The sequence below is a fragment of the Pholis gunnellus genome (genome assembly GCF_910591455.1).
Source record: "Pholis gunnellus genome assembly, chromosome: 7".
NCBI classification, from domain to species: Eukaryota; Metazoa; Chordata; class Actinopteri; order Perciformes; family Pholidae; genus Pholis; species Pholis gunnellus.
In genome coordinates this window covers 23,642,341-23,756,455 of record NC_136533.1, presented here as the reverse complement: position 1 = coordinate 23,756,455, position 114,115 = coordinate 23,642,341, and the positions used below count along the sequence as shown (strand labels likewise).

Genomic DNA, 114,115 nt, shown 5'->3' with positions numbered 1-114,115 from the left:
TCTCTCTCTCTCTCTCTCTCTCTCTCTCTCTCTCTCTCTCTCTCTCTCTCTCTCTCTCTCTCTCTCTCTCTCTCTCTCTCTCTCTCTCTCTCTCTCTCTCTCTCTCTCTCTCTCTCTCTCTCTCTCTCTCTCTCTCTCTCTCTCTCTCTCTCTCTCTCTCTCCTCTCCTCTCTCACTCTCTCCACTCTCTCTCTCTCTCTCTCTCTCTATATTGTACAGAAGGATGAACACTTTTCTTTCTCCGTTTACTTTCCTGTCTGCCTCTCAGTCGTCTCTGTGCATCATCTAAAGATTTGTTTTTTGCAACCCTTTCCATTTAGCTAGAAATATCTGCAGGAAGGGAAGTTGAGAAGACGAGGAGCCTGCCTGCCAACACTCCATTGTTGAGTGAGAGTAAAGATGCAGATCAGGCTCCCTCACTCTGTGACACTAATGTCATAAAGTAACGGCTCTCAGAGGTTGGGACATGAATTCATCAAATGAATAATCCAATGCGCCTCAACGTCTGATGCTTTGCCACGGTATGGCCTCAGCGCCCAGTGACCAACGGCTGTAGGACCGGCAGTACAATAAGAGATGACAGGAGATCTCAAGAATTTGTACTTGTACTATTTTTTTGCCTGTAAATGTACCAAGAAGACAACATTGTGGTACAATGAGCTGTGAATTAAAATGTCCTATAATAAAGAATAAATAAACGATGCTCAAATAAGTAAAATAAATAGAGCTTCATCCAAAGAGTACGTCAATTCATTATAAATTATTTATTTATTTCATCAACCTTTGAGGATGAAATGGAATATGTTCATGGAGACCATACCATGGCACTGAGACGCTATAAGTAAACATCACCCAGCGAGGGTGTGCGCGTGGCAACGCACACTTGTATTTTGAAGTGTGCACGAGCCATGTCAGGCCCGCTTGAATCATTTAAATCGTTAAATGATTAACCAGCATGGCCGCGTGATCAGAGAATAACGGTAGTCGCAAAGACCAGGAAATGTTACTAAGAAACGGGTGCAAACAAAGGGTGACCCTCTGCTTTGACTGACAGCTAAACCTGATGACACTTCACTGACACCACGGCTTTAACTTGTTATACGATTAAATAGGTTTCTACAAGACAAGTTGCTCTAAATTCTTAACAATTTCCCGGCGATTGGAAAATGTTCTCGCAGTTAGCTTCCGAAGCTAATAACCGAATAACTCGCTCATTCGATCAGCGACACCAGAGTGTGATTCTGGCTAGCTGCTAACTGACCATGTGATCAATTAATACGAGTTATACGGCGTCGCCTTATAGATATGTCTTTCTAAATCTTTACAATTTTGAACATAACAAACAAGTTGGGCAGTGACGTTACAGTAGCACGAGGTAGCGATAGCTCTGCTGTGAAACCAACTTCAGTGTTGTTGATAGCCAAACCTTTAAACTTAACTCACGTTAACGTTACTAGTCTCAGAACTACCTGGTTAAAAGTCACACTTTTGGCACGTGCCGACGAAACAAAGACTGTATTCTTTAATGAGTTAACGCTCTGAAGTGGACGTTAACTGATAAAAACACCAACGTTGAGTGAGCTAATTTCTCTTAACAACAACATAGTTGAGATAGCTAACGTTATTCTACGAGTCCACTTAACTCAGTGTCCGCGTCTGACTGCCCGCGTGGGAACTACAAACAAAGATGGTTGTTTTACTCACAGTTATAATACTTGTAGGTGTAGGGTTAAGTCCACAGAGCATATACCGTCGGCTTCGTTGATAAAAACATTATATTTATGTGACAATCGCTGAAGTATGTCTTGCTGTCTTTATCCGTCTCTGCCTGTCTGGCTGGTTTTGGGAGAAAACAAAACCCCTCAATACTGCACTAACATCAACAGCCAATGACTTTTGATTGAATCGTGACTGACGTCTTTTTTAGCCAATCTTCAGTCTCAGCTCCGCTGCAGGCTGGCCTCTTATCCAATCAGCGCGAGAGTACGCGGGACTTTACACGCTTTGCCGAAGACAATTGACATTTGTGTAGACCAATCCTCGCGACTCACTTTATGCAAAACCGAAGCCACGACCAATAAAATGCGTCACCTAAAAGTAGGCGGTATTTCAACAGCCGTATCAACCAATAAGCTAAACGGATTGGTAATATTAATGGCGGCAGCAAAACAATAGCACGTTGGCGCAGAGTACGGATTTTAAAAATATATATTAATACTAAAAATAAAAAAACTATAAGGTGATGAAGAACCCCCCCACCCCCCCCCAGATGTGAGAGGAAAATATTGGGTTTACATTACTTATGTAAGGTGTCATTCCTTTGTTGATGATAAAGTGTCAGGCAATATGTTTCCCCCCCTTTCTTTTCTCTTTAAAGCATACATCAACATTGCCCTCTGGTGTATTAAAAGCAATTGTACAACGTTTTACTTTATAACGTTATAGCAATAATACATAATAGATCAAACAGATAAGGTGACTGTCAGGTCTGCAGAAAAAATCATTGGTGCCAGCCTGCCCTCCATCCTCGACTTGTACACTTCCAGAGTCAGGAAACGGGCAGGAAAGATGACTGCAGACCCTTCACACCCTGGACGCAACCTGTTCCAACTCCTCCCCTCTGGTAGGCTCTACAGATCACTGTAGCCAAAACCACCAGACACAGGAACAGCTTCTTTCCACTGGCCGTCACTCTGATGAGCAATTAATCAGACATACTGCACTACTACCTCTGTTTGTACTATTACCACCACTTGCACTATCACCTCAATTCCTTTGCCATTGTTTCCAGGTTTATGTTTATATATACATATATATATACTTTTTTGGATATATATTTATACTTACAGTATATTGTACATAGTTGTTAAATGTTTATACCTACATCTGTTCTACTTTTTTTGTTGCCCTTGTTTTATTTTTTATATATATATATATATATTTTTTTTTCTTGTTTATTGTAAACTTGTGTATGTATGCAAAGTGGAAACCGCAGTCAAATTCCATGTATACGTACACCAATAAAGCTGATCCTGATAATCGCTCCCAGGGTGCTTCACAGCAGCCCACTGCTCCCAATATGCTAGGGATGGGTAAAATGCAGAGGTTACATTTCATATATATGTACCTAATGTAAATGATGATTATAATAAAGTTGTTCAATACATCATCCCTGCGGCAGTCTTTTAGTTTGCCGTTTGCAACAGATTTGAATTCCTCATTTATTCAAGCAAACCGCATGTGTTTTGACACATGTGCAAAAGAGTATGTGAAAAAAAACACTTGCACATGGATTGCTTATCAAAACTGATAAGTTGATTCTTGGTGAAACTGTCATGGTATTCACAATTTATAGCAATTCCATTAATATCCATGAAATGGTGTTGCGTCTGCAAAAAGGTGTCCAACAGTTTGTTGTTCCTTACTGAACTACCGCAGTGAAAATATGCAAAATTGGTTTTGCTGAATGCGATAGCATTCCGTCAGACAAAACTGACACTCTTGTATAGTACAATAAGCACTCGGTGTCAACAAAAGAGTGAAACAAAACAGATTTATTTCCAGAGTTGACTGTCATGGAAAAAAAAACATCTAAACATTTAGATAACAACTTCTTGCAAAAAAACAAGATGGCGACGGCCAAAATGCCAAGCTCAAGGCCTTAAAATGGCACTACGCTACTTCCACTTGGATATAGCTGATGTCTTCGCTCCTTTGATTGGTCGCTTACTTTCAACACCTAGAGTCTCCGGCCTGATCTATGTCTCTGTCTATGACTGTAATTTGTAATACTCCCGCTAACTGGGACACTTATGGAACCATAGGCCACGACTGCTCTGTTGGTTATGCCTTTGCCTAGGATCCAAGTGGATCTGATAGCTTTTGTAACATTATTTTATGACATGCTGTGATGTGAGGTGGGAGGGTGGGGTCTTCACTCTCTCCCCCGTCGAGCGCAGAAGGAGCGCTCCACAGTAAAAGGGTGTGCAGGCAGCGCAAATATTCCATCCCATAGTTAGATCTATGGGATGGAATATTTCTCTCAAGATTTCTCTATTAAGCCCCAAGCCATGTCAGAACAGATCTCTTCCTCTGTGGAACCGGTTCGGCTAAACCACAAAGCTTAAAGAAAATGAATGTGTGGTGACGTATGATGTCTTCTTGCGATTTGGGAGCACACTTCCAATTATCGTAAGTAACACGATAACTAACTATACAAATAATTTGCCCAGTTTAAAGTAAGCTTAAAGATAACTTTTTTTCAAAAGTGGCGAAGGCTTGGAGTACAGCACTAACGGCTAACAGTTTCGCCCTTAGCTAACGTCAAGCCACCTTTTAACTGTTTAACCAGCCTATTATGTTAGCTTCATTGACATATATAATGTTCCACTTATGAGTTGGAGACAAGAGTACAGTTCTCGCATGAACTGTTTTATTAAACCACACAAAACAGTGCCAAGCTAACTCACAAAAGTGAACATGACAAACAACCCTTCAGAGCTTACGTCACAGAACAGGAAAGGGCGCATTCTTGCCCTCTCTGGTACATACTCTCACTTCTAACTATTTCCCATCCCAGATGGAAGTCTCTGAAACGGCCAGAAGGCCTCCTTTGCCTTCGCTGCTGGGCCACCTGGGGGGCTGTGGCCAAGGGACCAGGGGGTGAGGACTCAACCACTGGCGAGTGGACAGGGGAAGAGGAGGGGGGCGACTCAGTCTTCTGTCCTGGGGATCCGGGGACTAGGAAAATGGGTGTCGGGGGGTTCATGAGGGCTGGGGGACACAGACACTGGAGGCCCCTGCATTGACCCTGCATTGACCCAGTTAAAGTGCCTCTGTATGTTTTGTATGTTTTTTGGTCTCCTTTAATGGCTTTATGTAGATCTGTTCTGACAATGAATGTGAGACACCTTACTTTAACTTTTTCATCTCACTCAACCTGCGCTGCTAGTTGCGACTCATCCCAATAAAATTCATAAGTATTTTCCTAATCTGCTCCTGTTTTCCCCCAACTTATTCAAAAAGCTCAAAAGTGATACATGGGTGATTGCGGAAGTAGAAGTGCTCCTTAGTGTGGACAATGTTGGCTGCGTTGTCCCTGTCAAGCTCATGCAAGGTTTCTAAAATCTCCACCTCAGCCTTTCCCAGGCGATAGACTCTAAAAAAACATTGGACCACAGAGAATGATATTAATTCTTTAACCACGTCGCTGCAGGTAAAAACTAAAGTATTAAAGCCACTATGGAGTTTCTGACAGTGTCATACTAATCAACTGTTGGTGACGGTAATGTGCCAGATGAAACATTGGATACAAACACAACTCCACTGGGTACCTCTAATTAAAAGCTGATGATTCTCACATATCAGACTTTCCCGTTTTGTAATGTTTTTGTCATTGCTTCGGTTGACTTTGATCGCCACCAGCTCCACGGTCTTGTGGTCCATGCATTTGAGGACCTGGCCAGAGTAGCCTTTGTCGATCACCTCCAGGATCTCAAAGCGGTAGGCTAAGTGGTCGTTGATGATCTGTGGATTAAAGGGTTGTTGTCACGGGAGGTCAAGATGAGGACCCAATAGCAAGACCACAGGAGGCCGAGTCTGGCAAAACAGATTTTATTTCACCAGGATTTAAAGGCGAGGATGTGTGGAGCCCGTGGTCCGACACAGGTAGCCAAATCGACGATGTGTGTCCCGTGGCACGACACCGGAGGGCAGGCAGATCGACGGTGTGAGATCCCGTGGTTCGACACCGGAGGCAGGCAGATCGACGGTGTGAGATCCCGTGGTTCGACACCGGAGGCCATGCAGAACAGCGAATAATCTACAACCGTAGTGGAGAGGAAGGAAGTTAGTCCAGGAAAACATCAACTGATAATTCACGGAACAGAGGTAAGACTACCAAGGCAGAAGACGAAACGGACTGACAACCCAGGCCTGCAGGGCCAGGGTTGATAAGCAGCCAGGCGGTGATCAGTAGAATCAGGATCAGCTGGTAACGATCCAGATTGTCCGCAGCTGAGTGCCAATCAGGGGTGTGGCCATGGAAATCATCTGGAGGCAGGTCCACGAAAACAAACACCGAGCACATGTCGAGGATCCGAGAGCGGGGCACCCATGTGCGTTCCTCTGGACCGTATCCCTCCCAATCCACAAGGTATTGGAAACCCCGACCCCGGTGACGAACATCCAAAAGTCTGTTGACCGTATGCACCGGGCCTCCGTCGATGAGCCGGGCGGGAGGTGGGGGTCTGGCCGGAGGGCACAGGGCACTGGTGGACACCGGTTTGATTAGAGACACGTGGAACGTTGGGTGGACCCTCATGGACGAGGGGAGTTTCAGACGAACTGCGGAAGGGTTGATAATGGCTTGGATCTCAAAAGGACCGATGAACCGATGAATTTTGATTTATGCATTAATAATAAAGAAAAGTCTTTTAAGACATGCATTGTCAAATAAATGTATATTTTCTGTATAGCAGTCTCTATTTCCAATTTATTTTGGGTCTATTGTGGGATTATTTGGCAATTTACATGTTTCCAATGTCATCCTCAGAGCTTTAACTTCGCTGAAAGAACGTAACAGACGCGTCAACGCTGTTGATCTGTTAAATCTACAGACGGACCCCTGCCGCATTTTAGGTAAGAAACTTTAATACACAGTTGTTTGAAGGAATTGTTTACACAGCAACTTAAAGACACATTTGAGAGGGAGAGTGAACCTGTTTTCTAAGCCCGGGAAATACATTAACAGACGCATGTTTTGTTTTGCCTCATAGAGATGGTTTTGTGGCTATACCCCTATTTCATACATTTTAGTCATGTAATCTGCATTTACAAAAAACTCCACAATTTATGATCTTTGATCTGTACTTTTTTTTAAATAATTTTTACTCTATTTCAGGAAAATCAAGTACTTAAATGCACTGACACACTAAAGCTAATGTACACTGGCACACCCATCTTGGCTCTTTCAGCTAAAACTAATAGAAGTGTCCGGGTGGTATACAGTTCACCCACTGCAACGAGGCTTATTCCCTAGGAGAATGATGGTATTGGGGTTAGGTATTTATGGTTCTTGTGTTCTACTGTGAGTAGTTAAAATTGACGCTATAGTTTTTACTTGGTGGGTGTTAATGTGAAATAAGGGTCAGAGACTGACAAAAACTGACCGACTGAATCACCATAATCACTGCGATCTATGTGACACTGGATACAACATTGACTGTAAGTTGCTTGTCTTCAATGTGTACAACAAGCCTGTTATTGATGTTTAATCGTTACATTTTTACAGTATACCTGATGTTTTCAAACACTAATTCACATACTCCTGCCTATAGAGGATTTTTGAGTAGTTGCTGAATTGTTTTCAGAAGTTCTTGGAACACAAAGTTATATTTCTGTGACTGACAGTTTGTTTCTTTCAGGATGTTTCACTTGATCGAGTTTGTGATCAACAAAACAGTAGCAGTGGTGCCACAAAGCTGGTATAGTGATGGTGTCTGTTCTTGGCCTAAATACAAGAGTGACGACAGAGTGGACAGGGCTGTGAAAAATGCAGAGGAACCCGGAACTGACTGGCAGACATATGACGCCAGAAAAATGAGATCATGTGGTATGCTAATTATCTTAATATTCGTATTCTAATAACAATTGGCAGTTTCAAACGGATATCGAAAATCATTTACCTTGTTATGTTATATACGGGGAAAAAACATTTTTATCACATTGTTCTGTTTATAATTCTGTACTGTGTTTTTCATTCTGTTAATTTGACTTCATTTTTAGAGAATTACTTGGAGGCAAGACGCTGGTTAAAGAAATCTGTCTTGCAACACATCTGAGCTCCAGTCAGAAGCGGAAGAAGAGGCAATTCCTAGCAAGAGAAAGCCAGTGGCGATGTGAGTAATGCGTATACGTTTTTCATTATTTACGTTTTTACCTTAATTTTAAAAAAAGTGTCCATTCAGTGGTATAGTATCAAATGAGTATTTTTCTAACCCACTTTATAGCCATTTCTTCGGGGACTCTGACGACAGTGAGAAGGAAAATCCTCCCCCCAAAAATGCTAGAGGTCCAACCACTAGCGGCACAGTCGCCCCTCCAACTATTGCCCCTCCACCTCTTCCACTTACTCCATCAACTCCACAATTGGACAGTGGAAGACCAGAAGGAGAGCAAACACCTTCTAGAAGCCAGGGGCACAGACCTACTTGGCGAGGGGGAAGGGGTGGATCAGACACCATCACCTGCTGTGGTGAGTAATAACTCAAACCGCTATGGGATTCAAATTGAACCTTTTTAATCATTTCACTTTATAAAATGTTAACAATTGTTAATTGTATATTACATGCAACACACTGCAACATTGAATATGATTTGTTAGGATTGCATTACTGGAATTGTATAAAATGTATGTTTCCATATGAAGTGAAATCTGTCTTTTTTTTAACCTCATTCTAATGTTTTTTTAACAGCTGCTCAACCCCATTTGATGACCTTAATTCAGAACATGAATCACAAGCTAGACCAATTGACTGCCAGGGTGAACCATCTCGCCAGTAGGCAACACACAACTGACCAAGAAGTGGAAGTGACTGATGACCCAGTGCAGTTTCCATTTAAGTCAATGGAGGAAGTGGAGGTTTTTGAACAACAGCTTCAAAATCCCTCCAACTCTCAGCTGAAGAAGAGTGGTGAGTTTTTTTGTTTTATTAAGCATCTCTATCAAATCTGATTAAAATCGATCTTAATTTGAACTATTGTATGTAATTAACACTGGATAATACCCTGTTAGATGAAAACGTATTTTAAAACATTCTGTAAAGTATCAGATATTAACAGTACTTTTTTTAAAATTCTTTTTAGATTTCCTCCCTGGCAACCATCGGAGGACATGACACCAAACGGGTAACGTGGAACATCCTTGCCCGCATGTTCAGCGATGCTGTTGGCAGGAGCATCAACTGGAAGGGGATAAATGGAAAAAAGGCCTTCAGCCAGATGACGTCAAAGACTTTGCTCCTGCGTAAGTAACTAATATTTAATGAAAACAATTTTAAGTCACCCAGAGGTCGTAGGTAGTGTTCAAACTTACAAATTAGCATGTTTCCCAGATCTTCTCCTTTTTAACGGTGCTAAATTCCATATTTGAACAGCAACTTCATTCTCTGCTCAGGTAGATATTACTCGACTGTATCTTTACATAGATTAAAGTTATATAATACATTAGCTCTGAATATAGCATAGCAAACCTTTTAAATGCCACTAGCTTTTAGACTGCATGTCTGCTATATGTTGCACTGAGGGTTCATGAGATTTTGTATCTGCTTGTGATTACAGATGCCGTCAGAACCATTTTACCCGCAAAGCGTCAGACAATGACATTCTCAAACATTAGGTGGTTCAACCTGGCAGCAGACCGGGGAAACTCCAGGCGTGTGCCCTTGTAAATGGATGTCTTTTAATAAAAAAACTGTTTCTGATATTGTCTATGGTATTTCTTTCTTTCCATTTACACAAAGAATGCATTTATGTTCTCCAGTGTAATTGTAGATTTTATGTCTTGAATAAATTCAAGAGTATTCACACTTTTATAGCGCGATCTAGATGTTGGTCAGCTTGATTTTAGATATTTCTGTAGTTTTTGAGTAAGGGATCCGCTTTATGAACGGGTCCAAATCGGACCCGGGCCGAATGAGCCGCTTCATGAGCAGATACGGGCCGGATCTGGTCTGGATCTTTGACGCGTATCCATTCCGGATCCGGCGCGCTGCGCAAGTAGACTCCGATACAGACACGTTTTGCGGATCTGTTCCGGGGTTTATGATACCTCCAGGGCGGATCCGGAGCGGGGTCAGTTTGCTATCTGGGCTTCCCCGCAGTAATCCCACCACATAAAAAACCTTGGATCTGTCAGAGGCAAAAGTCTGAAGCTGACGGTGAAATACCTGTCGGCATTGGAACAGGAAGCCCCCGCACCTCCCCAGAGTTCCGTCATAGTGATCCGGAGACGGCACGGGGGATTCCCGATCCGGCGGGACCAGGACTGGAAAAGGGAGTGCAGGCGCTGGAGCCGGTGCTGGAGCCGGCGGAGATGGAGCCGTCCGAGCCAGTCCCTGCACGATGAGGCCAATCTCAGAGACCTCAGCTGCCATGGATCTCTGTGCCTCACGCATGTCCATGAGCATCTGCTGGTGTGCCTCAAGCAGAGCGCTGTGTCCGGTCAGCGTAGCTGCTCCTGTGGTTGCTGGATCCATACTGGTCAGTCCGTTCTGTCACGGGAGGTCAAGATGAGGACCCAATAGCAAGACCACAGGAGACCGAGTCTGGCAAAACAGATTTTATTTCACCAGGATTTAAAGGCGAGGATGTGTGGAGCCCGCCCAGTGAGCATTTTTCCGTTGAAAAGACGTTCAAAAGACGTCTACGCCCACCGTTGAAAAGACGTTCAGAATTGGTTCAAAAGTGAAAGTTTTTTCGCCGACTATTCATAGACGGTGATTCAACGTTCACGCGTAGACCAGATTTCAACGGGATTTGCAATACTACAATTTTTCGTCCTCTACATTGTGCTAATAATAGTATATCCTCATTTTAGATGCTTACTAAGAAACCACATCCACATTTATCAGTTGAAAGCCAGTATCGCAAATCCCGTTGAAATCTGGTCTAAACCTATACGTTTAAACAACGACTATATATAGTCGTCTAAAAAACGTTCACTTTTAACCGTGTTTTAAATGCCAAAATGCATACAGTAGGCTACTTCTGGGTATAGGATGACAACTAGACAACCCACAGCACATTCAAAGTTACATACTTATTCATAATACATTAACATTTTTCACTTAAAAGGACAACACAATGCTTTTGATGCATTTAGATTTATTAACAAACAATGCATGAACAATATAACACGAAGTATTTTTAAGCAAAATGAAATGGAACAATATAAAAATAACATGAATTACATTTATTAAATAAAAGCACAATAAAATGGAACAATAATATAACAAAAATAAAGCTAAATAATCATAATATATTAACATTTGGATCTATTAATGAACCATATAAAAATAACAAGAAAAGCACAATAACATATTAAAGCTGAACAACTATGGAAATAAAACTAGTGTGGGGTAAACATAACGTTTTTTTCCGCTTCAAAAGCCACCCCCACCGGACCTCCCAGGAGCCTGTTTGAGATGGTCTGCCATGGCTCTGTCAACTGCTGACTCTGTGGCACTTTGGTCGGACCGTATGACAGCCTCTATAAAATTAGGAGAATAGCATTATTGAATATAGTAGACCATGAAATGAGAGACTTTGACTGTACAACCATTCATTAAATGTATTTTGCATATTAGAACATATATTACCTTTAACAACGGCGTAGACTTCAGTTTCCCTGAAGGCCCTCTTTTTCTTATGACCACCTCCTTTCATATTGAAAGTGGCCATTAATCTGTTTGTGAAGAGTCTGTGAATAAGAAAACGCATAGTGTCACTTAAGCTGTTTCAACTGTTCAGTAATGCTCACCTGTTTAGAATGGCTCCATGATGTCCATGCCATATACATTTTATTTCCACTTCTTTAGTTGTCAGATATTACCGTGTTGGTATGACGTTCATACCTGTCCATGATTTTATTTGTGGCATCTTTGATATTCTTCCCCCCCACTTTGGCCAGCAGATGAACCTGTTTAAAAATAAAGGCGCACAATCTATTGCTCTGTGCTCTTAGAGACCGACTTCAGTTTTTTCATAAATGTTTAAAGCTTAAAAAGAAATTATCTTTAAAAATCTTTTCTTTTTTTACCAACAATGCCCGCTGCTCAGCATTTTGCAGCTTGCCCTCCAGCTCATCCAGCTCCTTGTTGTTTCTTAATGTTGGCACCTGTCTCTCAAGTCCTTCGTTCTCTACCCCTCTCCCAATTCTTTTCACTTCCTCAATGAGGTCCACCAATTTTCCCAGCACCACCCTCTGGAATTCTTTAAAAAAAAACATTAAATGGTCATTGATGTAGGTTTTATAGACAAATCCCTCAGTCTAAAAGCTATTACTTACTTGCTGTGGACATCGGAAACAGACTTTTCTTGTTGCCTGGCGAAATTGATGGACAGATGGAAAAGGAATGTTATGATACTGTGTTGAACATGTCAGTCAAGTATTTTGTTGAGTCATACGAAGTTGAAAGTCAAAGAAATTAGGAGATACTTTCAGGTCTTTATTACAGGGCAGAATGTAGTACTTTGTTAGTGGATAAGCCTCACCTCTTTGTGTTTGTGTCTGCGGACTTCTGTGCCCATGGTCTGACAGTTCTGGGCTGATGGTGCTGGCCTCTAGGTGAGTGCGTACAGAACCTAACAAGAGTAAAATCATGATACATTAGCATGAACAGTGTGGAATGTCAATGAAAAATGTTATTAACTTCAGAAAAAGACAGAGTGTGTAGAACACCCCTCGAGTGCAGACATGGACAAGTCCTCTCGTAGAGACGTGTTGGAACCCTCATTAACAGATGTGTCGGATTCCACGTGTGCAAAAGATCCCTCCTGTCCACCATCAGTTGTGTTGGAAGTAGCTAAAGCATCAATTTTGGCTTTTCGTACCCTCCATTCTTTCAAATAATTGTAATCCATTATTGTTTGAGCAGACGTTTAATTACTGTAATGTAAAATGTAGTTGTGTTAGATTCAGCTTGTGCGGAGAATTGACAAATTCAAGTACATTTCATGTAGACAACTTACGTTGTCCATGTTGTCCATGTGGGTGTTTGACAGGGAAGATGCCTGTAAATAAACATATTGTTACAATTAGTACATTGTTAGGTAGAATTGCATTATTATATTACCAAATAAATATAATTGGAATCAGTTACAGTTACCGAGAAAAATACATGCAATTAACTAACAGTTTCTTATCAAAATGTTGGTGATTACAAAGGGGTTACACCCAAATTGACTTTTGCTAAAAGGCTTAGGCTAGAATATATGTAGAAAAGATCAATCATTATAGTAGCCCTTTATAATTTTAAATCAAGTTATATTGAAGAACTTTAATACAAGTTGGATAGTATTAAATGTTGATCAGTATTGTGAGGTTTACACTGCCTATTTATGGTGAATAAAACTTTTCAGCATTATTGTCCAGTTAAAAAAAGTTGTACAAAAAATAATGAAAATGTACTCACATGTAATAAGTAACGTGTCATTAATAAAGTAAATACAGCTTACTTATTACACTATTAACAAGATAAATATTACTAGCTATTACATTTATAGAGTAACATTCTCAACATTGTGCATTACACTGTATTATACTGTACATTTTTTGCTGTTTAGCATGCAGCAACATACAATGTTTTGGCCGTATTGGTTGCAAAACAGGCCTTGTTTACTTCCTCCCCCATCCAATCTGTAATTAGCCCCTCTCGCGTTCTGCAGTGTATTTCCGATGCGAAATGGGTTTTAAAAGTACTTTATAGGTAACGACAGTCCACGAAGCCAAATGCATTAGTAACACCAAACATACACATACTGTACATTAAAGTCTGGGAGACTATTTAAGTTTACTTTTTACGTTTAATTTGTATCGTCGCAGCAGCACGTGCTAAGTTGGCATGCTAACGTTACAAGCTAGCACAAGCTAGCATGCCAGAACGAGCAGCCCATCCAGTATCGTGTGGGCAGCATAAAGTGAAAAAAATGGTTATAATTTAAGGTTTAAAATAGTCAATGTACTTACAAAGTATGTGGAGCGTTAAGCCTTGGGTTTAGTAGCCCGTTTCTCGATGCTCTGGAGCCGCAACGTGTCTGCTGCTGTTCGTCTCTGGCGGTGCAGTCGAAGCTCCAGACTGTGGCGTAGAGGACTTGCGCATGCGCGTTACAGCTGTAAGCAAACTGTCTGATTTAAAAGTAATGTATTTAACGGACCAGATGATGTCCTGGGAGGTTCTTGTTGACAGCACAGAGTCTATAGTTCCATATTTATGACGTTTTATATGAAACATTAAATGCGTTGAAATCGCGTCTTCCTATAGACCACATATCAACGGCCAGCATAATATCATTTTGGAGAAATAAGTTTAAAGTAACCAAAATCGCGTCTCTTTCAACCTACAACTGAACACACCATCAATATTTTAAAAGAAATTGGTGTTTTGTGACACGTTGATATTGTAACCGTAATTTAGCCGGTTGAAATGAGGGTGAAAATAGGTCTAAGACGTTCAGACCCGATTTCACCGCGATTTAAACCAAATATCAACGTTGAAATCCGGGTTAGTGCTCACTGGGCGTGGTCCGACACAGGTAGCCAAATCGACGATGTGTGTCCCGTGGCACGACACCGGAGGCAGGCAGATCGACGGTGTGAGGTCCCGTGGATCGACACCGGAGGCCATGCAGAACAGCGAATAATCTACAACCGTAGTGGAGAGGAAGGAAGTTAGTCCAGGAAAACATCAACCGATAATTCACGGAACAGAGGTAAGACTACCGAGGCAGAAGACGAAACGGACTGACAACCCAGGCCTGCAGGGCCAGGGTTGATAAGCAGCCAGGCGGTAATCAGTAGAATCAGGATCAGCTGGTAACGATCCAGATTGTCGCAGCTGAGTGCCAATCAGGGGTGTGGCCATGGAAATCATCTGGAGGCAGGTCCACGAAAACAAACACCGAGCACATGACATACAATAACAAACAGGGGAATGACAGACACATGAGGAGAGGATATTGGGGAAAACAGAGGTTAACACACAATGGTTCAGACAGGAATCCTGACAGTTGTAGCCTTTTCAAAAAGTTTACCATTAGGGTGAAAAAAGAAAACAACGACAAAAACTTAAATCAATCCAGCACGGAAGTGATTAGATGGGATGTTTCAAATCATTTGTATTACCATGAAATTAAAGTTAGCACTTAACAATATTTTTATAAAATATGGGTCAAATGACAGTGTGTGTCAGCATCTTTTAGCTCTTTGTTTTGGATTTCAGGCCTGCAAATTCTGCTCTCATCAACCTTGTTTCCAGATGCAGCGTTCCAGCACCAGATGGCGGACCAACACATTCTCACTCCCAACTCGTCAAATACCGACGCTTCGTTGTTGCCACTTGGCACCGCAGATGGACGCATCAGGTACCCCTCCCTCCAGCGTTAGTTTTCAACGGGTCGGGAACAATGTGTCAAAATACGCACTTGTTATGTGCATATAGCGCATTTTCAAAATACACCTCTGTCTGCAAAACCACAAAGTTAGTTTTAGGAAAAGAGCGTGTCGGCATTAACTTGACTCACTACTCACGTGCAAGTGACACACGAGTGATGTGACTAGCGCCTAAGGCAGGGGTCGCCAACCTTTACTATCCAAAGAGCCATTTTGCCCTATTTTCCACCAAATAAAATTTGTCTGGAGATGCAAAAGCTATTTGATGTCAAATTTCTCGCCACATATCAAGCATACAGGTAGCCAGCATCGTTGGCACTGAAAGCAAATTAATACGTCCACGCAGAATTAAACTCTCCATTATCCTCCGTGACTTTTCTTCTTTTGGATTTATCCATTGATAGTTTAGCGAGGGCGGACCGAGGGCGGAGGTCTGCAAATCATGATCAGTCAATTAGTCAATTAACTTTTTAGTGACAAACTTCAGCTCCAGTGCCGTCATGCTGCCTTTCGCAGTGAAATTATCCGACAAGTTAAAACAGGGGGCATGTTTGTAACTGTTCAACTTTCAGGCTGTCATGTGCAGCAACTTAATGCACCGGTTACACTTAATTGCACTAAAGCATTGGTTGCATTATTGGCTTTATGGGGATTTGGAGCAGAAAATCCAAAATCTAAATCCTCACTGACTGTCAAGCTATATTACATCAACTTTCATCTCCCTTAGTGACTGACATCTAAGTACACCACTGTCATTAAAAGTGACTTAAAAGTTCAGTATAGTTACTCTAAAACCCCTCAAAAATCACATTGCCCACCAATTCATTTTGATATTTGCAAATATGTTTTTCTCACTGTGACTTGTCAAAATGTCATTTGTGAAAAAGGCACGTATATTGACTTGGCCCACAGTAAATTTAGAAATGATTAAGATTGGTTTCTATGGTTTCAGTTTTAAGTTTGTTTGTTTTTTAAACTTTAAAACCCACTTAGTCTATTAAAAACACCTTATCATTTTGTTACAATCCTCTAATACATCCATGAATCATCTCCTTGTTTGGGTTGAACTCGTAAATTTGTAAAGCTATCATTCTATTGTCATGTTATTGATTCAATTTAAACGTTTTTTTTTTTACACCTTAAAAACACCGCGACAACACCTTAATTTCATCTGTAATTGATAGTTAAAAGATTTGTTAAATATATCAAATTGTGTGTAGTGTGTTCAAAGTGTGATTTAGAAGGAATGTCATGATATTAATATATTATATTTTAACATAATCTTGTTTAAAAGGGATTTGGTTTAGAGTCACACAGGGCTAAATCAACCTAACCAACCAAGTTAGATAGACTTGTTCAGCCCCCATTGAAACCCCTCTAATAAATTCACAGTGAATTGTATTCAGGAATATGCACCCTGGGACCACAATATTAATTGAATTACTAAAGTCTAGAAAACAGATGTGTCGTTTTATTGTCATTCTGGGAAATTGATTAAATGCAAAGGAACGAATTAATAAACTTAATTGTGTTATTATTTTTGTGATAATCCAGACCTCACTGTCACTTCACAAATCTCTCTTTGGATAAAGAAGACGGAGCCCTCCTTTATGATGTCATAGAAGCCCCTCCACCACTTGAGGGCAGAGTGGGACAACAATTAGCAAGGACACATTATAACGTGTTTGTCTATCTTTATGTATTACAGTACATGTTCAGGCCCTGGTCATTACGTATAGCGTCAAGACACGGTCACATCCTTTAATTATCAGCACTGCCACAAAGTTTGTCCCTTCCTGGACTTCCGAGATAAATATATAATTTGATGGATCGTGACGATACTGTGACACAATGTTAGCATGTGTTGTAAAGCGGCATGTGACTGGTTCCCATCCAACGGAGGGCTGGAAGGTCAGCCAAGCAAGGACATCCTTGGATCCTTGTAGGGACCTCTGTGCATGAAGGACGACGCCAATTTGGAGAGACTGAAATGTATAAAAATCTGTAAAAGTACGCAGTCTATAGTTGATCGTAAGAGGATGCTTTTTTGGAAATGTTGCAGAAATGATTGAATCTCTAAAAGTCCACCACTGTGAGCACCACTGTGGTTGATAGACCCAGTGACAAAAGTCTACCAAGCATGTATATATTCATGTGTAAAGTCTTGATTTCAGACAGACTTTCTTTTTTAAACCCTGGTATAAAAATGGTACTGACACATTCTGTGTCTGCTTTTCTGTGACTTGAATGCTGACCGAGGAAAAAAAATCAGTTGACAGTCAAAATTCACACAAATGTTAACGCTCAGGTCTTTTGTTTTTAGGGGCGATGGGAAGCGCAGCTTTTTCAAATTATGGCACCGGCTGTGTCAAGCTACCCACAAACAGACAAAGCAGTACCGGACATGGAGCAAATTTACTTTCAAAATAAAAGTTTCAATTTAAAAACTATACCTACATTGGTCCAATGTAAAGGTGTGACTACTTCCATCAAACATAATATTTTTTTTATAAATTATAGTTGAAGTAGACTATTTGGAGGAGCTTTATTTACACAAGGTCTTCCGAATCACACACTAATAACAAAATAATCTATTTATAGCACCAATTAAAATGACTCTACAGGCAGAAATGCACCAAAATTATGTTTGTATGGTATTGTGTTGAAATTAATTATGCAACATTTTTGATGGAGTATATCACCAACTGTGAGCGCCACTTACCTAGTCATTACTGAGAGGTTTATTCTAAAAGAAACACTAACCGGAAGTGTACTCCCTATCCTGCAGCCGGCTTTGACGCTAGTCTACAAGACGTGGGGGGTGGAGTACGCACGGCGGCTATCATGTGAGGAACAGGTCGCTGAACTGAACCGCGGCACCGACATTAATGCGGCAACAGACCTGTGAGGATAGTTTTGGGGACTTCCATTAGCGACATATTGAGGATAAAACCCGGAGAACTGCAGCGGGACTGCTGCTCGTTTTTTCTTCCATAGACTCTCCGGTGCGAGGAGCTGACAGAAGCACTTTCCTAGCGTGAGTATACGATTGGGAATGTTGAAATGGTTCATATCTGACATTCGGCTCACACTGCCATGCCAGTAAAATGATTCATTTTGTTCCGTCTGTCCGCGGTGCTAGCTCGTGGCTAATTGTTACAGGGAATTTTCAGGTGCCGTTGAATTATTAATCCCGCGGCTGTAACTTTATAGACGGTGGAGGTGCAAACAGGTGACGTGCGCGAGGCCCCGAACAAAGGTAATCTGTGATGGAAATGAGACAAACCGATATGAACCTGCTGCAATCAATGCAATGAATAGTTACTCTGGATTTAAGATACTTGGCTGTCGGATAGAATTCATTCTGTAATCCACAGATAAAAAGATTAAAATAAATGTAGCTTGATTGAACTGCATTATTTATATATCATTTATTTATATATATATATATATAATTAAAAGAGAGGGGCTGCTAATAATTTCACTCCACAATGGACACAAATTGCTTAAAGGGGGAGTTTACTCAAACAAGATGCAACTTTTGGCAGAAAGGAGGCCATGAAAGGGGAGATGAAGCCAAAGAGCCCAGGTTTCACAGGACAGGCCCATTTATTTGTCCACCAACTTGAGCAGAACAATCTTGTGTCTCAAGGTGACTTTGTCCCTCAGGAGTTTCCCAGTGAGCTTGTATAGTTTTGTATGTAGTGATACAAGTGTGTCCCCCCCCTCATCTTCCATGTTGATTCCCGCGTGCAGCAGGTGGCTTCGCGTCCACAGAGACCTGAAACCCGGTCGGGCGATACTCCAGTCAGATAGAAATTGGGCACCCACCGATCTCACACACACACACACACACACACACCCAGTGAGCGTGGCTCCTTTCACATGGATTATGGATTTGAGGTGAATAAGCATCAGGAAGAGCATTTGTTGCAAGTGGCTTCTATCTGCTGAATCTGAGTGTTAGAAGCAGCTTGGTCAGCATAAAGGGCTAACGGGTTAGAGGTCCAGGACTTGGGCAAATCCTTGAATGCTGCTGTTAAACTGTAGTTATAGCAGGAAAACAAGCTTGTTATGTTGCTGCTGCTGATTCTACATAATAGCTGCTGACTAAATGTGCACTTTAAAACTTTGCTCAACCCCAACTTCTAAATTGTATTTATTTTTACCCGCTTTCCAGCAGTGACTTGTATCTGGAACAGTATTTTTGTGATCTCGCATGAAAGAAAAAGTACCTTAATGTAGAAGTCTACACAGGGAAGGCTTTGTGAGTGAATCATGGAGTTAGGTACGAAGTGCTGAGGTCACAGGTGCTAATAGGAACCGTAATCCTGAAGGCAAATCTGCAATGCACTGTACAGGAAGTTGATTAGACTGCTTGTTTGTCTATATCATCTCGATTTTTGTTTGTGGCCTCCATAGAGACTCCTTTTGTGTCCCCAAATCACAACTGAGCTGAATATGTAGGATTTGCCTTTCTTCCATTTGTGCTTTGAACTCCACTTCCTACTACTGTGCAGCCAAACCTCAAGATGTTAATCTCTGACCAATTAATTTTGGCGTTTCCTACTTATCCGTACCGTGATGCAAGTGGGAGGAGAGAGAAAAAAATAAATAGCTGTTACACAAGCCGTAACTTCCTGGAATGACTTATAAGGGGGTGTCGCCGCATATCGGCCTAGACAGGGGGAGAAGCAGCAAGACAAAAATACACCAGGGAGCCAAAGTGTCACTGGCCGGTTTGCTGCTGTCAGATCAGAAAGGCCAAGTTGAGCGCCACTATGTCAGGGTTTGTCCAGAAGATCGGGTTGGGAACCAAACATTTGAGTTGTAGGATGATTTGAAATGGGTCCTGGATCGGGGGGGGGGGGGGGGGGGGGGGGGTCATTTAACCTTGAAAATTGAGTTGGTGACATGAGGCTTTGGCCAATCACAGGTAATTTCAGAGAGACGGCGTTCCTATTAGCTGTTCTACAAATGCATATGCACCTGTCATATGGTTAATGCCTGATTCAACAACTAACTATGCTGCAGGGAAAAGTTGCTCGGCTGCCTGCACTGCAAAGCATCCCAAAAAAAAAGGAGACTGACTTTGGTGGCGAAGCATTTCAGAGATGGAGAGAAAATGTAATGCTAATAGTTTAGCCTTCTGCTAACCGTACCCAAACACTCAAGGCTTTGGCTGGACACTTAAAGCTTCATTCCAAAAAAAAATGCTGTTTTCCCAAGCCCTTGCTTAAATCTTCTTCTAACCAACTCCTGTGTTCTGCAAGGTTAGATTAGAGAGTGTGTTGCTGAGACAGAGAAAGGTCTCAAACAAAGTTAATTTATTTTCCCCGATTTGTGTGTTTAGAAAATGCCATTTTAGTGTTCAAGGGTTTGGAAGATATGGGGCTTGGGGAAAATCGGTCCAATATTTACTTTGCTGACTATGGGGCAAAAGAACCGGTCATAATCTTGTGTTCACGTTTACATCTCCTATTAGAGACTCGGGACCTGCCGCTAGTCTCCTAAAGGGGCGGGGCAGTGGCGAAGCCCACGTGACACGGATACAAGAAATTGACCCTCAGTAGGCCGTCTCCTTTCTGAACAGTCTCTGGTATTTCTCATGTGGCAACCTCGAGTGAAGGCAATGTGAAAGTGTCTTAAAACGTGCATTCTCTCTTCTGTCCAGCAGGGGGCGACTCCTCCGGTTGCAAAAAGAAGTCAGATTGTATAGAAATCTATGAGAAAATGACTTTACTTCTGACTTGATTTATTACCTCAGCAAACATGAGTTCATGGTCTCAATCTCTAGTTTCAAGTCTTCTTCAATACAGCATGATGTTCATTTAGTAAATTATGGTCCATTTAGAGTCAAATAGACCATAAAGCAGGGTGTGCTTTAGGGCAGGGCTACTGTGATAGACAGGTCACTGCCGCTACCAGAGTCGTGTACAGTGTCTCTACGTCACTCTTCCGCATTCCAAATATGGTCACTTTTGTTAACAGGTTGCAAAAAGCCAAGATGGCTTCGGCTGTAATCCAAGATGGCGACGGTCAAATCGCAGAACTCGAGGCTTCATAACTGCAGGACACAAACCAATGGGTGACGTCACGATGACTACGTCCACTTATATATACAGTCTATGGTATTTCTTCATTTAAATAAGAGCAAAGATTGGAGTTGCACCAATTGTCGAAGTGGGTGTTGAAGTTACACCATTGGTCGGTCGGAGGTTCCCTATTGGCCGCGGATCTTACAAATCTCAGTTTGATGCATATGTCGTAAGAGTAGCGTGACTCCTTGCAGGAATAACAATAAGGGCGTAGGGAGCGTGTGGTTGAGTGAAACGGAGAGTTTTTGTACAATTGTATCAACAAAATCTTACCATTATAAATAAGGATTTATTATTATTCATTCGGCGTATGGTTTGCTGCTAAATTCAAAACACCCTTGAATTGAATTGTCCAATCATCCAATTGCTGTGCCATGTGGACACACTGTGGCATGTAACACCACAACAACTGCTTGCATATTGTAAACCTAATCCAGGCCCCAAATCTCTACAATGTGTGGTGTTACTATCGTGAGGATTAAGGGTTTGATTTCATGGGTTCACATGCACCAATTAAAGCCTATTTCAGTACAAGCAAGCATATGGCCTTGTATTGTTCAAGCCAAGCTACTGCAGGCTTTGTCATAAGAGTAAGTGAGGCCCGGCTCGTGTTCTCACTCATAAGCACATATTGTTTCTATTCATTGATTTGTTTAGCAGTGCACCACTTTTTAGCCGCACAAGAGTTAGTAGCTATTAAGCTTATTCATATCTATAAGCTAATTTACATGTGTAGTCTCTGATATGTATTTATCTCTTAAAATCCAAGTTCAAAACTTGGATATACAGTACAGTAGATTAATGGGGGAGGGGAAGATGGAAATTCCAATTGGATAACAACACAAGTCATTGAAGCTTTTTGTTTCACATGTATTACGTTTTTTTTGTGTGGAACAATGCAAAACCAAATCAATTTAACTCTAGATGAAATGTTGCTGTTTTGTTATTGCAGTAAGTGGCAATACAGAAACAAAAAAATATATTGGTATTAAAAAAACCAAACAATATTATTTTTAAAGTCTTTTGGACTAAGTCTGAGTCAAGTCTCTCTGTTTACTTCATAACTAATTAACACATTTTACCAATATATTCTGTATTAATTCAATCAACTATAAAAAGCTAGTCAACTCGTATTTTTACATTGAAACAACTTAATATTTTTAAAGTGTTATCTTTTTCTGTAGTTCCCTGTCTATGTACCAACTACCTATCTTTGCAATACATGCAGTTATGCTACTGACGTTAGCAATGCTAATCAAGGCCTTGTTACTAAACCTTTCCTTTTACAGTCCTATTGGTTTTATTGGTGTTTACCACAGGTTTGGACACTCCCCCATGCTTTTGGTACAACCTTTGTACCAAAGGTCAGAATCAACACCATGCCCTTATTAGTAAAAGACCAAGTGTGATTGGGTAGATCCTCAAGAAAGGAACCTTTTAACTCCAGCTAAGGCATTTGATTAGCTGTCGAGAACAGACATTGTTATCTCGCTCCCTTTACGTCCCTTAAATTAGATCACAAACTGCTGTCAGAACAGCGTCGAGAGCTCTGGAAGAAAGATTAGTTCTTCACCTCATGGTATGTATACAAACAGTAGTGTCTTGCACTGAGTGAGTTTCTGGGTTTCTGGACCCCCCCCCCCCCATGCATCGGTGGTATTTTTGTGCTTTTAATCTCAACTTCAAAGACCAAAGGAGAGATGAATATTTAAGTGTTTGGAGAGAATGTGAAGAACCTGTGGACTAAATGAAATAATCATGATGCTTAACTGTGTACTGTCGGTAGTAGTTCTTAACATTTCATTTACTCTATCAGATTTAAATTCACATTTTCTACAGCATATTGTCTACACAATAATAAGTATCAAGGCGTTGATATAGAATTGCTTGTAAGAGTTGGTAGAAATATCGAAACCCAAACCTTCAGAAACCCTAAAATGCATGGTGATGAAGGTGAAAATGGCAATTTTTGGTTTGTTTTTTTTAACTTTTTGTTGACGTTGGGATTTTAGCTCAACATCAGTCAGTTAGTTTTTGGGTCCTTCTTTGACAGTTTGACGGTCATGGGAGTGAATTTCTTGAAGATTTTTCTTTGTAAGATTTTACCACTGCCTCTGACTACAGTAAATACGAAGGGACGTTCACATGTCCTCAATATCATATGCTTAGCACGTGAGGGCCTTGGGATGTGTTTCATTGTACTCATCATTTTGTTCTTGTACTTTCAAAGAAAAGTTTTACATTTGTTTTACATTTGGAGGTACGAGTATTCGCTTTCTTGCCAAGAGTTGCCTAGATTACAACCTGTCTGTACGGTAGATATGAAGCTAGATCCAAAAGGCTATTGACTGACATTAGCATGAAGGCTAAAGACTACGATCATGGCTCTGTTCATAAATCTTCCTACCAACACCATTAAAGCGATTTAATTATATAAACGGCAGTTTAGTTGGCGTGACGTTGGTGTTGTCGTTTCAGTACCGAGCTGAATTTGAGAGCAGGTGTTGTCACTGATTTTTTTGTGTTGCCATGACTAAACTTTTCATATGCGTGTGTGATTCCAGAGTGATTTCCATGCATTTGAATTTTGTTTGCTTCAATTACTCTGATATTTACATCTGACGAGCCAGAAAGGAGATACAAATCTTTCTTCCCTTTTTCCTCCTTCCTTCTTGTAATTAACTGCCTGTTGACTGTGCTGCACGATGACAATGATCATACGGTAGAACAGTAAACACAGAGAGCTCATGTGTTAGTTTGGGTGTCTGTGACCAAAACTCATAAAACTCAGCTGTCCCCTAAAGGCTGCAGGCGTGATGAGACTTCTTATGTGACGGTGTAGTCCAGCTGAAGAACTCCCAACATGGCAGCCATGTCTCAGGTGCTCGTATAGTTATGTAGTTATGACGCTGACATACACTCCGAACCACAGTGGAACTTGAGAGCTGTTTACAGTATGACGGACAGAATGTTGTATATAACTTGTTGTAGATGGGCTTTAACTGTCGCGAAGGCATGAAAAAGACTTTTTGCTTGACCTTTTCGGATCATAGTAGGCTTAACGTTAGTATGAATGGCAAAAAAACCCAACTTCTTTAACTTTAAGGAAAGAAAAACACATTTTTCAACACACTCTTTGTGCAGGAAATATGCTTATTTAACCCTCTGATCCCCAAGCTTCCCTATGAACACACACAACTTAGCCTCTGTTCTGTATATTACTTTAATGACCCACTCCAGTGTGCTGTGGTCTCCCACCCAGGGAATAACAAGTATGCAGCTGATGAGCAGTTTGAGCCCCTTATCTGTGGGTTAAATATGGGTGTGTTGCTTGATGTGGCCTCTAGATATTCACGCAGAAGTTTCCCCTCTGGGAAAGGCTTTTAGCAGTGAGAGCGGTTGCTGACTTTGTTTGTATGTTTTAGTACGTTATCGTTGTTAATTTTGAAGGTTTTATTTGAAGGCTCAATGTTTAACATTTGAAATAGTTGAAATACTGAAATGGTTGAAGCTGTAGCTAAAGTGACTCTCAAAATACAAATGCTGAAGGAAGTTGAAGTAGCTGAATAAAGTGTCATTTGCAGAGCAAAAGATATAAGCAGTTGAAATGGCAGCTGATGTGTAAGTGATAAAATATGGAAGATTTGAATTAATTCTGTATTTAACGTCAGCTTTCCATTATTTGTGGGTCAATTATCAAATTGTGTCCCATTGTTACCCAGAGTTTCATAATGTAGTCTATTTTGCAGTGTCATCACCATTCACATCTGTACAACCAGTGTGTTTCCACTTTCATTTTTTACAACACCATATTTTTTATGTAAAAAAAAAAGGCTCTTCGTTTTATCATCTCATATCATGACATTTCGTCATCTGGTGAAAACTGCTATGTATATATATCTATCTCGCAGAAAAAGAAATATTGTAAAGTCTGCTTTTCCCAATATGGTGCAGCCTTAAATAAAAACGATTCTTAAGATGAACTACATGACGGAAGTAGTCAAAATGCCTTTGTAAACCTTCTTCTACACTGAGATGACATTACATAGACCAAGGTAGTTTGACATAAATCTATCAGTTGTTTGACAAAGCTCTGACTGCTGAAAGCAAACCCAGTACTGTAGGACCGTACATTCACACATGCAGTGTTCTTCGTATTTTCGGTATAACAGTACCGTATTGGCACGTTTAGAGCTTTCCAACAAGTAAAGCTGAGGAACCATTATAGAAACAGATGGACTCTGACAGTTCAGAATAAATCAAACTAAATTTGGTGATGTTGATCCAAACGACATACACATCCATTGTTGTGAAAACTATTGTCATTGTAGTTCATTCAGGACTTCATGGTCCTTTTGTCCAGATCTGTGATTTAGTTTTTAGGTTACTTTGACTCCTTGACATTCCAGCCGTTCACACTTCCTGTTTTCAGAAGAAATCAGTGCTGCCGGAGATAGCCGGCATGGCCACGTCTCCTTGCCAAGACTGTGTGACTCTGTGGTCCGATTAAAATTCCCCACATTTCAAAACTAAAGGATCTGCAACGGTGTTCTCTGCACCTCATCTGTCTGTAGAGCCCTCTCCTCACAAGACCCGTCTCTCTGTGGGCCGACCGTCACTCGGGTTTTTCCTCTCGCTCTTGGCATCTAGTCTGTCTAGGCAGGAACTTGTTGACTCAGCTTTGATCCCTCTCTCAGACACACACGCACATCTAGACGCATCCACAGACTTCACACAACTTAAGTTCTGTTATGTTGCAAGGGATAACTTCTCCAACAAACATGTGACCAACATAGGGCCTCAATTCAAATCTTTCTGCACTGCGCTTTTTAATTAATATCAGAATATATAAAACAACACGATTATATCAATGCTTTTTTGTGTTATGTCTTTTTATGACTTAAATGAAAACTACTTTGAACTCTTTATCTGTCTCTGAGCATTGTAATGGAGAACCCAACAGCTATCTGTCGGTGATCTCTGTTTGCTGCTTTAGAGCGAAGTACATATCCAGTTTCATACTACTAACCCAACCCATACTCACCTGCTTTCATTGTAAAGGTCAGTTTAAAAAAATTAAAATGCAGCTTATTTTTTATTTTTTTGCATGTTTTGAAAACCCACCAAAGCAATATATATTTTTTTTATTCAAACAAGATGGTGTCCTCAAAATGTTTACACAATAGGTAGTCACTTTGTGCAATAGATTGTAGAAATGGGGAAAAGGGTTGCACACTTCTCTTCTTTCTCTTGTGAAGAGTAATTTTTGCAAGATTTCTCCACAAATAAATGATGCTACAGATGCTTGAAATAAGAAGAAGCTAGGCAGCTAACACTAGCTTAGCTCTCAAGGTATATTTCACTATCGATATTCCTTAATGCCCTGTACAGGCAAAGATTGCTGACTCTTTCATTTCATCGGGGTGAATAGATAAGGATTTGTTTGATTCAGAATAATAATCTTCAATTTGTGCAAAAGCTTGCCTTAAAACAAACAAGAAGGACAAGAAAAAAATGGCATCAATATCAGCAAGCTGGTGCTGGACCAGGAAGTGTCACTATGCTCTGTCATTTTGCGAAAGGTATTGATAAAATCCCCCAAAAACGATCCCAAATATATTTATTTGGAGGCAGGAGAAGGGTTAAACAAACAAGGTAAACATGTTAATAAATCAGCTCTAGTGTTGTTGGTCTTTGTATTTTTTCTGAACCAGCATAGCTGTTATTTACTTCCTGCAGCCTTTATGCCAAGATAAGTTCTAACACACATTTCTGTATCAACGGGTGGGCAGGTGCACTGATCTCAACACTGACACCTGGCCTTAACATCTAATAGGCAATATCCGTCACATACATATCCATAAATGCTGTTAAGTATCCTGTAACTTCTGAAAGGTTCTTGTATTGCAGGTCACACCTCCATTATGGACACTTGAAGTTACTGAAATAGCTGACTTGATCAACACATCATCCATTCAGCGTTCGGAAATAGATATCCAGTATGTGAGTGGTCAGCGTTAATAGGAAGACATGTATAGTGGGCCCTAAGGTCCAGCGGAGTCACGACTAGGAAGCTGTAAGTCGGAAGATGGGATTGTGTAATCACTTACTGGGTGATTCCAGTCATGGAAGCTCTGACTGACTCAGAGTTAACAACTACCAAACAAAATAGTTGACATATTCTTAAATAGTTTGAAATGGGAATTTTTGTCACCATTATAAACTATATAACAATACAACATTTAAAAACATGAACTGAAAAGCAGATCGGAACAGAAAGATTTCTTCTTGCTGATGAGTAATATTAGCACATGGAAAGCAGTTAAAATGTTAGTTGACGAGTGAGCATTTCAACGTTGCACTGTCATACAAGGTGATACACAGTAAGTTACACTACTACTCAAGCAGTGGTTGCGTTAGACTTTCTCGTTGTCCGTCATTTTGACAGTGTTGTAAAGATTCCGTCATAAACTATTATCTATCGTCATTTAAATGTTTTATTTATAATAAGACATGGGCTTAAGGTGTATTTAAAGGTAGTGTTTGTGTTTCTAATCCAATACACTTTTTCGTAATTCACGATATTTCGGCAAAATGACGGACGGCCTTCAGATTTTGAGTTGCGGTCCTCAGCGTCAGACAAAAGTAGGGCAGTCGGTCCCTGAGCTGATATCAGGATGTTATTTCCAACCTCCTTGTTTCCATTCCTTCATTTCTTTCCCACGGTTCCCTGCTCTTCAGGGATATTGTGAATGAGATAAAAAAACAATTTAGACAGAAATTGGAGGGCCATTTTGCTGAAGGTAGTCGTCAGTCAACGGTTCTACTCCACTTCTAACACATCGATACACCGATATTCTCACTGAAGCAGACATGATCAGGTGTTTGTGTGTGTGTGTGTGTGTGTGTGGGGGTGGGGGTGGGTGGAGGGGGGGTAATTGTAATTGAGAGGCTACTGTGTGCTGCCAAACTTGTTAGGTAGCAGATATGTGAGACCCCCTCTGGGCCACTAAAACTGTGTGTGTGCTAGTTGTGTAGCACAAACAAAACGGACAGCCCTTATGCAGCATGCACTGTCCCTTGCCATGACGCACACTTGCCTGCATACAGAGTGCATCCACAGGTTTTCATGGGATCTTATTTCAGGCCTGTTGGATAGGCGTGTGTGTAAATTGGTGTACGTGCAGACCCTTAATCTGTGTGTGTGTGTGTGTGTGTGTGTGTGTGTGGGGGGGGGGACGGACAGTATCTTTCTCCCAGCTCCTCCAGGGTTGGCAGATTCCGTGGCTGTAATAGGGAGAATAATGCAGCGAGGCTTCCAGCGATCGGGATCTGAAACTTAAGGTTGACAGAGATGTTATCCAAGAAAACGCCTGGCATCAGCTTCAAATGACTTGTGGATCTGTTGTTGTGTAGAGTTTGGGACATAGAAGGAATCCGTTGGTTAGTATCAGGTAAAGCATTTGATGTAGACCGCAAACGAGGCTTTTTGTGCTCACTTTAACTGACAATTGTCTTAAGATGTTAATTGTTTGAATGTGAACTGTCGTATGCAGCTACAGTTTCAGGTGAAGCATTTATAGAAGATGAAATCTCTGTTGTATTTCAAGCACTTCAAGGAGTTTGAGGCTGTCTCAAAGTGTAAGAGCCACAGACGCTATCAGTTTAAGTGTGGCCCATTTTCTGAAAGCACTCTGATTTTTAGTTTTAAGTTTAGGCCCTGAGGGGAAGTGGAGATATCATGAAAAACTCACTTTACAGTGCTTGTGCACATGTGGATATCTGGAGTCCCTATCAAAGCTGGCAATGAAATCAGACGACCCAGTCAGTTTTTGTTGTGGGCTGGCTGGATCCAGAAACATGTGATTCAACCCTTTCTATGTCTGATGCAGGCTCATTAGAATGCAGCTTGAGAACTACCTTTGTAGAGGTGTGCACCGTATTTTTCTCTCAAGCCAATCAGAGCACACTTGGCTTTTACAAGAGGGTGGCTTAAAGAGACGGGCGCTAAAACAGAGCATTTCAGACAGAGGGTGAATACAGGTATATTCAGACAGACGGAATGTGGAAAATGAAGTGTTTTTTGAACATTAATGAATGTAAACATGTTCTAGTAGAAACCTTAAATACAAATATGAACCTGAAAAACGTGATGCTCCCCTGACAGCGAGATGAACTCCCTGTGAGCCTGGAACAGGTTGTACAGCGGAGAGACAAAGTCCGCTGTGTACAATCTGATGAATGTTCCGGGTTGTTTTCTTCTGCATCTTGCACCTCCAGCGAGCCGTTGCTACCGTGTGATGTGACTGTGTTGTCTGTAGGCGCCGCGTTTGAGCTTCTCCCATGACTGGCCAGCTGAGCGCACTCGCTGTCATAATCCTATCAGGCATTCAGTGGAGCTGGACGGGGGGAATATCTGTGTTGTAGAGAGAAAACAGTTCACAGGGTTGTTGTTGTTGGCTGGAATTATAGTTCTGCTTGGATATGTGTGTTCAAAGCTGTGCCGGACATGACGCTCTGGCTTCATGAGGCAACACTTGAACATTTATTTTCAGCGCAAGCTGCAGACATTCCTTCCATTTGGAACGTGACCTCTCTCCTTTTATATGATTTCAAAGTTTTCCACCACAGTGTTTATCCTCTGCAAAACATGAGGACAATGTACATCAAGGCAGACCCTGTGAGGGTGATTCTGTCTGAGGCAAAAGTAAAACAAATTGACTAGAGTAGGACTTTCTATGGGGAGGAGCATTTTTCAACAAGGTGTCAGAATCAGGCGGCAACCTCCGGTTCTGCCGAGTGAAGCCAGTGCGGAAGTGTCTTAAAACTTGCTTTCTCTCTACTGACCAGCAGGTGGGGACTCCTTCGGTGGCAAAAATAAGTCCTATCGCATAGAAGTCTATGAGAAAAAAGCTACCAGAGCCGTATACGCCGTCTCTACGTCACTCCTCCGCATTTCAAATATGGTAACTTCCATTCATTCGATGCAAAACAAACAACGTGGCGACGGCCGTAATCAAAGATGGCGACGGCAAAATCGACGAACTCGAGGCTTCCACAAACCAATGGGTGACTTATTGCATACAGTCTTTGCTCATAAGTTAATAAAATGCATATTCAAATAGAAGGTGCACTCAGTAGATTGCAGAAGTTCACCAGGTGTGTCTTCAACAACCACTGCTGTATTGCGTGATTAAAATAATACAACCTACAATTCGGCTAACGGCCTAGCTGTTAGCCAAATGCACATTCCAATACAACAAAAGTGAGCAAACTGTTTCCTGTTGGAATTATACACAGGAGATATATGTATGTACACATGTATATGTGTGTACATACGTATGTATGTGAATAAAATCAATTGCTTTTTCAGTCCACTAGATGGTGCTGAGTTGTTTTCTGGTGAGGTCAGAAGAGGTCATGGGTCAGTGAGATTGGTAGGAAGTTGGTCAAAACAAAGAGACATCGATCGGAGAAAGAAATCAGAAATGCGCCTTTCCGCGTTTGAATCAGACTAGGGCTGCAACTAACGATTATTTTAATAATCGATTAATCTGTCGATTATTTGTTCGATTAATCGATGAATCGGATAAAAAAACAAAAAAGCATTCATTTCCAACCCTTTATTCAAAAACGGAACTGACACTGAACAAATCTTCAGAAAGTGCACAAACAGGTTGCTCGAACATCCCTGAGCTGTTAAAGTAATACTTTAAAAAAAAAATGGACTAATATCAGGAGTGGGGTTCAGCGGGTTACCCACGCCTCTCGGCGAAGGGTAGACACACGCTGATCCACTCAGTGTGGCGCGTGCAGCCCCGGACATCTAAGGGCATCACAGACCTGTTATTGCTCAATCTCGTGCGGCTGAACGCCACTCGTCCCTCTAAGAAGCTGGACACCGACCGCACGGGGCTGCGTAACTATTTAGCATGCCGGAGTCTCGTTCGTTATCGGAATTAACCAGACAAATCGCTCCACCAACTAAGAACGGCCATGCACCACCACCCACAGAATCCAGAAAGAGCATCAATCTGTCAATCCTTTCCGTGTCCGGGCCGGGTGAGGTTTCCCCCGGCCGTCCCTCTTAATCATGGCCCCAGTTCAGAGAAAAACCCACAAAATAGAACTGGAGTCCTATTCCATTATTCCTAGCTGCGGTATTCAGGCGACCGGGCCTGCTTTGAACACTCTAACACAGGGGTGCGCACACACCTCCACCAGCGTATGTGGCAGCAGCAGCCCCCCCCCCCCCCCGCAACCATGATGCCGATGCGGCCCCAGAGCAACAATGAGTTTGACACCCCTGCAACATCTCCGCGACTTATTGAGTGGCGTAATAATCGCGCAACACAACAAATCGATAATGAAATTCGTTGCCAACTCTTTTAATAATCGATTTTTATCGGCTTATCGCCCTGAAAGCCGCTCAACTGTCCGCCATCAACGGTGGAAAAAATAACCTATTTCTGCTTAGTACATGTTGTGGAAGTCCCAGATATCACGGGGAACTAAACGCCGTCATGTCTGGTTCATAACATAGTCCGGAGGAGCTCCGTGGATTTCATCGAGCTCACTGTGTCTAGTGAGCCACACGTCGGCTGTTTACTACAGCTGTATGATCACAAAATAAACAGATTTGGCTGTGATTTAACGGAAATAAACCGACAAAAAGGGACTCCGAAATAACTACGTAATGATGCCCATTTGTACTTGTTTTCTCAATGGAGCTCGGATCGATCGGTGCTATTCTATGCTAACATTGTAGCAGCTCCATCAACACTCAACATAACGTCATCTAGACGTAAATACGGCAGCGTTGTTTGCACCATATGGTGCATGGGCCTGGCTGAATGTAAAGGGTTTCGCTCACCCGCTCAATCTGGCCTCACAACGGGCGTTAAATCTGCCAACAGCAGCCAGGCTCATGGGGAGAGTGCAGCGCATAACTGGCTCTCTGCCCTCGACGTCCACGCATTGCAAGTTATACCAGTTATACCAGTTATATAACTCTTATATCGTACTTATAGAAGTTATAGACACGTTTGCATTCAGTTAAGTTTGTCAGGTGCATGCAATATTTATGACAGTGTTTGTCAGTCTGTCTGCTTGACAATCCCATTTTGCTGCAATAAAAATGAATGAAGTGAGACTGAAAACTTTATCTTATTAGATAAAACATGTTGACACAGTTTTCCTTTGGGGACATCATTTGCAGTTGGAAAAAGGTAATAAATCGCAATATATGTTATCGCAATACTCAGATCGCGTGTTCGCCTGGTTCTTGATTTATTTTTGTCTGTCTACGAATCTTTTTTTTGTTATTGTTTGTTTCAGAACTAGCCGAGCATGACTGCACACACCGTGTCATAGGAGTCCAGCACTGACAGCGTGGAAGGAGTGAACAGGAAAAGGAAGCAGGAGAGGAGGAAGAAGAGAGAGAGATTGGGGATTTTTTTTTATTTTTGCATTGTAGCAGATGGGTGTGACTGAGGATGAGTGTATGGCACAGGCTGGCGTTCTCTTTGAGAACTTTGTCCAGGCGTCCACCTGCAAAGGCTCTCTGCAGGCCTTCAGCATCCTCTGCAGGCAGCTGGAGCTGGACCCTCTGGACTACGCCAACTTCTACGGCTCGCTGAAAGCGGCGATCAGCACCTGGAAGGTCAACGCCCTGTGGACCAAACTGGACAAAAGGGCCCAGCACAAGGTTTACAACCACAATAAAGCCTGCCCGGGCACCAGGGTAAGAGGACCTGCAGTGAAGTTTGAGGCTACTAGTAGACATGGGGAACCATTTTGGTGCAGTATAGCGTGTCTAAGGTAATGGGAGGGTATTCACGCCTGTCTGAGCCATGAGCAACCCCAAATATTTAAGCTGCGATAGCTTGGATGAATGTTTTTTTTTACAGGATGGCACGGCAAGGTTTTAGGCATTCTGCTAGTTCTGTGATAAGCACTGTTTTCTTTAGCTGCTTCAAAATAAAAGCCTCCCACCGGTTCGCAGATCAAAGAAGCTTTTAATGAAACAGTCAGGATTAGTAGTAACTTAAAGGTGCAATGTATGAGATGTGGCCACATGCTCCAAAGAAATGGGTGGCGGCATTTTACCTCTACTGCTGGGGCCATACAATCTAAATATACAGTCATCAGTTATAAAAAGCTAACTACTAACTAACAGTATGGCAACAACAGGCAAAATCTGCCCTAACTCCTGAAACTGAAAATGCTATCTTATCTACACGTGTTATGTCGGCCTGTAGTTTACGGTAGCCATCTGCGCATTAATTGTGTTGCTAACCGGGGCTCTGTACGCTTTGATAGTTTGAAAGACCACATACGAGCGCTACTTCTTTGTCCTCTCACGTTGGACTGAGGACAGACTGGACTACGGTGACTCATTGTATCTCGAGATACTCGTGGTATTACAGGACGGGCCGTGGGCTGGCTGGTTAGCGTGCTCATTTCAGTAGATGATATGTCTTTGACGTAGAGTCAAAACTGTAACCTCTTCACATTCTGTTGATAATAGTTAGTTGAATTGACCCGTTCTCGTGGGACAATGGCCTGCACGCACCAAGACAGGTCAAACAGTCTGTCGCATTATTTCGTGCGTTGGATAACAATTGGAAAGGAACTGATCAGTACAAAAAGCTTCTTAAACTTAAAAAACTGTTTAACTTAAAAAAAACAAAATACATTTGAACACATGGCCTTTTTTTTTAACCAACCTAGAAATCCTAAACTTATAAAAAACATCCTAATGAATCATGGTTTATTAGTTCAAATGCCAATTAGAGCCTTTACCAGTGTGGAAAATAGATTATATAAGTATGTTACACACACACAAGAAATTTGACTTTGTGATTGGTGCATGACAATAAACATTGTGCAATTATGAAAGACATATTTAAAAAATAATGAATTGGACCAAAGTAATCTTTACTTTGAGAGGCTGATTTAACTGGATTTTGTAACTTGAGTAAATTCATTTGAATCGGGTAATATTCTCCGTTTATAGAGGACTCTTTTTGAACGTGGTCACCTGAACATTAGATTGTAGTAGGCCTGAAGACAGGATTACGTTTGTATTACATGTGCAAGATGGCTCATATTTGTTATTTTACGTGATGTGCTGATTTATCTTATTGTCCGACCACGTGTGCGTAAGTATTCTAAGCAGTGTGTTTAGCCTGGTGTTGGAAGGACTTCATATCTGAGAGGGAAGACGTCCGCAGGGGCAAAAAAGGCCAGAGACCCGCAGAGGGGAGATCATGGAACATACGGATGTGTTCCAAATAACCACCCGGTTCGAACGAGTGGTCACATGCTCAGATGCGCCCACCATAGGCTTATCAAGGGCTCCATACACACACACAGAGACGAGGAAAATGCATGGAGAGATATGATGACCCCCAGAGAGGTCAAAATGGCTCAAAATGATGCCAAACAGCTCTGTTATGATAGATTGTACAATATGAGTGATAGACAAAGTGAAATATATAGTTATATAGTATATAAAAATACAATGGAACAGCTGCAAATCCTGGTTCGAAAATGAGAATTTGGCGTGTTTTTTCGTACATGATCTTCTATAACTGGGGTTTGCTTCACTTTATTTACACCAAATCTTTTTGTGAGGCACCTGCACCGTTTTTGCTATGAATTGGGAATGTTTTGAGGCTAGCCAGGGCCTCATAAAAAAGAATATTAATAATAAAATAGCTTTTCTTTTTCAGGCGAACCTGACAATTTTCAATTTGAGCTGTGGGCCATCTTCATTTACTATTAACCAGTAACATATACACAATATTTACCCATCAGAACAGATCTCGCAAGTGTTTCTGTTATCAAAAAAATAATTATTCAAATAGACGCTGTAGTTGTGAGTGAGTATGGGTATGCAATTTTCGAGCAGAGGCCAAAAAATAGGCCTAGTGTTCAATAGGTTAACCTAAGCCTAATCTCACTCAAGCCTTAAACCATGTCTTCACATTAAAATGTAATGACTTATGTTAAGGGGATGTGCAATTGGCCCCCAAAAGGAAGGAGAGTAAACCCTCAGTAACACGAACACCCTCTTCATTCAGTGTCTGATCATCGGCGCCGGCCCGTGTGGCCTGCGGACGGCCATTGAGCTGGCGCTCTTGGGCTGTAAGGTGGTGGTGATCGAGAAGAGGGACACCTTCTCCAGGAACAATGTGCTCCACCTCTGGCCCTTCACCATCCACGACCTCCGGGGCCTCGGAGCCAAGAAGTTCTACGGCAAGTTCTGCGCCGGCACCATCGACCACATCAGTGAGTGTAAATCTGTGTCAGCTGTTTCTCAACTCCTCTCGCTTTGGTCCTTTTTATCAATGCGTTTATCATGAAGACAGAGCGGGGCAGTTGACGGACTATACATTTTGAAACCTCTTTCTTTTTTCTTATGGTGCTCTGCGAAGGAATTAAATTGTTCTTTAGCAATGTCAAATAGCTTGTCCTTCTGGACAGAGTGCTGCCGCAGAGTGCTGCCTGCTGTTCTGTCCACTTTTTGTAACCAGTGTAGCATAACAGAACTAGAAAATGCATTTCCTGCTGAAAATGCGTTGGAATGCTGAAAGCTGAAATGAATTGCAAAAACATTGCTGAAAATAGATATCCAATTAAAAAAAAATTGCAAAAAGCTTAATAATTCAAAAAGTTTAAAGATTACAAATTGCTGAAAATACAGAAATGGGAGACTACCTGTCTGAAAAATGTTGTAGCCTGAAAGCATTTAAACTGCACTGCTGAAAACCCTTCTAGTTGAAATGTTTAGCTATGGTGTCTGTAGCTGAAAGTATGAGGAAGAAGAAGGCTTTGAAAGTTGAAGAAGTTTAAGAGGATTTGAAGATTTTCTCCATAGATATACAATTAAAAAAGGATTGCAAAAAGCTGAATAATTCAAAGTTTAAAGCTTACAAATATGAAAAGTCATATCACTCCTCTCCTGAAAGAGCTGAACATTTTAATATTTGAATGGTTTCTGTGGCTTAAAAAATGTCAGCAGTAGCGATATTTGTTGTAGTAGTAGTTGAAGTTGTAGTTGTAGTAGAAGTATTATAAGTAGTAGAAGTATTAGTAGCATTAGAATAAGTGTGTGTGGGAATGACTGAATGAGAGACACACAGAGAGAGAGAGAGAGAAAGAAGTGTATGTGCGCGTGAGTCTGTGTGTTTATCAACATTGCTGATTACCTTAATCACGAACACCTGTGTGCCAGCAGCCTGTTCATGGAGAACAGACAGACAGGCAGGCAGACAGACAGTTAGATGGACTGAGTGAGTGGGAGAGAGAGACAGGCAGGCAGGCAGACAGACAGGAGGTCTAACAATCCCTCCATGTTGTGTGCATAGAGAGACAGACAGAGAGAGAGTGAGACACAGACAGACAGAGGGAGAGAGTGACAGACTGAGAGAGATAACCAGACACAGAGAGAGAGACAGACAGACAGACACTCTGATCTCTCTGGCAATCCTTCTCATTTGGAGATTGTCCTATGTTTTAACATTTACAGCTAAAGTAACTATTGTCCTGCTCTGCCAGGTCTTTCCTCGTCTCGCCCACTTGTGTCATGGTGTGTGTACATCTCACTGGAATCAGGAAACTTGTCAGAATACCCATATTTGATTGGCTGAGCAGCATCATGCATATCTCCAAGTCGTGTGTGCGTGTGTCTCAGTGCCTCTGTGTGTTTATAAACATCACTAACGAGCTCATAGAAACACCTGTGTGCATGGTGATTGCAGCACCTGTGTGAGAGATTAGAGTGAACAGCGATTTTCAACAAAACTACCTGTCGAACACATGCCCTTTATACCAAAACCATGAGACTAATCAATAAAATATGGATACCGTGAGAAAGATAAGACTCTGCCGAACGCGCTGATGTGTTGTTTATGTTTGTGGTGTTAAAAATGTGAGCTCCAGCGCAATATACAAAACTGGTACCGTCTGCTTTCTTTGAGAAATGAGTGGTCAGATTTAACATTGAGCTCTATGGAGCAGAACGTTGGTTTTTCCTCTCAATTAATTGTTGGAATGCTTAACAGCATTCCAACAATTAGCTAGATAGACAGCTGTCTACTAGTTATCTAGCTAGCTTGCTAATTCCCCCATGCTTAAATGTTAGACTGGTTACAGAAAATGAGTTGAACAAAGTCACTTATTTGGCGATAGTGATGTGCTTTCCTACTCTGTGAAGTGTCTGGAAGCATTAAGTTGTTACGTTTTACTTGTTTACTCTGGCTCTCTACACTCTGTAATGTTACACCTTCACTGTTTGTTTCAGTCGTTACTAAAAAACTAGCAAAACTTTACCTCAGTGACTTGCCGTAACTAGTTTAAACGGAAGTTAGCCCGCTACAACGGGGCAATGGTAAAACATAAAAATGGCCGCTGCTCTGACTACGTTGATTTGAATGGGCATGTCCCTTCAATTGGCATTTCTTCCTCTCTAGTCTTAGCAACGTTGTTGAGTATTAATATCTCCTCTCAAAGACCAGCTCTTCTGAGGGTACTTCTCATAACCCTAACATATTCTTATCTATAAGTGCAGCCATGTCTCCCTCAAGTAACTGCTGCAGCTTCAAAGTTTTATTATCTGGTCTGGGCCTTTACACAATGTTTATTATATCAGAAATTTCTATTTTAATCGCCAAGGCTGTGTATTGGCAAGAATCTGGCGATGCGATGCGTATCATGATACAGGGGTTACAATTCAATGTATTGATTTAATTTAGGAAAACTCATCATATGATGAAGGCACTACTATATGCATACAATCTCAGGAAAAAAGGAATTCACATTTCCCTATATCAGTAAAAGAAAAAGTAAATAAAATATTTTAGGTAAGCAAATTAACTAAATGAAAAAAAAAAAAAAAAAAAATTGAGAACCAATGCAGTACAAAAACATTATATCGCGATACTCCAGTGTATCACGATTATATATTATCATATTATATACTGTATATATTCTTCCACCCCTATCAATGGTGTCATTAAGCTAACCATTTCCTGTATTTGAACCGACAACCTGCTCTATTTATAGCTGTGTGATGAGATTACAGTAGGTGGATAACAGCGTCCAGTGGCATATGGTGCAGTTCATAAGTAGCACTGGCAGATGCAGTGATAACTCGCCGCCGTAAATAAATCAATGCTGAGGTAGCTCACCTCAAGTCAGCCTTGGTTTAAAACGCTCATTTGCTTCATGTGCTTTTTGGATTATACAACATCCGCATGTCTATTTGTGTGTGTGTGTGTGTGTGTACTTCAGGTATCCGCCACCTCCAGCTGATGCTGCTGAAAGTGTGTCTAATTCTGGGAGTGGAAATTTACGTCAACGTGGAGTTTGTCAAACTGGCGGAGCCACCGGCAGACCAGACTGGTGACAGTAAGTCTGCGTGTGTGCATGTGTGCGTGCTCTGTTCTCCGTATGTTAAAGGGTCATGAGTGGCACTGACACACAGGCATATCTCAGCTATATACGGTAATCTCACCCGCTGACAAAATACACATGTTAAAGTGATCAGACAGTTTCCTACAGAGGAGGTGTATGCAGTGGGAGCATTTATAGCAAACTGCAACGCAAGTCTATTGATAGAGTCCGCTGATGGTTACATTTTTGTTTGACTTTGAGTTCGCCTGTGTGTCCTAAATATAGCGTGTGGGGGACTCTTTTGACACTTAAACACACTACGAAACACAATCGCAGCCTTTCGTCTACTAAGGAGAACTGAGCAACATACTGTAGCTCAGTGGTTCTCAAACTCTTTCTGTCACGCCCCACTTTGGAGGAAGAATAATGTTCATGCCCCAACAAAATTGGAACAAAATGGTCCATGTTGAACTTTTATTGAAATAACAACATTTTGTGACTCCTCCATCTGTGCATTTTCAAATAATAGAATAAAGAAAATTGCAATCACTTTCAAGTAAACCAGATTGCTATTGTTATTAATCAGTATTTCAGCTCTATTATTATTATTAACCTTTTAAAAATGTAGTCATATAAAAACAAAGATAACAAGAGTAGCGAGAACCATCGCATGTACAAATAAAGTGATTAGTTTTCATTGCTGTATGGCTAAATATTAACTTCCACTGTTACTGTACAGCTGTTAGGATTGTGGCCAATCTTCTATTTGCAATTAATATGCATTCAATCCAGTTCAATTATTTAAATGATAATCTACTCTGGCTAAGGTAGCTTATCAAGAGTAAAATAATAGCTCTGATTTAACTGTACTTGGGACTGTTGATACTCAGTGTCTGGTAGTGTGATGAGAGGGCACGTGAGCCCTTGTTGCTGTACTTTATCTCCTTGGAGCAGAGGCTGCATTTAGCATACTCGCGTCTGTTTAGACCTCCACATCACGTTATGTTTTTTCCTCCTAAATTGCGATAATGACGAACGTTAACAGTCCACAAAGTTCCGCATGCAGTGGACGTTAACTTAACCCAGCAAGTCTGAACTGTAACGGAACATAACGTAACTTAAACTTTAATGACGGGAAAGACGCACGCTGTAGACATCTTAACGCTGATTGGCCAAGACTCGACACGTCACATCAAAGATGTTTTATTGTGAAGATCACGACGTCACCTTTTCTCCTCGTCTCACTCCAATCTCAGAAATGCTGGCTGGCCAGTTGACCCCCCCCCCCCCAAAAAAAAAACTCTACGGATCTACACTATTCACGTGGATGATATATTTTGATTCAAAACGGCGAATGAAAGCGACAAGTTTACAGGTATGAATAAATAAAAAATTCTGCATTCCCCCCGCGCCCCACCTGCAATGCCGCTGCGCCCCACTAGAGGGGCGCGCCCCACAGTTTGAGAACCACTGCTGTAGCTGATGTGTGCTAGTTGGGTAATAAACACATAAACCTCATTTGGTTAGAAGAAAACATAACACAATAAACACTATAGTCCCCCGCATGTATTGTTACCGCCTTCCAGTTCTTAAAGACCTCAGCATCGTCACTTTAGGTATTCACCTACTCTCTTTAAATTACATTTATATCATGGTGTAAAAATTATCACATTTGTTTGTTCCTCAGGTCCTGGGTGGCGAGCAGAAGTCCGGCCCCCCGCCCACCCCGTCTCAGACTTTGATTTAGACGTGGTGATTGGAGCGGACGGACGCAAAAACACACTGGACGGTGAGGATAAAAAGGAAAACCAGAAACAAGCAAGGGGTGCTGCTAGTTGGCAGCCTGGTCTCCTAGAACTTTCATTCCCATTGTGACAGATTTTGTAATGGATAACGTTTGCTGTTGACGTATCACAAATGCATATCAAAGGAGGCTGGGGTGGTGTATGGGTCCAAAGACGCATGACTGTCACTCAAACGACCGCTGTTAGTGTCCCAGTGTGAAAACAAGCACTTTTGTTGCGTTTTTCTGTTATCATTTGTCACTTTAGGCCAAACCATGATGTTTTTAACCAAACCTAACCATGTTGTTTTGTAGCGTGTTTGTGTTTTGTTTCAATTTGAGAAAGATCATTTCCCTCGAAACGTCATCGAGAGTGCACGTGTACGGGAGCATAAGGATGTAGGAGACGAGGTTGTGTGGGGTAAACTATGATTGGTTGATATGGTTCAAAATGAGTCCCAAGAAAACGATTTGTTCCAGACACACTATTTGTTTTTGCTGGGGATAAAAAGAGGTGAGGTGTGGGTTAAGCAGTGGCGGGCCGTGCATTTTATACTTGGGCCTCCTCTGCTGTCCGACTACAGTTGAATTACCTCCTAATAACCTCATTATGACGCATCAATCCAGCGGATCCACGCATTCCACCACATAAGAGCACGAGCCATTCAAATACTATTCATAAAAACGACACGATAGACAAATGAACAGTAGTAACGTTACTATGTAAAAAAAAAAGAAAACCCAGTTTGTTACTTACCGAAACTTAGAGTTTAATCCCAGTACATCGTTTCAGTTCCAGGAAGAAGTCCTTCTCGATTCATGGAGCCAGTGATGACAGTCGATCCTCCCCAGTTGTATTTCACCGGTCTGCTGCGGCAGGTTCACAGCGGGGCCGGGATCCCACCTCCGCCGGGGAACTCGCCGGCCGGCGCAGACCGCACGTCGGGCCGCGGTTGTGGTGATGTTTCCCTGCGAAAGTGTTCGTTGAATTGTAGATCCACTCGAGTCTCTCCAAAAGTTTTCAAACACTATGGTGTCCTCAGGTTATTGTAGCATAGCTCCTAACCCAGCCATAAAATGTGCAACGCTTCTCCGACGCTGTCAGCAAGAAATACCGTTCATACAAATCCTTTTCCTGCTGAGTCAGGGCTGCCAGCTGTGGGGTTCACTGACCATTTCTTACGATGTCCAGCTCTGGCGCATCAAAGAATGTCAAACTAAAGATCTGTTTGGTTGAAGACTATGACAATCAACAATATCGTCCCCATTCACTTAAACTGCATTGGCGTGCGTGCGTGCGTGCGTGCGACACGTTGCTGACACATCAAGTATCTTTCTCGACTCTATAAGCATTTGTGTCTCCATGACTGCTGGAAACTCCTTAATGTAGATATACCTACTGCAGCTAGGAGGCTTAGCAACTCTTTGAATATTTTCCTTGATGTCTGACTCTTATATTTATATTGCTAAAAAATCTGTTGTTTTTTCCTTCCCGTCTTTGCAGGTTTTGGGCGCAAAGAGTTCCGAGGGAAGTTGGCCATCGCCATCACGGCTAACTTCGTCAACAGGAACACCACAGCGGAGGCCAAAGTGGAGGAGATCAGTGGCGTGGCCTTCATCTTCAACCAGAAGTTCTTTCTGGAACTCAAAGAGGACACAGGTAAATTAGACCACCAGCAACCCTTACTACAGAGCCTCATTTTATCTGAAAAGTAAAGTAAATCTGCTTGTGTTTTCAGGAATCGACTTGGAGAACATTGTTTACTACAGAGACAACACCCACTACTTTGTCATGACGGCAAAGAAGCAAAGTCTGCTGGACAAAGGGGTCATCATAAATGTGAGTTTACACACGCATATGTAAATACAGAAGAACTCATTTTGAAACCCGTTTTTAATTTAGTCTTAGACAAAAATATTAAAGTTTACGTCAAATTTTAGTCTTTTATTTTTGTTTTAGTCTAATTTCAGCATTTTTAATTATGTCTTCTTAGCCTTCTGAGGTTACAGCTAACATCTTTGTTGTGTACAGTTAGCGTGGTTACAGGTGTTTTAGCATTGCGCTTCATTGATATTAACACCGTCAGACTCACGATGGACAAAAAAATGTCTCTTCCTCGTCAACTTGGGGCCTACATTACCCACAATGCAACTTGAGTGTCAACAGTTGGTTTGGAGATTCAGTTGTGTTATGCTAGTAGCATGCTCATGTAGCCTCTAGCCTGCTGCAGAGATGAGGAGCGGGCTACAGAAGTCACTACACCTCCAGATTTTGTACATTGACTTATGTAGATTTATTTAGCCCCAAATCTGTCACATACAAATTTGCATACATAACTATGAACACAAGACCAAAGGAGGATTTAAGCGGACAAACAATGGGGTTTAGTGATTGATCTTAGGCCCACACATTTAAGTCTGTCTGGCTGCTGATTGGTCGACTGGCCGGGCTGCTCCTTTCCCAAACTCCACAATCGCAGCAGAGCTTATTTACTAAGAGATATTAGCGACTGACCAAAATTGTAATACTTATAAAATATTTTCTTTCTTGTAGTTTGTGTTGACGTAAGTAACGCCCCAATTCGCAGCCAAAACCCCCTGAAGCGCACTATTGTAGGCTAGAAACACACACACACACACACACCCACACAGCTCGCTTTGGCAGTGAGTGATGGGCCTCCATAACGGATGATAATGACATAATGCTCTAATTAGCTCCAGCTTCTTCTATGTCCTTCCCACACACAACGACATTATGAGCTAGCGAGGGCTGCTGTCCTCTGGAGACAGATTAAATGAGGATGTTATTATGGCATCAGGGTGCTGTGTGTTGTCAACCGTCCCGTCCAGAGCTTGCCAGGACAATCATCAGAAAACACACACAGGTGTTGAAGCTCTGCCTCGCTGTGGCCTCAGTGGTCTCTATCTCATCTTACATCTTTCATTAGTGCAGAGTGTCATCTCACTGCGGCAGCACGTGGCCAAAGCCTCAGAGGCCTCATCACCGATAATAGCTCACTGATTCAACAAACCGACCAACCCTGTTTTCTCACGGATGTTCCTCTTGCAGCGAAACACGCCGGTCTAAATTCATTCCCCACCCCCACCCCCACACACACACACACTTTTCTCAGTTCAGCACGCCATGCTGGTTCTCAGGAGGTTTTCCTTTTTGATGCATCTGGCTTTGGTAGAGAGTCAAAACAACATGACATAGTTATTTCCTTAGCGACTCAAAGGGAGATGGCATCGTTCATGGGGGTGACAGTACAACAATAAAAGTTCCTTCTCTGTTTTATCTTTAGCCAAATACTTCTTTGCATTCACAAGCTAGCTGGTAACTTTGTTTTGTCTGCCTTTTAACTGGAAAGAGCCTGCTGCTGCTGAAAGCAAGGTTGATAATGGCGGTGTTTAAGGGAATAGAATACCCCTCAAAATGAGCTAAGGGACGCTAGAAAGCAGTCATGTAGTTTATGTCACTGATCTCTGCCTTAAACCCCCCCCCCCCCCCACGTCTCAATACAGGACTATATAGAAGCGGAGCGTCTGCTGAGCATCGACAACGTCAACCAGGAAGCCTTGCTCTCGTATGCCCGCGAGGCCGCCGACTTCGGCACCAACTACCAGCTGCCGTCCCTGGACTACGCCATCAACCACTACGGGCAACCGGACGTAGCCATGTTCGACTTCACCAGCATGTACGCCTCGGAGAACGCCGCCCTGATCAGGGAGAAACACGGACACCAGCTGCTGGTTGCGCTTGTGGGAGATAGTCTGCTTGAGGTACGAGGTGGTGGACCCAAGCGCTGTGTTGCTTCTTTGACCTGCACCTTGACTGAGAATTAGCTTGTGTGTTCACGCTGACACCATGTTCTCTGTTTACAGCCTTTCTGGCCCATGGGTACAGGTTGTGCTCGAGGCTTTCTGGCAGCCTTCGACAGTGCTTGGATGGTGAGGGGCTGGGCACAGGGCAGGAGCCCTCTGGAGATACTGGCTGAGAGGTGCGTGGGTTCATGTTCCATACCCTCTAATTGTCGACTTTGTGCACAAGAAATTAGATACCAGGGCTAGACATTAAGCTTTTTCAGCCAATTGCCCGATAGCCAAATCTCTTGTCTAAAATGGGGATTTGTTTATAAAATCAACAGGGATTTGGACAATTATTAAAGTACACTATTGATAAGCTACCAGACTCCATTAACAGAAACGGTAATTACAGTCTTAGTCTTTCCACTGTTCCGTTCCCTGAGCATCATTGTGATGCTTGATGTGAAATTTCTTGTCGAAGGTCATGCTCCTTAGAGGATGAATGCAAATGTTTATAGCGACCGTAGGACCTTTCCTCCCGCTCCACATTCAGTCTAAACTTTGCACATGTAATGAAGAACTATGAAAATGTGAAAAACAAATTGGCTCATCATTAACTGACCACATTCATGCTCCCCAGAAGTTGGACTGTTAAATGAAATATCTCATAATCTAGTGGGCAGATTGGTATAACTTTAACTATGCACATTCATGTTTTCCAGTGGATGCTTTGTATTAAAAAAATCGACTTGGCCCGCACAGCCCCGAAGCTCCGCCCCTGCTGCTGCATAGAGCTCTATCGCTTATTCCAAGTTTATTAACATTGATACAGACAAGACAGAGATTCCTTGTTTGTAGTTACATTTTACTTTATTTACAGGTCAGTCTTCTGTTTCTGATCTTGCTTCTAATGAACCATACCACCTTTGAAGTGTCACATGAGTGGCAAAGCACAAGTGATGTAGATTTTACCATAATGGTCTTTATTCGTAGTTTTGAAAGCAATGTTTTTGCTTCCGGCTCGCCTCAGTGTTTGCTGTCTTCGGTGCGGTTCTCATGTGATCATATCTGCCCTGTCGTTTCCTCAGGGAGAGTATCTACCGGCTGCTGCCTCAGACCACCACAGAGAACATCAGTAAAAACTTTGAACAGTATGCCATTGACCCCGCCACCCGCTACCCCAACCTCAACTCTAGCTGTGTTCGCCCACACCAGGTCAGTCCCAGCACTTTGAGACATTTTAGTGCTCAGCGACAGTGATATTGGATTGAAATGATTCAGTCTTATTTGAGTGATTTAAGAACCATCATTATCATTGAAACCTGGAATGTTACATGTTTTTAAGGAAGAGTGAGAGTTGTTAGTAATAACTATATTCCTTTATTAGCTCAGCCACACACAGTGAATATTACTCTAGCTATTTTTGATCAAGTATATAGCTCTTATTTGTCCAACTTCAGTTCTCCTTGAAGGGGCTCCTATGAGATTTGTGTCCACTCCAAATATTACTATTTGCTTTTGCCATGACTTAAGTGTCCCTTTGATTGTGTTAAAAGATCAAGTCTGAATTGAATGTTTCCTTTCATATCTTCTCCCGTGTTTCTCTACTTCCTTTAGGTGCGTCACCTGTTTATTGATGGCCAGCAGGACTCGTGTCAGCTGGAGAGAGGAGGACCCACACAGAGATCAGTGAACTTGTCCAGAAGAGGTGAGGGGAATCAGTCCGACAGACGCATTCGGTGTCTCCGTGCACGAAAAATATTGAGATATTTGAAAATAATGACTGAGGAAAGGAAGATGTGATGTGCTGACATGGGGAACAAGAAGCAGTGATGCCATTCTCCATCTCATCTGCTGTCCTGAGTCTCTATAATATTTAGAAAAAAGTTAGTCAGTGACTAGCTGACTGCAATTAGATTCTCACCAAAATGCAGCCTCAAAAGTGTGTGAAACCTTGCAGTTAAGTTTGATTTTCTTTTCATCCTGTATGCATTCGCTTCATTGATAAATTGTGTTTTTTACAGCGCAGATCTACATTTTGGGATGATAAAATGTGTCCGATTAAAGAATCAGAATGCTTTTTTAAAACCTTTTTTAGGCCTTTTTAACCCTATCAGATCAAATCTCTGGTCAATCAATCTGCCACTTTTAGCAACAAAGGAGGTGTTTGCGCTACAGTTTGCCCGCCTACTTTTTTGTGGTCCAATGAAATGCGGAGGATTTGATTCAAATCCCCCTTGTTATTGTACACCGCTCAAATGTCACGTTTCACCGGGAAAATACGTTGCAGCGCAGAAGCTTAAAGGCGCTCCAGCTTCCGTTTCACTGGGACTTTTAAGTATTGAGCATGTGACCCCGGTCACGATATGTGTTCACGCTGCTATAATAAAGGACTATAGATACATCAAGTATCTTTAGACTTAACCACTCAGATGGGATTGTAGCTTTAACAAAGGCTGTGCTATTTGAACCAAAAAACAAGGTTGATATCATGGCGAAGGCCTTCCCTGCCGAGGAAACTGTAGTCTTATCTTAGTCGCAGGATGACACGCCTCATCGCAGGCACAATACGGCTGGATAGCATTACATGTGAGGGTCTAACACAATGCCTCTCACAGACATGTGGGAGGTTTCTCCCCGAGGGGAACGAGTCATTGTTTAGTCGCAAGTTAAAGCGGCATTAAGAGATTAAGGCCAACTGGCGGCAGCAGAACAAGCTATAAACGCAGCCATGACTTAAAATCACCGTGTGTTAGGATGTCATGGCAAAGGTGTTTGGCAGGCCATCAGCTAACTTACACATCCAAAAACAATGTAAGCATTTATTTAGAGTTGTGTATCTGGCTCCGTGATAAATGAAAGGCCCAGATATTCTGCTCTCCTTTTAGCTCTGTTTTGGCGTTCATCCTTATAGAACTACCTGGCTCCTCAGCTGCTACGGATTAGGGCTAAAACTATCTCGAAAACCTTCACGATAAAATGTTCCCACGACAATGATGAGCGATTTATGAGATGGGTTTTTGGTGAGGTTATTTTTTAATCAGGTTTTCTTCTAAACACAAAAGACACTAGATAAACAGCCAATACGCAGTTGCCTACTCCTTTGCTACTGTTGCGGCTGTACTTGTGGGTGTTTCTAATATTGTGTCCATCCCATCTATATCAGTGAGGGTAAGCTTAATATGAAGAAAAAAAAAAACATCCCTCAATATTGCACAAAACAGCACCACAAACATCCACCTCTGAAATGACCTTTAAAGTTACAGTTCACTCAACCCTGATGAAGTTACGATGAAGCAACAGTTCAAAGCGAGTGCTGCAGATGTTTTTATAAGTAGGCCAGTTTGGGCCTGAATTCGTTGCCAAGGTTACTCTGCTTTAGGCTTTGGAGACGATTCAAGTCTCAACCCACAAGTCACTGGCGTACAGAGTTTTACCGCGTGACGGAGTTTGTGCCGTATGTCATGAAGCAAATTCACCCTGCACGAGGTTGACGGGAAACTTTTATTTGTCGATTCCTCGCACAGAGTCGTTGGTGCGTCCCGGCCGGCTGCTGACCTGGTGTCAGAAGCAGACTCAGGGCTACAGAGGGGTGGACGTCACCAACTTCACGTCCTCCTGGAGGAACGGCCTGGCCCTCTGCGCTCTTGTCCACCGCCAGAGGCCCGAGCTCATGTGAAAACACACGCACACAACACACCACACACCACACACACACACACCGGGTTTTTCTGTTGGCTTACGAAATAGTCACCCGTTCAGACTGGCCCGGTTTGAGCTGAGCGGCTCGATGACAAAATTAATTCTTCTATTGAAGTAGTGTGTAGATAGTCAGCGCTCAGCTCACAAATACGAGTTAGTTAATCCTCTGAAACCCCAAAACCCGCCGGCCATGATTGTGCGGTTTTGATAGAGGTTCAAAGTCGGTATGACGCCAACCTGTGTTCTGAGGTCATGGTTATTAACTCTGAACTTAATTAAGGATGGTAAATATCTTGGCAGCTTAGGTATGCTGATCCCTTCTAGATGCGGCGATGTGACTTTTAAGACTCCTGTGATTTTGCTGACACTCCATCCGAGCAATCATGGTGAATTTAATCTCCTTTCAATAATGCTGACCTACTTTATCCGGTCCGCTGGCACTCGACTGAGAAAGCAAATAAAAGCGTCGGTGTGATCGGTTGGACTGACTTCACTTCTTTGCGGAGTGACTCTGTTAACGCGTCATCTTCGTCCTCCGTCAAGGCAGGTAGCTGCGATTCTACACTTCCACACCCACTGTATGATCTGTTCTCGCGGAGAGATGATGCAATGGTGCGTGGCCGGTGTTTTGTTTTTTCCCCCAAAGAGCCTGCTTTGCCAAACAAAGCAGGCTCTAGGCATGGGTAATGAATATGCTGGTCTGACACTTAAAAGACAGTCTTGCTCCCCAGAGGATGAATCCTAATCATTTGGGTGATCCATCAGCTCTACTTCTAGACTAGTACAAACAGTACATACATGCTAACATGCTAAAGATTAACATTTTGCCATGCTAAATGTCAGAAGTCATTGTTTTGCAAGTCTCAAGTTTGCACTCAAGTCCAAAGTCAACACAGGTAAGTTCCCAGGTCTCGTGGAGCCTGCACGACCCCCGACGATGTCATTTTCTGACGGCGCTATGAGAGCTGTGACTTTATGCAGAGTCTGCAGATGATTCCCTGTAGCGTCATCACCATGAGCAACCCCTTTCACATTGTTAACTTGTCCTTTTTGATACCTTGTCATAAAAATATATTGATTATAGTTGCTTTAAAACATTAAAGCTATAAAGTTAACGTTGTCTTCTCCAGTGCGTTGTGACCATTGCTGCCGTGTGTGTGTGTGTGTGTGTGTGTGTGTGTGTGTGTGTGTGTGTGTGTGTGTAGTCTTGTTACCATCACATCAGGAAGTAGATGTATACAGGTGGATAGGCAGGAAACAACTCTTTAATTCTACATGTCATTGTTTTATCTTCAACTCTGTCACTTACTGGATGAACTGATGGAAACAACTAGATCATAAATATCGGATACAGCATTTCCGTCTGCGCTGAGAACACAGAGGATGTTTCAAGACACGTTACAAACTCGCACACTAACCTCCCCTTGCTCTTGTTCTTCCTCAGTGACTACGAGTCTCTGAACGAGGAGGACGTGGCGGGGAACAACCAGTTGGCGTTTGACCTGGCTGAGCAGAAGTTCGGCTTCCAGCCGGTGACGAGGGGGAAGGAGATGGCTGCAGCGGCAGAGCCGGACAAGCTACTGATGGTTCTCTACCTCTCCAAGTTCTACGAGGCCTTCAGGAACTCCCCAGGAAACAACAACAACGGTCAGGCTCCTTCCTGCTTCTGTCACAGACAATCAAAACGGCACTTGTCGACTTAATTCGTTGGCTGCTGCGAAGCTCTTAAAGGGCCAGTTCAGCCCGAATTCGAAAATACGTATTTGTTCTCTTACTTGTAGTGCTGTTTGTCAATCTAGATTGTTTCCGTGTGAGTTGCTGAATTGTGGAGGTATTGGGTGTAATATTAAAATATGTATTTTTGATTTTGGGTTGAACTGTCCCTTTGAGAATATACTCTATACTGAGTGTTATCATGTTAAACATAAGAGATTAAATTAGGAGTTAAAAAGTAGTGTAAATGATATTGTAAAAAAGCTAAATGAAAAGTAAGACGTGATAATCATTGTGGTTTCTCAAATGAAGCTGTTCTAGTAGAGGTAATTATTGTCAGTAGTAAAGTGTAGGGAATGCTAAGGACTGTAGAAACAGTCTGCTAGAGACTTGTTGATTTATTGTTTTTGTTCTTTTTTCTAAAATGTCAGGTCGGTCTAAATCAAATCCAACCCGTTCTCACTTCCAGTCGCGTCTTTATTCGACGATCAGAGCAGCCGACGTATTATAGAGCAAGAAAGTATAAATGTAGGGTGGGTTGAAGTTTTGGATGGGTCAGACAAACACGGGACTATCACCCATGAGACTTATTAAACCTACGTCGGGAGTTTATTTTGAAAAGGGAACGAACGGAAACTGTATGTGTCCTGTAAACATAGAAATTGATTTTGAAAAGACACAATGCATGTAACGAACAGAAACTGTCTTGTAAACACGGAAGTTTATTTTGAAAAGACACAATGCATGTAACGACCAGAAACTGTCTTGTAAACACGGAAGTTTATTTTGAAAAGACACAATGCATGTAACGAACAGAAACTGTCTTGTAAACACGGAAGTTTATTTTGAAAAGACACAATGCATGTAACGAACAGAAACTGTCTTGTAAACACGGAAGTTTATTTTGAAAAGACACAATGCATGTAACGAACAGAAACTGTCTTGTAAACACAAGTTTATTTTGAAAAGACACAATGCATGTAACGACCAGAAACTGTCTTGTAAACACATATAAAGCGTCATATTGAAGCTAAGGGCCACCAACCAGATGTCAATGATTGGAAACAAAAAAAACAACTTAACACGACACCACTATAACTAGCTTCCAAAATAACCATAGAATCTCTATCTGACTTCCTAACCCTGGCTTGACAAAAGGAAATTACTAGTTAACAAAGTCACACCAGAATATGCGAAAGGGATCCAGCCATACAGAATGCGTCAGGGTCAGACTTTCACCCTAACCACAAAAAAAATGTGTAACTATACCCAACCAAAAACAAGCTGTCAAAACAGGATCTCCATTTCTTTCTACCCTAACTTAAAAGGCAAAATAGTGCATTAAAATAGAGTCTGTGCGCAGTACATTCTGTTGAAGTATAGACCCAGTCGCATTTGAAATAACTGAGTGTCTGCGACTACTTCATCCACTGCGCGAGCTAGAGTTGCACGTTACACAACCGTGGTCAGGACGGGCCATGACCGGTATGCGTGCTATGTCCACGGAAACCATATCCAGTTGCTCGGCGTGACTCCGAAGGCCCTCAGCTGGTCTCACCAGCTTCAGCCACGTTTCCAACTTCTTGCGCTTCCATGTTAAAAGTCTGTGTCGCCCACACTGCCATCACCACGCAGCAACACATAGGGAACCAGCTTCACAGTCCATTTGGTGGGAATTTTTACTTGCCGACATGGTTTGGTTGTTTTCAGTCAGGTGACGTTACTGTGTGCCTTCGTGCTACAATTGCCTTTGGTAATGTAAGTTGTTATGCAAAGCTGCACCAGTGGGTTTTGGTCCATTTATAATGATGACTTGATATTTGAGGTCCCTCCCCCCTCATATTGTACCGATTGTATAACTCTGAAAGCTTTTTTTTTTAATTTTTTTTTTTTTAAATGAGGCAGTTCATTTGGAAGTTGCCAAATCGAAAAAAAAAAAAAAAAAAAATATATATATATATATTTATTTATTTATTCATTCTTCTGCACAAAATGAGAAGCGCAAATGTTCGGTATCCCGAAAAGGAACCCTCTCTTTCAACTCAGCTAGCATCATTAGCAATCTCAATCTTGTCAGTGCCCTAGATTTTAAGGGTGGATAGTTTTTTTTCCCACAAACTGGTTACTATGAGAAACTTTTATATGGTTATGAAACAGTCTCCATGTAATACTGATATCTCTATATGACCTCCAAAAGCAAACGAGACCATCAGCTCGAAGATGGATTTGTATATAGTTATTCTTAATGCTTGTTATCGGTGCCACGGGTTCGAAATCCGCGCTAAATCATGCATGATTATCAGAAACTCCTACTCTGACCAGCCCGCCACAGACAGACCCAGATCTGGCTCCGCTGCCGCCTTCAACCTGCAGTCGGAGCTTCGGTATGACTCCTCCTCCTGCCAGGAGCAGAGCTACGCATCACAGCACCGCAGGTCGTCACTAGGAGCAAACACAGACTTTAGATTTATTGTGCAGATGTTCAGTATTTTACGCAGCATTTAGAGTTTCAGGTTTGTAAAATGAAGGTCACGCTAGGAATTTTTCAGTGAATTGTAATTTATAAACGTTTTCACTAAGTTGCTTCATTTTCTAAATCTTGACAATGTCCATTGTTCGTAAATAGGGAAACCTGGGGCTTTAATTTCAAATGGATCCTTGTTTGCGTTCCAGGTTCGAGAGAACCAGATGAGAACAGTGAAGGATATCCAGCTAAGACCAACCACAAACTGCTGAACCTGCCTCAGCCCAAGAAGAGGACACCCAGGGTGAAGACGAATACCATCACATTTTCAATCCTCCTTTTTCTCTGTCTGGTTTATTTGACGCTTCCGTTCAGCTTTAAGGAGTAGATCTCTTCCCGCCCTCCTCTGGGCCTTTTTTCCAGTCATCACCAGTACACTGTCCACAGTCATTGAAATGTTGATTAGATAAGCTAAAGCTAACATAGAAATCAAGGCATGGTTTGTAATAAACTCGTTATCTTATCAGGAACGCTGATTAGAGGGATGCTTGATGTCTGTGAACATACAATGTGTGGATAGATAGATAGATAGATAGATAGATAGATAGATAGGTAGATAGGTAGGTTCACAGTTTCAGGGTGATCCAGATTGAAAGTCACACGATTCATCGTCTCTGAGCTTTTACTGTGATGTCTGCTGTCACAGGACGACAACAAGCTGGAAGACGATTCTGTCAACAAGAGGCGGAGAAAGGGCAACCACTACCTCACAGAGGTGGGTTCAACGGGACGTACAACGTGTCCGGTCGTTTACAAGTCGCACTCAGCATGTGGCTCCAATTGATCACACTCTTCTCCTCTCTGTGATCCACCAGTTGTCTTGTCACAGTGCGCCCCCCGCTGGCGAGGACGGGGAGCTGCGGGAGAACAAGGTGCGCTCCATTACAACTCAGCTGCTGGCCAAGTTTGAGGAGAACTCCTCGACTGCCAAGATACATAGCAAGGTGGGTTTTTTTTTAATGACACCCATTCAACTTTCAGACACACAAGTGTTGTTCACATGAACACATGACTTTCTTGTTTCAGCCAGAGTTGGAGAATTCACTCTCACTACAGCTGACTATCTGGCTTTAGTATGGAAGCAGAGAAAGACCTGAATGCGACCTAAATGCGACCCGACCCCGGATAAGCGGAGGAAAATGGATGGATGGATGGATGGATGGATGGATAAATTCAGACAGATAGTAAAATATGATTTTAGTTCAGTCGCATTTAAATGTCAGCATCGAGTGTTCAGTAGTGGTCAAGTAGCACCATTAGATATTAGGTTTCTTATAACTTTCAATTAAGTATGGCCAATTAGTTGCTTCCATACTTAAGTTCCAATATAGAGTAGATGTATAGCGCTGTACTGAAAGCACACTACTTACAGGTGTGTCGCTATCGCTTTCTCATGATTAAATATTTGAGAATCCAACAAAAGCAATAATGATAATAACGGGAGACCATGTTGAGATGGGATAAGGTGACTCCAAATCAGGCCAGATGCATGAAATGGGGGACAAATTGCCCCTTCCCTATTCCTGGCGCCCTTGCTCAGACCACACCCATCTGCTGAAGTTTTGATCTTGACTACTCACCTGTAAAGTTTATTTCACTATTTACATTAAGCATGTTTGTCACAAAAAGAATCTTCTGATATTATGGTGTTAGTACGTTAAGGTTAGTGCGCTGCTTTCACAGTAATGTAGCATTTATATCCCAATCACTGCCACTCTATCAACTGCTATTCTTTTGCCGACTTTGTTCAATACCTTTTTTTCCTTTCCTTGCATTCCCTCTCCTTTCCTGTCCTTCCTTCCTTCCTTCCCCCCCCCTCCACCTTGCGTCAGTCTGATGAGGACCCATCCGATCCCTCCTCTTCTCCTCCTCGGTCTCCTTCCACCATGCTGCATCCCCTCTCAGAGGAGGAGGAGGAGGATGAGGAAGAGGAGGAGGAGCCGGAGGAGAGGGAAAACCCTCGCTTTGCAAAGCCCAAGAACGTCCCCCCTCCTCCTCTGCCTCCCCCTCGCCCCAAGTGGCAGGTATGCCCCCCCAATCAAGCTAGAAACCTTTCTTCCACGTTTTCTTAAAGGATCCTTAAGCACCATATAAATATGTAACATTTGTATTTCAACTATAATCCCATGCTCCTCGTTCACTTCCTGTTTCCAGCCCTCCGTCTACCTCCGCTTGCTGGAGAATCCCAGTACCGTGGCTCAGCAAACCGCTTTGCCCTGCTCCCCCAAATCCTCTCACCCTCCGAGTCGCTCTCCTTCTCCCTCGTGGCCTAAGAGTCCATTATGTACCCCCCGCGCACCGAGCCCTAACGTCACTGAACGCTACTACCCAGAACTCACCTCTCCCGACCTGACAACCAGCCGTTTCGCTGCACCGGACAGTGATCGTTCCTCTGAGAGCTCGACACAGCAGGTGACGGGCGAGCAAGTTCTGTACAATATTTTTCATCAACTTTTCTAAAAAAGTAACCGCTCGATTTTTATCGCCACCCGCTGTCTGTGCAGAGCAAAGCCCAGAGACTCTCTACTAGAGAATACACTGCAAGGAGTATAAGGGAGCGAGCGGTCCTCCTCTCCTCCATGTTTCCTGGGTCCAGCAGACCTCCTCCTGCTCCTCTCTCTGAATCGCAGGTCGTGTATTGCGCCGACCACTTTGTGGTGCCGGACTAACGTCGCAGTTGAGAGACTGCTGCATGTTCTTACTGACTGCATCTTCGACTTGTGATGCAATGCATGATGGTTCCATGTTTAACGCTGCAGCACAGTCAGTGTTCCGATTACATTTACTCTTCTGTTCAGAGTTTTGTTTGGTGGGACTGAGACTTTCAGATTGATTGTTATAGTGTTGTTACAAAAATGAACACATTTTATCATATTTATGACATCTTATTGATTTTGAGCAAATTTTGAATGATGGTACTCAGGGATCACTTCAAAACAAGGAGTTTTTGCTTCTTCTCCGTATGTGCAATTATAGTACATAATTATATGTATAATAAGTATGTATAATTATAGTATGATGGGCCTTAAAATATTGACAATCATTTAAAAAAAATTAAATAATTTTTTTTATTTATTTTAATTTGTTGGTTGGCTGGTTAGGTTCAGTCATGAGGAATGAAATAATTAGGGTGAGGGTAGGAACATCAGGGTAAGCCAATCAGAGGCAGGTCATACATTTGCCGTCCTAGAAAAATACAAAATATTGATCACAGTGGGTTGTAATCTCACACTTGTGGCGACTGTGGTAGAGCAGGGTCGTCCTTCAATCAGATGTTCGATCCCAGGCTTCACTAACGCATGTTGATGCGTCCTTGGGCAAGACACCCCAAATTGCTCCCGTAGGCTGTGCCTGCGGTTTCTGAATGTTAGTTCTGATGGGCAGCTTGCATGGTAGCCCCTACCATCAGTGTATGAATGGCTGTGAATGACGACATGTAGTGTTCATGCGCTTTGAGTGGTCGGAAGACTAGAAAAGCAATATACAAGTACAGTCAATTTACTTTTACACTCGCATAATGTGCTCGCAAATTATTATCTTTTACCAACATTTTCTATTTCTAGGGGCAAATGCGAGCAACATACTGGCACTTTAGAACCCTGTTTTTTTATTTTCTGAACCCTTAAAAAATATGTATACCTGAAATATAGTTTATGAAATTGACTATTCAAATTTCAAAGAGGGGAATTCAGACCACATAAATGCAGTGGTATTTTTTTAAACACTTAAGTATTCAGAAGCAGTTAAAAAAAAGTAAGGTATTCAATTGATGCTAAGATTTAAATCATTATGGCAATTATTTGCTTCTACATTGTAGAATCTATGCATATAGCTTGTTATCATTCGCTGACTTTGCGGTTTGAGACTCAAGTCTGTTTAAGAACGTAAGTTAACACTAACCGTAAGGTTTGTCCAATTTATCATCCGTAAATGTTGGTGGTGTATTAAAACCCCTGAAACATGTTACAGTAACTATTCATTACTGAACAAGCAACAGTTAAATGTTGGGAGAGGAAGCATCGTTGGGTTTTAATTAGAGTTTAACACTCAAGCACTTTATGAAAAAATGGATCTGCTTCATCAGGACTGTTTTTGTGTGGTTTAATCTTGAATGGTGCGCAGAAATACGTGAAATCCTCTTTTGAAACAAAAACAAACTGATTCCAATGTCACTGACTTGTCTGTGTGAAATTCACTTCAGCTTTTTATTTGATGTGATTGAGTTATTTTCTCTTTGAGTAGAACAGAAGGATGAAACTGTTCTCAAATTTACTGTTTGACTCTTCTGTAGGTGGAACTCTCTACCTCTTCACCTCTTTCCTTCTCCCCAACTCCTCCTGCCTCTGTATCTAAAAGCTCCATCGTCCACCCTATCCCTGACCCCACTGCCCAGGCCGGTTTCTCCTCTGTCCCCCTGTACACTGCTGGACACAAGATACAGAAAGACTCCTCCTCGTCTTACACCGACTCTGTTGTTGATTCCTCCACATGCAACAAGAAAACATCCGCTGCCCTTTCTTCCACTTGCTTTGACGAGAGTCAGGAGATCTCCCCTCCCGTCTCTGATACTAACTGTGAAAATGAACACAGCAGGTCATCTCCCCATGCACTTACTGTACCGCACAGGGAAAGCCACGAGAGGATACATGAGAGTTCTTGGAATATTCTGGAAAGTGAGCAGGACAAGGTCCACAAAACCGCTCGGGAAACATTTGGGAAATTAGCCGAAAACGATCACATGAAGGTAAAAGTTTCATTATTCATATCGTCCAGTACTGATAACTTGCAGATCTCCTGGAAAAGAGTCCTACTCTCAGAATTTCCTACAAGTGGCGTTACTGAAGAATGGAAGTTACTTAACAAATATGTCAACATTTGGGTTGAAATAACTAAGCATGTGGTTTTAGTTACATACGGAAGTTACATAACAACTCAAGGTTTAGGTTAAAATAACTACGAAAGTGGCAATGCTTAAATATGGAAGTAACGTAACAAATAACGCAACATTTTTACTGTAGTGGCAGTAACAACGGAAGTGGCTTTATTTAAATATGGAACAATTTAACAGTTGGGCTAAAATAAATACTAAAGTGTCGGTGCTTAAGTAAAAAGGTTGCGCAACAAATAACTCATCGTTTTACGGAAGTGGCGTTACTAAGGTACGGAAGTTACGCGACAAATAAGAAAACATTGACTTCTGGTTTTACACAGCAAACTTCTCCCGGGTGAAAGTCTAGTGTTTTCAGACCCACCCATCCACCGTGACCCCCTCCCTATGTGGACTTTGTTGCTTTTGGGACTACATCACCAGTCCAGTCTCACGATTACATGCATTTCAAACAAATTGATTACGTGGGTTGTATATGAATTAAAGTGCATAACTTTTAGTAGGAACAGACTGTAGAAACATGTACGAGAACAGTCTGTTTTGTATCTGTATCTTTCTTGTTTTCACGTATTTCTGATTTACAGCCTTAGGAAAGGATGGTGTTCGATAAAAAACAGTATATTTATAGGGGTACAAGAAGAACACAAGGGTTCCTAAACATTCTTGGCATTCTGCTTTCATACGACATGTGAACTGATCTTCATTCCGGTGTTCATACAGTGCAATGGGAGCTGCGCTCTTGAGAGCCCTAGAAGAATCACCCAAAAGTCAATTGTTCGCTCTGAGAGTTGTCCGACTGGAGCTGCTAGTTACGTTAAAGAGGTACTAGTCGATGCCTCAGTCTACATTCACTTAAATTCAAAGTAGATCGTGCTTGTTCTGCATTTTCATCCGTCTTCTTTCTAACTTCTGTCTGTGGTTTCCAATTCCTTCTTTTTTTCCCCCTCCCTTCCGACCCTCTGCTCCTGTGTTTCCCCGGCGTAAACGTTAGCGTACAGTCGGAAAGGTATCAACCGCCATAGATGCTAAAGCTCAGAAATTGGCCGTCCTGTATGAGACAGATCACAGGCCCAATGCCACACTGGTAAGATGCATGGGGGTGTTGCAGAGACTAATCTAACGCAGAGTTCTTTGTTGTTGTTTTTTTAAAATGGAAGTTCAGTAAAACTAAACTAGCAGCGTGATTTTCAAGTTATTTTTTTTTTTCTATCCTGTAACTTTCAGTTTTGAAAAGTTGATTAAAAAAAATAAAAAGACAGCAGATAATCTGCCTCTTCAGGCTCTAGTTCCCTGGCCTTGTAGGGCTCCTAAGGCTGAAAGGGTAAATGGGTTTGCCTTCATGAGGGCAAAGCAGCTACCATGTTTGCAGGAATGAGAACGCTTCAGTGGACTGGCTGTGTTTGCATATTGCCATTTTATGTACTTCTGCATGTGATTATAGCTAACTTTAAGTCTTGTGTAGCTAAAAGAGGTTAAATGGTGATGAACAGCTTGATGCCAACACGACAATAATGATGGTAGTGTCTAGATTAAAGTCACATGATTTAAACTCAAGTCTAACTGGCTTGATCTTTGAAGAGGATCACTTTACACTTGTGTCACAACCCGGCTCTGCCATGGGTTGGCCATGACAAATATGGACAAGACACAAGGGATGGTGGTAAAATAACATATTTATTGTTAACTAAATAAGGAAGTAATTACCTTTTGTGAAGTGTGTCAGTCAGTATATCAGTAATGTGAGCATGGATGCATGTGTGATGAAGTGTGGAGGCATTGTCAGCGAAACCAAAGAAGACCAAACCAAAATATAATCGGTCGCCACTGGCAGAGATCACTCCAAGTATGCCAGAGAAAGACCAGGGCAGAGCAACACTGGAGCAGGGCTTCTATGCTCCAGGACCAGGTGCTCTGCATCAGGCAATCAGCCACCATGTTAGAGGCTGGGTCGTCACAGTTGTGTTTGAATCTAGTAAAATGAGACCTTCTGATGCTGATAACCTGATATGTATCTTATATGTTGACTTGAGACTTGCATCTTAAAGTAACAGTTCAATATTTTGGGAAATACATTTATTTGCTTTCTTGCCGAGAGTTAGATGAGAAGAACGATACCCCCCCCCCCCCCCCCCCCCCCCCCTACGTGTGTGGTAAATAGGAAGCTATGGCTAGCAAATGCTTAGCTTAGCTCAACTTAGCATAAAGACTTGAATCATGGGGAAACCTAGAAACCCCTGGAAGAATGCCGGGCATTCAAGCTAATTTCCGTAGTCTCCAAACCATGAAATTACAACTTTTGGGTCAGTCAGGTGATGCCATTGGGCTAAGACTTTCTCCCATTGACTTACATTGAGGAAAAGACATCTGTAAATCAGCCGATAATCGTTTTTAGTAATGGTGACGTCACCCGTTGGTTTGTGGACTGCAGTTATGAAGCCTCGAGTTCGGCAATTTCGGCGTCGCCATTTTGGAATACGGCAGTCGCCGTATTATTATTATTTTTGCAACCGATGAATGGAAGTGACCATATTTGGAATGTGGAGGAGTGACGTATAGACGGCGTATACAGCTCTGGTAGGTCAATCACAGGAAGCCCACCCTAAAGCATACTCCGCTTTATGGTCTATTTGACTCTAAATGGCCCATCATTTACTTAATGAACATCATGCTGTATTGAAGAAGACTTGAAACTAGAGATTGAGACCATAAACTCTTTTGTTTACACTGTTTACTGAGGTAATAAATCAAGTGAGAAGTAGTCATTTTCTCATAGACTTCTATACAGTCAGACTTCTTTTTGCAACCAGAGGAGTCGTCCCCTGCTGGTCAGTAGAGAGAATGCAAGTTTTACTCGGCAGAACCGGAGGTTGTCGTACACTTGCCTGACTAACACTTAAATAGTCTTTGGGAGGCGGAGTTAAAGGAAAAGCTAGTGAGCTTGCCCAATGGGCTCATGGATGCGGAAAATCCGGGTGATTTTTTTTATTTATTTTTTGGACCGGCAGTTGAACTTTCTCGCCACTGGATGGAATGATCGGGGCCCCGCCTCAAACGCTGTATCCAACTCTTTATTCATCCATGAGGAAACGGCTAGCTTAACTCTTTTTAAAAGAAAAAACAGTTGGGGTTATACAGCGGGTTATGTGTACTTCCTGGAGTCTCCAATGGTGACGTCGAGACTAAAATTAAGCATCAAATATACGAAACGGGTATCAACGTTTCCCAACATCTCAAACTATTGCTTTAAGACTTGAGACGGACTTTGGCCTCGTGCTACGCCTAGACCGACACCAATCATTTATTGCTTAAGTATCTCTGTAACTGTAACTGGGAAAAAAATGTACATATTGTTTTATGGCAGAGCTGCTAGCCTGCAGTTATTGTCATAATTCAAGTTGGCAACACCAACTTTTCAGCTATTCATAGAAAAACTGTGAATCAAATCGATCCTTCACTCACATTTTCTACGATGGGTGCAACTTCTTTTAACAGTTTACCAAATCACCGCTGGACCAAGTGACACATTTGTTTTGCGTACTTTAATTGCAGGCATCTCTCCGAAATAATCAACAACCGTAAACAAAAAAACGACAAAAAGCAGCATGTAACCATCTCTCTACCCTTGTTCTGGTCTTCTTCCTCCTCTCAGTGTGTGGTACGTAAGGACTTCCTTCCCGGGCTCGGCAGCAGTGACATCTGCCACTTCTGCACCAAGCGGGTATATGTGATGGAGAGGCTGAGCGCCGAGGGCTACTTCTTCCACCGCGAGTGTTTCCGCTGTGAAGTCTGCAACAGCACTCTCCGTCTGGGAGGGCACGTCTTTGACTCGCAGGAGGGTGAGTTGGACTCAATGGAACAGTCTATAGATATAGTTAAATCTCTCTGTCTAATGAAACACTAGAGACTTGACTTATTGTCCTTTTTAAGGCCTGCTGTCAGATGACTTCTTATTTTAAGAAGTTCCGTTTTTATTCTTATTCTTATTTTACTGTGTCTGTGGAGATATCTGATTTCTTTTTTTACAGCAAAGTTCTACTGCAAGATGCATTATACCCAGCGCCAGTCCAGCACTCGCATGGGGAAGTTCAGAAGGAGAATGGTAAGGAACACTGCTGTGGTCACATGCAAGAAACAAAACAAAGCTACATTTTAAGAAAAGATTTGTTTTAATGCGTTTGCTTCCAGCCAAACATTTTGTATCCAAAGAACGTGCCGTCGCTCCTTTACTCGCTTGCTGTCATTCAACCGCTACATAATTAGCTGACGTGCTGCCACTCGGTTGCAGATTCCTCACTAAGTAATTGCTAAAGGTGTGATATTTCTTGAGATGCAAATGAGTGATCTCTACAGATGCTATTATCCATGACACAGAATCCAGAACAATAATATTTATTCTGTGCCCCACGGTTAATAGGATACATAAATAATGCCGTATCGGTGGTCACATGGTGGTGCTATTGGTAACCTGTATGAATGTGTCAGTTGGAAATGGGCGTGGCCAACAATTAAAGGTTTGTTTTGATCCATTCTTTGTGCTCATGAGTAGCCACGTAAAGGCACTAATTGTAACTTATGTGAATATGTCAAGCAGATGCTAAATTGGCACCTCTGTACCAAGTATTGTGTCTTAAATGATTATAAAACCACAGTCATTTAATTTTTTTTAAATAAATGTCAATATCTGGACATGTCTTCCAAAGTTGTGTGCAATTCAGTGTTGAATTGTTGAGTTTTTTACCTAGACCCTATATGTGTAATAGAATGGTTTTCTTCCTGTGTGTCTTGATCCTTTCAGGAAGACCAACGGCGCGTCACAACGGACAGCGGGGGCTTTTCGGCAACGGGCGGCGTCCTGCTCCAACCCCCAGGTACCCTGGTTTCCTTGCTTAGGCAAGGCCTGAGCTGGCCGCGGCGGGCCAGCCAGGCTGTGTGTGTGTTGCCTCGAAGGCTGTTGGGAAGCGTGCGCGATTGTCTGGCGGCCGCGGGGCGCCACGTCAGGAGCAGCTCACACGACTACGAGTTCCTGTACGAGCTGCTGAGCCTGGGCTGGCCTCTGTTGTGCATGATGCACGAGGTGTTGGGACAGATGTCCCAGGAGCCCCAGCTTGCCTGACAGTAGCTCGTCGGACACCGGTTCTCATAGAAAAGGGGGCTTGTCTGGGCCAGTTGACCTGACTGGAACCCATGGATTTGAATCTATGCCCCAAAAATGGCTGAATAGGGTTCATTAATGTTATAATTTTGAGACCATATACTATCTGTATTTACTACATTCCAAGTGTCCTTGGTCATTTAATTTTTTTGTGTTTTGAAGTCAAAAGTGTTTTTATAAAGTAATTTAGCCATGAAAGTGCTTCACTCGATTAGCTTCTGCTGCTTGTATTCAGTGCCTGGTGTGAATTTTGCCTGCAGTTACAGTGGACAGCACAAGAAAAAGACTGTCTTGTAGGTTCTTATATTGTGTGTTAAATCGTACATGTTGGGTCGACTTCAGGGGTGTTGCATGTCTAAAACGCTGGTAACTAGCCTTTGTGGATGTTGACTCTCACGGTCTCCTGGTGCTGCACCCCTGCCGAATGCATCTCCGACTCTCAAGGGCTTGTTCCAGGCTGCTTGTGATTATACGTATCAGACACAGTAAGTCTGCTCCAGTCGTTTGGGGGCAACCAATTGGATTGTCACAAAATGTTAAACCCCATTCTGCACTTCAGATTGAAGTATCTCAGGACATTTAATCTGAGTGGAGTAACCCGGAACAAGCCCTCTGACTCTAACCTCGAAAACCATCTGGCCAGTGTGGTTTGGTTTCAGTGAGCTAGAATTATGTCAGAGTGATCCACATGGTTTTCGTTGATTGCTGCACCTTAACTCTGCACCACAGGGATGTGCAATGGAAATTCCAAAACAGTATTACTTTTTTTTTTTGTTAGGTAGTATTTCACTTTGCCATGTATTTTGTTAAAGGTATATGACTGATTTCACTTTAAATATTTAGGGCTCATTGTTTACGGATTTCATTTTATAGGGAAAAGAAATCTGACAAATTATTTTGAATATTTAAAAACGTAATACACCAATAATACGAAAATCTAATCATAAAACACTGTATGAAAGTCAGTTTGACCAGTCTGTCTTTTTGATTCGATCTGTGTATTTTCTGAAAAAAATCGGTACAAGCCCAAAACAATGAGCCTTATCTATAATCCTACCAGGCTGTCTCTTTTTTTCCTCAGTAGTGAACATATTTGCTTGGTGAAAAAAAAGCCACAAAAGACTGAGTGAAAATATTTAGCTTTGTTGTTTGTTTTTTTATTCAAAGTTTTGTAGTGTCATTTTTTAATATTTTTTTGTTCCTCCATATTCTATGTTGTACATGAGCCTGAAGATGAATGAATTGTGCAGAATTAAGGGTGAATTCTTAAAATGCACTGTTGAAGTACTGGCCTGTTTTTGGGCAGTTCTCACATTTCAATGTCTTCCTATAGTGTTTCCTTTTCATTCTTTGCACTCTGTGTTCCTTTCCATCCTCTATTTTCTTTCCCCACCCCATATCTCCCTCATTTTATTTTTCCAAATTCATTTTTTCTCTGTTTTGTTCACTTCATTTTGTTCAGTCTGTTTCAAGTTTCCAATGCTGCACCCTCTGATTGGCTGGTTCCTGCCAGCGCGGGAAGGTGATGATTGGCCGGCTTTGGTCATGAGATCTTGTCGTGTTGCTTTTGCATTGGCTGCCCCTGTAGCTCCTCCCCCCTTTCACCTGACCCAGATTAACCTATCACAAACCAGCATGTAGAGTATGGCATGCAGTTGTCGGTAAAGGTGTTATGTGTGGCATCGTGATATGTCAAATAGAATTCCAAATGAATTATTATACCTTGGTCAAATTACAATCAACAAATTGCATCACCTCCTGTTCATCTCTATCTAATGCCACTCATACCTTAAACTCGAGTGTTTCTCTAAAATGAGACCATGTGCGCTTAAAACCTCTTCAACTCCGCGAGGACGCCGGCGTCCGTGATCCCCTCCCTTTCCGTTCTTACGGCTTGCTTACGAAAATTACGTCACAAAACATGGCAAAAAAATAAAATAAAAAAATATCCCATCATGCATAGAAACCTCGTTTTTGCGAAGAAAGCATCGGTTTTCTTTTATTCCTCACGGATTTTTCACAAAAGGAGCCCAAACACACACTGTCCAAAGTTGCCATGACCGCTGCAAGTCGGGTCTTGCAGCATTTCGACGGCGAAAGATACAGTATAGACCCGATTTTACGAGTAAATGTGCTAGCGGATGCTACCATGGAGCTAGCGGCTGGTATAAAACACTGGTACAAATAGGACAAACTGAGCTAGTTATTGATATAAGCAGTCAGCCAACGCGTTCATAATTTTTCACTTTTTATTTTCGGCTCTTTTCTGATGCTTCATTATGGTGTGTCTGTGTCTAAAAATGACTTTGGCGATCATAATGACGCCGGTTTTCAACACTGCACTATGTTAGCATCTGGCTCAGCATTGTTTGTTCACTGACAGTAATGTATTGAATCCAGGAGACAGAGCTATCTACACCTGCCCTGAAAACGTGGATTTGCTCCGTTTTTGTTTGACTGCATTTCATGAGTAACAGCTAGCGATACGTTTAGGCTTGTCAAGCCCTTCGTCTGGAGGAGACTTCAGGCTTTCTAACGATGTATTGCATGTGCACATTGAGGTGTCCTGGAGATGTAAACAGTCTCGCGTAACGGAGCTACCCGCATACTCGGCCGTGCGCTCGGTCGTGGCTATTACGCACAGCAAGTCTGCTACTTACAGACCACGTCTTCCACCATATATACTTAGTTTTTGCAATTTGCTATGGCTAAACATAAAAGGGAAATAATATAATAGCAAAATGTAAAGGAAAAAACACCTTTATTATGTCAGAATATCATTTGGTTATCATGTGTCCATTTGGATCTCCAAATATCCTTTAGAGCTCCGCCTGGATGTCTTTATGGAAAGGAACATTGTAAAATGATCGTACTTTGTCCAATCTTCTTCAAATTTGTGGTAGGTGTTTACTGATAGTGTCGTTACAGCCCTATGCTGCCCTCTACCGGTACAGATTCAGCCAAAGGCAGTTATTTATACTGAAAGCTAATTAATCTTAATTTTGACTGACTTCAAAAGGCCCACTGCTCTGTTTCTGTATGACCTACAGGTCTACAGACACTTTCACGAGGTACCTTAGGGGGTTTTCTTTCAAGACACACCTCATTTATGCATATAGTCAAAGTGGTTCAGAAGACACAGGCAATTTAATTTGGGTATGTCATTTTAGGCGTTGTTGCTCCAAAATGGGGGGGGAGTGGAAGAGGTTTTGAAGGACCAGTGTGTAGGATTAAGAACATAATCTAGTGTAATAACCACCTGAAATAGATGGTTAGCCCTTCATATCTACATAAGGAGCAGGTCCTCTTCCCAGAGTCTGCCATGTTGCCACCCCCGATTTTTCTACAGTAGACCAGAATGGACAAACAAAACATTTGCTCCAGAGAGGTCCTTGTTTACGTTACCAGAGGGCCGCTGTAGTTCTCCGACACGCTTGGAATAGGAGCGGCATTCAGTGGGTTGCAATCTATTTAAAAAATATATGTATTTGTCCCCGATTTAAATCCTTTATTGTGACAAGCTTTAGCCACCAGGTCTGACTAATAAATCGGTTGAGTCAATGCACACGTAGCACCTTTTTAGTCGGTTTCGTTTGGCGTTCCGTTAGTTTGGTGTCATATCGCCCGACCAAACCCCACTAACACTCATGTTGTGCAGTGTTCCTCCCTAACACCAAACCATCCATTTGAATGCCCCTGGATTTCTGCATTTGATTTCTCTGTGACGTATCAGCAGCAGCATCCCCTCCTCTTGTCACACCGCTTTGACAGTAACAAACTTGTCCACATTTGTCTGTGGTCTGTCTGTGGTTCCCTTTATTTCAGAAGGAGGCCTCCCCCGCTCAGAGCCCCTCTCCAGATCCCTCTCCTGCACCTCCTAGACTTTTCTCAGGAGATCAGCACCCCCATACATTTTTTTTTTTGGCACACTGCCAGACAAATTTGGTTTGGCTGTACATTTACGTAGCTATGTTTCTGAAGTCTTGAAGCAGCCTTCAAGCCTTGTTATTCATTTTCCACATTGAAAATGACTGTGAAATTGCTTAATTTATGATATTTATATGCTGTAAATATATATTCAGAAATAAATCCATTTTGATTACATAAATAATTTGCTTCGTGGTTTGTTGCCAATTAGCTGAATTTTAACAATTGCCAAGAAACCCAAGTTTGAGTTACGTGATCGGTCAATTTTTCTTTTAACCACAAAATTAACAACTCCATCAACAAGCAAATCCCTTTTCCCCCCACCTGTTTTTAACTGCCGTAACATCACCCACATGAATCCCAATCACAGCTTTTAACGTGTGCTTTGTAATGTCGGACAAACAGCTCGACAGCCTCGTCGGTTTGCAGCGGATACTTAGATTTAGATACTGATTCAGATACGTGGCAGTGGGGTTAATAATCAGAGGCCTTTTTAAAAAGCGTCCGCTGCCAAAATACAAGTCAATTTAATGTAATGTGAAAAAATAGACAGGCTATATGCAAAAAAAGCTTGGCCACAATCAAATACTGTTGAGTTAAATTAAAGCTTATCAAACTAAATCCAACCTGAACAGAATTGAAGTGAATCACCTGTCTCCTGGGTTCTGCTAGTGGGGTCTGCTCTATCCTTCACTCTGGGTTTTTACGGTATCTCTGCATCACCTGGTGAAAGTGTCATCCCAACGTTTAGCCAAACCCCAAAAAGCAAGATACTTCCCGGCCGATAGGCACACTTTTCCCAAACACTGTTGTGTCGGGGTCTTTTCATTTCTTTGCTGTGACCAAGTGGAATCACCTGTGGAAAAGATTCTGTATGTCGACTCCGTGACTCTGTGAGTACTGTTATGAACACGTCATGTAGTGTGTCAGCGCGTTTTTACTGTGAGTGGCTCTTTTGTACGGTATGTGTTCTACTTTCAGGTGCAGAAAACTATATATATATATATATATATATATATATATATATATATATATATATATATATATATATATATATATATATATATATATATATATATATATATATATATATATATATATATATATATATATATATATATATATATATATATATATATATATATCTCTCCGAACAGTTTCAGGAGAGGCTCAGTGAAGGGGAAAAAAATATTGCACTAGTTATTACATAAGTTATCAAAAGAAAATCACATAAAAAAAGCTTAAATGTGTGTGATTTGGTTAAAGAGATATAATAGTTTTGGGGGAATTTTACAGTTTTTTTTCAGTTTTCCAGAGTCAAACTAATAAATAGTAGAGATGCATCGATGCCGATATCGCCCCGATACCGACTCAAATAGCTTGATTGGGTATCGGTGACTATGGGCCGATAAATACATTTACATCTATGTATTTTTTTTGTTACAATTATTTATACAAAGTTTATGAAAGTGATGTTTAAGACAAGCCGGGCGTTGCCTTATACATGAAAGAATGATCCCAGTCACTTCCACACAGTGAGGCATACAGTTTATTAATTATTAAACACTGGTATCGGATCGGTACTCAGTATTGGCCGATGCCCCAAGCCCAGATGTCACTATCGGGGATGAAAAAGTTATCCCTAATAAATACCGTAAGACATACTTTTATGTATTCGGTGTCATCTGAAGTTGTATCGAACAGCAGTATTAGGCTATCTTGGCTCAATTGTTGAGTGTCATTGGGATCAAATGACATAAACATGATCCCAAAAACATCTAAGGCGGGGCCGAGCTTTGTCTGAGGGACTTTGAAACCTCCTTGTTTTAGATAATCTAGATCTCAAGAGGTTCGGTATAAGCTAACCAGGCAGAGAGACTCTATGCATGAAACGAGCTACGTGCCAGTAAATGTTTACCGGGACTTGTGAGTGTTAATTCCAAACCAGCTGAAACTTAATGCCCGCATGCTGGTTTTTTTATTTGCAGGCACAACGTCCAGCTCTCATTGGGAGCAGCTCGACAAAGGTCAGAGGAAAGTACCCGAAGACGCGGAGATGGCTGTGGAAGCGCTGGATGCTGCCTTTATAGTGACCCCCACAACACAGGATCCTGCAGGGGCCAAGGGCCAGAGCCAGGACGGTACCAAAGGTCAGCACCGTTACTGTATGTGGTCTTAACATTCGAGATCCCGGATACACGCAGCGCTGTAAGAGGTATTCTTAAACATGGTTGAACTTTAAGTAGGTGTGAGATCAGGGTGCGGCTGACATACCGTGGGTTTTCTCCCACACTTAGCTGAATGTTTGTTATTTAAACCTATTAAAAGCTAACACTGCTAACTCTATTATATAAAATAAGCTCTGCGTTTTCACGCGCTGGTGTATATTTATATAATTTTTAGTCTCTTGTCTGCTTTTAGAGCTTATAGAGAAGACTGACAATCCTAATCGTAGTACTCGATAGATTTATGTATTGATAGATTCAGAGAGTCATTAGATTAGATAGTCAATAGATTTATGTCCTCTGTGTGTTCACCCATACATTTTTCCTACCGTAATTACCAGTGATTATATGTACCATAATAGGCTATTGTTGATTAATAAAAACAAGAACAAGAAATACAGAGCTATGGGAAGGGGAAAATATCCAGAGAACAAACATTTACAAGAAAAGAAAACTTGGATAATCTGTGAGATTAAAGTGTTAAATTTACAGGAAAAAAATAATTATTACAACATAAATTTGCGAGAAAGAAACAAAAAATAGTTTTCCTTGTTCGCTTCACTGACATTGTTAAGCATCGTACTTCATCTTCATGTTGACCTGTTGTACGTTTAATCTTTTTCCAATGTGTTGTCAGATACATCCTAAAGATTGCTGTTTCCAATGTCCTCTCTAACAGACGGCCTCTGAGCGAGACAAAGATACATATACGGCTTTTTTTCATGTTCATAAATACTAATATAATGAATATATTTTGTGCTTGACGGCTCACGTTACCACAGCGTTTAACGGTGGTATCTGGTGTGATGAGGTTGATCCAACCTTACAAAGTGGAGTTTTTTTCTTGTACTTTTTTCTTTTTTTTTTTTCCTTTATAATTTCAGATAATATTCTAGTTTTTTTTTATCATTAATTTGTTGTTGTTTTTCTCGTAAATGTACAACTTTAATCACGTAGCTTTTGCTTTTTTTCTCTGAGTATAACCCCTTTACCAGATCCACAATTTATTTTTCTTTCTCCTTTTTATTTAATGGCCCTAATACTCCGTCATAGTGTGTATATATATATATATATATATATATATATATATATATATATACCTATTACTAAACTGAGTGAGTGACAGTAGACCACCAGCATTAGTCAAGGAAACAGACCTTTTAGTTATAAAATATATCGAGTTGCACACGTATTCAGAAGACGCTAAAACACAAGGTATGAATCAGCCAGGTGTTTTTATCTTTTTCATGAGCGGTTATCCATTTTGGCATGCTCGGCCCTCTACTACAGTGGTCCCCAACCACTGGGCTGCGGACCGGTACCGGGCCGTGGGTCATTTGGTACCGGGCCGCACAGAAAGAATAAATATTATATTATTTCCGTTTTATTGATTTTTTTTTTTGAAGTTTTATTTTGACAAATGACCGGATTCTGTCACAATTTCATCCGCCTGTGGCTCTTGACACATGGCAAGACGCTTGTCCCGGTCACGTGATACGTTACCTCAAAAATGAAGCCCGCAAACTAGCGAAAATGAGTAAAACACTTCTGGAGAGCTTCTTTGCAAAGGTGAAAAGGCCACTAAGGAGACAGAAGAAGAGCCGACAACTTTATAGAAAAAGAAAGCTACATTTAACAGACAATATCAGGAGTCTAATTAAATATCAGGAGTAATTCTGACGCGCCAAGCCCGCTCTGCAGAATATGTGGCGACAGAGGAAGATCAGCTGCTGGAGATTGAAAATGACGGGGGCCTTAAAGTATGTTTGAGACAACAACTCTGCTGGTGTTTTGGATTAAAATCAAGGCTGAGTATCCTGAGATCACCACTAAAGCACTGAAAACCCTGCTTCCATTTCACACATCCTCTTTGTGAAGCGGGATGTTCTGCAGTGACAGCAATCAAAACAAAACAAAGTAGACTGGACATGAGGAACACACTCCGGGTGTCATTGTCTCCCATCAACCCCAGATGGGACCGTCTCGTTGCAGAGAAACAAGCTCAGAGCTCCACTGATTCAGTGTTATTGTGAGTGTGTTGGAAATTAAAGTATTTCCTTGAGAGAAATCAAAAAGTATCTTTTAGCTTTCTGTCTTTTAAGTATTTATTACAAGATAAAGATATAGAAAAATGATAAAGTACAAACAAACAAAACGAAATGAAATAGATCGAGCTCAAACCGCTCAAATGTGCACTACAGTTTAACAGATTAAAACACATTAAAACACAGAATATAAACACAAAGTCATAGGTTTGCTATCAGCTGAAGCAATTTGAAAGAGTCTGTTCCCCCCAAAGAGCGGACAGAGACTCTAGTTTCTCCACAAAGAAACATCCCATTTAAGCACGTCTGAGGGACGTGTTCTCACTGCAGCAGGAAGCTGCATGTCTATCAAACTCCAGTCAGTCAGTTTCCTGGTGTCTGAGGGATGTTTACATTAAGATCGAGTGACCCATCTGGTTCCTATAAGTTACCCCACATATGAGAAGCTGCCCCCCACTTCAGTTCCCAGAAGAAGCCGGAAACCCCTTCTCAGTTGCCCGCAGGCCAAAGTTCAATCTAGATAGAAACATATGTTCATCGATAGGAGTAGGATTAGAAGAAGTAAGTCACATAACAACTATTAACAATTTTCCCTCAACAGTGAGTTGTATTTATTTATGCATTTTTAATTTGTTTTAATGCCGATCATATCATTTTATTTCGTCGTGTTTATCCTGCACACGTTGAATTGCCGGTCCGTGAAAATATTGTCTTACATGAAACCGGTCCGGGGCGCAAAAAAGGTTGGAGACCTCTGCCTTAAGACATACCTTTATGTATTCGGTGTCATCTGAAGTTGTATCGAACAGCAGTATTAGGCTATCTTGGCTCAATTGTTGAGTGTCATTGGGATCAAATGACATAAACATGATCCCAAAAACATCTAAGGCGGGGCCGAGCTTTGTCTGAGGGACTTTGTAACCTCCTTGTTTTAGATAATCTAGATCTCAAGAGGTTCGGTATAAGCTAACCAGGCAGAGAGACTCTATGCATGAAACGAGCTACGTGCCAGTAAATGTTTACCGGGACTTGTGAGTGTTAATTCCAAACCAGCTGAAACTTAATGCCCGCATGCTGGTTTTTTTATTTGCAGGCACAACGTCCAGCTCTCATTGGGAGCAGCTCGACAAAGGTCAGAGGAAAGTACCCGAAGACGCGGAGATGGCTGTGGAAGCGCTGGATGCTGCCTTTATAGTGACCCCCACAACACAGGATCCTGCAGGGGCCAAGGGCCAGAGCCAGGACGGTACCAAAGGTCAGCACCGTTACTGTATGTGGTCTTAACATTCGAGATCCCGGATACACGCAGCGCTGTAAGAGGTATTCTTAAACATGGTTGAACTTTAAGTAGGTGTGAGATCAGGGTGCGGCTGACATACCGTGGGTTTTCTCCCACACTTAGCTGAATGTTTGTTATTTAAACCTATTAAAAGCTAACACTGCTAACTCTATTATATAAAATAAGCTCTGCGTTTTCACGCGCTGGTGTATATTTATATAATTTTTAGTCTCTTGTCTGCTTTTAGAGCTTATAGAGAAGACTGACAATCCTAATCGTAGTACTCGATAGATTTATGTATTGATAGATTCAGAGAGTCATTAGATTAGATAGTCAATAGATTTATGTCCTCTGTGTGTTCACCCATACATTTTTCCTACCGTAATTACCAGTGATTATATGTACCATAATGGCTATTGTTGATTAATAAAAACAAGAACAAGAAATACAGAGCTATGGGAAGGGGAAAATATCCAGAGAACAAACATTTACAAGAAAAGAAAACTTGGATAATCTGTGAGATTAAAGTGTTAAATTTATAGGAAAAAAATAATTATTAAAACATAAATTTGCGAGAAAGAAACAAAAAATAGTTTTCCTTGTTCGCTTCACTGACATTGTTAAGCATCGTACTTCATCTTCATGTTGACCTGTTGTACGTTTAATCTTTTTCCAATGTGTTGTCAGATACATCCTAAAGATTGCTGTTTCCAATGTCCTCTCTAACAGACGGCCTCTGAGCGAGACAAAGATACATATACGGCTTTTTTTCATGTTCATAAATACTAATATAATGAATATATTTCGTGCTTGACGGCTCACGTTACCACAGCGTTTAACGGTGGTATCTGGTGTGATGAGGTTGATCCAACCTTACAAAGTGGAGTTTTTTTCTTGTACTTTTTTATACATTTCTTTTTTTTTTATTTGCTGGCAAGACCCTTTTCTTTACTTTTGACATTGATACCTCCACAGTGGCTGAATGGATTTTCACCATATAAAATCTCCCTTCGTCGGTTTGCAATTAGTGGTGCGAAGATCGCCCCTCATCAACCTCTTATGGCGAGGACCCTGGTGAACACGGGGATGACCCCGGACTGGGACTTTGTGCTTTTACCATGTAACATGGGACGCTTTCTTTTGTTTTCTTTTGTCCCACCTCTGCAGATCACTGTAACACTAAACAGAATAATCGATGGAGACGGAAGATCAGAGCAAGTGAGTACCTCCGATTGTTATTTCATCCGTCTGGGCTTTGCTCCTCCTGTTTTTCCTTTAACTTCACTGGTTTTGCACTGTGTCTTTGTTGAGGTTTGATTGAGAACTGAAGTCCTGGTCTGTCTCTGTTATTCTTTCTGTAATTTGGTGTTTTGCAATAATCGTTGAGATTTTTGATCAAATCTTTTTCTGTATTTATTCATGAGGCTAGAGTATATGAACACTGTTGTAATGCAGCATGTACAACGCTAGAGGTCAGTGTCGTCCTTACAGCAGTCATTGCCAAAAGTTCTTTTTTTCTTGTTTTTCATCAGGCTTGTTCATCATTTGCTCTATAGTCTCACCCCCCCCCCCCCCCCCCCCCCAAATGTTGCAGCTCTATCAGATCACTTGTTCTGTCTAGTACCACAACATCACCACTGTGATGTACGGTCAATGCTCCACAGTGGTTGTAGTTTAGTGGATACACCGCAACACCTGTGAGACTTTATACAAATCTGAAGTTTTAAAGGCAGGGTTGGTAATCTTCTTCAAAAACATGTTTTGATACTTTTGTTGCAATTCTGATTACATACAAAAATCAGGTATCTGTGGCTGTAGCAGGACAGTGATCGTTCCAACTGCGTGTCCACCTGCATGTAATCTGCCTGTGAACTCATCGCAGTGAGCGCTAACTGCAGCCATGTTGTTCGTTTACGTTCGTAATGATAATTTGGGGGGAGTGGCTCAGGAAGGAGGCCCAAAGGGACTGTCGGTGTTGACTTGGTGACTTTCTTGCTAGATTTTGCCACTTTTGGAGCTAGCGCTGCTAGCAAAGAGTTAGCACCACTCGGCTGGGTTTTGGGGATGGATCATTTTATAAACTCTTGCTGGTTCCTAAAGATTACTGACCCTGCCTTTAATGCGTCTTCTCTGTTTCACATTCATATTATCACTTAATTGTGTTCTATGAAGAATCTATTGCTACATGTGTAACCTACGTGTTACCGTATGATCTGTCCTTTTTTTCACAGCAGAAATTTGACGTCATCGTTAATTTTTCTTTTCTTTCCCCTCGCACAGCATTCCCTCTGATCTTCACCAAGCACTTCCAGATAAACTGGCCTCATGACAAGGAGGGACCGGAGACCGTCCCCGAAGTGGACTCCGACTTCGAGGAGGTCACTTCAATAGAAAAACAAACTGTATGTACCATTTTTATTATTTTTTAAAAATAACCCTGTGTGGGCAAATTAGCTTTTTTTTGTGCACTGACAAGATTCCCCGTTCTCTTAGTACTCCGAGGGCAGTTCAGTGACATCTGCAGATACCCAGAATCCCTCAGCGGGAAGTGAGAAGAGCGAAGAGCACTCGGCGAAGACGGCCTGCAACTCGTCCAGCCCAAAGAAGCGCTTGATGTTATCTCCCTCTGAGAAAGAGAAGCTCCTGAGCTGGGACATGCTGGTCACACCGGAGGAAGCGCCGATTAACACCCAAAACGAACAAAAAATTCAGGTGGAGTTATGGACTCATTATTGAGGAAGCAATATTGGTGGTTCTAGAGAAGAATAAGCCTGCTCATGAATTTATTTCCTCTGCTTTTTTATTGTTATCTCTCGCTACTCCTTCCGGTATTATGCAGCGGTCCACAGACGGGCGATGTGAGCACAGATAAGAGGAGCTAATTCCACATTTTTTCCCCTCCGTCCTCTTGATGTTTTTTATCAGGTACAAGCAGAGGCAGCAGTAGATAAGCTTCAGACGGACTCGGGCCAGAGCGGGGAACCGTCCCCGAGCCAAACCTCCGCCTCGTCCCCCTCAGCCCTCCAGCTCATAGCGGACGCCTTCAGGAGGACGTTTAGTGTGACCAATCCCTCCAGCAGGTCCAACGCTGCAGTCCCAATGTCAGTACATGACACTGTGTTCACAGTTTATTTTCAAGCGGCGCATTAAGCTTTTCAAACTCCCCGGCGACCTCGTCAAGGTTGTAAAGCTAGAGTGAAGCTACCGGTATCATATGAAACTAGGTAGCCTAAGGTAGACCTTCCAAGAGGAGGGGTCGGGCAAGTATTTAATGTGCGAGTATGTTTTAGATAACATGCATAAAACGAAATTGTGATTTATCAGACGTATATCTCTTGGAAATGGCTGGTTCACCTATCCAAGATAATGTAAGTTGATGCGGAAGTGGTATTAATTATTCTCGAACGTTCATTTATGCACAAATGTGCTCTTCTCACAATTCAAAAGGCCTATTGTGTAATGTTTTATCATTTTTTAAAAGTGGGCTCCCAGAAAACACCGGCCCAAGTCGTCCGTTGGTACCAACGACGTCACGCTAGCTCGTCGGTGAAATAGAGCTTCGGAGCGTGGCAACATTTTTGGTTCGGGAGAAAACTGGAATAGCCACGTTCACAGGGGTCCCTTGACCTCCCACCTCAAGATATGTCAATGAAAATGGGTTCTATGGGTCCACACAAGTCTCCTCTTTACAGACATCCCCAGATAATTATGATAATTCCATGCAGTTTTTGGGGACATTTTTGTTATTTTTGCCTATTCTGACAAATTGTAAATTTGAATATTTCTGCATACTGGGGTCCCTAAACAGTCTTGTAATTGAATTATTGGGTTGGAATGAAAAGCTGAGACTCTTGTGGATCTAATTAGCCCAATTGTATGTGTGATGATGTTGGTCCCCATAGTAGCCAGTGACTTCACTGTTGAAAATAACTTGTGACCTCTAGGATGATCACAGCCTGATGAATCTTTACAACTTAGAGACCTCGAACATTCAGAGAACGTATGGCCTTCCTAGGAGTATTGCTGATAAGGGGGTGTCCGAGCAGTTCACAGAACAGAAGTGCTCGCCATCCAATCGCCGAAAAAAAGCTATTCTTGCATATATCTCAAAACATTTTTAACAGCATGGATTTTTTTCATATGATATTCCTTAAAGTCTTGGCGTGTATGTGGTGTTTTGGATGGGGTTTTGATCATTTGTCATTTGAGTGGTAAAAAATTGTTAAATCTAACACCAAATATGTGAGAAGAAAAATAATGTCCGGAAAAACTAATATAGCATTAATAGAGCATTGGAATGGCCAACATATACTTCCATCAACATTCCTGAATGCAGTTCAAATTGAATGTACATTATGATTTTTGGATTACCAGAAGGGCCAAACGTGACGGCCCCCGGAGACAGAGGCCCATGTCAGAGGGAGCGTTGAGCTTCAGCGCCGCGGGTCCAGAGCCACCCGGAGATGAGGAGACGGCCGGCAAGTGCGAAGCCCGCTGGGCGTCTGTAGGGGCCAATGCGTGGGGGGCCGAGCAGGACCTGCCCTCTCTGTTGCAGCAGGTGTCCCTGAAGGGCCGCAGAGACTCCGGAGGGGTGTTCTCTGACGACATGGGCTCACTGCGCGGCAGGAGGGTCAACCTGTTCTCGTCCCTGAGGCTGAGGAAGAGGAAGGAGTCGGAGGGTGAGGGGCGGGACCAGGAGGCGCAAAAGGAGATCAGGACGATACTCGCCAACCTCCGAAACAAAGGTGAGCGCAGCGAATTCCCCAGACGTCGTTGCACGTGATCTTTTAAACCAGAATGAGGAGATTTGTTTTGGCCCCTTGGGGGCAGTGCAACAAGCACAACATCGACATATAAACGCATAATACATTTGTTGTTATCGAATGTGGTAGCAGTCAACATAAGCATTTATTTGGAGAAGTATCAGGTGACCTGGGGAATATAAATGTTAAGGACAACTTTTACCCTATTTTCCCATTTCTTTGTGTCAGAGTGACTAAAGGGGACAGTACTGTCCAGTACTGTCCCCTTTAGGAGAAGCCGATGTGGAAGTGTCTTGCATTCTCTCTACTGACCATGAGGGGCGACTCCTCCGGTTACAAAAAGAAGTCTGATTGTATAGAAGTCTATGAGAAAATGACCGTACTTCTCACCTGATGTTTCCAAGTGTCATGGATAGATTCACACTAAGAAATACTATCACTTTTACAAGTTATACATGGGAACAGTCGTATTGTTATTTTTGCTTTGTATAAACTCAAACTGTTCCTTGACTATTCTCACTTTTTTATATATATTTTTTTTCTGTTTATACCTAGCCTCCAGACAGCAGAATGTTGAAGAGCCCACCTCTAGTGACGATGAAGACCCGGCATCCAATCAGAAGGTTTGTAAAAGCCGCGTCTTTGTACTGAATGACGGCACAACGCTGGGGGATCTCACTCTATTTGCATGTGTGGGTACATTTTCTGAAATGTTCTATGTACTTCCTGTCCCAGCTGTGTCCAGAAAGACAGAGGAGGTGGCAGGAGAAGACGGTGGCCCATCAGGCTAAAAGAGAACAGCTGAAGAGGCTCCACAGAGCTCAGGTACCTCGCTCTCGCTCTCGCTCTCGCTCTCTCTCTCTCTCTGGCCTTTTGAGATTCACTCGTTTGTAGCGGAATGGTTGAGAACAAGAGAGCCGTCCGCGGTCTCCGAACACTGCAAGCTTTTACGCACATACACACTCCATTCAGGAACATTTCCGCCATGCACCTTTTCCCCGCATGCCATTGAAATGCCTTAACAGATGGGGCAAGGGGACAGTCCAGCAGGTGGCGGTAAAGAAACACTTGTGGATGCCAGAAAACTCAAGAAGGAAGGAAAATGGGGCGAGGGGCGACAGTAGAGCGCGCCCTTCAACAATATGTGATTCAGAGTCCCTGAACACGAATATTTCCCAAAATGTCAAACTATCCCTTGAACTCTGTCAGAGTTCACACCATGCAGATAGTTTAGTGTTTTGTCCAGGTTTTGAGGTATTTATGAGGTTGTTTTTATCAATATTTATTCAGGAAGTAACACACTTTACACTTTTGCATGTTGCACTTTAATGGGATAGATATGTTAAGCTTGAACATCAACAATGTAGGCTATTTTGGAAACTGTTAAGTCTTTACTTGTGTGAACAGATACACTTTTACAAGAAACGAGAAGTATACTGTTGCCATGGATACAGTAAGTTAGACTGTGGTCAGCAAATTGAGCCTTGTTTTTTTATTTTCCAAAACGCGCACACACACACACACACACACACACACACACACACACACACACACACACACACACACAAACACAAACACACTTATGTTGATGTTTAATCTTGTTTCCATGGCATTAAATCAGGTGGTACCATCACTTAAGTGTATTTGCTAAGTTTATCAAGTGCGAGACACAAATTAGTGATCCTGGTCACACAAATCTGACACGTTAAAAATCTGAAAAATTCAATTGAGCCCGTGGCCCGTTTTTGCAGTTCCTCTTTTTTACTTGGGCATCAAACGTACAGAAAAATAAGCTGCGTTTATTTATTTCATTTTTTTTGTGTTGGATTCATCAATTAATAACGAAATAAATGATTTATTTCATTTCATTTTCCAATTTTGAATAGAACGAATGATAGAAAATTAATTTTAAAAAACAACACATCAACATCTCTTTCCAGCACTGATGTCATGGTCACCCTAAATCATGAAATCATTATAACTAGTGTGTTCTCTGGACAAAAAAACACTTTCTTTGATCATGTGTGTCACATTATGTCCCGATTTCTTTCTTTTTTGCTTTGCCCAGGCCATCCAGAGGCAACTGGAGGAGGTCGCAGAGAAACAAAGAGATCTGGAGGAGAGAGGAGTGGCCATAGAGAAGATCATAAGAGGAGAAACCGGTACTGAACGAGGCGTCACAACGCTGCTTTTATGATTTTATGGCTGCTCAATGGAATTCCACTGTGAAAGCCTTTTTCTTCTTCTTCTTCTATTTTACATACTTTTCAGACCATTCAGAACAAAAAAAGCATTGCCTTGTAAGCCCCACTTACATGGCCGCACTCTCAATAGACAGTGGGACTTCATTGTTGCTCCAGCTGTTAACAGTGCTGGGCTTTGTTTGTGTGCTAGTGAATGGCGAGGTCCTGTCAGTTTGACGCAAAGCAGATGTGTGTGTGTGTTTGATTCCACTATGATTTCTATTTTTTTCTCGTAATGGCTTTATGTAATTGATGTGAAAATTCCTGCCGCTGTCCTTCCCTTCTAACCCTGCTACATTTCCCCCTCTCTCTCCCAGAATCGTCTGAGACAGACGACAGTGACGAGGCCCAGCTCTATCAGTCCTGGTTCAGACTCGTCCTGGAGAAGAACAGACTGGCGCGCTACGAGTCTGAGCTCATGATCTTGTAAGCGACGGCATCGGGTCACACGGGGATCAGAGAGAGAGATTGGGAAAACACAAATCGTGTTAACTAGCGCGGCTGAGTGGTTGCGTTGCCGCTAGCAGCTTTCTCGAGAACCGCTTACGCAAATGACTTTGAGCTCAACACTGTGCCTCCTCAGCAATTCACGTGCCGTTACATAGTTGTGTCATGTACCTCTGGTTCAGGAAAAAACCACCAGGGGCCCCAAACCGCTATAGAGGCATGATGTTGTTTAGATATGTAAATATAATATTGATTTATGTTACCGTGTGTTTGGTTGGTAAGTGAACTGCAGTGAGGGGATACTGGCTGCAGAGCCCTGAAGCCCTGCCTCCTGCTGCTGTATGTTATTAAAATTGAATATCGCGTTTCTAAAGAACATCTTTAGTAAAAGCGGTCCCATGGGTCCCCAGCAATGGTGTGAAGTGGATCAAATGACCGGTTCTCAAGATATGCGAAGGACACACAGACGGAGCGTTTTAGTTAAATGTTGTTGCCGTTCCTATTTCTCACAACTCGGGGTCACCTGATATTTCTCTCCTCTCTCAGTGCCCAGGAGCTTGAACTGGAGGACACACAGAGCCGACTGCAGCGAGATCTACGAGACAGGATGGCAACAGAAGGTGAGGGTAGCAACAGACAAAAACACCCGAAAGGTCGGACTTAAAATGGAACCTGAACTCCTTTCTCTTCTGCCTCCCTTTCAGACACAAAGAAGAGCGCCTCCGAGCTGCAGGCGGAGCAGGTGATCCTGTCGGAGATCATGAGGACGGTGGAGAGACGCGACGTGCTGGTGTCCGTGCTGGAGGAGCAGAGGCTGAAGGAGAGGGCCGAGGACCGGGACCTGGAGAGCCTTGTGCTGTCCAGGGGCCACGAGTTCCACTGGGCCCCGGCGGATGACGGCTGGGGGCGGGAAAAGCTGGAGTGAAGGTTGAACACTGAGCGGTAAAGGGGTAGAAAAGTAGCACAAGGCTCTACGTAACACTATTTTTTACAGAAACAGTGGAATCAAACCATAATGGGGCGAGGATCGAAATGTCATGGAAGTCTAGGGATTTGTTCACCCTAAAGAGGACAGCAGGGCTTTGATCTAGTCTCACTTTGTGCTGTAATGCTGAGCTCAGAGACGAATGGAAGGAAGAATGGAAAAGGAGCGGCTAATGACATCTCTGCCATTAAGGTCATTTGACCTCTGTGCTCAGAAGTTCTTCTGATGATGCGACTACTACCGTGTAACGTTTTCTGCCTCGTAAACCAAACTGACTGCCTGTGTGCTTGCCCGCCTTAAGAGTGGAACGCCGTATAGCCTCACTGGATAGCACGTGGAACGACTCGACACTTTCCCTAAAGTTTGCACAACGTGGTTTGTTTGTCATAAAATCCAGAATTTTTAGCTTTATGTCATGCACTGTTTGTCACTTTGTAGCTGTGTGTGTGTGTGTGTGTGTGTGTGTGTGTGTGTGTGTGTGTGTGTGTGTGTGTGTGTGTGTGTGTGTGTGTGTGTGTGTGTGTGTGTGTGTGTGTGTGTGTGTGTGTGTGTGTGTGTGTGTGTGTGTGTGTGTGTGTACTCGCTCGCTCTCTCGTGTGTTTTTAATGTTATTTTTTCCACTATGTGCTGGAAAACTTTCAAATGAAATGCAATAGTATTTACACCCAGACACCATTGAACACAGGAGAATCCTAACTGCCACATATTTGTGGCCAGCTGGTAGGATGTAAATCTGCCAGGTGGCTGGAAATGTCACTTTTTTTTTTTTCTCACTCCATTGTGACACAAGTTGCCACATAATTCAAAACTGAATCACGGAGCAGAAAACTGCAATTGCACATGTTGAAACGTTCACGCTTATTGCACATCTGGTGATGTCACAGCCCTTTCTTTTGTAGAGGGCTGAAGGAGTGAGTCCCAGAACCTGGAAATGAGTCAGCATTTTTTCACTTGTGGTTCCTTTTGTCTTTAAGTCAAAGTTTTTGTTTTTTAATATGTTTTTGGCTAGATTGCTGAAATAAGGTGTGTTGAACACAAGCTGAGGAGATTTTAAAGTTTTGTTCTACAATATTCAACACGTCGGTAAATACTCTTGAGAATTTTTAAGCTTTTAAGTGGTTGAATGAGACTACAAAAACGTCATCACGGCGAACACTTGTCCGCCTTTAGCTTTGTGGTGGTGGAGTCACGTGACCGTGGAGTCACGTGACCATGGTGTAATTTGTTTATAGGCTAATGTTAGCTTTTTTGCCACTGCCGATTGCGTTCTCGCTTCAAAAATCATAAAAGATCCTGTTGGCTTTTTCGTGAAGGGATCCAGTGCGTTTTTTAACCAAGAAGTTAGCATCGCACTGGTTCCCTCGGCATAAAGCGGTCGCATGAGCGCGAGTAATCGCAACTAGGCTGTAAAGGCAGATTAGTCTGTGTGTTGACGTTCTGTAGTTCTATTTAGTCAATTTTTAACGATGCGTAAACACTTCAAAATTCACCAAAGGGTATCAGCTGATGTATTTGATGTCGTAGAAAATAACTGTTCTATTAAGCTTATGTTACCTCATTTTATGGCATCTAACCAAAAACCCACTGACTTTGAGACGAGGTAACTGGAAGTGCAAAAATGCTGACTCGTCAAGGCAAGCCACTTTGGGGCGTGGCCAGAGATGTGACATAATGACATAAAGTGTTGATGCTTCTCATTATTCTGTGACTATCTACTGTCAGTTAAACTGTGAGTGTTAGTTTTTTGTTGCTGGTTTTAACCCTAGTGTATGGGCTGTGATTCAAAATGAATAATGTGTTTACATGAATTTTAACCCCAGGACAAGGATCCACACTTCTCATTTGGTCCCTGGGACTTAAAGCGTTAAGTTTGTTTATGTTGTGAATGTTGTCATGATGGAAAAAACTGAATGTTTGTATACATTTCAGTTTTATGCTGCTTTAAGTCTTTTTAATGGAGAAAATCTTAAATAAAAATAAATTAAAAACTTTGAGTGCTGCTGTAATGGCTACCCATTTTTCTATTGAGAGAGGTTGAGGTTATACCTCTTTACTTTCTGTAACACAAGCACCCAAGGTGTTATAATATATCACAAAGGACAATTCATTTAATTATAAATCATTTTAAACTATCAAGTAAGAAGAGCAGAGTTTAAATAAAAATCAATTTCAAATTTAGGACTAGTGACAATTATAGGCTAGATACAGTAACATTTAACTTTACACTAATTGAGTTATTTATGCTGTATGCTAACAAAAGCATTACTGTTAGCTAAGTTTATTTGAGAAGCTAGCAAACCCTGAGGAGCAATACAACGTCCGGCAGAGGGGGGAAATGCTTCATTTCATAACGGTGCGTTACCAATGTAGCATTTAGCGTTAACTGTCCAAACCCTTTGCGAAGCACCACCCCTCGTGGATAAGCTATTTGTACTTTCGCTTTTTTGGACCTCTCTGCTTCTCCTGGTGCCCCCTCTGCCAGCAGCTGAACCCGACCACCTTTGAGCTCACACCACTACCCGCGGTCAGCAGCCTCCGAGCTGCTCCACCAGTACTCCTCCTCCTCTACGGAGGAGGGGCCACTCTCTTCAGCCAACTTCGGGAGAAAATGTCTGGAATTCCGTTTCCGCTTTAGGGAGTGGACGGTGATTTTTTTTTTCAACTTTTTATAACAACGACAACTCGGAGAGGTTTTTTTTCCAGTCAAAACTGTCCCGGATTAAACTATCGTCGCGACGATGGCTTCTTCGCCTCAGAAGTCCCCGTCCTCTCCGAAGTCCCCGACGCCCAAATCCCCGTCTTCCAGAAAGAAAGACGACTCTTTCCTGGGGAAACTTGGTGGAACTTTGGCGAGAAGGAAAAAGGCTAAAGAAGGTAAATCAGCTGGCGAAACGACGAGCTCGAACACTAACGGAACGGTCCGCCGTCTCATTGGGCTATATTGTTTTCAAAAAGCGAAGAGGAAATTATTGAAGTTAACACCAATATTTTACATCATAACCGCCAGCAATTGCCAGTCTTGCAGTGTAGAAATACTCTCTAAATTGACTATGCACCCACATTTCAGAGAGCAAGTTTACGTTTAGCGCTGCATTTGTTTCAGCTTTGGACATTTATTCACCTTAAAGAAAACACCGTAAACTCCAACCTGTTGCTTACTCGTGTGTGTTTTCATGGACGCGGGCTGTGTGTCTGTACCCATGTACGGTATTGAATCTGCCACTACTGTAATAAGTAAGGAATGAGGCTAGAGTAAACACGGGCCCCGTTACAGACCTGAGGCTCCTACAGCACACAGACACTGTGGGAACATGAGGGCCCGATGTGTCGCCCTAAACCCTGAACCTTAAGGGACCCATCTGACGTCACCTGTTAAATGGTCGAGTGTGAGAGACTGTAAGGGCTTGAAATGGTGCAAATACGAATTGGGACAGCACGTGTCGTATCTCGCTACAGTGACATTACATTTTATGTACAATTGTAGGTATTCATTTTATATATTTAAAATCCCTGATTTAAACGTCTCCCAGGCTTTTGCCTCACAAGATGAGAGGTAATTGTGACATAATCTATTCATGCATTAGTCAAAACCGCTATAAAAAGAAATGGTTAATGAATAAACCAGCTGTGTAATATAATTTTTTATTTATTTATTTTTTATTTACCCTTTATTTAACAAGGAGAGTCCCATTGAGATTAAAAATCTCTTTTTCAAGGGAGACCTGGCCAAGACATCAAGTCAGAGACACATAGTTACAGTCAGAAAACACAGAACAAGACAAGTTAAAAGAAACTAAAAGTTAAGAGAGTAACGAAACAGAGTTACTCGGTAAATGTAAATGTAAAAACATTTACATTTTTGGGAACCTGCCTCTATTGCTTTCAATTTTGATTTAAAAACAGTAAATGGTATCAGTTCTTTAAGTTTTAAGTCATTTTGCAACATATTCCACAATGAGGGTGCGGAGTACACAAAAGCCCCTTTTTCCCAATTCCGTTCTGGCGTTTGGGACAGTGAGCATGAGGAAGTCCTGGGAACGCAAAGAGTATTGTCCGACACTTCTCTGCATGATGAGGACACCCAGGTAGTTCGGGAGCAGACCAAGGATAGACTTCTAAATGAAGGTGTGCCAATGACTGAGCCTCCGGGTGGCCAAAGCAGGCCATCCTACCCGAGAGTATAACTCAAGTGGTGAGTCAATTCGCAATTTGTAATGAACCGCAGTGAAGCATGGTAAGCTGTGTCCAGCATCCGAAGGCAGTTTGTGGAGGCGTGCATATAAAGAAGATCACCATTGTCCAACACAGGTCAAAAAGTAGCAGCAACTAATCGTTTTTTTTACATTTGTTGAAAAGCACAGCTTATTTCGAAAATAAAAACCCAGTTTTAACCTGAACTTTTTCACCAGGTGCTGCACATGTGGCTGAAAAGTGAGGGAGTCATCAATCAAAATACCCAGATATTTATAAGAATCAACAACCTCTATTTCACCTCCTTCAAGAGTGACCACCGAAGGGATGTTCTGTGGTCTACTCCGATGGTTTGAAAACAACATAAGTTTTGTCTTATCTGTATTTAGAACAAGTTTCAGTTGAAATAGTGTATTTTGAACAACATTAAAAGCATTTAGCATATAAGTGATAGTTTGCGTCCATAACATTTTGGTCCAGGTTATTTATATAAATAGTAAATAGAAGTGGACCTAGCACAGAGCCTTGTGGAACACTTTTACAGATGGTTGCAGGATCAGAGGATAGACCCTCATATCTGATGCACTGAGACCTATTCTCAAGGTAGCTCGTGAACCAAGCGACCGCTTGCTCCGAGAGCCCTGAGTTGAGGAGCCGTAGCTTTAAAATCTCATGGTCAACTGTGTCAAATGCTTTAGACAGATCAATAAACAGTGATACACAGTGTTGCTTTTTGTCAAGAGCAACTGAAATGTCATTTACTACTTTCAGTGCAGCTGTAATAGTGCTGTTTTTTTTCTAAAGCCTGACTGGTAGATAAAATGGCATTAGTGTAGAAGAACTCCTTAATGTAATCTCTGCTTACATTGTTTTTGTGTACCATCTTTAATCCTCGATGTTTCCGCGTAAATTTGGCTTAACACCCATGTGCCGTCCTCTTTTGTTTGCCGCGTTTAATGTCATGTCGCTATGAATTGTGGGAATTTTCCCTCAGGCAAAGTCCTCAGGAAATGCGGACTCGCGTGGAAGGGTTCATTAAGGGCTCAAAAAATGTCTGGGAAAAGAGCCCTCAAACGCCTCATGCCATTTCCTCCTATGGGGAGAGGTCGCGAGGTTGATTCCCAGAGCAGGGGTCAGAGGTCACGGACCGGATACAGAACGGCAGCTTCCAATTCCCTTTTTATATTACTTATAAAACCTCTCTACGTCGGTCTTTGATTACCAAAGGAGCTGCTATAAATAAGAATACACCGAATGCCCGGTTCAGTTTATAGCTGCGTTGTTCTGGAAAATACAGCAGACTTCATGAGAGCATGGCATTCATCGTCAAAGGCCAGGTTTTTTTTTTTTATCATCCAAGGAGAAAGGTCTCCTTCAATCGGATGATTACGTTGTGTCATTCAGGATGCTGTTGCACAGCTGAGCCCCCCCTCTCAGGTGGCCTTTGTGTACGGGACGTGCGTGCAATCGCATTATATTCATGCTGGCTCATGCTCGCCACACACACACACGTATGCACTGAGTGCAGTGTGTGTAGCATGTCTGCAGTGTGTTCTGTGATTTGATGGAGAACGTGGGCCGGTCGCTCTCGTGGAGATCGTTGATTAGATTGAGGTCCTTGTGACGTTTATGGCCGTCGCCGCACGCGCCGTGCAGAGAGAGCGAGGGGGGGTTGAAAAGGAAATGAGGGAGGGAATATAGCTATATGGGATGGGGGGGGGGGGGGGGGCAGGAGGTTTTGAGAGCATCAACCGAGGGCTGATGCGTTGCACGCAGGACGTGCGACGTGGACATAGTGCAAATGCAGCGCACCAATCGGGAGAGGTGATGTGTAAATTATGTTCCTCCCGTGAAAATAGCAAAAGAATGAATATTGGGGATCAGGTGTTGCATTAGAGACTTGTGAGCTCAGCCCGTGGAGGAGAAGGCTGGAGAGGATGCTCCAGACCAAGAGAGGGGGGGGGGGGGGGGACAAACCAACATGGGCTGTGGAGCGCTCTGCCCTCCGGGTAGGACGGGACGTCAGCGTGCATTCTTTCCTTGCATGTTTCCAAAAGAAGCGTCCGTCGATGTGACTTTTTGTATTATTGTTAACGTCATTTAAACCGAACACACTCTCATTTTTACGACCCAGGGGGCACTGAACATATACAATGCGTTAATAGAGGTGACACCGTGGTCATTTCATCCTTGCATCGCGTCATACATCTACCCACCATACTAACACCCAACCTCGGTTTCCACGTACTTGCTCGTCCGTAAATAGCACAAGTGATAATTACAGTAATAACAGATCGGGCTAATTGGTGTAGTGTTATCACAGCCATACTTCCGCATGAGTCTGTAAATTGCAAGCCGTGGACAGTAACCATAAAAGTGTTTGAACTCCCCCCTTTTTCTTTACAGAGATTTATTGTTCAACATCTTCCTTCTTCTGTTGTGAATGTATGAGACAATATCCCTATGACCTAAGGTGACTCTTTAGGTTTCAGGTGTATTCTGTAGTTAGTGAGATTACATTGATTAAAATCAATTCTAAGAGATAGTAGAGAGGATCGTCCGGCAACCGCAAGGTCGGCGGTTCGATCCTTGGCTGCTTCGAGTCCTGTGCCGAAGTGTCCCTGAGCAAGACATTAAACCCCTAAGCCTAACTGCTCCCCAGGCGCTTCTCAGCAGCCCACTGCTCCCAATAAGCTAGGGATGGGTTAACCCAGTGGTTCTCAAACAAAAATGTTCATGCCCCAACAAAATTGTAAAAAAATGGTCCATGTTGAACTTTTATTGAAATAACAACATTTTGTGACTCCTCCATCTGTGCTTTTTCAAATAGAATAAAGAAAATTGCAATCACTTTGTCAGAACAATGCAAATAAAGTTTTATCTCTGCAAAAAATAACTAATATTTGGCAAGAAATAGCTTATTGTGGCTGCAATTAACCTGCTTTGCACTGAATATCTTTTCAAGATAATAACAATAAAGTGCAATCTGTGAAAAACAAAATTAGTGCATATGTGTGAGCCATCAAGTTTTATCAGTATTAGTGGCTGCAATCAGACTGCTTTCCACTACAAATCTTTTTAAAACGGGGTTGCAGACTTGATACGGCCACTCTCAATGTTGAGCTTAGATCTGTATTTTGTTTTGAGAGGCAACAGCAGAAAAGCCGATCTCACAGAGGTGGGATGTGGCGAAGGGAAGCAGAATACAGAATGCCCACAGCCCTCTGTCTGATGAGTGGATGCTCCCTCTCCACACAGAGCCAGAACTCACTCAGTGTTTGAGCTGTAAACATCAGCCTCCGGGTGGAGTCGGACGTCATCTCGATAATGTCTCTTCATTTTGCACACTAAGCTACACATGTGAGTCGCCAAGGATCTTGGCGTAACGTAAACATTTACACGAAAGTACAGGCATTTTGCCATGTATTTATTAATGACTTAGTTTTATGTCTGTGTACTTTGTATTTTTGTAATATGTGAAGTTCTCAATAAAGTCCTTGAAATAAAAAAATTCTGCATTTTATTTCTAGTGGGGCGCATACTACTGCGCCCCACTAGAGGGGCGTGCCTCACAGTTTGAGAAATACTGGGTTAAATGCAGAAGTTACATTTCATTTATATGTATAATAAAATTTCAAATGTCTTAAAACTTGCATTCTCTCTTCTGTCCAGCAGGGGGCGACTCCTCTGGTTACAAGAAGTCTGATTGTATATAAGTCTATGAGAAAGTGACTCTACTTCTCTCTGGATTTATTACCTCAGTAAATATTGTCAACATGAGTTTATGATCTCAATCTCTAGTTCAAGTCTTATGCTTTAGTGCGGGCTTGCTGTGATTGACAGGTCACTGCTGCTTCCATTCCAAATATGGTAAATTCTGTTTATCGGTTGCAAAAAAACAACAACAAACATGGCGACGGCCGTAATCCAAGACTGCGACAGCAAAACTTGAGGCTTCATAACAGCAGTCCACAAACCAATGGGTGATATCGCGATGACTACGTCCACTTCTTATATAGTCTATGATTGGGTCATTTGTAAGAGTACCAACATGTTGTTTCTCCTCTCAAACGTTCTGCAGTCTCTCTTTAAATCCGACCAGTTCATTTGCCGGCCCAAATAAACCTAGACGTCCATTTATAACATTCTAAAAAAATCCATATTTGCATAAATAGTTACAACATTCATGTGTTCTCCGAAGGTTTTTAGTTGACAGTTTCGAATTCATTTACTTTTATTCTTTGTACTTTTCATGCAACATCCTCTCAACGGCGGCTGAAAAGAGCGTGTCGCTCTGAAGGAATATTCCCATCCACCCCCTGTGCACATGCGAGCACTTGTGGATGGTGTTGATTGAAAGGATGTTATTCCAGTGAATACAGAGAAATGCACAGGATGTTCACTCCATGCTCTTCAGCACACACACACACACACACACACACACACACACACACACACACACACACACACACACACACACACACACACACACACACACACACACACTCTCAACAGTGATCAAGCCTCCTCAGGTATCTGACACACTGAGAACAATGGCATGCTGGGTTTTCTATAAAAGCCCGCTGCGAAGCAGGAAGCAGCAAGGCTCCGTGTTGGTCTGACGTCAGGGGGCTCTCTCAACGGAGGGTCCACTAACGGTTGGTTGTGGAATCGGGGGCGGGGGGGGGGGGCATTTATGGAGTCATCCGAACTTATTCAGGGAGGTATCCCGTCCTTTTTCTTTGTCTCTCATGTAGCAGGTATCAAATGATTGGCATGTACAGTGGCTTCAAAGCCAGACACACTCTGGATACATTTGGCTACGCGGTCGGGGGATAAACTTTGTTAGCGTTACTAGCTTTACTTTTTATTTCAGGCTATTAAAGTGATATTTATTGAAATATACGGTTGAAAATCACAGGAAAGGCAACAATTAAAAGCCAGCGTCCTCACAAGTGTTTGACTGGTCTGAATGAATGTGACGATGATGCTAATGTGTGTAACTCTTTCACACAGTGTCTGAGCTTCAGGAAGAGGGGATCAATGCCATCAACCTTCCCCTCAGCCCGTCCCACTACGAGCTGGACCCCGAGGACACCATGCTAGGTAAACGGCTACACCGTCAGATAGGCTTTGTTAATTAACCTTTTAAACCCTAAGCCTATTTTGAGGCCTCTGCTCGAAAATTTCATACCCATACTCAAAGGGGCTTATCTCGCTAACTACAAGGTCTATTTGAATAATTTCAATGGAATTATAACACTAACAATTGTGATAGTTTGTTAATATGTGTACATATCAGTGTATATGTTACTGGTTAATGCTGAATGAATATAACACACAGCTCAAATAAAAAAATGTCAGGTTTGCCTGAAAGAAAAAGCACTTTTATTGATTTTAAATGATGCAGACGAAGGCCTAAACTCTCCCAAATCAGCCGAGGTCAGCCAACGGCAATTCTGATTTTGGAAGCAGTACTTTCAGACGTTTATTTGTACTTTTATATACTATATAACTATATATTTCACTTCTTTTATCACTAATGGTGTTCAATCTATCTAATACAGCAGTTTGGCATCATTTTGAGAGCCTGGGCCATATAATAACCTGTAAAACAGGGCTCATTTTCGTCTGAATTTCAGATTTACAGAATGCAAATGAACCTCACAGCCTGTGATTGGCCGATTTGCGCATGTGACACAGATTTGATTCCGGAAGAGTGTGAGAGTGTAATGATACGTTCTTTGAGTTGATTGACAGAATTTTAAGCCTATAAAAATACAAAACTATGAGGCTCGCCCCCATGGGTCAAACCCATTGGCCAAAACTGAAATCATTACAAATTCGTCATAGACGCTTCTAGAGACTTTTTTCACAGAACGAAGCAGAGACACGGGAGCTAATGGCTGCACGGATTCATTTTTTATTATTATATTTTATAGAATTAAAGGTAACACAGGGTGAGTAACTGATATAGAAATGTCATTTTGTGTGTGAAGTATTCCTTTTTAAGAAGCAGATAAATGCTATTTTTGAGCAGGCCGGGGTTCTGTTGCTCTTCCTCCTCACTTTAGAATCAAACTTGCCCCCCCCAGCTCTAACATTTATCCCGTTTCGGCTCATCCATTAGAGGAGAACGAAGTGCGCACCATGGTGGACCCCAACTCCAAGAACGACCGCAAGCTGCAGGAACTCATGAGGGTGAGGTTTCAAATTATTCAGCCTGCCGTTTATCTCGGATGCATGTGAAATTAATTAATGCTGCATCTCCTCATAACTCGCAACCAAGGACACAAGTAAGTCGAAATAAAGAGCTAATAAGAAGTGTGAAAAGTGTAAAAGTAGGGCACAATGTTCCCGTTTAGCAAAGCTCATCACACATGTTACACCATCCCTTCTTAAAAACTTGAGGCTTGATGAGCAATCACTGGAGTTTTAACAGGTATATTCTCAAGGGGAACTTTTGTTAGGCTACCAAAGGCCTCAGATTGGGGCAACGCTTTATATCCCAGCAGGACAATCATCTCCGGCGTATCGCCCAATCAGCACTGGCATGGCTTGGAAAGCCCAAGTTCCGAGAGACTCAAATTCAATGTAGAAAAAATCTTTCAAACTAGCAGTTCATAGGCACATTCAGCTGGACTAACTGCAAAAGACATCCCCTAATCTGCCAAGACGGACAGTACACCCCACGCAAGTAAATCTGGAGCTACAGCGGCTTAAAATGTCGAGAGAAATAACCCTCTAAAATAATTTAGCAAGTTTTAATCACCAGTCTTTTACTCCACCCACATAGGTGTTGATCGACTGGATAAACGACGTCCTGGTGGGGGAGAGGATCATTGTGAAGGATCTGGCCGAGGATCTGTATGATGGACAGGTCCTGCAGAAGCTGTTTGGTGAGGAGCGAGGAACTAAACTCTGCATTTCTTAGGGCCGTCGCTGTGTCTCGTAACTTACAGATATGTTGCCTGTGTCCCTGCGCTCCAGAGAAACTGGAAGGCGAGAAGCTGAACGTGGCGGAGGTGACCCAGTCGGAGATCGCCCAGAAACAGAAGCTGCAGACGGTTTTGGAGCGCATCAACGACTCGCTCAAGCTCTCCACCAGGAACATCCGCTGGAATGTTGACTGTAAGGACAGTTTCTAATATTTCACTTTTTTACTGTGATCTACGTCGGTTTTTTATGCAAGACTTCTTTCTTTCGAAAGACTGTTTTTGAAAACACAATATGCTGTTATGTAACATTTGTAAAGATGAGATCGGTTCTTAACTGATCCCTGCGCGGCAAATTCATTTCTGCATATAAAAACCTAGCGAATCTTATATTGAAAAAGTGTTGCAACTTTCGCCAATTGGAATATTTTGGATGCAAAACATTCGCAGGGGTGTCGTTTGAATTTGAATTAAATTTTTGTATTCCTTATGTGTAAAGGCCTTAAGTCATTGGTCTGGGCAGGGAAAACCATTTCTTTACTAAATTCTGCAAAGACGGAGGCGAAGTTGTCAGCGGCGTGGCCATTGAGAAAGTAACGACAGTATCAAAAACATTACACTTGTGGTCAGACGCGAAAAAAAGTCCTCAACGCACAGAGCGTTACGGTCCAGTAACATTATCCTGTAATGCAGTGGCGGTCCGTGCATTTTATACCTGGGCCTTCAGTGCTGCAGTTGAACCTCATCATGACGCCATTATTTGTTTCGCGTAAAAATTAAGCTCAACACCTACAAATACACTAACTGCAGAGCGCAGATACACGAATACGAGCTGCGTAATGAATGGGCAATGCATTAAAAAACCTGCGGAGCTATCGCACGTATTCATCCACACACTGAAGAGCACGGGCCATTCAAATATTATTCACATCAGTGGGAACAATATGAAATAGACAAGTTAACACAGTAGTAACGCTACGATCACTACCTCCAGGAAATACACGACACCTTAATTCTTGTTAGTGACGGATTTATTCGTCTGTCAACACCGAGAGGGAAAATGAGTCCACTTGAAAACACATGAATCTTCAAAAGATGATCACTTTAACTCAAACTTAACTCTAACACTTTAACTTTAACACTTTGCGTGGAGTATATCGACTTCTGCCGCTTCACGTGTCTTCTTGTTGCTGTGCACCGACTAAATGTGTGCCCAGAGCAACATAGGACGTAACAATGGTTCCTATCACATCAGAATCAGAACAAGCCAAACAAAAATCCATATTCATAAAAACAATTTGTACAAATAATAATATATTAACAAGCATATTAAAGCTACTGCAGCTGTAAAAACAAACGCAGTTAACTTACCAAAGCTGCTCACTATTTAAAGACAAAGTCCATCCTCCTTTCTTTGTTAATAAAGAGTTTAATCCCACGGTTGTTCAGTACATCCGTGCATTTTAGTTCCAGTAAGAAGTCCTTCTCGATTCATGGAAGCCAGTGAAGACAGTCGAGCCTCCCAATTTACTTAAACTGCAAAGGGATTCACTTGTGAGTCTGAAGGCCTCCGGGCAGATTTTTTTAACCTAGAGACAACATAGAGGTGAAATCTGATTGGATAAAAGCTCTACTTAAGGGGTCTCAAACTCCCGGCCCGGGGGTCAAATTGGCCCGCCACCTCATTTTATGTGGCCCGCGAATCCGCCAGCAAAAAGAAAAAAATTAAAAGTTAGACTCGATACAATTTACAATTATCCTCTGCTCCCTGTATCGCGCACACTCCCACCAGCAGATGTGGTGGAGCTGCAACAGTCGCTCTCCCGCGAGCAGCACCCCCCCCCCCCCCCTCCGCTAGCGAAGGTCCAGCATTCTGTCCCGACCCAGCCCGGCAACAGTCGTTCCCCTGCGAGTAGCCCCCCCCCAAAGTCGTAAACCTAGGTGAAACACTGCCGCTATTTACCAAAATGTTAGGAGTAGTTACATTTACACAGTCTTATATTTACAACCGGCCCTTTGAGGGCAACCATGATGCTGATGTGGCCCAGAGTGAAAATGAGTTTGAGACCCCTGCTCTACTTAAAACAAGCTGCACTGGAAGCAGAGCAACTGAGGAAGACAGTAGCTGTGCAATGAGAAAATAAGCTAATGGGTGTAGTGTATTTATGAAAAATTATTAAATTATAAAATAGCTATAACTTTGTGATTCTGTCTAGGCCAGCAGAGAAGGCCTTGCTGGCCCTGACGGCCCACCACTGCTGTAATGTAACGTTACCGTACTATAATGACATTCAAAATGAAGTGATGTACATCCTTAAAATAATCTAGCTCTCAGCCTGACTTCCCCTCTTGGAGAGTTTTTTTTTTTTTAAACCTCCACTCACAGGATTTTTTTTCGATGTCTGAATATTCTTGCCATTGGATTAATGTCCTTCTTATTGAGCTGTGAGCTTTGAGATTGAGAATAATAGCCGGTGCTCGTCAATAAGAGCTCTCCACCTCTCCTTTGACGGCGCTCTTTTATCCGACACGGCGAGCGCTAATTACCATCAGGCTTTTTACTTACGTCATTAGCCGTAACGTGCATATGAGCCGGAGGTGGGGAAAAAAAGAAGAAAATGCTAAAGAGCGCAGGTGAATAACATGCGATGCGATTGATTTTGCGGTCCTTTTATTTGAGGAGCCCTTCTTTTAAATAAATCCACTTTTGTTTGTCTTCCTTCTTTCAAAAAACACTTTTTCCTGATGTATCTTATTTGGATCCTCTTATGCAGTGAGGACGTAATAGGTTTTTACCAAGGGTACAATCAAAGGCTTGCTTTGGGAACCTAATTGATCCTGATTGTGTATCCAAAGGTAAATCCTATTTGTTCGGTTGACTAAAGACTCAGCATGTCTGACTGAACAGGCTTTCTTTTTGACTTTAGGCTGCAGACACTCACCAGAATTCGAGTCGTTCTCTCATCCTGTACAAAAGCTTGTATATTTGTGACCTTTTTTTTTATCACTCCAAGGCAGCTTTTGGCATCTTGATTGTATTTACCACGGAAGCTGCGTGACCTTGCCGTCTAAAACTTAAAATTATAAATTCCTTTAAGGTTGGAAAATAATAAAAATATGTTGCTTGTTATTTTGCGACCCATTGCCTACGTCGAGGTGCTCACCCAGACTCCTCAGAATCTTTATCTCTAGTATTTTTACTTTTTTACTGATTATTTGACTTATATGACTGCATGGTTATCAAGCATGCTATATTTTTTATTTCATATGTAATAACAATAACTTATTTCCCCGGTCGATGGGAAACAAACTGTTAAACAACAAAAAGATCCACTAGATGGCAGGAGGGTACTTTACTCTCAACCGCTTGAGTTTCTCCGAGTTTATGAGGTACACCTGTTGGCACCCGCATGAAATTGCCAAACAGCTCGCAGATATCTTTTTTTTCCTGATCCTTATTTATTAATTTATCCATCATTGTCTCCGCCAGGAGATAATGAGATTGGTCGTGAGTGAGTATTTGTGCGGGTCTGCATCTCTGTGTCTGTCCGCAGGCAATCTCGCATTCTGCTGCACTAAAACTGCATATTATTTATGGCCACATTCCTGAGGACCTTTCGTGGTTTCACTGACCCACATTTTACTCAAAACATCTTTTTATTTCCTGATTTATACTGCTATCGACTGCCGACTGACTCGAGTGAAAAACACGTCTGATACGTTTGCGGTCTAGACGGGCGGGTAGCCAATTGTGGTTTGTGATCTTTCAGTCAAATATTATGTCAGTGGTCGTTGCAGACACACCTGGTGGAGACGCCGAATGCAAATACTGCACATAACACACTTGATGTACATGCAGGCATGGAACCAGCATGAGTAGATTTAGAAAGGTCGTAAATGAATAAGCCGGTGTACGGATGGGGATGGTTACTGGCTTTAAATGTACCTACCTTCTTGTGTCACTTCCATGATATTTTTCTGTGATTCCTTTGCTCTCCCTTCTCCTCCCGTTAGCCGTTCACGCGAAGAGCATCGTTGCTATCCTGCACCTGCTGGTGGCGCTGTCGCAGCACTTCAGAGCGCCGATCAGATTGCCTGACCACGTCTCCATTCAAGTGGTGGTCGTCCAGGTGGGTGGAACCTTGCTTTTAAAGGCTTTTTACTACTTACTTAACAGCATAACAAGTCATCGCTATTATGGAGGATGTTGGTTTTAAAACCTTCACTCTTCCACTGCTGTGAATTCATCGTTGGCCCTACATCCGTCTTTCAGAAAAGAGAGGGCATCCTTCAGTCCAGACAAATTCAAGAAGAAATCACCGGAAACACGGAGTAAGTACGCTCTGCTACCTCACTAATTTTCATACCTCACTACACATTTGGTAGTGCAACGGTCGACGCGCTTCCTTTGTGCCGTAAATGGAGCCGGTGGCGGACCAAATTGCGCGGTGAAAGTGCGGCTTATTGGGAACCAATCTAAACGTGGAGTCATTATTTTAGAGCCCACACATGTTAAATCAAAAAGTCCAGATCAAGTCAAATCTGAGATAGTTTTTAGTCGAAACACATCATACATGTTAGAAAATATTGCTGAAAACACATGAAAAGACGAAAATGAATGAGAAAAAATGGAACCGCACACCCTCTGCTTTTAAGTTTCTCTCTTTCACAGAGCTAAGACTGACGTAGCTTTAGTGCCCCATTAACTCACCTCCTAAAAACACACCTCATTCAAACTTGACGGAAACAAAAAATAAAACTCACCAGAACCCGTCTCGGTTAGTCTCACCACTGTTCCGACAATCACCGACTCTGATTTGGTCGAAACAAGCCAGTAATTCCCCGCGTTAGGCGTGAAAATATGCCGGCTCTACACGCTGCCTCTTTATCTCCTCATCGCTGAGCAGCCGCGTTGCTCGTTCTTCGGAGGCAGACCATTAAACTAGCAAAATAAAATGACAAAAAACAACAACAAACGATATACTCAGCTAATCGCAGATTCATCCGATCGCCTGACCCTAATAAGTAGCACAAAAGCATTTATACACGTATGCTTGATGCCGAACCTTAAAAATAAACAGCCTGTCAATGGGTTTCTCGACTGTGGTTGGGACCTTGAATATCTTCTTTCCCCTGCAAACACAACTGTGCAGCACACACTCTGAGAACAAATATTGTGCAACGCTGAATCGACAACCATTGTATTTCAACAAGATATGTGATGGCACCCTTAGCTGAAGAATTAGACAGTTTTAAAGCGCACACACACACACACACACACACTTATTGTCTCCCTGTGAGGCTGTCCTGCAGCCTGACGGCAGCAGCGAGGGAGATAACGGCGGGCCAGCACACACACAAGCGCACACATTTTGTCACGGTAGATGGATACACTGTTAATAACACACACACACATACAAACACGGTCACAGTGGAAATACGGTTATTACCACACCACCAGGACCGTTGCCCAGACCTGCCTTCCTTTGCCATCACAGATTACACCATGAACATGTGTGAGAGTGCCTCCGTGTGCGTGTGCGCGTGTGTGCCATTTCTCACTGGCCTGCTCACTGCGATATCTCTTCCTCTGAGACACTCACACAAAAAAAACCACCTGACCCTTTCCAACAGCAACATCCTTCAAAGTGCTAACATTGTAATAATAGGCAAGCGAGTGGCCCCTCCATTCCCATAGAACACCTGCGTGCACACAAAGGGCACGTCTTCATTCACCGCATCAACACCCAACCGCTATTGTTCTGCTGTGGAGATTATTACATCGGGCTGTATAGCATGTGTCATTGTGAAGAGTCCCAGTGACGATGCCCGGGTTATTCCGGAATACCCGAGGTGTACCTGTGTTTATTGTTAATCAAATTATGACACCCCAGCTGCATTATTGTATTGTCATTTTCTGTGACATTCCTCTGAGTCGAGTGGAAGCGCTCGCCTTTCATTTTTTCCCCCTCGTTTCTTCTATGAATACTCAAGTGTGAAATTGTTAATAAGCAGCCGCTGCCTCTGATTTGTGTGTTTCCTCTTTTCTCTCAGGGCTTTCTCTGGCAGACACGGTACGTCCTCCACAAAGACGCGTCTATTGGAGATTTTATTTCTTATTTTTCAAGAATATTCAATTTTTTTTGATGGAAGTATTTACATTTTTTATGTTTTGTTCTTCACAGAGCGTGACGCTTTCGACACCCTGTTTGACCACGCTCCAGATAAACTAAATGTTGTCAAAAAGGTACTGAGGGTCTTCTTTTTTTTTTTACAGTGGCAATCTGAAATTTAGCAGCTATCATGGAGGTCTGATGAAGTTATGGCAAATTACATCTAAACACGTACAAAAAATAACAAACTCTGCATTTTACTCCAGTCCATGGTCCGGGTTTTACTCTGCACAGTTATCAAGCTAATGTCATTGATCCTGATTAATGATCACAAGAATATACAGACCTGACTAGAGTTTTGCGGTGTGATTATAGATCAGTCAGCCATTGTTTGATTTGCATATGATCTGGTAAGATATGTTCCGTCATTTTGGGTTACTGTGATTTGGTAAATAGTGTCATCTCTAGACATCCCTGCTCTTTGATCTTCACTCCAAAACCAGTCCAGGACTTGATGGAGTCAATGTCAGGGAAAGCAAGTATTTTGGCTTTGTATTAGCAGCCAAGCTTTCCAATCTAGTAAATTCTTGAGTGTGAAAGTTCATTCTCAACCAGTGCTGGGTAACTTTACTTTTAAAAGTAACTTGTCACATTACTTTCATTAAAAAGTAGTTTGTCACCACGGTACGTACTGAGAAGAGTAACTTGGCTGTATACTATTCCTGTGAGATTCCTTTTTCAATTGTATGTATGAAATTGCGTAGCCTCATGTGTGGAATATGTTTGCTGGTAAAAACTCAAGGTCCTCTTACTATCTTCTTTTCTGGGACTTTCCATCCCATCCAAAGGTCTTTGTCGGATGGAGTATTCTTAGTTGTCAAGGACGCGGCTGGACAACTGAGCAAACTCCATCCGCTGATATGCGATTGAAAGCCTGAGAAAAAATACAATAGTAAGTGGACCTTGAGTTAAGTTTAGTATTTTTGGTTAAACTATTAGGTTCTTATAGATGTGTAAGATATTGCTCAAATCATTTAAAATAGTGAGAGCAGACCAAATACTGTAGTTTAGTTGCTAAAACACCAAACACAGATAAATAAATAGGTGTAAAATAATTCTCCAAAGTTGTGACACTCAGTAAAAACCAGGTCTTCATTTTCACGTCTTATCAGTCCCATTGAGTTTATTAGCACGTGTTGCTTTTTACCATTTTTGCCACAGCGTGGAGGACCTCCAATATGGCTGCCAAAGACCAAGATGCTTTAATGTCTTTTTAATGTATCTGTGTGTGTCTACAAGGTATGTGTAGATGTCGTGACAGAACTTTTCCTTTTGTGTTTTCTCAGACATTGATCACTTTTGTGAACAAACACCTCAACAAGCTCAACCTAGAGGTGTCTGAATTGGACACACAGGTACTTCACACACGGGACAACCGTTTTCAAAGCTCATACACAATACATACCTGAGATAATGCACCCTTTTTTTCTAAATCTGTTAAACTTGTTTAAACGATATGTCACCACTGTTAACCAGCATGCAGTCTGTTAACCGGCCTGTGCTTGTCTCAGTTTGCAGACGGCGTTTATCTGGTGTTGCTGATGGGGCTGTTGGAGGGATACTTTGTGCCGCTCTACAACTTTTTCCTCACACCAGAGAATTTTGACCAAAAGGTGAAAGTGTGATTTTTTTTTATTTTGAATTAAAATTAAAATGTTGTGAGCTGGACTTTTACAGGAGCGCTCCACCAAAAACCTATATTTTAAGTATCAAACAGTCACTGGTTGTTGACTTGAAAGCTATGGACGAGTTTTTAGTTTACTTCGTCATGGAGGACAGCAGCTCTGGTCTAAAACATCTGTTACTATGGTTTCCAACAGCGACCTTGTTTGACCTTGGAGGGAGTCCACACCAACTTCTCAATTCACTATTGAACATAAATTACTTATAATACTACTGTGCTGCCATTTATTTATTTTTCAATCCTCGGGATTACAATTTGCTTTTCCACACCGAATTCAATAGAAAATAACAATACAAACAATAATACTGTAGAATATCCGAATCCTTAAAAATTTATGTTTTAATCCCAAAAAAGACACGTCCATATCGGCCGAGAACGGAGAAATGTCTGGCTGAGACTCAGGATGAGCCGCTGTTTCTTGGGTCGTAACATTCCTGAGGCGATTTTTTTAGGTTAACAGTCTCCGGCGGTGTTCATGTCCATTGGGCGAACAGTGTGCAGTACAAAAGGACTACAATTGGTGGATATACGCAAATATTACGGTATATATTTTCTGCTGTGTTGTGGACACGCTGTAAATGCCACCGTATTGACATAGCTGATCATTTCTATTTCGAGACCTGCGAGAAACGAGTCTCGACCTGTCGTTTGAAAAAATCACTCCCGAATGAATCCAATACTTCATATCTGAGGAGCCCGCGTGCTCGGAGCCAGCGCTCTCCTCTCGACTGCCCCGATAAAATGCCATCCCCCCGCCCCCCCGGAGCCCATTCAGCAAGTGCGGAGCCATCTCTCCTCTCCATTGGCCTCCGCTGTACCGCGGCATTCTGAACGGGCGATCTGCGGAGACACCACAGTAGCCTTTTGTTTGGGGCTTGGCCAGAGGGCCCCTGCCAAGCCGCCAAGCAGAATGGGCATCGGTGCGACGATGCACACACACACACACACACACGCACACACAGACACTCCTGGCCCAGAAGAACAGGCACCAGCCCCACAGCATCTGTAATCTCCTTTTGCACAGGGAAACACTGGAGTGGCTTAGGGGCTCAGCTCTATTACTCTGTGTGTGCGTGTGTGTGCGTGTGTGTGCGCGTGTGCACATGCGTGCGTGCCCTATCGATGATACACCAAGGGTGGGCTGGGAAAAGTAGCGCGAGGCACCAAGAAAGCACTCCTGCTTCTGCTCAGTAGATCTCTACTTAAGGGTCATTCTCTCTCCTTTTCTTTTTGACTGTATTAGAAGGCTAAGGTCACGCTTTTCACACAATGAGCCCTTGTTGGGCAAAGCTTTTAGTACATCAAAGCAGGCACACACACACACACATATAATGGGCAGAGAATAGAAAAACATCTTTCAACTCTTTCTATCTCTTCCCTCTGATTGGTTTTCCTCCTCTTTCACTCTTTTTTATTAAAGTCAGATTTGCTCAGACGTCTTTGCTAGTTTCCTCCACAGAGCTGTCTCCGTGTAAAGATCGAAAAATACAAAATAATGCATTTTTTTTTTGGCATCACTCAGTTATCAAGAAAACCCCTTGATGACCAACATCTCCAGCATGTGTGTTTCTTCCTATAATAATGGCATAAATGCGGTACGGCCCATTGTGTTCATTTTCCTACACTGCACACGTGTTACTCGTGCACAACACAACTTTGGCTTTTAATGCCACTATGAATTTCTTGGGAGTTTTTCGAGTGACACCGCCGACATGTGTCCATTGATAAACCAGTTGTTTGTGCAGCTGCTGAAGGCTTAAGTTCTTACAGAACAGAGCGGTGTTGTTTGCCAGCACAGGAAGCTGTGGTAGCACGATTGAATCGACCCCCCCCAGTGTATTGTGGGATTTAGCAACCAGTGTCCACTGGTCCCTTATCAGCGAGGAGCTGTGTGTGTGTGTGTGTGTGTGTGTGTGTGTGTGTGTGTGTGTGTGTGTGTGTGTGTGTGTGTGTGTGTGTGTGTGTGTGTGTGTGTGTGTGTGTGTGTGTGTGTGTGTGTGTGTGTGTGTGTGTGTGTGTGTGTGTGTGTGTGTGTGTGTTTGAAGGTAGCGTACGTGGTTCCTAACGGCCTCGTAACTCTCTCTGCAGGTCCACAACGTGTCCTTCTCCTTTGAGCTGATGCAGGACGGAGGTCTGGAGAGACCGAAGCCCCGACCAGAGGGTAGGACGCACAATCAACTAGGAGTGTACCGATTCTGTTACCTATTAACTATCTGACACATTGAAGTTACAGCTGTGGCCTAAATTTGGCACACCTTATTTTGGAGTCTTTTTTTTTAACTGTTCCCAAAGAGGAGGTATGTGACCCCCTCGAGAAAAAAACAATGCACTTTTTTCAGAGTGCTGGGACTATTTTGTGCAGCCGCTCCGAGCGCTTATAGTTGAAAATCTCTTAACTTTTCAGAAAGGCGCCACTACTTTTTAGGCAACCAATCATGGGGGAAAAAACTATGTCAAACTAATAGCAGGAAAAGATAATCAAGCAAAAATCAAAGGCCAGAGGCTCGCCTGTCAACAGCAGGGATATGTCGTAATAGAAACAGAGCCCACATACTGGGAGTGCTTTTTTTGATGAAGCGCTCCCCAGCTCAACTTTAATATGGTTCATTTATTTGTACACTAAAAGGATCTAAAATATAAGGATACAAGCCATTTAGCTGTAGAGAGGCAGGAATGTGACACTGCCCAGAACCGAAATACAACATAAGCCATCCCACATTTAAATCTTAGTTTCATCATTACTTAAGATCATTTAAAGTGACCATTTACCTTAATAAAACCTCAAAAATATTTTTTGTGTTTTTGCTTTAAAATTAGTTTTTTAAATCGGTTTATCGGTTCATTTATAATTTGCACATATGATTAATTTTGACATTCACAATGCAGCTTAGTACAATTTTAGATTTCCTTTTTAATGTGTAAAAAGTAGCATTTGGTCAAAAAACAAGTTTTTGCAGATATAGGGCTCCCAAAAATGAAGAGCTCTCACTGCAGTCTTATTACCCATAGGGGATGAAGAGGAGTAAGTAGGTGGTAAACATAGTCTGCTGACCGGTTACCTCGCATTAGCTGTAACATTACCATCAAACAGTCTACTTAGCAAACGTTAGCTACAACGGTAACATTAATACTAGCACGCTTACCTCGTTGAGTTGGGCTGAATTCCCTGTTTCTGCTGTGGCAGTTGTGAGTTCAGACACCAGCGGTTTGTTCTGTGTGTGCTTATGTTGTCAAATAAGAACTGTGTGCTACACAACACGTGTTGTCATTTTCTTCATTGTAACACAGCAGGATATTTTTCTTTCAACTCCAAAATTAAGTTTCATCCTACCTGATCCAAAAAAATGGGCAAGGGGCTAAGAGATGACACCAGCCCACTTTTGTATGACAAAAACCTTGAGGTAGTTTAAAGAAAATTAGCTCAGTAGCTTGGAAAATAGCGACATGGCATGGGGCACCGAATTTGATTTGTTTGTCAGACCACCAATGAGACGAGAATTACATACATCCCTCCGCCTCACTCTCACGGTTAGGAGTCTATTCTGCGGGGGGGGGGGCGGACGCCAGCTTTGGAGCAGCGTAACGTTAGCATGAAAACATGGTGGATTTAGCGAGCTAACATTAGCTAGCTAACTAGCCAGCCGCTAAATAATATAAGATAAGATAATCCTTTATTAGTCCCGCAGTGGGGAAATTTACACAATGGGCCGTGCTGTGATTTTATTGCGTCACAGAGGTTTCTAAAAAACTAAAAGCAATAGACGCTGTGGGGAGAGGCGAGGAGGGGGGTCTGATTAGAGGATGTCTTTCATGTCATGACGTAGATTAGTCCCAAATGTTCAAATCTATCTGAGAATTGGCATTGTGAGATTTGGATAGTAATAAACTTGGATTTTGAGCCATTTTCAACCAAATTCTTTATAAATTTGCTAAGAAATGTCAATATTAACTCCAGCATTGGTGTTTCATCACAGTACAGTCATGTCATTTAGTTTATAGCTCTAAAAACCCGTTTAAGTGTGAAATTAGCCTTTATACTCCAGCACTGCCCTTGTTTTTGTGGATGTTATTGTAGAGACAATCTCTTTACTCTCACTGGATGTATGTCTATATACAACTTATCTCTCTGTTTGTTTTCCTGTTTTTTCCAGACATAGTGAACTGCGACCTTAAATCGACACTGCGCGTCCTCTACAACCTCTTCACCAGGTACAGGAACGTAGACTGAGCACCGGGTGTAGCAGGAGGGATCACTTTATACCACGGACCACATGTTGGAGGTTAAAGCTTAAAGATATGCGTCTCCTTTTACTTGTTGTAGAAGTCTGTTTTAATCTGAATGCATGCATCACATTTTGTCCCCGTTGGATATTGTGTTTTATTTTGTTTCCTGCAGAGACAATTTAATGGAAGCCCTGAGAGGCATGCAGGACAAAAAAAATGTGTTGACCCATGTGATTGAAATGTTTTTTTCTCTTGTGTTTATAACTAAAGAACAGGATAATCTTTTTAAATTTCTTACTTATTTTTCCCATCTTTGAAACTACATTTTGGAAGGTGATTTTATTTTTTTAAGTGTAATACTCATTTGGGCAACACAAAGCTGAAGTGCACCACAACCCTGTGTTCTACAATAGAACTTCCAAGTGAGTTTTATGAGAAATGTAAACCCAGCTGGAAGAAAACACAAATGCTTTTGGTCCTATTCACATATACATATGATAGTGGTGCATTTTGGTCTCTTGTCGGCTAAATGAGCATTGAAAAAGTATCCTGGCAAAACCTATTCTCTACCAGCTCTCAAGTCATAAACACAGGAGAGAAAACCGTTAGGATCAGACTTTTTTTCACTGGCCTTTCAGGGCTTCCGTACATCTGACAAAATTACTGTTTATTGTAAATTGGGCATTGCTTTACAGTCCTACGGACATCTATGAACTAAATAAGATAGCCAATGGTAATGTTTACTTAAGTCGTAGAGGTAATTCTGTAATCAATTCTGTCACCCTGCGTTGTTATCACAAAGATGAACAACACTTGTATCTTTTAATCCATAAAAGAAAATGTTTAACTGTATTTACTGTACATTTTGAGACACTTGTTCTTTCCTACTTTCCCAGCTGTTTTATTTTTTTTCTCCGCTCTTGTTTATGTCATTCATAAGTGCCTTTATTAAGACGTGTGAACACAGCTAGCGACTCCCAACACATAATATTGGGATGCACGTGCTCCCCAGTTGTCTTAACGTTCCAGATTCCCTTTCCATGTGTGGAGGGACATTTGAAATATCTGACCAAAGCTCTGTTGTATTCACACTGTAAATCATATAAAGGTGTTAATCAGCAGCCATTCGCTTCTATTGTATTTTTTTAACTCTGCTTTTTGTGGTTTAAAACCATAATTTTTTTTAAATACACATTAGATTTTCCTCTTTTCTGCAAGACAAATAAAAAATTGACTGCATATATTAAATGTGTTGTGTTCTACTTTCAAGGCAATTTAACTTTTTTTTTTTTTTTTTCAAATAACAAATTCAGTCCGCGGTTCAAGCTGCCAACACGCTCTCTATTATGTATCTATGTTTCAAAGCATTATATTCAATAAATTGTTCGGTCCTTGAATGCTGCTGCATTATTTATTTTTCCTCAAAGGGAAGCAAAGGGGAATGCTTTTCCAACAAAACAAATATTGGGGTCAGATTGGTTCCAATTTGGACTGCACAACACGACAAGTGGACCCTGCTCAACAATTTTCTTTTCTTTTGCTAAAGTGAGAAATACTGTCAGACAAAGCTGTGTAAAAGCTTTCTGAAGTGGTGCTGACCCCAACACAGACCGAAACAGATAGCACAGTAGCGGAGTGAATGAAAAGGTTCATTTCTTTTTTTTCTTCGCAAATTCCACAATAGCTTTTGAAAAGTAGGTGTCTATTTTCTCTATGTGTGTGTGTGTGTGTGTGTGTTGATGCATTATTATTAATACACACTGCTATTGCAATATTCTCTGCCGAATCCAACGCACATTGCACATTGACCCTCACCTGTTTTTGATTCCAAGTTTCTTTTTTAATTAATGCGCGTGTGTGCGCTTGCATGCGGGGGCGGGGGGGGGGTCCCTAACATGTGAAGTGCAAGTCCATAAATTGCAAAGTGAGCAGAGATGGGCAAAAATTCATCAAAATGTATTTTGATACAAAATACCCCTTAAATAAATCTATTAAGTAATATACTGGTGCCAGAAAATGTAACAAAATAAAATACATGTATTTTGTATTTAAAATATAGGAAATACTTTTTTCTGGATTTTCCGTTTTCTCACAAAAAAACAGTCACAGAATGTCAGTGTAACTAAGCAAAGCTATTAAAAGACAACAACTTGATTGATTATGTATATATATATTTTTATTAATGGGACTTAACAGCCCATAAACTTTGGCTTTGTATCAACAAGAAAATATTCATCACATATGACATACAAGCTCCCAATCTCCCTCTTCCTATAGCTAGCTACTCGACTGATAAGCTAACTTGCTAAACACTGGCTATGCACTAGCCTAGACAGCATGCTAGCGTCATTAGCATGTTAGCATCGATCGCTAGCTTGATATTATAACCATCACCATGTATAAACAATAGGCTATGTAGCCAGACCCAGACATAAGTTATACATCAAGCTAGTTGACATCTGTCACACTCAGATACAATATTTAACTTGACAGACAATCCGTTGAACTTGAAGATCTGAAGACTGAACTCGTGAACTGTTTTTTGATTCGTGGAGAAAGTATTTTGAGTATTTTAAATACAAAATTACTCCACTCTAAAGTATTTGGTTACAAATTACATTTGATTTTTTGTCGGCCCTATCAAATACAAATTACAAAATACTCAAAAGTTATTGAAATACGTATTTCAAATACAAGTAATAGAAATACTGCCCATCTCTGAAAGTGAGTAATCCTTTTCAGGCTGTAACATATTTCAAGGTGAGAACATTGTAAAGTTTATCATTTAATCTTCAATCAGGAGAGTTTGTGAGAAAAGGTTTGTGTGCTTGACTGATCTGCAGTTTTTTTCCTACTGGAGCATTCTATTTCACCTACAAGAAGCTCTTTTATTGTTTGGTATGTGAGCTATAGGCACACATGTCATATGCGTGTGTCAACTAAATGCCCGTAGCAAAGTTAAACATTTGGTCCGAGTAACAGTACCTGCTGATGATTGCCCTCTCAGACGCTCTCATGTCAGTTGCAACAGATCCTGAGGGATCTGAAACCATGTTACGATCATTTCCTCTCCGCTCCATCGCCCGGGGAACAATTCAGCCGCTCTAGTTATTACCTTGTTACATTATCGTTATTGCATTATTGTTATGTTGCCGCTCTCGTGCGTGGGTCACGTGGGGACGCGGCCGCATTCCTCTGATTGAAGACACCACAGTAATGTAGAGATGAAGAGAGTGCTGCTTCACGGATGGGATTGTTGGTTAACAAAAAAAATGTAATCCGTTGGAAGTGGATTCCCCATTTACCTGACAAGCAAGTTAGTACAATTTACTTGCTTATTGCAAAAGGTTATTGTGTTAACCAAAGGCTGTGATCACACCTAATGTTTATTTTTATTTTTTTAATTGTACTTTTTACTTTGCAAATTAAAGTGAAAAGCTTTGCTTTGTTGCATTTTTATGCTTGCCCTAACCCTGTTCACCCTGTCCTCGTAAAGTTTAATCTCTAAAGGTACTATAAATGAGACTGGGACCATTGCTAGTGCCTCTCAACAGGGCAACGGCTGAGGTGTCTAGAAGTTAACGGTGCTAACAGCGCTAACAGTGCAAACTGCAGCAACAGTGTTTACCTGAGGGCGGGTGCTACAGGTCCACGATAGTGCTGTCCCGACTGACAGCGTAACCAGCTCTAACCGCAGTATGAATGCAGTGCAGGGTGGCGGCCGGGAGACTTCATTCTCTGCACACATACTCCTTTACATCCTGAAATAGCAAATAGTTGTTTAATGCTCTGAATCCAGTATGTGCCCGATAAATAATTCAAAAAAATGTGGCCTCAAAAAGTATTTCCCAAAACCTTTTAAAGCTGCGCTAATCAATATTTTTATATACACAATGATTCAAATGAGAAAAGTAACTGGTACCAAATATCAGTCGGACCGAGCCTTTGCTATAGTAGAGCATTTAGTTGGTAGAGACCATAAACGGAGCTAAAGGAGAATGAATATTAGACTTCGCCTGGTGGACTGAAATACAACTAATTGTTGAAATGTATGACCATAAGTGTTGTTTTTTAGAGCTTGTACCTTTGCCCCAAATGATGGACCAAAGAAATCCATCATTCCATTCCACTTTACATTATGCCTCATGTTTTCTGTCATACGTTTCAGACAGCATCGTGTTTACAGGTAATACCTTAACCACTTTGTATTCCATTCATTCATGAAAAGAAGAAGAAACACATTTAGTCGTTTTATCTTGTGTAATGTTTTCATAGTAGCCGTCCCAACATTTTACATCACAGGTTACGTTCTAATCACTAACTTGACCTATTGGATTATCACCTCAGGTAATTAAATCACTTTGAACTGGGGCTTCATTTACCCACAGCAAAACAAATATCATCTAAATCTAGATTGGGGCTTCATAGATTCTCCCATGAGGCACCATGGCTAACTTGATCACAACACAGAAGCTCCAGCAGGTCCTCAGATGCTCCCCTTCAACTGGCAATGACCTCTGACCCCTTTATGAACTAGGGCAAGAAAAAAAAGACTGTTTTCCTTTTGAGGATCAATAAAGTATCACATTATTATATTATGTGGCATTAGATAAAAGGTTTGGCCGTACAGCCCAATAATGGCTGGCACTCCACTTAGGTAATGTTACAAAGTAGAGCAGGATTGCTTCACCAGTCGTAAGTGTATCGATGTTATATGTTTATGCTCTGACATGTCTCCTTTTGCCGTTGTTTCTCAGAAGCTCCCCTCCAGTCTTTAGGATGAATACGACAATATCACTTTGCCATTCTGCGAAGAGATGGAGGGAGCAGCAGAAACGGAGAGACAGGGAGCAGGTAATATCCTATGAGACTCATGCAGTATATCCTGTTATGTGACCCATCTACTACGAGCGTGAAGAACTCTCACGGTGATGGTAAAGGCCAGTGGATACAAAAGCTTGTCCCTGTGCATGAAAACATTTATGTGAACGATGATCTAATGTAAGTAGTTCACACTGAATGATGGCCGTGAGACAGAGTACCTGTGAAAATGTAGTTTTGCACACAGTGAGTACATGCACACTATACTCTCTCTTGTGTCTTGGATTTGATCATATTCATGGTATGACACTTATATGGTTAGAACATAAAACCTGGTTATTCGTCTCCACGTGTACATAAAAGTTCAGGATGGAACTGTTTCCTTAATCCCGCTCCAGCCCACTGGATTTCTTATTATTACCACCGTATATGTCTGCTCCCAACCACAAACATTCTGACCTCCAATTCTGACACGTGAAGCCAATGCGGAAGTGTCTTAAAACGTGCACTCTCTCTACTGACCAGCAGGGGGCAACTCCTTTGAGCAGTGTGTAACATTCGTCCAGCATTTACCAGTAACATATACAATGATATGTACACATATTAACAAAGCTCACATTTATTTGTGTTATTATGCCATTTAAATTATTCAAATAGACCTTGTAGTTAGAGATTTACACTCTTGAGTATGGGTATGACATTTTCGAGCAGAGGTCTCAAAATAGGCCTAGGGTTTAAGAGGTTAAAACAAGCTGCACTGGAAGCAGAGCAACTGAGGAAGACAGTAGCTGTGCAATGAGAAAATAAGATAATGGGAAAAATATTATAATATATGTAGTGTATTTAAGAAAAATTATTAAATTATAAAATAGCTCTAACTTTGTGATTCTGTTTAGGCCAGCAGAGAAGGCTTTGAAGGCCCTGACGGCCCACCACTGGCTTTGGGCTAAATGCTAATGTCTGCATGCTACCATGTTCACGATGACTGTGAAGACGGTTGACAATGCTAGCATTAAGCAGGTATTTCATATTAACAGTTTCTTTGCTTACTATCTTAGTCGTGTTAGCTATGCTAACAATGGCTAATTAGCACTAAACACAAAGTACAGCTAAGGCTGATTGGTTAAGCAGGAATTCGGATGTGAAGATGGCACTAGATTAAAAGTTAAGGCATTACCAAAGTGACAATTTATCATGAGAGAGGGACATTTAGCGTTCTCTGGGGACCACAAATGTCTGAAGAAATGAATGTCAATCCATCGAATAGGCCTAGTTGTTGAACTTAAGTCTGGACCAAAGTATTGGACCAACCGTGATACAAACATTGGCATTCCATAGAGCAACATTGCGAGCGTAGGTAAAAATCCAGACAGAATGTTTACATACCACAGTACCTAGGTTTCTATCCACTCCAACTAGCATATTAAAATGTTTCTCAAACCAGCTGGATAAGGGCTTACCCAGCTTCCACAAACCATGGTACGATGTAATCTTACATGGGCAAACAGTCTATGAGCGGGATACCAAACAACCGATAATTGGATTGCGCATTCAAACACAATCTGTCAGTTCACTCAGCTACTGTTTAATACTCGCATGCTGTAAATGATGATGAACTGTCAGTCAACTTCATATCAGATACAAAGACACAAGAGTGGTATCAATCTTCTCATCTGATCTCCCGAAAGAAAATAAAAAAGCCAATAAGTCGATTGGGACATATGGAAGAGGTCCTAGAAGTGGTTCATCTGTCAGTAAAGATCACGCCAAGTTTCAAAATCCCTATAAATATGTTTAATCCACTCCTACGCTGAGTTAAACGGGAACCAAACCTCTCATGTACATCTAGAAAAAACTAGGGTGTTTACGGGATTAATGTCCTATAAATAACATTCACTGAGTATTGTGTATGATCAGTAGTTCATTCCCGGAACACGTGTCCTGTAGTTGTAGACCTTTGGGGGCAGGACGGTGCAGTATGTAGTCCCCGATCACTTATCATGCACATATTAACACAGAAGGTAAATGTGATTAGATCAGCACTCCCTATTCTGAGAGGCAGCAGCAGAGTGAAGGACGCTTGTGACCTCTTCTGACTAGTTCATTCATCCTCTCTCCATCTTCGAGTGGCTTGATCAATGCCGATCATGGAAATTGAGCTCCCAAACCTTGGTCCTGTTACTGCTATCTTTCATGTCTGCATGGCTCTCTCTATCCATGCGTCAAATAAATGTCAAAAAATTCAAAAGGAGGCTGGTCTGCTCCCCCCGTTCTATAAAAGGGAGCGTTTTAAAACACAAAAGGAGAGGAGGCTCGGTGTACCTGAAGCCTTGTAATCCACTGGCACACTATCTGCTGTTTTTTTTATCATTTTTTTTCACTCCAGTGTACACTTTTGAGGTTGTATTGTGAACGTATTGTGTTCAAATAAAAGTGGAGCAGTGTGCCAGGCAGACTCCCTGAATACAATGTTCTCACAATCTTATTCGCAGCCTGTATATACTGAAAATAGAGTTCAAATTTTATGTAATTCTAAATTTCCACACACAAAGGATTCCTATTTTAATTGCATATTTTTCGACCTCTGGTGCTCAAAGAAACATAGCAAAGTGCCTAGAAAAGGTAGCAAAGACAAAGGCTGTCAGTTAGCGAACACAGATGTTGTAAAGCACGACTTTTAGTCATAATTCGTGAAGACAACATGGCAAATGGCTGGTGGATGTGGGCCGGTATACATGTTACTGAGGTAATTAGTGAAATGGGAAGCAGGTAAGCTAGTTGGCGGAGCAGGTCAGGTGGTGAAACTGGTGGGAAAGGAGTTATCAGAGGCCAGGGGGGGGGGGAGTGAATGGGTCAAAACAACAATATCATATCTCCTGGCGTCCCAACAAAACAGGGTGCAAGTTCTGGATGAATCCAGGCAGCAACTTCCTTTTCTGCCGAGTGAAACCAATGCGGAAGTGTCTCTACTGACCAGCAGGGGGCGGCTCCTTTGGTTGCAAAAAGAAGTCCAATTGTATAGAAGTCTATGAGAAAAGGACCCTACTTCTCACTTGATTTATTCCCTCAGTAAATATTGTAAACGTGAGTTTATGGTCTCAATCTCTAGTTTCAAGTCTTCTTCAACACAGCATGATGTTCATTTAGTAAATGATGGTCCATTTAGAGTCAAATAGACCACAAACAGGAAAGGGCGGGCTTACTGTAATTGACAGGACACTGCAGCCACCAGAACTGTATACGGCGTCTCTATGTCACTCCTCCACATTCCAAGTATAGTAACCTCCGTTCATTGGCTGCAAAAAAACCTACATGGCGATGGCAGTAATACAAGATGGCAACGGCGAAATCACCGAACTCAAGGCTTCATAACGGCAGTCCACAAACCAGTGGGTGACATCACGATGACTATATCCACTTCTTATATACAGAGTATGATCTCAATTAACTCAAGACTCCTTTCCTTACTCCCTGGTATTGTCACCTTTTTTATTTCTTTTAACCAATATTTCCCTCTACCCGTACCACCCAAAAAATGTAAAAGTAAAATTATTAGGGGGATCAAAATGTTGTTAGTTCATACGTGGAAAATAAGAAATCTGCATTTCATGAAATATAGATCACTAAGGAAGCAATACATAGTGTGCATAGAGGAACAGGAAACCCAACTGCTTTAACTTATAAAAACTGTGCTCATTCATTGAAGATTCAAGGTGCTTTGCCATATTGGATAGTCTGTGTCAAGGCTACTACTGATAGAATAAGTAAAAAAGCATAAATAAATAATAATAGGAAGAATAAAATGAAACTGTGTTTCAGACATTCACAGTTGCTTTGCTTCTGAAAGTACATGTAAAATCAGAAGTGGCCTAAAAAGAAATTAACATTATATAAAGTCCCTACGCCGTGGATGAACTTACCATCTTCCTTGTATAAAAAAGCCTTGCTCAAACAAAACGCACACAACACATCCATTTAAACACATTATGCTGAAGGTTGAATTGAGACCTACACAAACAAACTCTCCAGAATATGGTTACTAATATGAGGAATGAGGGAGGTGAGCGACAGTCACAAAGCCCAAGGTTTCAGTAAAGTGCGAGAATGCATTGCTATGGCGCTGAATGCCGTGCTTCAGTTTAAAAAATATTTTTAATAGGTAGAATAAATTCCATCGGGCAAAAGTTTGATTAATTTATGTGCTCAAGTATTACTTTAATTACTCTTTCTCTTTCAATTTTCAGTTCCATTCACTGTGGGACTCTGCTGTATTACCAAAGTGTGAAGGCTTAAGTTCAATTAATTTGAAATTTGAATCACCTTGTCTACTACTACTGTTATTGACGCGTTTGTGTTTCCACAATGTTCGCTGGCTTCTTCTCCTTGATATACTCTCTGTAAAAGAGCCGAGCGATGGAATACCTATATTTACTCCTAAATCTGAGGTTCCTCAGCTGCTCTCCATTGGCATGGTTCTGGACTCCTAGATAGTCAAAGGGGCATCCTTCTTAAAAATGAGGCACAGTTCTTGAGTCCATAATATTTTGAATGTGTCAACCACGCCCAATGATCTGAACCTTCAGCGTATCACAGATCTGGTCCTTGCTGCCGAGGAGCTTTCTAAACACACCGGTCGCCTCTGACTATAACATAGCGAGGTCCTTCAGCTCTGTACAGACTTTATGTCATCAGATGCAAACTGCCCCCACCCCAACTTCAGACAGTGTCACCATATAAGGTCAGTCTTTCTCGGCTAAAATGGTCAACCTTTCTGGGAAAAATATATTTTTTTACAAGGCGGCAACCCGAGTAAATCCGATGCAGAAGTGTCTTAAAACTTGCATTCTTTCTACTGACCATCAGGGGGCGACTCCTCTGGTCCAATTGTATAGAAGTCTATGAGATAATGACTCTATTTCTTACTTGATTTATTACCTTAGTTAACATTGTAAACATGAGTTTAGGATCTCAATCCTCAATCTTACTGTAATTGACAGGTCTCTGCCGCTACCAGAGCCGTATACGGCGCCTCTACCTCACTCCTTCAGATTCCAAATATGGTGACTTCCATTCATTTATTGCCACAAACAACAACATGGCAACGGTGAAATCTAGGCTTCAAAACGCCAGTCCACAAAACAATAGGTGACATCACGATGACTACGTCCACTTCTTGTCAATGATTTTCACTGCCCATCAACCTAACCCAGGGGTCAGCAACCTTTACTATCCAAAGAGCCATTTTGCCCTATTTTCCACCAAATAAAATGTGTCTGGAGCCGCAAAAGCTATTTGATGTCAAATTTCTCGCCACATATCAAGCATTCAGGTAAGCCAGCATCGTCGGCAGTGAAAGCAAATGAATACGTCCACGCAGAATTAAACTCTCTATTTTCCTCTGTGACTTTTCTTCTTTTGGATTTATCCATCGATAGTTTACCGAGGGTGGAAGTCTGCAAATCATGATCAGGCACGTACAATTAAAAGGCGCATTACGATGTAAGATGCAAGTGGTGGATCACGTAGCACGGCCGTTTTTGAATATATTAAAATTTTCTCGACATGGTTCAAATCCAGGTTGATGCGATCTTTCCATAAATATATTTTCTTCAATGTATTTCTTCATACGTGGCTGTGATGTAGTGCTCACTTATACAATCGTAATCCCTGCAATATATATGAGATGTGGCTTTTAGATCTCCAGCAACATGTTTGTAAATGTGTGACGAATCTGGCAACAGAGGCAGAAAACAGCTGCTGCTGTTACGCGAACACAACGCACGCACGGAAGGAAACCAGTAGGTTTGAAACCAGTAGGACCGGCACCCACTGCATGCCCAGTGTACGTGAATAGTCACGTGATATTTGTTTTCAGGCGTTTAAGTCTGGACGGAGATCACCTCGAAAACGATGCTTAAAGGCCGTGTGGACGGAGGA

The 114,115-nt window shown here is 41.9% G+C and overlaps 5 protein-coding genes across 14 annotated transcripts in view; 2 read left to right on the top strand and 3 right to left on the bottom strand.

Moving 5' to 3' along the window:
* enc2 (ectodermal-neural cortex 2) overlaps nucleotides 1-1,843 on the bottom strand; it is a 28,271-nt gene extending 26,428 nt beyond the window's left edge. For 2 of the 4 annotated variants that reach the window (XM_079163142.1, XM_079163143.1), the window contains exon 1: nucleotides 1,705-1,816. The gene's annotated coding sequence lies outside the window, so the exon portion shown is untranslated. Of the gene's footprint in view, nucleotides 1-1,704 lie in introns of all 4 variants that reach the window. The other 2 variants (XM_079163145.1, XM_079163144.1) reach the window with 2 other exon arrangements.
* A 3,170-nt stretch (nucleotides 1,844-5,013) lies between these two features.
* On the bottom strand, nucleotides 5,014-6,960 carry LOC306699070 (dual specificity tyrosine-phosphorylation-regulated kinase 4-like; the record flags this gene model as incomplete). The annotated part of the gene is made up of 4 exons (XM_079163569.1): nucleotides 5,014-5,156; nucleotides 5,361-5,526; nucleotides 6,203-6,345; nucleotides 6,957-6,960. The coding sequence occupies 4 exons, from the start codon at nucleotides 6,958-6,960 to the stop codon at nucleotides 5,014-5,016; spliced, it is 456 nt and encodes a 151-aa protein (XP_079019695.1).
* Nucleotides 6,961-11,045: 4,085 nt separating this feature from the next.
* Nucleotides 11,046-14,085, bottom strand: LOC306698875 (uncharacterized protein). 2 transcript variants are annotated; one of them, XM_079163367.1, is made up of 9 exons: nucleotides 13,748-14,085; nucleotides 12,751-12,792; nucleotides 12,613-12,667; nucleotides 12,274-12,363; nucleotides 12,068-12,103; nucleotides 11,819-11,991; nucleotides 11,634-11,698; nucleotides 11,379-11,479; nucleotides 11,046-11,269 (listed from the first exon to the last, which is right to left on the bottom strand). In XM_079163367.1, exons 3-9 carry the CDS (start codon nucleotides 12,617-12,619, stop codon nucleotides 11,163-11,165), a joined length of 579 nt encoding a protein of 192 aa, XP_079019493.1. In that variant the 5' UTR covers nucleotides 12,620-12,667; nucleotides 12,751-12,792; nucleotides 13,748-14,085; the 3' UTR covers nucleotides 11,046-11,162. The 2 variants fall into 2 exon arrangements, with proteins under 2 accessions (XP_079019493.1, XP_079019492.1); XM_079163366.1 differs by having other exon boundaries at nucleotides 12,274-12,667.
* A 3,951-nt stretch (nucleotides 14,086-18,036) lies between these two features.
* mical2b (microtubule associated monooxygenase, calponin and LIM domain containing 2b) lies at nucleotides 18,037-82,132 on the top strand. Of its 6 annotated transcripts, XM_079162861.1 has the most exons (38): nucleotides 18,037-18,206; nucleotides 32,605-33,010; nucleotides 35,355-35,562; nucleotides 38,566-38,682; nucleotides 40,355-40,456; nucleotides 41,955-42,110; nucleotides 42,190-42,290; nucleotides 43,976-44,233; nucleotides 44,336-44,451; nucleotides 45,346-45,472; nucleotides 45,875-45,965; nucleotides 47,785-47,932; nucleotides 49,404-49,606; nucleotides 52,346-52,440; nucleotides 52,843-52,911; nucleotides 53,012-53,140; nucleotides 54,029-54,220; nucleotides 54,351-54,608; nucleotides 54,701-54,826; nucleotides 56,488-56,940; nucleotides 57,805-57,906; nucleotides 58,076-58,168; nucleotides 60,734-60,920; nucleotides 61,110-61,183; nucleotides 61,880-61,952; nucleotides 68,152-68,313; nucleotides 71,527-71,688; nucleotides 72,880-72,930; nucleotides 73,993-74,114; nucleotides 74,206-74,424; nucleotides 74,638-74,813; nucleotides 76,087-76,457; nucleotides 77,031-77,098; nucleotides 77,211-77,300; nucleotides 78,544-78,637; nucleotides 79,036-79,144; nucleotides 79,712-79,785; nucleotides 79,870-82,132. In XM_079162861.1, the coding sequence occupies exons 2-38, from the start codon at nucleotides 32,747-32,749 to the stop codon at nucleotides 80,088-80,090; spliced, it is 5,661 nt and encodes a 1,886-aa protein (XP_079018987.1). In that variant the 5' UTR covers nucleotides 18,037-18,206; nucleotides 32,605-32,746; the 3' UTR covers nucleotides 80,091-82,132. The 6 variants fall into 6 exon arrangements, 5 of the variants coding, with proteins under 5 accessions (XP_079018987.1, XP_079018988.1, XP_079018990.1 ...); XM_079162862.1 differs by lacking the exons at nucleotides 54,029-54,220; nucleotides 54,351-54,608; nucleotides 54,701-54,826; ... (1 more) ...; nucleotides 57,805-57,906; nucleotides 58,076-58,168; XM_079162864.1 differs by lacking the exons at nucleotides 68,152-68,313; nucleotides 71,527-71,688; nucleotides 72,880-72,930; ... (8 more) ...; nucleotides 79,712-79,785; nucleotides 79,870-82,132 and adding exons at nucleotides 63,699-63,758; nucleotides 66,062-66,207.
* Nucleotides 82,133-82,739: 607 nt separating this feature from the next.
* parvaa (parvin, alpha a) lies at nucleotides 82,740-104,598 on the top strand. Its single transcript, XM_079162156.1, has 13 exons — nucleotides 82,740-83,024; nucleotides 89,358-89,447; nucleotides 90,472-90,542; nucleotides 91,138-91,240; nucleotides 91,332-91,472; nucleotides 95,291-95,406; nucleotides 95,550-95,608; nucleotides 97,331-97,350; nucleotides 97,462-97,523; nucleotides 98,736-98,804; nucleotides 98,961-99,062; nucleotides 101,222-101,294; nucleotides 103,285-104,598. The coding sequence occupies exons 1-13, from the start codon at nucleotides 82,889-82,891 to the stop codon at nucleotides 103,359-103,361; spliced, it is 1,119 nt and encodes a 372-aa protein (XP_079018282.1). The 5' UTR covers nucleotides 82,740-82,888; the 3' UTR covers nucleotides 103,362-104,598.
* Nucleotides 104,599-114,115: the final 9,517 nt, after the last annotated feature.

Coding starts and splice junctions, on each gene's coding strand:
- mical2b (XM_079162861.1), top strand. CDS start 32,747: ATGGGTGTGACTGAGGATGAGTGTATGGCACAGGCTGGCGTTCTCTTT. Junction 53,141..54,028: donor CTGCCAAGATACATAGCAAG/GTGGGTTTTTTT, acceptor ACCTTGCGTCAG/TCTGATGAGGACCCATCCGA. Junction 77,301..78,543: donor AGAGGCTCCACAGAGCTCAG/GTACCTCGCTCT, acceptor TGCTTTGCCCAG/GCCATCCAGAGGCAACTGGA.
- LOC306698875 (XM_079163366.1), bottom strand. CDS start 12,382: ATGATTTTACTCTTGTTAGGTTCTGTACGCACTCACCTAGAGGCCAGC. Junction 11,992..12,067: donor GTTTCCGATGTCCACAGCAA/GTAAGTAATAGC, acceptor TTTTTTTTAAAG/AATTCCAGAGGGTGGTGCTG. Junction 11,699..11,818: donor CTGAGCAGCGGGCATTGTTG/GTAAAAAAAGAA, acceptor ATTTTTAAACAG/GTTCATCTGCTGGCCAAAGT.
- parvaa (XM_079162156.1), top strand. CDS start 82,889: ATGGCTTCTTCGCCTCAGAAGTCCCCGTCCTCTCCGAAGTCCCCGACG. Junction 95,407..95,549: donor TTCAAGTGGTGGTCGTCCAG/GTGGGTGGAACC, acceptor TCCGTCTTTCAG/AAAAGAGAGGGCATCCTTCA. Junction 99,063..101,221: donor CAGAGAATTTTGACCAAAAG/GTGAAAGTGTGA, acceptor CTCTCTCTGCAG/GTCCACAACGTGTCCTTCTC.